Genomic DNA, 144,179 nt, shown 5'->3' on the forward strand with positions numbered 1-144,179 from the left:
ACGACCCGTCTGGCCAATCTATACTAGTCTGCAGAAACAAGGAATTTTATAAACAAGTCCTTCAGAGCATGGTACTTAGTTTTATGTGTAATTCCACAGGTACTTTGGGATTCATTTTGTTTTTCAGCCTGTCTTTCCAACATAGCACACAACCTTTTAAGTCTTTTAGGAGCTGAAAAGACCTGTTTATACCTGTTCGCCACATCTTTCAGGTTACTCGAAAGGCGGTGTACATACGGGATAACTGCAACCTCATTCCTTTCCTTTACTCTGTCTGACCCAGACACAGCAGCCGAAATCTGAAATTTTTTGGCTATCTTGCTGCAGCCCAACAAGATGGCACCATTCGGGTAACCTGATTCTCTTAATCTTTTAGCCTGTTCGTTGAAGCTCTTATTATTCAACTGTTCGCAAGATTTGGACAAAGCAGAAAACAACGATGAGAAAACAATTCCGGTTTTTACGGTTTTAGAATGATGTGACTTGTAGTTAAACAATGGCTTGCCGGCCCTTGGCAAGTATTCCCAACAAATATGTCCCGTCTGAACTTCCAGGCTCAAATCTCAAAACTGCAGCTTGTTATCGGCCGTGGACCTTCTACGAATGGGACCAAAGTTCTCAATCGAGCCGCACCTGCGTAAAGAGGAAAAAGACACTCTCCCGGTCAGATTCGTGTCTTGTGCACGATGACTACCGACCGAAGTGTATTGATGATTGTACTGCTATTTTGGCCAGGACAATAAATGATTACAAATATAGGTAGGGGTACGACTCGTTGGTTAAGTTTCTAGTATCGAACCGGTTGAGACTACTGATAGCAGATAAGGAGGGCTGTTTTGTGGTCCTGCCTGAAACAGTGTTCTCAGCTAAGGCGATGCTAGCTGTCCAGAAGAACTTTGTTCCGATCCGGGATTAACCGGAGCAAGTAAAAAGCGCGGCCCCGTGCTTAATTGAAGAACTGATCCACGACCGACTCAGAGCATGGGTGAAAAAAGCGAAAAGCCTATGTTTAAAAGTCTTTTTCTCTGTCAAGACACATAAAGTATACTTGCCATATCGAGCGATTGTGACGGAGAAGGGTTCTTGGCAATATGAAGTCTCCTGGTACCTACAGAAGCATTTGGCTTCCCTGGCTATTAATGACCCTTTTAGGGTTCGCAACTCTGAGAGCATCGTAAAATTTTTTCAGCATGATAATCCAGGGTCCTGTAATGTATTTAGTGTCGACGTGGTTGATTTGTTTTACTCTCTCTCTCCCAATGAAATGATGAGTGCGGTGGAAAAATGTATCACAGCAGACAAAGATGAATTTATTAGGGCCTGTGGCATGTCAGTAGCTGGCTTCCTTGAATTACTGTCATTTTTTGTAAAGGCTACATTCTTTGAGTGGGAAGGTAAAGTTTTCACACAAAAAGCGGGTGTTTGCATTGGTTCCAGGTGGCCTCCGGTGTTAAGTGAGATCTTTTAATCCTTCGAAGATCGGGGTATTCAAGCAAACTTGGCCCGGATAGCGTCGCGCATTATCCGTTACGTTGACGACTTCTTAATCATTGTTGATAAAACTAACTTTTATAGACATATGACTGATGTTCTTAAAGTGTTTAAAGAAAATTCTGAAGGTCTGCAATTCACCACAGAGGTCACGGCCGATAACAAGCTGCAGTTTTTAGATTTGAGCCTGGAAGTTCAGACGGGACATATTTGTTGGGAATACTTGCCAAGGACCGGCAAGCCGTTGTTGAACTACAAGTCACATCATTGTAAAACAGTAAAAACCGGAATTGTTGTCTCATCGTTGTTTTCTGCTTTGTCTAAGTCTTGTGACCATTTGATTAATAAGAGCTTCAACGAACAGGCTAAAAGATTAAGAGAAGGAGGTTACCCGAATGATGCCATCTTGTTGGGCTGCAGCAAGATAGCCAAAATACTTCGTCTGCTGTGCCTGGGTCAGACAGGGTGAAGGAAAGGAATAAGGTTTTAGTTCTCCCGTATGTACACCACCTTTCGCATAACCTGATAAAAGTTGCGAACAGTTATAAAATAGGGGTTGCCTTTTCAGCTCCTAAAAGACTAAAGGTTATGTGCTAAGGTGGAAAGATAGGCTGAAAAACAAAATGAATTCCAAAGTACCTGTGGAATTAAACATAAAAATAAGCATGTTCCATGCTCTGAAGGAGCTCTTTATAAAATTCCTTTTTCCTGCGGACAAGTATACATTGGCCAGACGGGTTGTATTAACACGCGCCTAACTAAGCATGCTAGTACATTGGAAACTAATAAACCTACTAATCTAGTCGTCCATGTTAAAGACTGCAAATCTTGCATCCCCACTTTGCATCACAGTGATTTATTGTATAGTCACCCAACGCAGTAAACTTGGGAGATTATGGAGGATTTCTACATAAAGAAAAAAACTAGATTGTGCGTTTGCAGCCGACGGTTTGCCTGCATGACAGTGAAGTTCGTTTCCTCGATTCCGCGTAGCTACACGTTTGTTTGCTTTGTTATCTTGTTTGTTTGCGTTCTTTATATTCCTTCCTTCCTGTGAATAAACCTTAAGTTGTGAGTTAGCGCTGGTCCTGTTGTTTTCTTTCCTTGTCCTCGTCTTTTGCGCTATTTTCGCTTAAGTATGTATCACCAACTCGACCGTCTTGCCATCGTGGAGGCGAAACGCAAAGGCGCCCGTGTGCTTTTCGGTCAGTGCGCGTTAAAGACCCCCAGGTGGTCGAAATTTTTCCGGAGCCCTCCGCTATTTCACCGCATTCTTCCTTTCTTCTTTCACTCCCTCCTTTACCCCTTCGCTTACGGCGCGGTTCTGGTGTCCAACGATATATGAGACAGATACTGCACCATTTCGTTTCCCCCAAAACCAATTATTATTATTATGTATTGGGTGCTCTATCATACTGACGTTCAAACCTGTATAGAAACGAAAGCCGTTTTTTAATCTGTTACTGGCGCAGAATTACGCTTTACCGTGAAATTGTATGGACATTTGTTAAACACACGTAAACGCCTGATTTTGCGCTGGCCAAGCGGTGAACTATACTGATGGAACATTTACATTTCTTTCAAGTTCATCCATATTTATGCAACATTTAACTTGTCACTATTATTCACACAAGTATAGTTTTATTGTGTTTAAAGAAAGATATTGTCTGGGTAAGATACCTGTGCTTTACTGGATGGCAAATTTTTTTACTTGCTAAGTGAGACCAAAGTGGTCACCACACAGTCTGGGTCAGTTTCGAGCTACCACCTCGTTAAGAGCCGCTCTAGACACCCCGGTTACTCTAACTATGTACAGCAGAAGCAATTCCAACTTCTTAATATGCGAAAATAATGAAAAATGTTAGAGATCACTGTGGTAACCCGCATTGAAGTAATGCCAAAGCAATGACGACTCCTCGATAGATTTATTGATCGATGATCGATCGATTGATCTATGATCGGGTGGTCTGCACTAAATTACTTAATCAATTTAATTAACTGATCTAATTATTCAATATAATTATTTATTGGTCACTAATCAGGTGTGAAATGTGTTCACGACTTCCATTAATTATTAATTGATTGATTGTATTTCGATTCACTCCGGTTATTTGCTCGTTTCATCACAGTACCCATTACGAGTTTTCAAATTTTGCGCCACGCGTTGGCTCCGTCCACACTTCTGGTTTTCCAAATTGGGCGGCACACGTTGCCTTGGCTCAGCCCAATTTTGGTCCTTTTTTGCTCTAATTTATTAACTAATCAACTTATCAACAATTCATTTTTCGACATCAACCTCACATCAGCCTCTTTCGGTTACAACCATTTATTTGACGCTCAGTTCCTCCCAACTGCTGTGGACATGTTTTGCGGACACGACCTTGTACATAGCCTAGTAATCCTTTCGCAATAATGGCATACTAAGAGTCGACTCACCATTCATTGAAAAAATTGTTCGAAGAGTCGACTAGTTGGACCGACTCAGAAGTGAACATATTATGAAGAAGTACTCAGCACTCTAGCTGCTGAGCGGAAAGATTGTTGCTCACTATACAAGGCATGCAAAGCTGTCTCGGTGGAGATCGCATCCGGGTAGCCCACGATAATGCGGAAATTTTTAGCCCTTGCTATGGTAATGTTCTTCAGAGGCGTCGTTATCCAATCCGTCGTCCGCAGCTTCCGCAGAAGGGATGACTGCTCGCTCAGCAAAACTTGCCGGGCTGACGAGAGTGCTTGCCCGGGAACGACTGTCAAGAGAAGTGTGCGCAGAGAATGACAGTCCAGCGAGCGTTGGACGGTCACGGCCATGAAATGAAGCATTAAGTAGACATCTATGGGCATAGTGTTCAGGTAACTTTTGGCAAATGACAATTTCGCAAAGGCGCCCTCTATCTCCGAATGGTGCTGTAACGCACCATGAGACTACATGGGTTGGTAGAGAGCTCTGGCCCCTGTTCCGGCTTTTGAGCCCTGAAGACGCATTTATGATGCGCAAGAGTTCAAGGCATTTGGACGGCGAGATAGTGTCTCACATCCACTCCTCAGGACGACAGTGGCTTGATAGGTGAAGCAAGTGCTCGACTGTACTGCTCAAAGGCGTATACCTTGTGGCCTTGGAAATTCCAACGTGAAGAGGCATCAGGGATTCTATCCGTATATTCTTCTGCAAGAATAAAATAATAATAATAAAAACACCTTTATTTTCAGACAGCACATTTACAATTCTTAGGACAAGTCTGCCCAAGCCATAAAGGCTTGTCGGGCAGTACTCGGCAGTCGGTGAATGACATATGAAAAACAGATGTGACAAGCAAGCAAACAATGATAAACCTTAATATGAAAAGCAAACAAGAAAAAGAAAACAGATTAAATAACCGACATATGGGTTTTTAAGAACTTCCGCAATTGTGACAGCGAAGAAACTGAAAAGTTCGAATCAGGCAAAGAATTAAAAATTTTGGGTATGTAATAATTACGAGTGAAGTGGCCATAATGAGTGTAGCAGCGAGGTACCGTAAAACGGGGGTGATGTCGAAAAGAACGAACAGGAATGAAAGGAACCAAAAATTCGCTCTCCCAAAAGTGAGCACGAATGACTACATGATGGAAGAGGGCATCAAAAGAGGGCAGCTGTAAAAGCGAAAACAAATTGCAGTCAGGTGAAGCATCTGTGTTGTATGCCACGGATCGAAGGATGTTCCTTAGTATGGCATTTAATTTCATTCGCCAAGTTTTTGAGCAATGATAATATACAGTGACTCCATATCTGAGGATACCATAATTAAGAGCATGCGCAACAAGCTTCCGAGTCTGAAAAGGTAATAAATATCGAACATTGTATAGTACACATGATAAAACACGAAGCTTGTTACATACTACAGTAAGATGACTGTTCTAAGACATATCTCTGTCAAAAAGAATACCAAGGTACTTAACACTATTTGAAAAATTAATAGGAATGCAACAATTAAGACAATGCGAAGAATGTAAGAACAATGGTTCAACAGACGAAATCTTTTTATGGGGATTATGAAAACAAATGAGTTTAGTTTTTTGTTGGTTAATTGAAATCGAATTATTTAAGAACCAGTCCATAACATGCACCACATCTGTTCTAAGAGCCTCCATGGCCAGAAGCAACGAAGCATTTGTTGACAAAAATAACGTGTCATCGGCGTATTGAAAAACATAACATTCTGTCACAGCATTTGATAAATCATTTACAAAAAAATTGAAAAGCAAAGGCGATAAAACAGAGCCCTGTGGAACACCTGCCGACAGAAATGATTCAGAACTTCGATGCCCGCTGATTTCAACAACTTGAGCCCGATTAGAAAAATAGACTTTCAGCAAATTATTAAAAGCACCCCTAAACCCCATGACATCAAGTTTCTCAAGCCGTAGGTCATGCTGAACACAATCGAAAGCTTTGCTAGCGTCCAAAAACAGACCACATGCGAGTTGGTTATTATCAAAACATGAGTAAATAATATCAGTAAAAGTTTCTAATAACAAAACAGTTCCTTTACCTGCAATGAAACCAAACTGTGCCTCTGATAGGATATTATTCGTAAAAACAAAGAAGATTCATTGTATCGTTGCATTACTCTAAGACAAGGATGTCATGTTATTCAGCAGCGATATGCTGAGAAGTAAACCCATGAGGCATGCACCACATCTTCACTGCGCAGAATAATAACTGCAATTTTAGGTATAACAGGTTCTGTTTAAAATAAACAAATATGTATGTTTTCCCGCAGAGGCGACAGTTGATTTCATAAATCCCTACATTGAGGCATCTACATTAAAACCACCGTTCCTCCTCGCCCATTTTATGTCATCCAAATAAAAACAGAAATACGCACACTTCTCGAAGTATCGCCTTTGGACGGCCGGTGCCATGATGGAGGAGACTGTTTCGTAGCAGAATTGACGGACAGCATCTGGCTTCTGTTCATGCGCAGTTCTTGCTTTCTTAGTCAATTAACGGCCGTGGGAGAGCTCCAACAGCCGGCGAACAAGGCTCCAAGTCAGCAGAATGCGAGAGTCTTCCAGGTCCATGCGGGAGCTGTCCATGAACAGGACGACGATTGCAGTCGCGTTCCTCCACACCCATATAAAGTTGCGAGGTGTCAGATTGTAGTTGGGATCAGGCCCTGCCATTGGGCTGGAAAGGAGACGCGCAGTCGCAACACGCGTCAGTTTTCTGCAGTACAGCACCCGTGCGTCGTGTTTCTGCTCAGCACAGAGTGATAGCTAGTGGAAGCGCAGACTGATTGTACGGGTCTGTCTGCTCCCGACTGTATTCGAGTAGTCCCATCGCTGGGTACTGCGCCCTTCAGAACAAAGGTCGGTATTGATTGAGCTACAGACACGCACACTCAAAACCTTGGCTGAAACTTCTGGCGAAATGCATTAAGAGCGCCCAAACAAGCCCCTGCTTATTTTATCCTCGCTATCTTCATATTATAATGATTCCTCCCTTTTTCCAAGATTTCACGGATAACAAGGACGACCGCTCTATGTACCAGCACGGCCCTATATCCATGGTAGAATTTCAATGGTATTGGTGGTATTAGTTGTTTCCAAGTGGTCTTGGCCACGATCAGTAATTTTTCTGGAGAGGTTATCAGTGGTGGGTTAATTTCAGAGTTGCCATAAATTTCGGATGCTGAACTGAGTAAAAACCTGGCTTGCAAGCACTAGAGGGAATTTGTGTAATAAAAACGAACTTTGGTTGCGTATGTTAATCCATGCAAGACGAAATAGCTTTAGCCGCCTCGAGAGCTTACTTTCGCGCCGCACATATTCTCAGTATGTTCTGTCTGCTTTGTGTTCCTCACTATTTACAGCTGCGGATATTGCGCCGAGATGGGTGTAATGGGAAAAAATAATAAGATGAACAAAAACAAGAATTGTAAGAAAGCAATCTCAGCGGTGAAGAAACCCAGGTGGTCGAAATTATTCCAGAGCCCTCCACTTCGGCACCTCTTTCATTCTTCACTCATACCTTTCCCCCTTCCTCCATGGAGCAGTTGAGGTACCCACCGAGAAGTGAGGTATTTATTGCGCCATTTAATTTCCAAAAAACACACAATTCTTGTTATGAGCATTGAGCAAACATTTAGTCTTCTATGTACGAATAGATGAATGATTTCTTTGCTTCACCCATAATTTGACGGATAGTGCACCATTTCCTTTCCCCCAAAAAACAATTTACCCATAATTTCTAAGAAGCAAACGCAAATTTCTCAAGTGGGAAATATTGGTTTTCTCTTGTGTTACCAACACTTTCAGAAAAACTCACGAAATTGTTTTGCTGGATTGATATGGCCATACGCATTGATACGTATATGTTCAATAAACTGCATGTATACACGCAAGTGAAACTGCACTTACAATACTGCACAACAAGACACGATTCTGAACATGCAACTTAATCTAATATAACCTTAAAAACCTAAATGCTCCGGCTGTTTCTTGAAGCTGAAACAGCGTTCTGTGTAAAGACACCACGTTAGTGTCAAAAGCTGCTTCCTTCAAACTGGAGAAGAACGTTTACTCGTCTTCGCTTTTAATGACCCGAATAACGTTTCTGCTTGCGTATCCTTCATTGCAATAAATCTATAAGTGTATTTTTACGTTAAAAAGAAACAGCACTGCCAACAAAGTGCCGTGTAGTGAAGAACACCGAATTATTTCGAGTCTCAGGAGTGTTCCTGAGTGTTCCATGTTCTGAGTGTAATCTGAAAATTGTTTTTGAGGAAAGGAAATGAAACGACCGCGGCGGCTGCGTTTCTATGGAGGAAAAACGCTAAGGCGCCCGTGTGCTGTGCGATGTCAGTGCACGTTAAAGATCCCCAGGTGGTCGAAATTATTCCGGAGCCCTCCACTACGGCACCTCATCTTCCTTTCTTCTTTCACTCCCTCCCTAGTCCCTTTCCTTACGGCGCGGTTCAGGTGTCCAACGATATATGAGACAGATACTGCGCCATTTCCTTTTCCCCAAAACCAATTGTTATTATTATTAAAGGAAATGACGCAGTGACTATCTCACATACCTCGTTGGAGACCTGAACCACGCCGTAAGGGAAGGGATAAAGGAGGGAGTCAAAGAAGACAGGAAGAAAGAAGTGGAGGGCTCCAGAGTAATTTCGACCAGCTGGGGATGTTTATCGTGCACTGACATTGCACGCACACGGGGACCATTTTCGTTTCCTGAGTATCGTCTCTATCGGTACGGGACTGCCAAGCGGTATCGAAACTCAATGTCGTCCTCAGCGGTCAAACCCTATAGCCATTCATACGTTGACAGAGGTCACTTCCTTAACTTAATATTTAGGCTCTAACCTCGGCGAGACTGAGTGCGCTTCCTAAAGAACGCTGCCAAGAACATATCCGATAAATCTACCTGTGAAGAAAGAATTCAAAACTGCGCAAGCACTGCAAGAACAGAAACGCACTAGCAATGTAAACCTGGACAACTAGAGCGCCAGAAAACACAAGCAGATACTGTGCGAGCACTACACCATTACAAAAATTTCTCACAAAATAACAATCCCTTGAGAACAGTCAATAGGCAATAAAAATCCTATGGACAGTATATAGACAATCTATAGATTTATGGCCACATACCTTTAGTAGACTTTTGTGTATAGACAGTCTAAAGACTATGAATATACAAAAAGAAATATCTATAGTAAGAGAATAGTGTCCATAAGATGTGTATAGACTGTCTATAGAGAACTTTTGTGAGGGCAAGAGCGGAAAAATTTCTCATAGCACAAAAGTAGACAACTAGAGGACAAGAAAGCACAAGTAGCTGCTATTTTTTTTTCACGCGTTGCCTAATCAAATTGGCAGCTATGACATCTGCAGGCTAGTGCGCTTTCTCTACAAGAAATATTGTTTATTTTTAATTGGGAAGATGTGATTGCACTTGGAATGAAATATCGTTTTCCGTTTGCTTATTTATGTCCACACCTGTACCTAGATAGCAGTCCTAACTAAAATGCATCGGACTACCTTTTACAAAATTAGTCTACACACAGTCTACAGACTTCTTTTAGCCTTCCTACAGACATTACTTTTTGTCTATTCATAGTCTAAACATTTCCTGTAGTGAAAAGTCTACTAAAAAGGTACGGCCATAAATCTACAGATTATCTATAGGATTTGTATAGCCTAATGACTGTTCTCTAGGGTTTGTCTTTACAGAGTCCATAGACTTTACAGACAGAAGTATATGAACAATCTAAAGACTGTTCAAAGAAAGTTTTGTAAGGGACGAAGCCTGAAATTGTGCCAAGTGACACTTGCTTTGAAGAGCCGAACACACCTTGTGAGGCGGTATTGTTCGTGTACTTTCCCAGCTCCTGCAAGCTTGCCTGCACAATGTCGCGCGCGTTGCGCCGGAGAATTCATATCAGTTGCCGCACTGCACTAAAAATAGCAAATAATGAAAGCCGTAAGGTCGAACCAGCCAGTCGTGCGCCACTGGGCACCACAGGCATCTGAAATTTATTCAGCATAAACTAAGACTTCTTTGTTTACATTAATAAGTCTAATAACATCATATGAAATTATTTGTTCGACCACTACCACAATACAACATGAAAGCTGATAACGAATACTATGCACTTTAATTTACACACAGTGAAGGCGGACGCGAACAAGAGTGGAGAGAGGAAAAACTCATGTACTAAACGAAGATGAATAAATTTTGATTTGATTTGATTTGACCACAAAGCGCTATGTGGCGTCTCCCTTGTTCTTCCCGCTGTGCGAAAGAAAGCATGAAATACAAAACTTGCCCAGCAACTGGTCGTAAGCGAATACTGCATTAGTTTCCTTCAATCGCAGGTTATTATTTTCAAAAACAACTGTTCAATAGTTTTCTCAGAAGTTTTGGCCTACTTATTCACAGCTTCTCGGTTACTGCCGAATGCATTCCGATCCTCTTTTATCCTTCTAGCAATTACCTTCTCATGACCAGGATCTGTGGTGCACTACCTCCCGTAGTTAGGTGCATTTTCTTAACACTTCCAGTTCATCGCTGGCTATGCTATCGCAAACCGTTTTCTTCTTTAAGTGATGAAAATCAATTTCCTTTTTTTTTACCTTAAGTTTTGGTCCCATTGATCTACTTTGAGTTATTTCCCATGCCTGGCAATGATCCGGGGTACCAGGACGACTTTCTCTTGAGCTGCAAAACTAGTAACCTATACTACTAAACTAGTAGCCTGTAACCAATGGCTGAGCTCACGGGGGCGTTAATGATTTATACTATGCGATTGCATAGGAGCCCGTCGAGCCGTATCCCAGCATTGTTGCGTCGCTGTCACACTCTCTGAGGTAGCACTTTCTGTTATCAGAGATTGTGGGCACCCAGGTTATCGCACAAGTGGGGTACTGACTGCGTTCTTATCTGCGTGATATCTCGCACCTGGCTGGCAGCCGTAACTTGCGCCAGCCATCGGCAGGGAGTCGAATAGTAAACAGTCCCCTTTTGGAGGTGGTTTCTACACCCGTGACCCTTCCTGACACCCTAACCCCCGAATGCAGAAATGTAACTTGGCTCGAACTTAACTTCCATCGGTCTCAAGTGAGCTCCGTCGTGTTTCATAAACCAAACTCGGCTTGAAGTGCGACTTGCAACCGGCTTGGCTCGATCCTAGTTTGGTCCAACTTCAAGTCAGCTGAGGAGCTTGCTTTAAGCTGACTTCGTTGTATTTTCCAACATGGTCACCTACCGATCGGACGTCGCGCGGAGGGTAGCTGCGTTCGAGTTCGCTTGCCACGCCATGGACGTAGTATTTTTTGAGGCCCATTCGTTGCCGAAGATTCCACGGCCAGCGTTACGAGATCGGGGGAACCCCATGGAGCTCTACGACGACGAGCAGTTCCTCGCCCGCTATCGGTTCTCCAAGAACGCCGTGCGGGAGCTGCTCACCGTGTTGCCCCTGCGTGAAAGTCCCTACAACAGGGGACAGCCTGTTCCTCCGATGCTGCAGCTACTCCTGGCTTTGAGGTTTTATGGGGCCGGTACTTTTCAAACCGTCACCGGGGATCTGGTGCGGATTTCGCAGCCCACGGTGTGCCGCGCAGTTGGCAAGGTCACCTTGCTTATTGCCAAGCACCTGCGCCCGATTCTGGTGCAGTTTCCAGCCGTCTCGCAGTTTGGAAAGCTGATGCGGGACTTTTATGAGATCGGTGAATTCCCTGGTGTGATCGGCTGCATAGATTGCACGCATGTTCATATCAACAGCCCGGGTGGCGCAGATGCGGAAGTCTACCGAAACCGCAAAGGATATTTCTCCATCAATGTGCAGGTGAGCAATGAAAATTGAAATTCTCTGAACAGTTACCACTGTTCAGCTCATTCGTATTCGTTCGCGTCGTGTACGTGCTGTCATTTTATTTATTTCCCTGCGGTGCTACGAACGTACAGTCACAAGATTACTTGCCCGAAAGACGCGGGTTCGATCCCGGCCGCGGCGTTCACATTTCGATGGAGGCGAAATGCTGGAGGCCTGTGTACTGTGCGACGTCGTTGCACGCTGAAGAACCCCAGGTGGTAGAAATTTCCGGAGCCTTTCACTACGGCGTCCCACATAGCGAAATGTGTCTCTTCGGAATATGCGATCGAGGCCCAGCATTTTGTTTTAGTACTGCTTTATAATGTAGCTTTGTACTCCATGAAGAGTGTAGCTTCGTTCTCCATGCTCCATGAAGAGTAGCACTACATTCTAGGCGCTATATTACCACGCAATTACTGTGCAAATTCACCGCAAGGAAGGTTAGTTAATATGTTTCCAATGACAGTGCATGACAAAGTTGACAAAGCTTGACCATACTTTCGAGCTGTGGCATTCAATCAACGCAATATTCCTTTATTTATTTATTTATTTATTTATTTAACCATACTGCAGGCCAATGCTTTGGCCCTAGCAGGAGGGGCATTTTACAAAGAATGCAAAGTAAAAAGGCTACACAAACAAAAGAAAAATGTCCAGAAATTCAACACCAGTAAGTCTGGCAACAAATGAATACTTGTCCACACTAAAATTTGGAACAAAACTATACAAGAAAAAGGACATCAGTCCAAGATACAAAAGTACAACGTAAAGAGGCATTAATATAGAAAGAGTGAGAAAATGACATGGTACAGTACAAGAATACAGTGCAATCAAGGCGCCTTTACCTGGGAAAAAAAAAGACTTTCCAGTTCTGATAGAAAGTTATTCGATTCAAAAATGCTCGGTGGTAGTTTGTTCCATTCATTCACTGTTTTGGGGAAAAAACTGTTCTGGTAAGAGTTGGTTTTTGCAAAAATCGGAGCCAGTGTGTATTGAGTAGTGTGCCTTGTTCGCCTGGTGGTAGCTTTCTGAATGCAATCTGGAAGTTTAAACGGGACTTTACTTGACAAAAATTTATGAAGGAGCAGAAGTCGATTTATTTTCCGGCGTATTGCTAATGTTGGAATTTTATGTTGTTGCATGAGTAGTGAAGGAGAATCTAGTCTTCTATATTTTCCAAATATAAACCTCACTGCTTTTCTTTGAATGCGTTCCAATTTTTCTATGTCCTTTTTGGTGTAGGGATCCCACAGCACCGACGCGTATTCCAGTCTCGATCTTATGCATGTGTTATAGGCTAAAAGTTTTGTTCTAATGGGAGCATTTTCAAGCTTTCGTTTCAAAAAGCATAATTTTTGAAAAGCGGAAGCACAAATATCTGTGATATGAATGGACCATGATAGATTATTTGTGAGGGTTATTCCTAGATACTTATATTTATCAACTACAGAGATCACAGTCTTGCCTATTTCGTATGTGAATATGCTGGGGTGTTTCTTTCTTGTAACGCGGAGCAGAACAGTTTTTTCCCCGTTTAATTCCATGCCCCACTCTTGACACCAAAGATCAATAGCATTCAAGGCAGCCTGTAGAGAAGTGTGGTCTTCCGTGCTCGAGATCTTTTTAAAAACAACACAATCGTCTGCGAATAACCTGATTGAAACATTACCTGGTAAAACATCTACTAAGTCATTTATAAAAAGTAAAAATAACAATGGTCCGAGAACACTTCCCTGGGGAACTCCGGAGGTAACAGAAAGCATGCCGGATGAGTAAATTTTAATTTGAACAAATTGTTGTCTGTCTTTAAGATAAGCATAAATCCATCCTATTATGTCAGATGGAAGACCAAGGCGCTGCAACTTCAACAATAATTTACCATGAGGCACTTTGTCAAAGGCCTTACAGAAATCTAAAAACAACACATCTAACTGTCCAGAAGTGTCAAGAATACTCAAAAATTCATGAACTGTTGAGACCAACTGTGTGACAGTAGACAGGCCTTTTCTGAAACCATGCTGGTAAGGGGAAAGTGTGTTTTGTTCAGCAAGGAATTTCTGAAGGTAACTTGCTATAACATGCTCCAACATCTTACAACATTGACTAGTGATAGAAACTGGGCGATAGTTCGTTACTAATAGGCGACTCCCTTTTTTATGTATAGGAACAATGCGTGCCTTTCGCCAGTCATCAGGTATATCACATGAACTCATTGATAAGTTAAAAAGATCCGTAAGGAATCCAGAAACCAGCTCTGCATAGCGTCTCAGAAACAAATTAGGAATGCCATCAGGTCCACCAGATTTCCTGATATTGACATTCAAAACCATCGCCAGAACACCCTCGCGCGTGATTACAATTTCTTGTGAAGAAACAGATGCGGGTGATCTATGCACAAATTCATCCGGTTCCGAGAATACACTTTGAAAGTAGCGATTAAAACTTTCTGCTATACTACAGGGGTCAGTCAGTGTTCTGCCAGCGACTTTTATGTTCGAAACGTCTGTTTTAGTTTGCCCAAGAAATCGCCAGAATTTTGAAGGGTCACTTTTAATGAACTCCTCCAACCTGTAACTGAAAAAATTATTTCTGGCTTTCTTAATCATTGTCAATAAATTATTCTTCAGAAGTTTTAGCCGCTCACTTCCTGTCTTAGCTTTCTTCCGCATTCGTTTTATTTTGCGCCCACAGTGAATTATCTCTCTCGTAATCCATGGGTTTGAGCGACGTTTACGCACTCTTTTTAATGGAATAAAATTTTCTACACAGTATGTGACAGTATTACGAAACAACTTCCATGCGCTTTCAACGTTAGTCACCGGAACGCAAAGGTGAGTATCCAAATAGTCTATTATTTCCACATCATTGGCTCGATTAAAATCCTTAACTAAGTTTTCTGCAGAAGTGTTTTTCTGCTTATCAAGAGCCCTAGCCCACGTGAAAAAAAATTAGTTCATGATCTGAAATTCCAGTCTCAACGGATACATTTCCACTGCAAAAAATTTCACTAACGAACAGAAGGTCAAGGATTGAATTCTCTCTTGTGTTTACTTTTACTACTTGATCCAGGTTAAGAGAAAGCATAATGTCCAGTAGCACGTCCGAAGAAGTGGAGCATCCATAATTAAGGTCGTTCCAATTAATACTTGGCAAATTGAAGTCTCCAGTGATTATTAAATTTTTACCTTGCAGCTTTACAACATCATCATATAACTGAATCATGTAATCGTCTTTTGAATCAGGACAGCGGTAAACCGTGACAAGAACAAAAGTCACTCCCGACCACACCACTCTTAAGAATAAACTTTCGTGATTGTGGATTTGATCAAGAACGTCTATGTTAATTCCCTTTTTCGCGATGACTGCTACACCGCCGCCCCGAGAGCCTCTATCTCTTCTATACAACTGATAAGCTGGTGGAACTATTTCATCGTCATGAATTCACTCGTTCAACCAAGTTTCAGTGATAACACAAAGATGGGGGGCATACAGCAACAAAAGATTTTCAAGCTTATCTGCTTTATTTACGATACTGCGAGCATTTAGAGACAGCAAGCGTAGCTGGCAAGGCTCGGACTGCTAGCTAGAAGAAGATAACCTTTTCGGTTTCGGCAGCTCTTTTCTGGTGTTCAACGCGTCATCCCAAAGAAAGGTCTTGTCGCCGATTCTAAGTTTATCATATGCAAGTGACACCTTTTCCTTAGCGTCTCTTTCACGTTTAGAGCTGTCCCAAAGCAACTTGCGTTTCCTTAACGTGTCTGCGCAATAATCCTGCTGAATATAAGTGTTTGTTCCCTTCAGTTTTTTTGCGTTTAACAAGACGGCTTGCTTCTCTCGGAAATCTTGGAAAGAAAGAATAATTGGTCGATTTGGTTTAGGCTTTCCAAGTCTATGAATACGAGCGACAGACGAACAGGTAACGCCCAGTTTATGCTCGAATGTTTCTGTTATAACTTTATTTCTTAAGTCGGTTTCTGTTTCGTCAGGTATATCTGCGATTCCGAAAACAATTAAGTTCGATCTGCGACTTCTATCTTCCAGATCAACTAATTTTGCATGCTGCGATTGGAGAGTCACCTGTATGTCTGTTAAAGCTGAGTTAACTCCCTCGTTCGAGATAATCTTTCCCTGCATCGCGTTTACTTTGCTCTCGAGGTCTGTCAAACGCACACCAAAGCTGTGTATTAGTGTCTCTGTGTTCTCCAGTCGTGCTTTCAAGTCAGCTATGTCTGACCTAATAGACTGCTGACCATCTACAAGAATCTGAAGCATTTCCTCTATTGCTGGTCCAGGATTTTCTTCCACGTCTCCGCAAACAAGTAATTTCAAAACACAAAAACAGTCATATGCAATACTCAAGCACTTCTGTGGGCGCGGCACAACAATGAGAAATCGGTTATCGCTCCGTAGACAAGAACTATAACTAACCTGAAGGGTGAAAGCAAAACGCATGGTGAGCGTCCTTTGCTCGGCCCTTTCGCCGCGCCCACTGAAGATGTCCGGTAGTGGTGCAGTCTTTATAGCCAGGCTTCCTGATGACGTCACAGAACCATGGCTTGATACAAATAGCATTGGTGCCTCGATGACGATGTAGTTCTGGCCATGATCCGCATTGATTCTTGTAGCCGTTGACGCTGGTGCCGGCGAAGCCGGGGCCGTAGCAGGAAGGAGCACACCGCCGATTGACAGCAGCAACGCCTGAAGGGTGAAAGCAAAACGCATGGTGAGCGTCCTTTGCTCGGCCCTTTCGCCGCGCCCACTGAAGATGTCCGGTAGTGGTGCAGTCTTTATAGCCAGGCTTCCTGATGACGTCACAGAACCATGGCTTGAGGCAAATAGCATTGGTGCCTCGATGACGATGTAGTTCTGGCCATGATCCGCATTGATTCTTGTAGCCGTTGACGCTGGTGCCGGCGAAGCCGGGGCCGTAGCAGGAAGGAGCACACCGCCGATTGACAGCAGCAACGCTCGTTTTGATGTCGAAAACTTGAAAAAACTGCGCAGCTCCGCTCCCGTGCGTCCCAGGCCGAAAAGACGGTGGCCAAAAAGCACACATAAAGACGCGGAATGTGGTCGAAAGGACATTCGGTGTCTGGAAGCGCCGCTTCCCTTGTCTGGATATGGGGCTCCAGCACAAGCCGAAACAAGCTGCAGTGATCATCACAGCGTGTGCAGCCCTGCAGAACTTTGCATGTTTGATGAAGGAGCCGCAGCCTCCTATTGAAAGCGCTCCCATCCAGGACGCTCCACCGGCTCGCACCAGCACGACAGCAGCGAGGCGGCCAGAGCACCTACCACCTGTTGATGCTGTCAGCGACAGCTTGTCGGGAATGCAGGCATGACGGGTGCTCATCCAGAAGAGCTTCACATAGGTAAGAAATGCACAGTCCTCAACACTGTCCCATGCATTTTGAATAAAGCATGTTTATAATGCGCACTTGCTCATGCTACCCGTATCCCAACTTTTGTGCAGGAACTAAAGAAATGTTAGAGCAATGGGAACGACTAGCAGCAGTTCAAGCGGCGGGACGAAGAGGTCGACGAAGTGCAGCTGGGGATCCTGAGTGACTCCTGAGAGTTTGCTCATCATGACGCTCTCTGATCTACGACCGCAGACCTTCACTGCGAATACCCCCTTTACACTAGAATTTTTTCTCAGCTTCGGAAGCTTTTAAGTTGCGAGCTTGTTGCATTAACACACTGCTACTCTTCCACTTCTAGAATCTGCATTTCTTGCTATAGTGTTCTATTTCAAATGCTATTTTTCAAGAACGCTGTATTGATCTTGCAGGAGGCGAATACCAGAAAAGCTCTTGTTGACCCTGCTACTGAGGGTCTTAATGGCGCTCAGTTCATTTGTTTAAGAGCTGCTGCCTTGGCGGCTTTGCTTACACGCATGTCAAAAATTACCAGATTTGGTAAAGTACAACAGTTAGGCCTTAGGTGGAGCAGTCGCAGGGCTCGTGCACTTTTGCACAGAGAAAACATTTGTGTGGCTGCTTTGGTAGCGGCATGGAATTCAGGTTCCTCACATCAAGTAGTTCTGCTACTTCGTCTTTTCTACTTTCACCCGGCTTGCACTTAAAGCTTGGGCTCTTGCATGTCTTCCATGTGTTGAGTATAAATTTGTTTTTATGTCACAATTGTAATGACAAAGAAGTGCCCATGTGGCAGCGGGACTGCTCTCGGCAAGCGCGTGCTTCGGGTTGGTGCTGCTGGAACCGTTGACTCTCTGTGAACGCTGTTTTGCGCTTTGTACTTTCTGCCCGGAAAACCCATTGCACAATCATTAATTTCAAATATCCCTTTTACAACAAAACGAGAGGTTCCCGATTGCCTACAATGATGAAATTCCAGATCATTGCGAAGTTTTGTTTTCTGGCTTGCCAACAGAGGTGTGTTATTAATCAGTTAATAAATTTCTCACTTTTTTTTTGCTGTATTGAGGTAAAAAAAAAACATGAGTGTATTCTTTTCATTTGGTTTGCTTTCAAGATGGTGTAGAACGGTCGAACCTTCAGCTGTCACACTGGAGCCTTCTTATCAAGGAACGATGCTCGAGTAGTTTGTTGTGCATTGTCGCTCTCTCTCGTCTCTGTCCAAAGTGGGAGTTGGTTGTTGTCATAGTATCGTGCAAAAGGTCGATTCTTTAGGTCTGAAATGGGCTTCCTGACATGATCCACATGCCTCGTCCAGCTCAATCTCTTACAACAAAGTTGCATAACGGGCAGTAACTGGCACAGAGAAAGAAGCGAAGTTCACTGCAGCATATCTGCGGAGAGGATTTAGGCATTGTTGTTTCATGGTGAAACATACCAGCCTACAGTGTGTGACCTGTGAGCATTTTTAATTTCCAAGTGTAAAGGTCATGGTCGTACATAAAACTCCTGTAACTGTTGCTAAGGCTACACAATCTGTCTGCGAGCAGTTGCACTCAATATTCATTGTTCTCGAGCCAAATGCACCTGGGGTTTGTTAGGTGCCTTGCTTTGCATGGCTGAATACAAACCCTAGATCATAAAGTGAGTCGTCATGAGCCAACACCAACAGTTAGTCGAGATCATTGTGTGCGGGCACTACTGATGTTTGGGAACGCCTTGCTGCCGCAGTCATGGTGGACTACTGAAATAATTTATGACCCTAGTAGTGTTTGCAACATTTTGTTTTGTGGGTTCAATGAATGGTTTGCGATATGACTAAGCAGCTACTTCTAGCTCGCAAGTGTTGTAGTGAAATCTTTTACATGCAAACACTTGGACTAGCGGTTCTTTTGATTTGTACCTGCAGTTACTGGTTGGCTGTCACAGCTTAAATCTGGCTTTGCATTTGAGTCGGCCTTCTTGGAACTGTACTCATTCCACTCATCGAGAACTGGCATGTTTTGAAATTCTTACATGGTTCGGCGGGGTTCGAAATAGCACAACGTGGGTGCCATCAGCAGGTGTTTTTTTGATGCATGCTTCTTTATAGTCTTTTTTTGTGATGCCTAGTGCGGGTTGTCACAGGAATGTGGTGGCCATATTTTTAAGCAATATATTACTTCAGCAAAGCGGGAGGCTGTGGCATTGTATTGACTCAAGCAATGGGCCCACCTTGTAGACGGCATAGGAGGAATCGCATTCTTTAAGGGTTTCGGTTCTTGAGTAGGAGGCACTAGCTGCGAGGGCTTAGGTTAGATGAGACAGCAAAGATAATGGAAGGAGTAGAGAGCGGTGTTGGCCTTTGAGCATTTATGTGGTGTTGACTTGCGTGAGCCAATATTGTTGACTTTTTATACATGGAAACTTTAACAATGTTGCCTGCAATTTTCCCTACTGGTTGGTTTTGCAAGCAATGCCAGGGGAGGTTTTTCCTTCCTAGAGCAGCCATATTAGTAGCATACAGCAATGCATATTTCTATGAATAAATTGCTGTTTGCATCCAAAGATCCATTCGAAAAGGCTTCGAGCATTACACATAGGCAAGCTGCACCATAATTCACAACAAGAATGTTGTTACCTTATCCCTGGAGCACCATCATGTACAAGTACACAGAAATATGAAAATTTATGTGAAGGAGTGCATGCATAATGAAACTGCATTAAAGTTGGCATTCGTTTAAAGTGAGGCAGGAATGGCAAACAAAACTCAAGAACATCATCAGGAGAGAATGTCATAATGAATGCAGTTCAGGTTGCAGCACTGAATGCTTGCTCCCTCGGTGTCCGACGGTTAACCAACTCCTCGCCTTACGCTACAGGAACACAGCATACCACTCACATGAATGTAAGCCGTCAAGACAAAATGCCTTCAGAGTGCTGTGCAACAACATGCAGCTTGGAGCAGGTCATCCTTTCGCACTGTCAACCAATGCAGCCTTTATCTGCACAAACATTCAGCCAACCACATGTAGAGCAGCTTTCCACAGTGTTGTATTAAATGAGATTTTTATAATTTGTTGTAGATGAACTTTACAGTCCTCATAGCAGGTTCAAGGCAATTAAAAACATTGAAACAGCGTCAATTGACTGTACACGCGGCCGTTGTCATCAAAGGAATATAAAGAGAGGAGTGCTGTTTTTCTACAACATGCAAAGTGCTTTCGTTACCTGCATAATGGAATTCTTCATTGCCTGCTCCATCCACCATTGGCTGCAACAATCTTATAACAGGCAAACTTGCCACTGGTGGCAGGTCGATGCCTCCATAAGAGTCAGTCTGGTTGCCTACCCTGGTCATTATGTGGCTGCCAACAGCAATGACTTGCACACTTTGAGCGCTCACAGTGCATTGAGCTGACCCTCCTCCTGAAAAGAAAAAAGACACCGCACACAGTGAAGCTACTCTTAATTTATAGACAATGCGCCATTAAAATATTTTGTTCATGAAGTGCCACACAAAAGCAACCAAAGGCACACCAATGCATGCAACTGTGTGTTGTTTTCGCTACGTTTTTGTGCCACCCGTCCCTGCAGTGCCAGGAATGAGTAAAGGTAGGTAGCTGTATGTACAGCCTTCCGGATTTTCAATAGTACCAAGCAACTGTCAATAGCGCGGCAAGTTTCCTCATGAACATGAAGGTCGCCAGTGTAGACACCGTCTGATCTACGGTGCGCCCAATTTGGCTTCGCGGCGCGATAGTATGCGAATGGTACCAACTCCGAGCAAAATCGTCCGTTGTCAGTTCGCTGCTGGCCTGGCGCGAGCCCTCCGTCCCACTGCACTGCCCGCTCATCATAGTCTTCTATGCAGCAGAAATCGCATGCCTTCGTACTGACTTGAATGTAGCAAACATTCTCTGTAGTTTTTAGAAATTACGGAGGCGGTACAGGATACTGCTTGGGCATTATTTACACGATTAACGCAGGTTGCATTCATCTGCGTTTGTAAATATACCAGAGTACACTGCACCGAAACGTTATTACGTGCCCATTTAAGTGTTATCACACTGTTCCTAAAAAACTATGCATTCCAGTACACGCTGCTTACGCCGACCCAAGTAGAATAATCATGCCCTTATCCATGGCATACAAAGCATGCAGGAACAAACATTTGTAAACAGCCTGCAAGCCGCGCTCACCTGTCTTGTGGCGATCTCTCTTTTTCCTCGCGTCCTCTTCCTTCGACTTTTGTTTCAGGTTGGCCCAACATTTCTTGAGCTGATTGGGGTCACGTCGGGTCACCCCGTGATTGCTGTTAAACAGCCCGGCAATTTCCTTCCAAGTGGCGTTTTTTTTTTTTTTTTTGCCAGCGACGACACATCGCTTTTTTTCACTCTAATATATGCCGACGTGCGTTAACCAAACCCAATAACAATTCCTTTTCCTCGAAAGTGAACCGAGGCGCTGGTCTCCGCTGGGAGCAGATGTCTTCTTGTGATGATTGCTCAGACATTTTCCTGCCGCGAATCGAACTAAGGCGAACAGAGCGCGTGCGGGAAAGACTTGTCAGTAGCTACACGTGCACAAGAAAGAAAAAGTATGGGAAAAACTGGCTATGGCTCAACTAGGATTGGCTCAATGTGGAGCACGTTGCCAGCCAAAAACGTCAATCAAGTGGAAGCAGCGGGTAGCACTGAAATGTAGTTTTTATTGTTAGCAATTTTATGCAGGTCACTCACACCTAGTGCCTGTTTATGACTGCTGAACGAGATGCGTTGTTTTATAGGAGCAAAATGGACATTATTATAACAGATTATTCAATACTCTCATCCCCAGACGAGCAATGCGCCCTCGCTTTCAAGCACGCGCTTAACTTGACGAAGCAAGTCAGGTTGAGCATCTATGAAACACGAAACCCAACTTGGCCGTTCTGAAGCCGCCTTGGTGCTTCGACTCGACTTGCCGAAGTTCAGTCGAAGCGCGAGCCAAGTTACATTTCTGCATTCGGGGGTAAGCGTCTCATTCATCGCCTTCGAATCCCAGTGCACTGCAACTTTTTGTCAAAAACTATGGCCCTCGCCGCATCATTCTTCGAACCATAACAGTCCTGTTCACGTCGGCTGCTTCACACCTATCAGTGTCATTTTATCACGCGCCGCACTCAGCAGCGAAATTGGCTTCTTTTTCCGTCGAATAACCGGAAGGTTGAGATCAATTTTTTTTTGCTTCTGCTTTCTGATGATCAAACCTCGCCGCAATTAAATTCATGCAATGCAAGTTTGACATCCAATGGCCAGCAGAGCCGTATACGTACTTCGCACAATGCGAGCGGCAAACGCAGAAACGTTTTGGATATTCCGGTCGTAGAGGTCGACTCTTATGGCGTAGGCACGTGCGGCGTTCAGGTCGCCGCCAAACTGCATGAAGCTGTTCTCCATCCATTTCTCGTCGTCTGCGTTGATTGCAATCTGCGTCAAAGCGTCGGAACACCAGTAAGTTGCACGTTGCCATCTCAAAAATATGCACTGGCTTAACTCGGCTGACCCTGGATTCAGCCAAAAGCAAGGACGCTTGCTAAGCGTCTGAGGCTCGATCCATAGCAGCTCCGCTACACGGTCGCGACAGCTGTTCTGCATATATCCACACGACCACGTGGCTAAGACATGGTATCACATTGTCTTATGACACACCCATCGAATGTCATCATGTTGCTTCACATCACCCCATCGGATGTTCCTAAGGTCAATGGTCTACGCAAAGGTCACCCATGTCAAAGATCAACTAAAGGTCAGGGGTCAAAGGTTCCACACCACAATTGTACCACATATCGTCATACCCGGCTGACGTGGTTGGGCTCAAGGTCGTTCAAAGTTATTCGAAAGCCTACGCGAGCACTCATTTACCTAGCGTAGGGAAGCTTTTCGCTTCAAAATCGGAGAGGACACATAAGCTCCGCTTTAAGAGTTTGACGCCACAGCATTAATGATTTCATGCCAATATATGCGGAATTGGTCACTCTCAGCTTCACATTTATATGTCCCTGGGAGTCCCCGTACCACTCTTTGCGCAATCGTGCATCGGTTAAGGGAATACGCTACTGCCCTGCGATGGCATTTGCTGCCACCGATGCTTCTTGTGCGGCACAACTTTCTCTGCCCGAGCAACGAAAATTACGTTCAGTCCGGTGCTCGAACGTGAGATTATCGCCTATCCGATGCAGCTACCCTACCAAGAAACGTTTGTGGAATATTGCAAAATACGGCTGTGAACAAACTGAGGCGAATGACCTGCCCTTATAAAAATGGTCTGTAGACAGTCTACAGACTTCTTATAGACTCTATTGCCTTCCTATAGATATTTATTTTTGTCTATTAATTGACTATAGACTGTCTATAGAAAAAGGTCTACGAAAAGTGTATGGCCATATATCTATGATGTTATATAGACTGTCTATAGGATTTGTATTGCCTATAAACTGCTCTCTAGGGCTTGTCTATAGACTATGCACTGAATTTTTTGTAAGGGCCATGGACTTCGGATGCATACCATAATATTGGTTTTAAAGCTGTCCAGCGCTCACAGTGAAAATTCAAGCCTGGCATAGAAAAACCAATGGGCCGCGTTTTTGGCGATAGATAGCAGAAAACTGCCATCGTCTCAAGGAGGAATCTGCAGATATATTGAGCTTTATGGTGTAATCTGCATTAACTTCGTTCATGAACAATTTCGTGCTGAAAAAATGCGCTCGTAAAGAATTTATGGGTCTCCAACGGGGCTAGCCAGAAAGGCTAGCAACTAGAAGGAACTAGACTAAAAGGACGCAACTGCAACTGCACCAGAAACAATCACTAGAAAGGAGACTGCAATGGTTAGGTGAATGTTCCCGTTTAGCTCGCCTGTTTTCAACCAGTATTTTTATACTGCGAATTTTCTGTAAAAACCTGTCTATTAACAATGCCTATAATTTGTATGGTTGCGCACGTGTGACTTAATCTGCGTAATTACTCCCTGATTGTAAGGACACTGCATATGAAGGGATTCTCATAAGCACATACTGGACCGTGAAATTTTCAGCGCCCCCAACCCTTAAGCACGCCTATTAACGCGGTAGCGTTAAAGGCCCCGTTCACCAGGAAATCCGGCGCAGGCGTCGCCGTTGTGAGCGATAAATCACGAGCATGGCTTTCGCATGTGGTCCCCAGAGAGCAAAGTAGGAAGCTGGTAGGTCACCTAAATCACGTGTGACCTTGCAGCGTCATCACAACCTGCCCACAATGGATTATAAGCAAAGTGCCCACCGTGGCAGGTGGCAGGTAAATTAATGATTGGTCGCTCGGGAAGATGAACCTGGGCCGCACAAGGCCCACCGCTGGGAGCACCTGCCATCGCAGGGAGCACCTGCCATCGCAGGGTAGTTGCGCATCACTTAACCGCTGCACTACTGCGCCAGGATGGTTATGAGTGTTATGAGGGCTCCCTGGAATCTAAGATTATAATGTAGAGAATGACTTGCTGCGTGTACGGGAATTAACCCACTACACTTTCGCGTCATATATCCTTAAGGCGGAGCCTTAAGTGTCCCCTCCAATTTTTCTTCTAGCCCTATCTGGATCCTATTAAGTTACATGCACAATGGAAAAGGCGAAGAACTGATATTGACAGCTAGCCGCCAAGTACTAAGCTGAAGACAAAGGGGAAGGAAGGACTGCGTCCACCCCATGAATGTCCCAAGTTCAGCAGCCTCTGCAGAATGGGAAGCCTCATGCACCCACACTTCCTTTCATGTAGGGCAGTACCCACTGAGTTCTAAGGCACACTTAAAAAACTCTGTACTATTATGTGTAAGGCACATGCAAAATCAGATAAAGTAACTAAGGTTAAGACATCTTGCGGTTTATGGCGATCAAACATGGACGACAACAGTGCTGCAAGACTACTACGACATAAGTGCTTTAGTTATTCCTGCCAAAGCCGTGCTGAAAACTCTATGTGGTCAGCGAAGGCATGAAAGACGCGGTGAATAATGAATCTGCTAGTAGAAAGAGCGTACAGCCAGCAGTGCTCTCTTGCTTAAGTGAGACTTCATGATGGAGCAATTTTTCCGACCGGACAAGAGAGGTGTTAAATTGCAACTTCCAAATTTGCAAGTGCCGCCCCAATCATTTCGTTTATTTTTTCTTTTCTGCTTTCTTCAAGCAGGCGCACACATATAGCACCGAGGTATATTGATCTTAAGGATATAGAAGTCGGTGAAACTCATCTCTGGCCATGAAAAAAAAAAGATACGTGTAACGTTAAGAGACCGGAAGCGAGCAGAGTGGGTGAGGGAACAAAAGCGGGTTAATAACATCCTGGTAGAAATCAAGAGAAATAAACGGCTTGGGCAGGGCATGTGATTCGAAGGCAAGATAACCGCTGGTCCTTAAGGGTAACGGAGTGGATTCCAAGAGAAGGCAAGCGTATCAGGGGGCGGCAGAAAGTTATGTAGGCGGAGGGGATTAAGATGTTTGCAGGGATACGATGGCCGCAGCTGGCAAAAGGACAGGGTGAATGGAGAGACATGGGAGAGGTTTGCCTTACAGTAGGTGTAGTCAGGCTGATGGTGAATTGGGGTGGTGAAGTTTTTAATTTATCAGAAAAGACTTCCAATGCCAAGTCAAATTTCAGTAAGAGAAGGGACATCGCGCCGAAGTGACCGTCGTTTACACTTTTATAATCACGTTCGTTCGCCAGTGGGATCTTTCATCAAGCGGAAGCGAAGCAGGTGGAGTTCCGGACACGACTGCTTCTTCCCACTGCCGCACGAGGGCACATGGCGATCGTCGGAATGAAACCGTAGGTGTCGGGTGGCAGGCTGCCAATAGACGGGCATAGCGAAACTGATAAGCCAAGCGATGGCCCCGGACAGGAATGTTGGAAGGAAAGGCAGGCGCCCACCGCACACCTCAGTGGCTTGTCACGGGAGATAGCTGCTAGATGGCGCGGATATACCAAGAGCCACGCACTCCCAAGTTCGCGTCACGTTGCGACGGACGCGAATAGCATATAACGTCACGCAATATGAAAGACAACACGCGAAAGCTGAGCCGCCAAACTTCGCGAATGCGCAAGATTTATAAGATTTTATATAAGCAACAAGATTTATACATAAGAATTACGATCGCCACTTCTTTCCCACCGTTCGCTCCCGCACCTTATCACTCGACACACTTCAACACAGACGCATATGTGATCGCGTTATCCTTTTGCACAAGATCATCAACAAGAGTAGTTATGTTGATGCCCGCTTTTCTTTCGCCAGTTGTTGAGACGTGTCACTCGCTGTACCAAACCGCATAACATCGTGGCGTTTATGCAGTTTCTAGACTGCTTCCTATTTTCATTTTTTCCTTCTACAGTCCAAGTATGGAACGATTTGAATGGAACTTTACGTCAGATGTCTGTTGATCCCTTTGTTCGAGAATTACCTAAATATGTATTTTCTTATTCATACTGTATTGTTTTTGGCTAAATTTTTCTACTCAGATTTGTAATCATGTAGTTTCCTATCTTTAGTTTTATGTGAAACCTTCTGTACCACAACTGCAATGTCCCAGTTCATCGGATAGCAGCATTTGTAAATAAATAAATGCGCACGATGAGCAACCTTGGCCGGGTGCTGCATATTTCGTCCGGCTCTTAGCGGTAGCGCTTTGCGAAGTGTGGCTCGCGAGTTACCTTTCGTATTCAACAATCCTGTACAAGGTGCAAAAAGCTTGCTGCAGCCAGCACGACCACAATGCCACGGCGCGTGCATGAAGCAGCGCTAATTTCATGCAGGAACGGGATCCCGCACCAAGGCTTGGCGCCCATGCAGTCCACATAGAATTTGTGATTCCCAAAGAGAAAATTAGTCGAATCAGCCATTGTTCCGGCCTAGTTGTTCGCTATCCCTGTCGTTTCTCCACTGCCGATTTTTCTTTGACTTCCAAAACTGGCTTCACTGAACGCAGCAAACTCGCAGAGTACTGACCGCCCACCTGTTATTTATCAATACAGAGTTACGAAGCTTCGAATCACCATGCAGGCATGACCATGTACCGGTTTCTGAACGTTAGCACAAAAATGCGCCATCTAAGGCCGTGCCCTTAAAAAAATAAACTGCGCATTTCCAGGCGCCGCTCTCATTTGAGCATACTCTCTACTGAAGTTTCCTTACTAATTATTTATTGGTCGCTATAGAACTGACATAACTAATATCATACCTTTCTCTTATGGATACGCTGCTCGTCAAAGGCATAATCTAATTACCTTGTTTTTCGCGCGTAACAACAGTTTAAAGCTTTCATTCTTCCCCTGCATAATACTTGACTGGAATCAACTCAGAAACGATGGCGTCTCTGCACCAACGTTAACAATAATTTATCAAGTTTAGAATAATGCTATTCTATGTATTATATGCTAGTTTGCTTTGCTGTAACCGCATTTGTGATGACTTAACTTTTTATTTATTTCTTGTTGAGCCCAGCTGTGCCTTGTTTGTTTATTGTGCTTTCTAATGTATACCCGTTCCTTAGCGAATTTTTTTCTTTACATGCCACTGTTTTAAATCATGCATGTACCACCCTGTTAAAATCGCCGTTCGGTGATTGCAGTATCTACAAATAAATAAATAATAAGTAGCCAGTTTGTTATCTGAGTACAGTGTGTGGCGTCACAGTTGGCCAATTTTCAGATTGAGGACCACAGGGAAGTTAAATGGCACGCTTAAAGAAAAACACTAAAAGTTCTCAAGGTGTCATACCTCCAAAATCGGTAGGCGGTGCCGGCCATCCAACCAAGACACTTTAAATGTCAGGAAGGTTGGCAGACCGTACACCAGGGAAAGATGCGTGATCCTGTCCAGACGCTGAAATTCGGGTCAGTGCGCATAGTTGAGAAGTCGAGGTCGAGCCCCCGCAGAAATGATTTCAGCGATGCCACCTGCATGCGAGCGAGAAAAAGCGGTTACCACAGTATGATGCGAGATTAAGCGATAGCTGTTAACGTAATTATATTTCACGTGTAATGAGGCAAATCAAATAATAAACGTGTACGACCACAACCTTTGTGAACACGCTGCGGCTCAGCAGCCCAGCGTTCGTGAGCGCAAAACTGAGCTTCGTCAGCTTAGTCTTCATTCTCCTTTGTCGGCGCTGGCCGCTTGGGCAAAAAGCCCCAACGGTCTGTCTTACACACGATATATTGACATACGCAGCATGAGAGAGAATTCAGATCTGTGTAGTTAGAGCCCTTATTTTTGTAAGCCTAGCACTACAATTGTTTTTATGATACCTTCTTAGCAATTATGGTTAAGTGGTAAATTGATATATCTAGCTAGCCCTCCGGAACAGCCGTATCGGATTTAACAACTTCGAAAGCGCGAGTATTTTTAAAAATGTTCAAAATAAACCACGCAGTCGTGAAGTGCCTGTACCCACGCCCCCTAGTTCACACCACTCGAAGGCGCCAATATCACATGACTTGATCTGTTTGCCCGGATTGCAGGGCTGAAGGAGCGGCGAGCAATTTAGGCGATACGAATAAATGATATGGTTTTCAAATATAAAACTGATTATTTGTGAGTCTGCTGAACCGCATGTTGCACTCAACTCGTTGGTGCGTATACGGCTGCTGTGCACTTAAGCAGCAGTACAATGTTAAACTTGCTAGCGAATTACAGCATTTGATAGGATCGGCGGTCGTGATGCCCAGGCAGTTGGCAGTGATGCTTGTTTGTGTTGGGTTCTGCTCTCTTAATGTTTTTTGCTTTCTTGTTAGCATAAATTGCCCATATTGATATATTTTGTTAATGTTAGCATAACCTCACACAGTTTTGTTCCCAGCGAAAAGCATAATTATATTCTACGGACTTGGTTTCTGTATAAACTAGTTCATTTTATTCTCGTTCAACGCGTATATTTGTCATTATACTGCCGTATTTTTACATCGCATTTGCCCGCCGCGGAGACTTCAGTGGTTAAGGTGCCCGGTGTCAGAGCCCGAAGACGCCGGTTGGATTCAGTGACGGCTGTATTTCGATGGAGGGTAACTACAATGTACTGTGCGATGCGAGCGCTCGTTAAAGAACTACAGGTGGTCGAAATTATTCCGGAGCCTTCTAGTACGGCGTCGCTCATAGCCCATATACAGACGTTAAATCCCATATACCACTACATGTTTACACTGCACCTGTCACTGAACCTTGTCACTTAGTATAAATAAGTGCCCACTACTGAATGTACGTTGACCATCCTTCGACTTCAGTCTTAGTTTTGGTTCGGCGAATCTGTGCCTCATCCCAGTACCGCAGAAAGTAGAATGAAATTCTCGTAACAGAAAATCAAGTGTTCCGCTTTTCAGCTGAATCAAGGCAGCCAGCGCATCGTAGCAGAGATGTTAACACTACCAAAAAAGACAACACAAACGTGTGTGGCAATCAGGCTCTAAACGTTGCGTATTCAAAATTTTTTGAAGCGAAAGTCCAAAGCCAATAATAGTGTTACTGTCGTCCTAAGGATATTTATAATGAATGAATATTTCTCAAACAAATTTCAATTTTACCAAAACAGGATTATGTTATACGCTTTTGTTCAATGCCGCTTCCTGTTTTGTCCGTAATTTACACTTTCGAAACGTTTGCCTTAAACTGCGCGAAGACGCAGCCATCCAGCAACATAATATGGCTCTACGAACGACATGAGCAGACAGAGCAGCTCCAGGTTCGAACCCGACCGCGGCGGCTGCGGTTTTATGGGCAGTTTATGTGTGACATTTCGACTAATCAGAGAATTTCGTTAGAGAGAGTTATCGATCCATTAAATGAGGGGCCCGTTAGACAAACTTATGAAGGGAGCCAACAGTCACCGAAACCAAGGTGCATAGGGGAACGTTATTATTTTTTTAATGTGTTATGCTTATCAGTGGTATAACATTACTTAGATTAATAAATCGCTTAAAAAATTACTTGTATAAAGCAGCAGAAAAAACAACCATGCCGCCGGTGGGATCTGAACCCACGATCTCCGAATATCGCGTCCGGTGCTTTTACCAACTGAGCTACGGCGACGGCTGTCCAATCTGCTGCTCTCGTCGGTATTTATGTTTATTTGGTGTACGCGAACCTTGAGAGTGTTCCCCAGCGCCACCCTCGACCACAGCGGCGGACGTAGCACGTCCTGTATTACCGCGAGCGTGACGTGGAACGTCATCTAACGGCGAGGGCGGAAACTGTGCGAGAGCCCTCTTCAACAACCTATGGCATCAAGACTGCCAGAACCGAGACCCTCGTTAAGCTATTAGCAGACAAGGTAAATTAAATGAGGGGCCCGTTAGACAAACTTATGAAGGGAGCCAACAGTCACCGAAACCAAGGTGCATAGGGGAACGTTATTATTTTTTTTAATGTGTTATGCTTATCAGTGGGATAACATTACTTAGATTAATAAATCGCTTAAAGAAAATTACTTATATAAAGCCGCAGAAAAAACAACCATGCCGCCGGTGGGATCCGAACTGATTATATATATATATATATATATATATATATATATATATATATATATATATATATATATATATATATATATATATATATATATATATATATATATATTAGCAGACAAGTTAAAGGAAATGAGGGGCCCGTTTGACAAATTTATGAAGGGGGCCAACAGTATATACATATATTAGCAGACAAGGCAAATGAAATGAGGGGCTCGTTTGACAAACATATTAAGGAAGCCAACAGTCAACGAAACCAATGTGCATAGGCGAATGTTTTCTTTTTTTTAGATTTCTAATGCCAATCAATTGGTTTTAAAAAAAATGTATAAATATATATACAGATTTAAGAGAAGTGGGCACTTCTACAAAGACACTTTTATTTATCAACATTTCGGCCGCGGTGCGGTCTTCTTCAGGACTGTAGTGGTCTCGCGTCAGATGGACGTTTTATGTTTGTGAGCCAAAGAGGAGGGAGAAAGGAGTGTAACACGCAAATACCAACACCAGTTCAAAAAATCGGAAAAAAAATAAAAATAAAGATGGGGGTGCGGGGAGCAGACAGGGACAATATTGGGGGAGGAAGCAAAAAAATAGAAATAAAAGAAAAAAAAGGGGGAAAACTAGTATAGTAAGGAAGGGTGGGGTACAAAAGGAGATGGCGAAACTTGAGAAAGGGAGAGGAAGACGGTGCGGTGGACATGGGCAGCACGGCAACCACAGGCGTACGAAAGCAAAACGTGCAAAAAAACACACAAACAAAATGCACAAACACAAAGGGCGCCGCTGCAGATGCGTGGCCGAAGAGCAGCCGCTGCGCAAATGACACTGGCAGTGACGAACAGGCCAAACAAGGCGCCTTTTGGGGGTCTCACTCATTTTGCGATGAGCCGAGGGCTAGAACGTTGAGGAAGGAGTGGGCTACGTTAACGAGCACATGTGTAAGAACTTACGGGGTCTGGGTTTCACTGAACGGTGCACCCTTCTCCCTGGGCGGGTCGTTGAACCGACCTCGCTGGGAATACGTGTTTGTAGGGGAGGAGGGCTGGGCTAGCTGTGTGCAAAGATTTCAAATTGTCGGCAAATGTAAGGAAAGAACGTCAAAAGCTTATCAATACTGCACGAGGCAGGATAGTGTAAGTAAGGAGGGGTATAATTGCCTGGGATATACACTAGGAGTTATAAAAGGTATATCTGAGTTAGCCAATTAACGAGAAGTGTAGTATTAATTTGTTTGGAGGTCGTGAATAAAAGAAATGGTATCAGGCTTTTCTTTAAGACCTTCTTGAATAGTATTAAACTTGTGGATAAAATAGGATTCACGTTGTTCACGTTCTCGCCTGATTTTGAAAACCCCTTGAATGATTGTTACTTTTAGATGGTCAAATGGGTGTCCTTCTGCGTTTACATGCTTGGAAAGGGGAAGGTTTGGAGAGACTTGGCGTGTGCGCGGTGATTGTTAAATCGAATGCGGAATGCAGTGTTTGTCTGTCCTATGTATTGCTGGTTACACACAGTGCATTCATGAAGGTAAATAATGTTTGATGAGTCGCAATCAAAGTTACCGTTGATTGAATGCTGGAAAACTGACCTCGTACTAGTTGCGGAACATGTAGTCTGCGTGTGCTTGCAAACTTTGCAGCGACCTTTACCACAGGGCTGGCATCCATATTTCGGGGTTTTGTGTTCCTTGGTGTGGACTAGATGGTTCTGAATGTTTTTGGCACGCCTGTAAATCACGCGGGGTGCGCATGTAAATATTTTCGATAGTCGTTGACTTTGCTGGAGAATGTTAAAGTGCGTATTAAGAATTCTGTTTATGTTCGGTGCATTACTGTTAAACGTAAGGATAAGGTTTGTAGTGTAATCATTTTGGTTATCTATTCGGTGCCCCTGGAGTATTTGACTACGGTTAAGATTTGAAGCTCTGCTTATGGCGTCATCAATAAGGGAACGTGGATAGCGCTGTGTTAAGAGCACGTTGCGCATGTGTTCGGAGTTTTCATGAAACTCTAGGTCGTTAGAGCAGATTCTTCGAAAACGATGGGCCTGCGAATAAGGGATGCTGGTTTTGCAGTGACGGGGATGGGCGCTTTGAAAATGTAGATATTTTTGTGAGTCGGTTGGTTTTCTAAAAACGGTTGTACGAACTGACCCCTTGTCCACCAGAATGTCAACATCAAGAAAATTGATTTGACTGGCTGAGTAGGTGTGCGTAAACTTTATGTTTGGGTGCACGGAGTTGAAACTGTCAATGAAATGGATAAGTTGTTCTGTGTTTGTTCATATTATAAAAATATCAGCCAAATAGCGCTTGTAAAAGTACGGCTGAATTGGACAAGAAGAAAGAAATGTGGACTCTATATGATGCATGAAGATATTAGCATAATTTAGGGCCATTCTTGTTCCCATAGCGGTGCCACTTACTTGCAGATAATATTGAAGATCAAATTCGAAGCTAATATATTCTAACACAATTTTGGCTAGTGTTCCTAACAGGTTTGGGCTTGGAGATTCATGAGGTTTCTGCTGTTCATAAGATTCTAAAAGGGCTGCAATGCCGTCGGCATGGGGAATGTTTGTGTATAAAGATGTTACATCCATGGTTACAAGAAAGGCTCCTTCTGGTAATGTTACATTGTCTACCTGGCGGAGAAAGTCGTTTGTATCTTTGATGTAGGATGGATGTGTGGCTGTAATGTGGCTAATTAGAGTGTCAATGTACTTTGATATTGGTTCTTTGAGAGTGCCGATTCCTGAAATTATTGGCCGTCCAGGAATACCGGCTTTATGTAATTTAGGGAGCATGTAGAAACGCCCAGGAGAAGGATGGGTAGCCGTGAGTGCCTTGCATAGTTTCGGGGAGATTTCATTGTGTTTTGTGAGGTCGAGGAGAATGTCAGATTTAGCTTTTGAGTGCTCGTCGGTGGGGTCGCCATGCAGTTGTTTATAAAAAAGGTTGTCAGAAAGCTGTCGGATGTCTTCTGCTATATAGTCATCCCTGTTCAAGATACCAATGCCTCCGCCCTTATCAGCTGGCTTTATGACGAGGTCGGTATGGTTGCTGAGCGCCTCGAGAGCAGTACGTTCTCTTTTAGGAAGATTGTCTGGTCCTAACCTGCGGTTCTTAAAATTTTCAATAATGTCATTTTGAACTGCCTTAATATAGATATCCAAGTGTTTCCCGCCCGATGTTGGGAGTCCAATTTTGGTTTGCTGGGTGGAAGTCCGTGTTTTGGTGGGGGTTTTCGGGCTTATCAAAGAAGTATTCTCTCAGGCGAAGTTTTCCGGCGAGGTCGTCAAGATCTTTCAGAAGTAGGAATTCATTGTATTTGCCTGTGCGGGGGAAAAAAGTCAGCCCTCTAGATAGGACGGCTCGCTCATACTCCGTGAGCGGTGTTAGAGATAGATTGGTGTTGTTGTCTACACTGTGATGGCCCTGTTTTGAGAGTGTTTGCCCTTGGCTGACCTTTGACTGAGCGATATCGGGGTTGGGAGAATTTGATCCAACCGCACTTAGTACTTCTTTCATCCATTCGTCATGGGGAACTTTGTCTCGTGTAAATTTTCTATTTTTGATTATGCCAATTTCTGAAGATTTTTTTGTTTTGAAACGTTCTAGTTCCTCGGCCTCCATCGCGGAAACAAGAAGATTATTCCGAGCCCGACGCTCCTCTGTTCCCAGTATCGCCGAAGCTTTCTCAGAGTGCCGAATTGTTATTCTGAGTAACTCTAGGGAAGCTGATTTTAATATTTCCTTCCATTTCTTTTTGTCTATTTCTGATAGATTATTCATTGCTGGTATGAGCTTGACTTGTAGACCTTTCGGTACGATATTAGATCGAAGGTACGTTTTTAAGGTTTTAACATGAATGTCATGTCTAAGCCGCTTATCAATTATTTTTCGCAATTTAAGAAAAGTTGAAGATTTGAAACAGGGCTGCCGGTGATATGAGAACAAGGGAGGCGGAGTACTCACGCGGCCTGTGTATCAGTCCCGGCGCACTCGCTGGGCGGAACCACAACGCTTCCGGAGGTCATATGATATAACAGGGGTGCAGGGGATCAGTCCACAGTTTTAACAGTTAACACAGCGCTATCCACGTTCCCTTATTGATGATGCCATAAGCAGAGCTTCAAATCTTAACCGTAGTCAAATACTCCAGGGGCACCGAATAAATAACCGAAATGATTACACTACAAACCTTATCCTCACATTTAACAGTAACGCACCGTACATAAACAGAATTCTTAATAAGCACTTTAACATTCTCCAGAAAGTCAACGACTATCGAAAATATTTACATGCGCACCCCGCGTGATTTACAGGCGTGCCAAAAACATTCAGAACCATCTAGTCCACTCCAAGGAACACAAAACCCCAAAATATGGATGCCAGCCCTGTGGTAAAGGTCGCTGCAAAGTTTGCAAGCACATGCAGACTACGTGTTCCGCAACTAGTACGAGGTCAGTTTTCCAGCATTCAATCAACGGTAACTTTGACTGCGACTCATCAAACAATATTTACCTTCTTGAATGCACTGTGTGTAACCAGCAATACATAGGACAGACAAACACTGCATTCCGCATTCGATTTAGCAATCACCACGCACACGCCAAGTAAGTCTCTCCCAAACCTTCCCCTATCCAAGCATGTAAACGCAGAAGGACACCCATTTGACCAACTAAAAGTAACAATTATTCAAGAGGGCTTCAAAAACAGGCGAGAACGTGAACAACGTGAATCCTATTTTATCCACAAGTTTAATACTATTCAAGAAGGTCTTAAAGAAAAGCCTGATACCATTTCTTTTATTCACGACCTCCAAACAAATTAATACTACACTTCTCGTTAATTGGCTAACTCAGATATACCTTTTATAACTCCTAGTGTATATCCCAGGCAATTATACCCCTCCTTACTTACACTATCCTGCCTCGTGCAGTATTGATAAGCTTTTGACGTTCTTTCCTTACATTTGCCGACAATTTGAAATCTTTGCACACAGCTAGCCCAGCCCTCCTCCCCTACAAACACGTATTCCCAGCGAGGTCGGTTCAACGACCCGCCCAGGGAGAAGGGTGCACCGTTCAGTGAAACCCAGACCCCGTAAGTTCTTACACATGTGCTCGTTAACGTAGCCCACTCCTTCCTCAACGTTCTAGCCCTCGGCTCATCGCAAAATGAGTGAGACCCCCAAAAGGCGCCTTGTTTGGCCTGTTCGTCACTGCCAGTGTCATTTGCGCAGCGGCTGCTCTTCGGCCACGCATCTGCAGCGGCGCCCTTTGTGTTTGTGCATTTTGTTTGTGTGTTTTTTTGCACGTTTTGCTTTCGTACGCCTGTGGTTGCCGTGCTGCCCATGTCCCCCGCACCGTCTTCCTCTCCCTTTCTCAAGTTTCGCCATCTCCTTTTGTACCCCACCCTTCCTTACTATACTAGTTTTCCCCCTTTTTTTTCTTTTATTTCTATTTTTTGCTTCCTCCCCCAATATTGTCCCTGTCTGCTCCCCGCACCCCCATCTTTATTTTTTATTTTTTTCCTCATTTTTGAACTGTTGTTGCTATTTGCGTGTTACACTCCTTTCTCCCTCCTCTTGAGCTCACAAACTTAAAACGTCCATGTGACGCGAGACCACTAACAGTCCTGAAGAAGACTGCACCGCGTTCGAAACGTTGATAAATAAAAGTGTCTTTGTAGAAGTGCCCACTTCTCTTAAATCTTTATTCTGCGGAGCCAACGCGACTTACGTTCGTAACACACACACACATATATATATATATATATATATATATATATATATATATATGTATATATATATATATATATATATATATATATATATATATATATATATATATATATATATATATATATATATATATATATATATATTGTTACGGTGTGGGATGCCACGGGGTGGCCACGGGCCCGCCCAGAGAAATATAGCAGCAGTACGGAGGAGAGCCGGCGAAGCACGACCGGCGGCGGCCAAGCTTTCTCGTTCTATCTCCCTCGTGCTAGAGCCGCGCGCTCGCCGCTCGCGCTCGCTCTCCGCCTCATCTTTTATTCCCGTATCACCTTTCCACGGGGGGGGGGGGGGCGGAGAAGTCAGGCCGTGCTTTGATGCAGGGTTTCCTGGGGCGATGCAATGTGGGCTCACAGATAGGAAACGGTCACACTCTTCGTTGAATTCGAAGTGTGTGAGCTGGGCGAAGGTGTCTGCAGTCGCCGAAGAAGGTCCCACACCGGTTAGGCTAACTTCAGGGAGTTTTATGCATATTGAGCGGCGATCCGTTTATGGGACTGCATTGCGTGGGGAAGGCATGGAGCCAGCAGGCGACGACGGCACTGATGAGGACCCGGTAGCTAAGTCGAAGGCACCGCAGGCGCCGTAGACATATCGCTTCATGTTTGAAACATGTTCTGGGAAAATGTGGTGCACACCGCATGGTCGATGCTCTGGCAGGTCTTCGAGGCGGTATGTCACGGGGCTGAGTCGGGCAACGACACGGTAAGGGCCGCGGTATCGGGGCAAGAGCTTTGCGGCACGGCCAGTCGCACGGATGGTGCGGCGAACGAGGACCAAGTCACCGGGCCGGAAGGGGGGATGTGGTGGTGCTGCCGCGTTGGCCGCTTGCACACGCGCGTGAGCCGTGAGGAGGTTGCGCTGGGCGTCGAGGCGGGCGGAATGAAGTCGTTGAGCAGATTCAGCTGGTGACGCAGTAGGATGGGGAAGGCCCAACTGCGCGTCGAGAGGGATGGAGGGCGTTCTGCCATAGACGACTGAGAACGGCGTCACATGCGTTGTTTCTTGCGCTGCAGTGTTGACTGCAAAAGCTGCAGCAGAAACAAAATGATCCCAGTTTGTGTGGGACGGAGCGACGTAGGATGCGAGTATATCCGTGAGGGTACGGTTAACACGCTCCACGAGGCCATTGCACTGCGGATGATTGACAGATGTAGTGGAATGCGCAATGCCGAAGGAGCGGAGGGCTCGCTCGAATTCATGGGACATAAAGCAGCTCCCACGGTCCGTGATGAGGCGCCGGGGAACACCGTGCCGAAGAACGAGATGCTGTTCCACAAACGCGACGGCATGAGCGGACGACGTGTCTGGAACGGGCAGTGCTTCGACCCACTTGGAGAAGTAGTCGATCGCAACCAGAACATACCGGTTGCCGGCACGCGTCTTCGGAAACGGGCCCAAATGATCCAGTCCAACCAGCTCGAAAGGTGAACTTGGTGGCGAAAAAGCCTGCAGTGGTGGCTTGGTTACACCTGTGGACGGTTTTCTGTACTGGCATGTCTGGCAGGACGCCACGTATTCCTTGACATCTCTGGACATATTAGGCCACCAAAACCGCTCCGACACTCGTGCGTAGGTCTTGCCGCGACCAAGGTGACCAGCCGTGGGAGCGTCGTGTAAGCCGCGCAAGATTTGCGGCCGCAGTGTTGCCGGTACAACTGGCAACCAGACGGGTGGTCGACCACGGAGCCGCTTCACATGACACAAGAGGTCGTCCTTCATTCGATAGACCCGGCGTAGTTGGCGGAGGCCTGCGCCGGCGGCGGTGCCAAGGGAGTGGATTATGGCAGCAATGGCGGGATCTTGCGTTTGTGCAGTCCTCAGGTCCGTCAAAGTCGTCACGGAACAAGGGTGGCGAGAAAGGAAATCGGCATCTTGATGGGCAGAGCCGCGCCGATGCACTATTGTGAAATTGTACTCTTGAAGTTGCAGGGACCAGCGTGCAATCTTGGCATTCAAATGTTTGGCGGACTGCAGCCAAGTGAGAGCGCTATTGTCCGTGACTATGGTGAAGTGACGGCCGTACAGGTAGGGACGGAACTTCTCGACGGCCCAGACAACGGCGAGGCACTCGAGTTCTGAAGAGTGGCGGCGGCGCTCAACGTCGGAAAGCTTGCGGCTGGCATAAGCTAGGACTTTGTGGTCACCAGACTCGTCTTCTTGCAGGAGGACAGCGCCGAGCCCATCTTGGCTGGCATCCGTGTGGAGGACGATAGGGGCCGATTCGTCGTAATGGGCCAATGTAGGAGGCTCGAGGAGGGCGTGCTTGACGGCAAGAAACGCGAGCTGTTGGGCCTGCGTCCAACTCCACGGTGCATTCTTCTTCAGCAGGGCGGTCAATGGAGCGCTGCGCTTGGCAAAGTCCGGAATGAAACGACGGAAATACGAAGCAAATCCAAGGAAACTTTTGAGCTCCTTGGCGGTGGTGGGAGCTTCGTAAGCTGTAAGCGCTTTTAGCTTTTCAGGGTCGGGACGGATGCCATGCCGGCTCACAACGTGACCCAAGTACGTCACCTCCGCGAAATCGAAGAAACATTTTTTTGGTTTTAAGCGAAGCCCAGCAGAGGTAAGGGCTTCGAGGATGAGTTTGAGACGTCTCTGGTGTTCTTCAAATGTAGCCGCGTAGACAATTACGTCATCCAGGTAGACCAACGCCATAGTCCACTTCAAATGGCCTAAGACTCGGTCCATGAGACGCTGGAAGGTGGCTGGAGCGTTCGAGAGACCGAAGGGCATACGGTTGAACTGGTAAAGGCCGTCGGGAGTCACGAAAGCCGTCTTTTCCGCATCATCGGGGTGAACAGGCACCTGCCAGTAGCCCGAGAGCAGATCTAGCGTGGAAAAATAACGGGCCCCCTTCAGGCGGTCAAGCGCATCGTCGAGGCGAGGCAGCGGGTACACGTCGCAACTAGTAATAGCATTTAGCTTCCGATAGTCAACGCAGAAGCGGAATGTTCCATCCTTCTTGCGCACAAGGACGACAGGGGAGGACCAAGGGCTACAAGAAGGGGCAATGATTCCCTGGTCAAGCATGTCGCACACGTGCTGCTGGATGACTCTCCGTTCGGCTGGCGCTACACGGCGAGGTTGGTGATGAACGGGCCCGCGGTTTTCGGTGTTGATCCGGTGTTGAGCCCAGGAAGTGCACCCGAGTTCACCGGCGCTGAGAGCAAGGCAACTGCGATGCTCGAGCAGCAAGGTCTTCAGAGAGGCGAGCTCCGCGCAGGTCAGGCTGGGTCCAAAGTTAAATTCTTCCCATGATAGGATCGCCGGCGCTGGAGGGTAATCGGAGCCGACGAAAGGAGGGGACGCGGAGAACGAAGGAGTGTGGGGACGGACGTGGCCGTGGACGTGGACGTGGACGTGGATTCGGCGGAACGGTGCCCCCGGAGTACCGCCAAATCGTTTCCCGACGTTGGAGGGCCGGCACAGTCCCTCGCGTAGTGTCCCCGCAGGCCGCAGCGGAAGCAGGTCATGCGGACGTCGTTACGCAGGCGTCGGATAGAGGCCGCAGTTGGGGCTGCGGACCGAGGAGCCTGCACCCGGACGCTGCGCTCGGCAGACGGTGGCGACCCCCGCGTGGCCAGCAAAGTCAATTCCGCCTCGATGGCGAGCGCCATGGCGGCGCGGACGGAATCAGGACGGCCAGAGCGGACCAAGCGCTGCACCTCGGGGAGTCGGATGGCGTCGACAAACGCCTCGGTGCCGACCAGGGCCACGGGGTTCTGAGGCGCTCCCGGCAGCGACTGCAGAGCCAGGCGCTCAATGGCGGCGGCGAGGTCCTGGTACGTCTCCCCGGGCTCTTGACGGCGGGCTCGCAGGCGGTGGTACTGCACATGGGGTTGACCTGAGGCACCATAGTGGTCGGCGAGGAGGCCAGCCAGAACAGTGTAAGAGCCCAGCTGGTCGGGCGGCACGTTCTGCAGCAGCTCGGTGGCGCGGCCCCTCAGTTTTGCAACGAGCATCCATGCCTTCATTTGCTCGTCCCAGCCTCTCGCCGCCGCAATACCGCCCAGCTGGATGCGGTAAGCATCCCACGAGATGGTGCCGTCAAATGTGGGAAATTCCACAACGTCCAACGAACACTGCGGCGAGGACGCACCCGCGCCGAGCACGCCATTGGCAGCCACGACCGCAGGCCCAGCGACGGCAGAGCCGTAAACAGCGGCGGCGGCGACGCCCAAAGGCACCTGACCTGTGCTCGGCTCGGCTGGCACCAGGCGACGGAGTTCGCGCCGGAGAGCTTCCATCTCCCCAGCCTGGGCAGTCAGACGGGCCTCCCATGCGTCCATCCGTTGGGTGACTGTATCCAGGAGGCGCTCAACACCGGCGTCCGGCTGCTGCGAAGAGCCGAGCCTCTCCGAGCGCCTAGGTCTAGCGGCGCCGGCCGCCGCGTCGTCGGCGCTATCGGCTGGTGGTGGACTCCTGTCGTCTGGCACGTCGGGTGCTTGATTCTGGGAGCGGGTGAGCGGCATGATCCCACCGCTGCCACCAAAATGTTACGGTGTGGGATGCCACGGGGAGGCCACGGGCCCGCCCAGAGAAATATAGCAGCAGTACGGAGGAGAGCCGGCGAAGCACGACCGGCGGCGGCCAAGCTTTCTCGTTCTATCTCCCTCGTGCTAGAGCCGCGCGCTCGCCGCTCGCGCTCGCTCTCCGCCTCATCTTTTATTCCCGTATCAATACATAAGACGGGAAGACATGAGCGACGCCATTTCGAACTCGGAGGGGAGAGAACATTATCCTTAATTACCCGGCGTTCGAATTAAAGCCGAGCTTTCCAATACATTTCTTGCTGACGGCAATGAAGTGCCAGCTCGGATAAGCAGGAGGTTTAATTTCGTCGGATTTGAATTCAGAAGAGTATACTGACACTATTATTTTATGCTATTTGCCCATAGTTGCGCTATAGCGCCTTAAATAGTGATCATCACCACCTTGACACCTATTCTCTAGCTTCCAAGAAAATTAGCTGGCTCTATTATGTTGTTTAGAAAACTGGCAAGCGTTATAATTAACTCGTCGACATCATGAGGGGGACTGCTGCACTAGGATAACGAGGAACGTTGCCTGAATACAGGATATGGTAGTTTATTTATGTATTTCGCATTGCCCTAATCGCGGAAGCATAGGAGAGAGGAATGGGGTACCGAGAGCAAAATACGACATAAAAGCGGCAAGATAAACAGTACAAAAAATAAAGAATAAAAATAGATAGCGTGATAATATAAGTATTTAAAAAACCCACAGGACGGTTACGACTATGTAACGCGAGATTCAGCGATAGCTCTTTAGTCGTTTAGTTTTGGGAATGTTTTGATCTAGAAAACATAGTGAGCTCATATCGCACTGGTGTAGTGGTCACGTGATGCACCCTTGCACTGGCAGGTGGCTGTTCCAAACAGAGCCACCCGTATGCTTATGCGACCCAGGCTGACCGTGATATAAGGTGAGTGCGTTAATGACATCTACCCGGTGGGGTGGATGTCATTAGACACCTTTAGCATACCGTGTACAGTGTTTACGTTGCCGGTAGCGGAGTACCGGCAGTCCGCACGACACCAATGCGCATGGGCAAATCGCCTTGACGGCAATAGACGGCGCCGGTTACCCGGCAGATGCGCGCGAGTCAGCAGCACCGGGACCAAACAGCGCGCGCTCACCAGCCTTGGGCGTGCTCCCGGTACTCGGGCACAGGTAACGATAGCACTCAGTGCGCTAAAGTTGTCCATTAACGCACGCACCGGTTACGCCGGCGGCGATGAAAAAGCCAGGGACACACGGCTAACATCTATCGTTGTGAAAACGTGGTGACACGACACAATAACAATACCTTCTGCAACCGGATAACATTGGCTGCGGAGCGCCCGTCTCTCTAAACATAACGACCGAGCGTTAACCCACCTTGGGCAGCGTGCTGATGCCCCCTTCGAATCTGCTGCAGAAGAACTTGTAGAAACCGTCCCAAGGTCGGTAGGCCCAGTCGAGCGACTCGTTGATCAACTATGCGGCCAGCCGGAAAGCTTCCGCAGAGGGCGTTTCGCCTCCGCGGGTGGTCGTCACCTTTGTTTTGGCGGTCGCTGCTGTTCTTGTTCTCCGGATGATCCGGCTCCTTGTGGTGGTCGCCGTTGTTCTAGCGGTACGTGCGGCAGTCCAGTCCGGTACTCGGGGCCCCGTGTACTTTGTCCACCTCCGCGAAGTCTGGCGGGCCAGGTGCGTGGGTGCCACCAGGTGTAAAACGTCCTTGCCATCCTGGTATATCGCCGGCTTCACCGAGTGAACGCTGCAGTCGTGTTGGCTGAGGACGTGGAGAAAGAAACTATTGAATCGAATGCTAAGGGATTTGCATTGGGTCCTATTTGTGGGTTTCTCCACGACTACATAACTGCAACTGGTAGGTTGATGTGCTAATTCTTTTAAAGTTCTACGAGCTCTTCTTTTTTCACCAAAATGCTGTCTGTTATTTAACTGTCAATATTGCGCTGTTGTTTTTATTCATTGATTTTTCAAAATTCACGATTGGTGCTACAATTTTGTCGTCATTTTCCATGGAAACTTCTTTGTTTATTCAACTGCTCCTTGGCCAATCCCCCCGCGTGGGTATGTGCCATATACCTGGGGTGAAGAAGAAGAATGCTTCACTACGCTAGGTTTTCAACAGGGCAGCGTCAGAGCAGTCACGTGACAGATGTCACGTGGTGTCAGGTGGCAACTGGCCGACCGAACTGTGAGTAACCTCCCTACCATGACAGGTGGAGATTGAATTGACTGTTGGCCGAAAGGCCACGTGACCTTTTAACTTCATCTGCTGATTCAACCATGCGATCTCGAGGCGCCCCCTTTTAACCAGGGACGCTTCAACTTCGTCACTGAGCGCGGAGATTGTTTCAAGTGAGACGAAGCGCCAGAAAACGGACTTTGTGATCGGACTCAGCGAGTCTGATTCGCCCACACGTGCATTTCATCGACGCTTTGCAGATAAACCGTTCGGCAGTGTGTGTGGCGTCCGTGAACGTAGCCATGCAAAAGAAGCCTTCGCTTCTCACCGGGGTAAACCAAAGCTTAAACCACGGTAATTTTTTTAAATGAGAAAGAGCATGGTCAGTTTGGCTTTGGACAAAGTGCGCATGCTCAAAAAGCTGTCCATCTTTTCACGACCTAACCAGGGTAGGGAAAATGAGGTTGTGGTTTTAATTCTCTTGAAGGGCACTGTGTGGGGCACTCTGAACTGTGCACGTAAGAACAAAATGGAGCTGAACACGATAAGTGCTGAAAAGCTTGATTTTTACCTCCGCGTAGACTCTAAACACTAATAAGCCTAGATGGGAGATGGGAATTAGCCTCAAGCTACGGGGCAAGAATACTTCTTACACCGTGGTTGAAACAGATTAAAATGCGTTGCTTGACCATAGAACTGCGATAGAACATACTTTCAGCGCTGAGCTCTTGATTGAGCTGTTGAGGCTTGATTTTTCAGCAGTCATATTGAAAAGCCTAGCCTTAAAAAAGTGAATATGAAAGCAAACACAGTCATATCAAGCAGCCTTAAGGAGTGTTTTCTTTTTCAACTTATTCTGCTCTGGTTTTTCCCAAACTATAACGTAGTGCAGACAGTGTAAACTACCCCGGGACTTTTTTTTCAGATTTGAAGTATTGATTCTAATGTTGCATCCCTTTATCTGCGAACATAGCCAACCAAACGAGCTCCTACAGCAAAAGCACACCAATCCTACCATCTGCGCCTACGCCGCCGCTGGGCTTGCAGACGGCAAAAAAAAAAAAAAAACGCGCGACACGAGTTCACATTAGTCAGCGTAGTTTCCCAAGTTGGATTGCCGGTGGCCCCCGCAGGTACTGGCCGTTCCCGCTGCTGGCAATGGTGTAAGAATTAACGTGAATGAGGATAAATAACGACGCAATTTGTGGGCTCCATTTCTATGGGTAGTAAAAACTTCCTTGTACTCCTAAATACACCCCTTGTATAAGGGAGTAAATAAAATACTCCACATGTATAGACTAAATAAAACCTCCGTTTGGATTTGCGCTAGAGGACAAGACATTTACTCCCATTTGTGTGTTTTTTTTTTGTTAACAGTGTACTGTTTCTGGCTTGGTCGGCTCACATGCTGGGGCCATCGATTGTAAAACGGTGAGTTGAGCGAGTTGGTACATACTTGAAGAACAAAAACAGCGCAGCAACAGGGACGAGAAACACGTGACAAGCGCTGACTAGCAGCTGAACGTTTATTGAAAAGAAAGAAATAAAAAGGACACGCCATCGATTATATTCAGCGCAGCGCATTGCTTTATCGCATGCGAGGTCTCTGTGAGGCATCTAGGGACGTCTGTGAGCTTTCGATGCTCGGTGAGCTGTGCTTCTTCATCAGTGCTTTCTTGCCGCCGAACACTGCATGAGGAATATCATTTTGAAAGGCGAGTAAGCCTACAGCGTTGTTTTTTTCGGGCATTGTTTTTGGCACTTAAAATGTATACAACCATGCATTGTATCCAAACGTTGAATTAAAATACGAGGCCACGCGACACGCACATTTTCTTCGTCTTGTGCGCGTCGGTTACAAAGACAGTAAAACCACTAGCCTCTCGACACCGTTCATGAACTTCTTGTATTCGACAATAACATTACGGCCTGCACTGTCGACGTGACATTTTGAAGCTGCCTTATGCCTCCCGACTGTACCAGCATCACCGATGGTACAGTTCCAGCCGCTCCATCGTCTGAAAAGTCGCAGTGAGAGACATCTACATTGCCGATCTATGCGAACAAGTCCTCTTGACGAAATTCGGCCAAACAGCCTGAGGATTTTCCTTGTATTGTTCACTTTGTGCGTGCCCACGATAGTTGTAGTGATGTTGACAACGCTATTACTTGCCAACCGTCTAGAACAAGGTGTTTATTTTAAGAACTCAACTAGAGGCAGCTTCCTGCTACACCTATTTTCAACTCTTTTCCCAAGATTTATGGAACAACCACCGTGATAGTGCCCTGATAGTGCCGCTTTCTAAAATTCTCAGCCGTGTCATCATCAGAAAAGTAGCAGTGAGAGGCATTCACTTCGACGATCTACATGAACAATGCTCCAGAACTAAAACCATTGGTGTTTCTCCTTCGTAGGCACGATCTTTGATATCTACGCTTTACTTGGACATTCGTGCAGCTGTTGCTCACGAAAACAGCACATCCCAGCAAGGAAACGAGAGTAGATTTCGGACATTATAGCGCGATGTTCGCATTTGTGGGCGCAAAAAGATTAAATTCCAGTGCTGCACTTTTTCTTTGTGACAATAAAAATTGAAAAATAATGTTTCGACATTACATTATATACACTTTCACCACGTTAAATTGCGTAACAAAGCAACAGGTGGAAAGCTAGGGTGCAAACATAAATGTACCAATAAGTGTTTCCCTGCTAAGGTGGCTGCGCATCACTCTTCGGGAAAACTTCGCCATTCACGTAAATACGCGCCTTATTTGAAGAGAAATGTATCCTCGCCTTCTGAAGAAGGTCCAGATGTCCTCTCAACCTCCGAGGCCTCCTGGGAACCATGCGTGATTGCAGCTGAGCTGGGCACTGACGCTAGCCTTAATGCCTCCGCTGCCACGCAGGCGGAGGTACCTCTGCCGGCGTCTGTCGTGGCAGCACCGCCCACGCAGTCGACACCTGATCCGAGGCGTTAGGTCCAGCTTTGTGCTCCTGGTTCCTCGGCAGATGCACCCCTCCTGCCTTACTGCTCGTGAGTGATCTGCCACCAGGGCCAATGGCCATCCATTCCACACTTTCGGATGGGCCTCAAACCGCACGGCATGATGAACCGAGCATTCCAATGGACTTATCGGCACCTCTAACCGTGCAAAAGTGCCCTCGTGCAACTCAGAAGCGTCCCTCAAACGAGTCAACAGATTCCATCTTCGGCAAGTGATGGCTTCCAAGGCAAGCGCTCTTGTCTGACGATCGAGAACTCGGTTGAGCCTACACCCAGATCGTCTTCTTACAAAGTGACCATTCAATCTCTGGCGAACAAAAGCCTCACGGATATACCAAACAAGATTCTACAGGCTAACTTGGCCGCGTGCCTCAGAACCAAAGGTTTTCGGCGCTTCCCAGCCAAGACAAAGTCCAACAACATTGAAGTGTGACTTCCTGCCGTAGAACGTCTGCAAACGTCAGGAGTATTTCATTAACAAGCGCCAGTACAAGTGTATTTAGTTGAATGCTCCGACTTGCAGCGCTGCGTCCTCTACAACGTCGATGCCATTGAGGATCAAACTTCACTCCTGCGTGAGCTGTACTGCCCCACGCACCGTGTCATCCAGGCCCGATGCATGGGAAAGGGGTGCTCTTGCATAGTCACCTTGCAAGGCCCTCTGACACTACCGGTCCGTCTGTGTTATTATGGCTGTATTTTACGGCCTCGGCCATATAAACCGAGTGCCGTATATCGCTATAACTGCTTCCGTACTGGGCATATGCGCAAACCCTGCCCCTTCACTGCTGCCGGTGCAGGTACATCGGAAGAGAAGGTGGCTTATCAATGCGGCCTTTGTAAACCCTACGACCACGAGAAAACATCTCCAAGCTGTTGGACAAAACAAAAGGCAAAACAAAAGGCTCGTCGTCGAATGACTAAGCATTGTCCAATACAGGACAGTATAACTTCATTGCAGACATACAATCGGTTCGCAGCTCTCCAGTGGGATGACGACGAGTGGCTGGAGCTTCCTGAGCGCACCTCGCATGATCCTTCAGCTCAGTGGCCTTCTAGCGATACTGTGCGAAACGAACACGCCTCCGAAAACAGCTAACAAACAGCGCAGTATGCCTGATCTACCACAGGAGGATATGGCTGCAGTAGACGAATAAATCGCACTTCTTTTAGCGGAGGTCACCAAGCTCTGGCAACACCGTTAGCTGCTCGCTCGACGTAGACGGGTAGCTGAATCATCCGCCACATCTATCAGTGGCGCAGCAACTTCGCCTTCCTGCCGCCCACCAGTGTCATTTCCTGCCGCCTCTTCCCAGATTACCGCAATGCTACTGGACAACTCCGCGACTTATTTGCTCAGGCTTAGGGTCAACCAGTTGTCCAACCTGACGTCCGTGATACTACAGCGCTTGGGCTAGTAACTGGAAATGGCAAGTTGCAGTCGTGCTAGTTTGCTGCAGTGGAACTGACGAAGTATTTCCACGAGGGTGGGAGAGTTCGACTAACTACGAATCCACAAACTACAGGTATGGGCCATGTTACCACAGGAAACAAACGCCTTGCCATCGATTCCAGGCTTCAGTGCCTACATGTCTCCTTCAATGATAGACCGTCGTGTACAAACTGCTGCTCCCCAGGGAAAGGCGGCGGTGTATGTGGACTCACGTTTTCCGCATGTACGCCTTGCTCTCGAAACCTGGTGCACGTCATATCAAGAGGTAGTGGCAGTAGCTGCGAAATTTAAGAAGGGAAGTGCTATATTCGTTTCAATTTACTTTAGACCAGCCGGTGGCGCTTCCTCCCGTATTAATGTTGGCTGGTTAACAAGCGTCCGTAGACAGTATCCCTGGTGTCCGATTTTAGTCGGCGCCCCTCACCAGGATTGGGGTACCCCACTTCGTGCCCTCGTGGCAGGCGTGTGCGGGACGCCTTCAAGGATGCGCAGTTTGTGCTGCTGCTGTGCAACTAATGTTAGAACAGCAACACGGACATTGCGTCAAACTTGCAGTGCTTCCTATGCTCCAGACCTGACGCGGTGGTCGGCTCCAGGCACTCCCTCCTGGCACATGGAGCCAGACTGCTGGGGAAGTGATGATCACCCTATCATCATCGGTCTTCATACCTCACATTTCCGGCCTTTATGCTACAAATGTTCTGCGGTCAACTCGGACAGCTTTCGCTCCTGTCTGGACAATCTCTCTTCAGATTCTTCGCCAATCCTTGTTGAGCGCATACAAACAGCTCAGCAGTGCTAGAGCTACTACCTGGACTGATGTTGGTCGACCGGCACCAGACCTCGGTCTTCTTAACTTGTGAGCGGCACGCCGTCAAACCGAGCTGGCTGCTACGCGAGCCCCTACTTCGTCTCAGGCGCCTACGAAATCACGCTATCTTACAGCTAAGGCACGCAATATGAGCGCAACCTCTCACGACGGCGGTGTCATGTGTGGTGCGAACAACTTTCTCCAAAATCCTCGAATGCCTCTCTCTGGCGAATGTTCCGTACAATTGAACACGGTTACCGTTCTACTGACGCAGCAGCAACCGCATGCTTCGCGGCTAACTTGTCGCCAGATGATTTCGCGAAAGAAGCAGCGCGAAAGTTTTTTTCCCAAAATACGATGCTGTGCCTTCTTCAGCCGCTAGTTTAACTGTGTCAGCTAACCCAGCGCATGTACATCAAATGCCGTCTGATGTCGACGCAGATGGAATCGCGTGTCCGTTCTATGTGCTGGCTGCAATAGATGATGTGAAACGGAAAACAGCACCCGGTCCGGACAATATTCACTACGAGGTGAACAAGAACCTGAGTAGCGCTGCACTCACTCAACTACTATACACCATAAACAAAGTATGGTTGGATGGCGTAGTGCCCGAGAGCTGGAAATCCGCTTTCGTGATTCCTATCCCGAAAGCAGGAAAGCCTCCGACGGACCTCCCCAACTTGCGACCTATCTCCTTTACTCCTACGCATTGCAAGCTGGCGGAGAAAATACTAGCCACATGATTGTCATGGTGGCTAGAGCAGCACGGTTTTTATCACCCAGCACAAATCGGCTTTCGTTCATATATTGGTACAGAGGACGGGTTGGCTGTCTTAGCATCTACAGTTTTGTCATCTACCCGCAGCCGCAATGTGCGTACTGTTTTAGCAGTCGACGTTGAAAAGGCATATGACAACATCAGTCATGCAGCCATTCTGAACTCCATTGACATGCTTCATCTCCCTCTGAGAGTGCGTAGTTTTGTCGAATCATTTTTGGAAGGCAGAAAATTTGCAATACGCCACAGCGGCGAAGCGGTCGGATCATTTCTTCCTCTCTGCAGCGTGTCCCATGTATCAGTATTGTCGCCGACGTTATTTCATATTGCTTTCATGCCGCTGGCTTGGCGCTTACATGACATCCGTGATATAAAATTTCTGCAGTACGCTGATGACATCACGGTGTGGAGTACTCACACAGATCGGCGTACTCAGGTGACTTCCCTTCAATCTGCATTGGATGTTACCTCTAATTACGCATCATCTATCGGACTTCAGCTTTGCATGCATAAAACTACATACACGTCGGTCGCCAACCGCTGGGGACGCCGTAAACTTGCTGCAAGCCTGATCCGTCTTTCTCTATCAAGCACCCCATTACAGGAAAGTCCGAGTGTAAAATTCTTTGCCTTAACGATTCACCAATCAGGATCACCGACTGCATGGCTTTCTGAGGCAAAAAGGCAAGCTATTCAGGATTTGGGTTTGATCAGAAGAATTGCTCCTAAAACGGGTGGCGCAGGCTCTTTCGTTGCGCAGTAATTGGAGAGGGCACTTCTGCAGCCACGTATTGTTTATCAAGCGCCGTTTCAACATCTTAGAAGAGCCCAATCGGATCGCCTTGAAGCCGTGAACCGAGAGGCTATGAAGAACATTACATGCCTTCCACGCATCACACTCCCTTCTTCAGTCGCCAACGCCAGTTCTTCCCCCACGGAACTTTGTACAGCTCAGCGACAACAAGCCAACAGATAATCGCCTACCGACGTCTGCTAGTTCGGCATTGTTGCTTCGCCACAAATTTGGAGAACAAGATGCTTGCCTGCCTGAAGGATCCACAGTTGTCTACGTAGACGCAAGCATCCAAGCATGCGAATCAACCACAGCAATCTACTGCTCGTTCACATCTGCCCTGAATCAAGCCTCTAGGTTTCAGCTTCGTCCTTTTGTGTTGAGCTCGTTCCAGTTAAAGAAGCACTCGGCTCCGTGGCCGCCACAACTATGCTCCGTGCGGCCCACGTTGTAATCCGCACTGACGCCCTTCAAGTAGTCCGGTTGCTGCGACGTGTTAGCCGCAGTCCAACTGTATGTCAGGACATTCACCGGCTCGCGGCACGCATCCCGCAGCCAGTACGTATTGAGTTGGTCCCACGGGATCTGCTGACGTCTCAAAGCCAGTCAGATTTAGCGACTCGCTTCGTGACTCCAGGCTCATCAAGGTCCCGGTTCCTTCATTTGGACAACTTCACCCTCCTTTCATCACGAAAGAAACTCCTCCGGTGCCGCGCACGTGCTCTCGTCCCTCCGTGAGCGGTAACTCTCCCCCGCGCTCTTACCCGTGCAGAGGAGGTTGCGCTCAGGAGGATCCGGGTCGGGGTTGCCCTCACACCTGCCGTCATTCGGAAGTGGCCTCACTACCGGGATTTCTTTCCTCGGCCTGGGTGTCCGATATGCAAACGCGAGGACACTGAAGCTGACTTTCATCACATACTGTTCGACTGCCCAGCTCTCAAGCATACAAGGTTCCGGCACCTGAAGGTAACGGGTCTTTCACCAAGCAAACGTGCTTCATATATTGCCTGGGCGCAGGGACCATACCATCGCTCTCTACTGGACTTCACAAATCAGCTAGCGTTTTTCATTAATTTAATTATTACTACATGTTTCATTATACCTTTGCCCATCATTGATGCCCTGAGGCAATAAACCGCGCTTTAAATAATGTGCAGATCCCCAGTTTTAGTTATTTCTTGCGAAATACATTTCTCTCGATCCGCGATAGATGGTCCCACAGGTTTACTGAATTTAATTACGTATTGTTCCCATTTAAATAAGTGGACGCCTGGCCTGAAGAAAATATGGATTCAGGACCTGTACGAAAAATGCTTTCCAATTTGTTTAGGATGTCGCACGTATTTTATAAGGTACCAGGATATATAGGTCGTATCGGAAGCGTTCTACATCATGACAAACACAGAAGATGCAGCAGTGAAAAGGCCAGTTTTGTCTAGACCGAATCCAAAGGACGAAAACAATAAGTGTCATAATTTGCTCTTTGATGCTTAGACAGCGCTGATGTAATGCGTTGCCATTCGTTGGTCAGTTGAAGAATTGCTTGCCCTACTTGCGGACAAAATTGTTTCCTGCATCAAAAACAATGCTAATGGGGGCCGTAGTTCTAATACGATGTTCAAACTGTAAGGTTGTGGTTTTCCACAATGTAACTTCTGGCAACCTCAAGTCATCTGTGTGCTCTCGTGTCGTCTGTTCGCTAAATCCTTGGTTACATGTAGTTCTCTCTTGAAACTAAGCGCCGGAAAGTCTCATCTGCATTGCTGTATTTCGTTTGCATAAAAAATATAGGTGCTCTGCCCATACTTCTGGTGCTGAATATGTTTCACGACACTTTCTTGGCTTTGTGGTTTATATTTGTTTTGCATTACATTTAATTTTTCAATTATAAACCTTATTCATTACGATTGTGTTCATCGCATTTATTTTTCGTGGCGATTTTTCTACAAAACACATGAAGGAATGTTTTACTGTGTCATATTCTGGGAAAATCAAGCCATGAGACACATCTCGAAAAGTATATTTCATCAGATATCTAAGAGCTCCTCAATGGAAGCCGATTTTTATGTGTAGATATTACGCGTGTGAAGTGCGCATCTGCTACGTATTAAAAGTCACTGCGCTTCAGTATAACAGAAGCTCCCAGGCGCCGAACTTGTGAACGCAATTCCTATTCAGCTGAACACAAACGTCTCAAACGCGATTAGGCACCACGAACTAAATAGAGCATGCGGAGTGCATATAATAATATGGTTCTTTCTTGCTCCTATAAGCAATCCGAGCCCACTGCATTATGTCTCCTATAATGAGAAATAGTGGTAAGTCAAGTCCAATTACTATACCTATTTCACGGTAATAGGTCCATACAGGTCCTGTATACACCTAGTGAAGCCTATAGTTGTTCAGGAATAATTTATAGAGTGTCATAATAATGAGAGCAGGCTTTTCGACATCGGATAGGTTCAATTTATGCTACTAATAATTCTGATATTGCTCTTTATGCTTACTGGGGCTTGTGCCGGCGAGCACCGCAAAAATGCTGGGAAGCACTCCTAATGTCACCCAGAAACCAATGCTTTTGTCACTGTGCGTCCCAGTGGAGATCAAGAGCACCAGAAAGAATAGTAGCCGTTCTATTTTATTGCTTGCTAAAATTAAAATGTCATCCACCACACATGCAGCTCAATTTGTGGCAAGGGCAAGAACATGAGCACCGGACAGGGGACCCACTCACAGATCTGGTAGAGCTGCATCGATCGAACAAGTAACGAAAACAAGAGAAATGCGATCAGAGAGACACATACCATGCAGCTGTATCCAAAAAGTCATCCTAGAAGTGTGTACTGAAGGCTTAAGCGGCCGTTCTGTATTGGCTTCATTCGTTTTGAGCCTCTTAGCAGTACAAAGCATTTTATGGCGTTGGCACATGAAATTTTAATTCAAGCGAATGAAGACCACAGGCTACCCGGAGATGTCAATATTCGACCCGACACAGTAAAAAAAGCATTGTGAAGGGAGGGTGAATGTGAGTAAAAAGATAAGTCAGTTGAAAAGAAAGCCAAGTATGAAAAATGAAATGCCCATTTCTTGGGGTTGAATTTAGAAGGACACGAAGCGAAATGTCGGCGTCACGGTGCCCGCTGCCTCTCGGAGACAAACGGCTTTCCTGCCTCCGTCAATCAGGTCCTAAAGGTTCTAATACTCGACGTCGAGGCAACCACCAAAACTTTCTTCCCGCGGATACAGCCACAGACCACGCGAGTTTTCATTAGTGTGTGTCAAGAGCAACTAAGCTTATGGTATCGCAAAGCGACCACATCATTAAATCATACATGCGCTACATGCACCTGCAGTGAAGCCAGCTTATGGTGTCGCCAACCAAACCAGAAAAAAGGCAAATGTGGCCTATGTCCCGCCTCCTGTTGTTCAGAATGTAAGTAGGTAGTACAAAACATACCCATCAGACGCCCGAAATCAATATTAATGCGAAAACGTCCTATAGTTATGTCGCGTCGGCAAAAAGAGTCCGCAGATTTTGTCCGCATGATTATGTCGTTCTGTGGAGATCAGTGTGCAAAAGTTTGATTGTGTTAGGTAGTGCGAGAGTAGATCTTGAAATGGGAATGTTTTGTTGATGAATTAAAATTGGTTAATTAAATTGAAATAATGAAAATAAATGCTGCGTTTGAAAGAAGTTTTGTGTCATTGATTGAATTAAAAACGATGTAAATGCATGAGGAGCCTTACTTAGTATAAAAAATAAAATAAAACGAAACTAATAAATATAACACAACTAAAATTTAAAACATGAAAATTCAAGTCAGGAAAGTAAAAAGAAATAAAAAATGCAAAAATGTGAGGAGAAAGAACTGAAAGGCAAAGGCTTTCGCATTACCGCTGTTAAGCAGACTTTTATTTATTTATTTATTTATTTATTTATTTATTCATTCAAATACCGTAAAGGCCCTCCGGGGAGGGTATTACATAGGGGGGGGGGGGGGGACACGAAGCACTTTGACACACTTTGCTCGAAACAGAAAAGAGAGAGAGAGAAAAAATACAGACATCGTTTTGATGTACCGTAATAAACAATAACAACAACACTACAGCGCAATTAAAAAGCGTAAAAATTCAAACAGCTGGGATTATGAATACAAAAACAACGCAGAGAGAAAAAAAAGAATGGAAAAGAAACATCTGGAAGAAGGTAGTGGTCTTCGAGGGAGCACAAAAGAAGGATTACTAACTCGATAAACTTAATGAGGTGTACCGGTGCGTCACATTCTGATGTGAGTATGCAGCATTTTGTGAAATTTTTCTGGGTGAACATCGGTAGCAATATCTGATGGTAGGTTATTCCAGTCACTTATGGTTCTAGGTATGAATGATTGCGCGTGAAGTGATGACTACAGACTGGGCGATTGACTTTATAAGGATGATCACTGCGAGGGAAGATCTAACAAGGTGGCTGAAAGAAGTCGTCATGCAGAACGTGGTGGTGATAAAGCTTGTGAAACAAAGATAGTCGAGCGTGTTTTCTTAGTAGTGATAGTAGATCTAATCCGGAAATTTTTTAGAGATGTGACTCTGGTGCACGGGGAATAGTCCGAAAAAATAAAGCGAACTGTACGGCTTTGCAGGGATTCAATGTTACGTGTGATGTAATCCTGGCTCGGGTCCCAGGTTGCACATAATAATAATAATAATTGGTTTTTGGGGGAAAGGAAATGGCGCAGTATCTGTCTCATACATCGTTGGGCACCTGAACCGCGCCGTAAGGGAAGGGATAAAGGAGGGAGTGAAAGAAGAAAGGAAGAATAGGTGCCGTAGTGGAGGGCTCCGGAATAATTTCGACCACCTGGGGATCATTAACGTGCACTGACATCGCACAGCACACGGGCGCATTAGCGTTTTTCCTCCATAAAAACGCATGCGCCGCGGTCGGGTTCGAACCCGGGAACTCCGGATCAGTAGTCGAGCGCCCTAACATCTGAGCCATCGTGGCGGAACCCAGGTTGCACATGCATATTCAATTCTAGGTCTGATTAAGGTGGTGTATGCGAGCTTTTTTAAGTGTGAGGGTGCTTGCCTTAGTCTGTGTTTCATTATTCCGAGTCAGCGATGAGCAGTTGCAAGAGTAACTTTGATGTGATGATGCCATGTTAGATCCGTTTGAAAATTTACTCCTAGGTATTTGTATGCGGTAGTAAGCTCGACAATATTGTTATCTATAAAATATGAGGTTAGAATGCGGGAATATGAACGTGTAATTGACATGCACTTAGTTTTGGTATGGTATAGGGTCATTTTCCAGTCAGAACAGCACACATTAATCGCGTTCAGTGCAATTCTGTAATCTTTAAAGAAAAGAGAAATAGCGAGCCAGCATTCTACGGTTGCAAGAAAGGAAATAGATATGGGGTCCCATGCGTATTAGGCTTCGATTTTTTTCTCGTCTCCATCAGTCCTAATTGATTTTCAGCTCTGTGCTCCTGTTTCTTGGTTATCGTCCAAATAGAGCACGTATAAATCGGCATACTCAATTTATTGGCGCTAAGTAAACACTTTATTGGCGGCGACGGCGACGAGATGGATACACTGGTTTTATCGGGGCGGAAATTAGAGGGTGACCCCACTCCGGAGGGCGCGGAAGGCGAGGATTCAGGCATGACCCGACAAAGGGGAAGTCCTTCTTCGGATGGCACAAACATCCCGGTGGGCAAGGCGGTTGCGGCCTCCAAGGGTCGCACTAGAAAAATGCAGAAAGAAAGCCCAGATTCGTGGCTCGAATTACTGAAATAAAACTGGCGATTGTCTCCTTTTTGCAAGTTGTCCATTCGTTTTAGTTGACGCCGACCCCAAAAAAAACAAAAAAAATTAATACTTGTGTTAAAAGAGCAGAATATAATGTCAAACTTTCTAGACTGTGTCATGATCACCTGAATGCGATTGCAGCTCTTTTATTGAGGTTAAAAGCACCAAAATAAAACAATGCTTCGCGATTTATTTGTAACTAATGATATGTTTTGGGAAACGTTTATAAAATGCAATATCCTGGTTTTCTACGGAGCAACCGCAATTTAAAAAAAAAATGGCAATATAATTTTTAACACGGCATCTCTGAATTGCTGTCATTTGCTATAGATTGCCGCGCATCTTTGCAGTTTTTTCGTTCGCGCTCTAAGCAGCCGACAGGCGGTTTTATCATTTTGTTTGTGACCCGAGATGCGACCAGACTTATCTCTGTTGATCATGGCCACGAGCAGCAGCTTCCACATTTTTCCACATTGTTCTAGCTGCTTTTGGTCACTTATCTGGAAGGTTCCTTGCCAGCTTTAAATTGAGCGCAGCCAAGAACTACAGGCATTCTGTTCGACGACCGCCGCGAAAGGTTGTCTTCGCCGCCGCCGCCGCCGAGTCATTCAGCCCATTGCGGGAGCAGTGCTGCCCAGTAAAGTTTTCTTTAGAGGAACCTTTCGCTGTCTTCCTCACTGCCTGGACTGCTGTCACTACTACGTGACAATATTACAAACAATGGATCTTTAGCGACACTATCATCATCGGCAGTGCTGCGCCGCCTCAGCTCGTGACATCCGCTCGCGCTGGCTACGTGGGGCCACGTGCGGCGTAGAATAAATGCAGTTGATTCCTGGTTCCCGGCCTGTTCGCTTCGTCCGCGTCGCGCTCCGTTAATTGGTAGGGGACTATTACCCCTCTTACACGGTTACTCTAACCGCCGTTAAGGAAAACGGCAGTTGGCCTTAACGGCCGTTAGGTGGAGTTACACGGCAGCGCAAGCGCCGTTGGAAATCCAACGGCGATTGACACCAATGGAGGTCGCCGGTCTCCGTTCTGCCACCGTTTCCGTCCGTCTCGTCGGCAAATAGGCAAGATGGCAGCCCCCAGCAGCAACATGTCCCCACTGCAGGCGAGCGCGCCGGCGCAAAAACGATTTGCCTGGACAGCGTCACTCACGCATTTACTTATCAACTTGTGGCAGGACCACCTTGCCGAACTGCGAGCGCAGAAACGCAATGCGCCCGTGTACGCAAGGATGACGGCGCTCTTCAACCCTGCAGCTCGCGAGCGAGGAGTGTGGGCACGCTGTGTAGATTTTCAAAGAACTCTTGCAAATAGTAAAAAAAAACACTCTACAGCGTGAAGCGCAGAAAATAATTACAGAAACAAAATATTTTTTGAGTTGGCGAAGTAAACGTCAAAGAGCCACGTGATAAATGGTCAAAACGAAAGTGAACCAACCATACATAAAAAGTGCCGTGTCAGCGCAGGCACCACCGTTCCGTTCCCACGGCCGTTACGGCGTTCAACTGCCGTTTCCGTTAACGACCGTTGCAAGTGCCCATGTAACAAGGGTATATGTCTCTGTCCCTCTAGAGTTTGGTGAACCCGGACGTGATGGACGCGGATCACGCCGCCACGGTTGCGGCGCCCAGACCCCAGGTCCCAGCTCGTAGACCAGCTGCGGAGGACATCGCCAGCGTCTACGTTTAGCTGCCGTCAGTTTGGCTTCGGAATCCTGCCGTATGGTTCGCGCAAGTGGAGGCTGTGTTCGACCTTCGGCGCATCACTCCACAACGCGTGAAGTATTTCCACGTTGTGTCGACTCTCTCCCCCGAGGTAATGGACGAGTTAGACGACGCTTTGAAGACGCCCGACCCTACCTCCCCGTATGATCACTTCAAGGCTACGGTCCTGGCCCCGGAAAACCATCTCGGAGCGTAGCCGCCTGCAGCAGTTGCTCATCACTGAGGACCATGGAGACAGTAGACCATCTCAGCTCCTCCATCGCATGCGACAGCTGCTCCGCGACCACCCACCCGACGCCAACAGCCCGCTATTCCGTGCGCTGTTCCTTCAGCGCCTGCCTCAGGACCTCGTGGTCGTCCAATCTGCGGCAGGTGATGTTAGCTTGGATAAGCTCACGGAGTTGGCTGACCGTGTCTCGGACTACTCTGGCCCGCAGTTTCTTCCGCCGCGTCATCCACTCGCGTCAACTGGCAGTCAAGCCTCGAGGTTAAAATCGACCACCTCACGAGCACCGTTGCCACACTGCGAGCGTCGATTCCTCGTCGCTACCACCGTTCCTCTCGCCAACGGTTGCGCCATCGTTCCAGTTCCAGTCATCGCTCGAGCCCAGCCCGTGACGGTTTCTGCTGGTACCACCGCAAGTTCGGTGCCGCTGCCCGACAGTGCCGACAACCTTGCCAATGGTCGGGAAACGCGCCGGCGAGTCACTGATGACGGCCGGTGATTCTGGCTCTACATCCAGCCGCCTACTATACGTCACCGACATGATCTCGGGATGCCACTTCCTTGTGGACACCGGTGCACAGGTTAGCGTCGTGCCTGCCTCCCGCCTCGAATGGCAACGCGCTGTGCAAGGAGCGCCTTTGCAGGCGGTCAGCACCTCCCAGATCGCTCCCTACGGACAGCGCTCAGTAACCCTCGATTTGGGCTTACGCCCCACATTCCAATGCATATTCGTTATCGCGCATGTGCGGCTTGCCGTCCTCGGAGCGGACTTTCTCGCCACTTTTGGCCTTGAGGGCTTGAAGCTCACTAATGATTAACACATGGGCAGGCAGGAGCGTAAATCGTAGTTTTTATCACATTAATTTCATTTACCATAAAACAGAGGACCATGAGAAGGTACATAAATATAGGCGCTTTTGAATTGCACTAAATAAAATGAATAGGATCTCAAAATACCTACTAGCCCGCAGTCAACTCTTTCGTAGTTTTTTTTTTTTACCTTCACCAGGCTTTCTATACTTTGCTCGAAGAGTTGTTCATATTTATTAAGCATCTACCTACGACAAAAAATCGGGTTGCACAGTCTTGTAACTCCTAGCGGCTGATATTTTCTTTATATGGACAATTTGTGTTAATTCTGCACGTAGACATTACTTATCCCTGCCTTTAGCGCCGGTATTCCTTATTTTTTGGCCAAGTAACCATCAGAAACACATTCAAGTTGTGGGGATCTTCCCTCACGACTTCCCCTTTTGGTTAGCTTTCCCGCGGTGCACCCTCCTACGGCTTCGCTTCCGGAGGGGCGCGCCACGTGACTTTCCATGGTTACCTTAACTAACATGGGAGGGCGCAGGCGTCGCAGCGGGCTCAGAAAACAGTGAGCTAGGAAGTTTTTCAGATACCTGTACATAAGGAATGTTGACGCGAAATGGAAAAAGCGAACTAGAAAATTGACAAGCAAATATCTCCACAGCAGTGGTCAGGGGGGGGGGGGGGGCAAATCAGCAATTATCGGATAAGAAAAACGTTAAAGAAACAGAGCTCTGTGGAAAACGGTATGCTGACGAAATCGGCACTGGGATCATACAGGATTTTTAAGCATGAAATTGCCAAAGAAAATATCTATGATAATTGTAGGGGAAGCTCTTTGTTGTTTAAAGCCAGGACGGGACTTTTACGGACTAATACATATAGAGTCAGGTACCATGACATAGACACGTTGTGCGGTGAGTGCAGAGAGAAGCAGGAAACGGCTGAACACTTGATATTTTTCTGTAAAGGGCTTCACCCTACAGTGGAAAGCTACAGGGCTGATTTATTAAAATCATTGTGGTTTAAGGACACTGAAGGAAAAGTAGATTTTAAGTGGGTAGAAGTAGCCAAGCGAAGGTGGCTAAATGCAAGAGTAAAATTTCACATGTCATGGCTAGGTGGCTTGAAAAACAGCTCGATTTAAAGGGTTCAGCCTTATCCATCCATTCATCCATCCCAGACGGCTTGCTGCACGCTGGACACAGCATCATTCTCTTCGGCTGGGATCCTCGGCGCGAGCGGGCATGCCGCCCGCGGTTCCGCTCTTTGCCAGCGGGGCGAGGAAGTTGCGGGAGACTGGCTCCCGCATATCGGCCCGTCCATCTTCGGAGTATCCCTTGCTCTAGCTTGGGGGAACATTAGCTCTTAACCTTGCTGTTGAGTCGGATGATCTCGATTCCTTAGCGTGTTTTATTGCTACCTGGCGTTATTGTTGTCGTAGTGATAAATGCCTGTTTGTGTCAGCCAGTGTGTCGTCCCTTTGTTCCCTCAGAGCAAGGCCCGCTGTGGTCGGCGTGGACGCGATAGCGTGCGCGACCACGGGGTGGGGGCCAGCGGCTTGAACTGTGTGGGCCGCGATTAATTGGGGAGAACATATATATCTCCCTTATTAAAACCGCATAAAGTATTACCAATTCTGAAGAAGCAGAAGAACGACATTAGCCTAGCCGCATTACCATCGCTGCGAACACGAGCCTGCTTTCATGGACAACCAGAGACTGTTTCGCACGCCGCCTGGGCGCTGACCTAAACCTCCGTTACGTTTGATGGAGGTGCAGTCGACACCGGTGACCATGCCCTTCTGAGTCAGCGCCCATACTTCTTGGCTCCGCTAGTGAGCGCCAAGTTACTCAAGACAGGTTGACACCATGCTTCAAAGCGGCGTGATTCAGGCCTCACACAGTCCCTGGGCCTCACCTGTGGTACTCGTGTAAAAGAAAGATGGAAATTATGTTTACCCTCTTCCGCGCATTGGAGATGCTCTGGACTGCCTTCAAGGAGCGGAACTCTTCTCTTCTCTCAATTTACACTCTGGGTACTGGCAGGTCCCCATGCTAGCCAACGATCGCCCTAAAACCGCATTTGTGACCCCTGATGACCTGTAGGAATTTAATGTCATGTCTTTCGGCCTCTGTAATGATCCGGCTGCTTTCGAGCGCATGACGGACACTATTCAGCGCGGCCTGAAGTGGAAGTCGTGCCTGTGTTATCTCGACAACATCGTGATCGTTTGGCCCGACTTTACGATTCATCTCCTGCCTTACGGCCGCCGGCCTTCAGGTAAACTTTAAAAAGTTCTGCTCGTGAACTGACAGTTTTAGGCCACGTTGTGTCAAATGAAGGCGTCCGCCCCGACACCGCCAAACTTCGGCCTGTGACTGCGTTTCCAAAACTACTTGCATTAAGAAACTTCGCAGTTTCCTAGGCCTCTGTTCTTATTTTCTACGTTTTATTCGCAACTTTGCGGTCATTGTAGCCCCTTTAACTTAGCTACTCGGCAACAGCGTGGATTTTTCCAGTCGGTCGCCTGCCTGCGACGACGCATACAACACCTTGCGCAGTCTCCTCATGGGACCACCCTTCTTGCGTCACTTCGACCCGCAAGCCCCAACCGAAGTAACACGGACGCCAGTGGCATTGGCCTCGGGGCTGTGCTCGCCCAACGTAAGTCTATATTCGAGGAATGTGGGACTGCTTACGCCAGCTGCACACTCGCGAAAGCCTAATACAACAGCTTCGTGACGGAAAAAGAGTGTTTGGCCATTGTATGGCCCCTGGCAGGTTCCGACCTTACCTCTATGGCCGTCCTGTTGACATGGTCACCGACCATCATGCCCTATGTTGCCTTTCTTCGCTAAAAGATCCCTCCGGTTGCCTGACACATGGCTCATAGTCTACAAAAATATAATATACGCGTCGTATGTCGGTCAGGCCGCTAGCATCAGGACGTTGATGCTCTGTCCCGCTTCACGCTACCAGCCGAGCTTGCCAGACTCTCCGCCCTCGAATCCTCTGCGTCTTCGCTCAGCGCCGGCGACATGTCTTCCGAGCAGCGTAAAAATCAGTGGGTTGCCTCTCTCCTTGACTTTCTCTCCGATCCATCTATACGTCTTCAGCGTCCCGCACCCTTCATCGCCAATCTTCACATTTTGCAACTCGTGATGATCGTCTTTATCGGCGCGACTATAACTCTGATGGACGAAAATGGCTTCTCGTCATTCCATGAATTCTCCGGTCTCAAATCTGCACCTGTTTCCACGCTGACCAACAGTGCGGCAACGCGGGAGTATTCAAGACGTACACTCGCATCTCTCCCTAGTACAACTGGCTCGGAATGTATAACTTTATTCTGAAGTACATCCGCTGCTGCCCGTCCTGCCAACGCCGTAAGCAACTGCCTCATCACGCTGCTGGAGAGTTGCAACCACTACATTGTCCGCTTCGCCCCTTCGACCGTGTTGGCATAAATTAACACGGCGCTCTGCCGTGCACCGCTGCTGGCAACCGCTGGGTCATTGCTGTCATTCATCACCTGACCCCGTACGCAGAAACCGCCGTGCTACCGGCTGCTACAGCTCGTGAAGTGGCGTTCTTCATTTTGCAGCCCTTTATACTTCGCCACGGTGCTCCTCGTGAACTCCTCAGTGACAGGACGGGTCTTCTTGTCTGACGTCGTTAAAGCTCTACTCGCCGAGTGCAATATAATTTATCGGACTTCTACAGCGTACCATCCGCCAACAAATGGTCTAACCGAACAATTTAATCGCAATCTGGCCGACATGCTGGCTATGTACGTTGCAGCCAACCACACGAACTGTGACCTCGTTCTACCGTAGTTTACGTACGCCTACAGCACTGCTACCCAGACCACAGCCAGTTTCTCCCCATATTGCTTCTTTACGGCCGGCATCCCTCCGCTCCCGTCGACACAGTTCTCCCATGCCACCCTGCCTCATCTCCGTGTACAACTGTTTCTGAAGCTGCCCAGCACGCCGAAGACTGCCGCCAGATTGCCCGGTCGCTCAAGGCAGACATTCAGGGGCGCCAGAAACACCGCCATGATGAAGGTCAGCTTGACCCAGCTTGACCTGGCTTCACTCGTCTGGCTATGGATCGCTCCCACTGCTCCCGGCCTCTCAAAGAAATGACGTGGCCCCTACCGCGTCTTGGAGCACACGTTCAAGAAGAACAGCGTCCTCAGTCAAACTACACTATTGAGCTCCTCACACCGTCTTCCGATCTTCGCCGACGTGGTCGCGAGACTGTGCATGTCCAACGACTCAAGCCGTCCTACGAGCCGGATGTGTTGTCGGCACAATGAATCGCCAAGATGGCTCTTATTCTCCTCAGGGCCATTGTGAAGAAGCAGAATGGCATTAGCCTAGACGCACTGCCATCGCTCAGAGCGAGCGCCTGCTGACCTGTACAACCAGAGACTTTCGCAGCCGCCTGAGCGCTGACCTAAGCCTCCGTTTCACAATATACATTATTCTGCCCCGAACTAAGCGTTTCAATCCGCTCCAAGGACCGAAACTAGAGAGCAACATTCACGATGACCGCAGCTATATCTATTGTCAAGTATGGTGGCCCCGTAAGTTCTGTCTTAGCAGCGATTACCAAGCATATTTTATTTTAATACTATCAAGATCCCCGTTGGGAACGTTACTTCATAGGTAGATTAATATAAAGCAAAAAAAAGAAACAATTTGGCGTTTCTTTACTCAAGCCGGAACATGCACGGCAGTAGCTACGGATTCGGAAAGCGTGCCCAACAGAACGAATGCCACCATGGGGCCAGCGTTCACATGCAGACCTGCATTTAAACAGTTGCTCTTTCCTCTGCCTTCCTCCCAGGTTGTGACAAGCAAAAAAGCTCATCATGATAGTTTTCGTTTTTATTCACCCCTGTCGGAGCTTCACGTGCGGCTCTTTTAGATTACATTGTCGTACGCGCAGCGCGCGCCCTATCCTGTGTATTTATTCAGTCACACTTTGAGACTGCTAGTTGATCTCTCTTTGCATACACCTATTTTTCGCGAGAGTTCGTATTGTTCCCGAGAGTACAGACTACCGGTGGTTACTGCTTTGACTACAATTTAAAACGCTTTTAAATGGTTTTCCTTCACATTCAAGCATTTTACTTTATCTTCCACACTTGGCTTTCTGAATTCTTATGATCCTTTGTAAATATCGCAGCCGGCCGGCTTTTTGTTTCAGCGGAAATTAAATTCATATTTGTCCGTTTAATGGCTTCAGCCAAGACGATTTCTGGAGATACCTTTTTGTTTGTAACATCCCGAGCGACACGCCAGACGATATTTCATTTGCGCTTTCTGGAAAAGAAAAAATTTCCTAGCTTGTGTCTGGTCACTTGAAAGAAATAACAGTAGAGCGTGCGGGTTCCAGGCGCTGGTTAAGCCAGTCACCGTGCACAAAAGACGTTTTGTGACCTTGTTCATGATGTCATATCTTTATCTTACGTGACGTCATATTTTGGGCGAAACCCAGTCTAAGTTTGGTTTCTTGCTGTCCTATAAACGTTTTCTTCTTTATTTTCAAAATCTATTTGAAATCCAGGGTTCGACGGAAACCCGTCTGGTCGGGTATGTTCATGGCGGAAAATCTTCAAGCGCCGACCAATCGTTGAAAAGATGACGTTTCGGCCCCGGCTTACGGGGGCCTTGTTCACAATGAAAGAGAGACAGGAGTGAAGGTAAGTTATATAGGTTTCATGGTATGACGCAAGCAGAGGTAGTATACCGGGGGTAGATTGCCTTCGTTGCGATTAAGCGTGTTTGCCGTCGTCTGAATATAAAAAGATCCTAGGTAAAGCCTTGTCGTCTTGCTCTTTTCTTTTCCGATTATCTTCGAGCCGTCCCAGTCGATGTCATGGCCCTCGGAGATAGCATGATCAGCCAGTGCGTTTGTTGCCACGCGCTTGTTCTTGACATCATTGTGGTGCTACTGCAATATTTTCTGAAAATCACCTGTTTCACCGATATAGACATGCTCGCAATCAGCGCAGGGAACCCTATACACGATGCCCGGGAACTTCTCCTTCTTTATCTTGTCTTTCACTGTAACCAAGGCGTGTCGCAGCTTCTGCGTGGGTACATGTGCGACGTCGACTTCGTACGACTGGAATATGCGGGATAAACTTTCACTTACTCCGGGGACGTAGGGTATCGGAATCCTTTTCTTCTTCTCTCGCTGGGGTTGCTGTGGCGGCGGGTGAGCTAGGCGATTCTCGGAGTTTCGTATAAAAGAACTGGGATAGCCCGAAGCCATCAGGTCGCGGCGAACGGTGTCCAGATCTGTCTTTTTCTCTTCCAGCGTAGAGCAGAGGTTCTCCGATCGGCGGACAAGCGAGGCAACAACGGACTTCTTGTGACAGGTCGGGTGTACGGAACTGAAGTTGAGGTACATGCCAGTGTGCGTGTCCTTCCTGAATACACTGAATGATATTCCAGGGCCGTCGCGTTTCACCAGAACGTCCAAAAAAGGCAGACGGCCATCTACTTCCTCTTCCGTGGTAAACTGTATGGCCGGTTCTATGCTGTTCAGGTGGAAAAGGAATGTACTCACAGCCGATTTCTTGATTTGTGCGATTTTAGAAGAGGAGACCCAAGAGGGTGTAATCCGAAAGTCAACTCAAAACGTTCCGAAATCCTTCGGTGTCACCTTGAAACAGAAAACTTGGGACCAATGGGACTTAGCCTATATCGATATATTACCGCATTCTGATGCACGTGGCTCCATCACCAGCCGATCTCGAAATTAAATTCCGGTGGGTAGAGAATCCCAGTAGATAGGCTGCGCCGCTGGCTTCCAAATGGCCATCACGAAGCACGTTTCGATGTGGACGACGCAAATTTTAGTGATGTTGCGGGAAAATTTAAAACTGCGATTTTTTTCAGCAGCAAATGCGTCTTTTGCTGCTGTATGTACAAATATGAAGATAATGAGAAGGAGCCAGAGAATAAATTTTTGCGTAGAACAAAAATTATCTGGACTTATTCATATTGTTACGTGGCGGCCAGCCGAAAAAAGAGACGCTATGATCGATGGCAATGAGATGATTTAATGGCCGGTGGGACGAAGAAGACGAAGACCTAGTGGGTGGATACGTGTCTGCTTCTAGGTCTGTGTTTTCGCTTTTCGCTGTTTTCTCGTGTGTGGCGTGGGTCGGACAGTGCCCTCCGTGCGACCGAATGCTGACGACGCCCCTACGGAGAAATTCCCGGCACGGCGGGCGCATTCTCAAGTGAGAAAACCCAACCGGAACCCTCAGGGGCAAGCTAGGCTTAGCTCGGCGCTGCCGAGCGAGGCCGCGCTACGCGTCTGCATGGATTCTGCGTTGTCGACGACGGCTACGTGGATGCCCGCTGTGTTGCCACCTGACGCAGCCTCCACGTCCACGCAATCGTCAGCGCCTCTAGGCCTCCAGCCTGCGCCGTCTTCCGATGCTACGACTTTGGCCTGTGACATGGACTGCTCTACCGCCTCCGTGCCCGTGGCACTCCCTCAAGAAACTGTGCCCGTCGCGCCAGTTCAGTATTCCCACCAAGGGCCGTCACCAGCGTCTGAGCCTCCTCCACAGATGCCTCTCGTGAGTCAAGGCTCTCTTCCGCCTGCTGCGAACTCGTTCCGCGTTACCATCAAGCCTACATTGCGCTTTGATATGACTGCCATCCCTGCCCGGAATGTTCAAGCCACAATTGACCATGCCCTTGGCTCTTCGAACTACTGCGGGTTTGTCGTCCATCGCCCATCGAACACCATCACGGTAAACTTGTCATCCTTGATGGACGCCCAGAAACTTTGCGCAGTTACGCGGATCCCCCTGGATGACAGCAAGCATGTCCCGGTGCAAATATATTTTGCATCTGGTCCTGACACACTCCGCTGCATGGTTTATCATGTCGACAGCACGAGCCCTCCCGAGGAGGTGCGCGCAAATATTCGCTGCTCAACTCATGTTGTACTGCAAGCACGGCCTATGGGTCGCCGGGGCTCATACCTGCTCATCCTGCAAGGCCCGTTGACTCTCCCGAAGTACCTTACCTACTACGGTGCGATCGTCAAACCACAGCCCTTCCGACCTCGTCGTATTTTTTGCTATCACTGCCACAAAGAAGGACATATGCAAAATACCTGCCCTAATCCAGCAGCTGTGGCCGACATGAATGAACCAACAGCTCATTGTGCCCTGTGCAAATCGCCGGACCATGACATTCGCTCCCCCGCTTGTCCAAAGAAGAAGCAAGAGAAGAAGTTTCACAAGTCGCCTGCAAAAATGGATGTTCCTACAAGTAATAGCTTTGCAGCTCTCGCATGTGACGACAACGACTTCCCTGAACTTCCTTTATCTGAGCCTGCTGCTCACCATACGTCTCCTCGCCAGCGTACATATGCACAAGCGGCTCACCTTCCCGGATCAAATGGTACGCCCAAACGTCCAGTGCATCCATCACATGTGGATACTACAGATGAAGACACAGCTTTAGACAATGCAATCGCGGAGGCTCGCCGCCGACTAGACGAACTCACCCAGCGCCGGGAACAGCGTCGTTCTCAATCCTCTCGAAGAATTCTCATAACTCGGGAGCAATCATCAGAGGACTCACCTAGGGTAAGCACTGGCCCACAATCAGGTGCCGACCACCTGTTAGCCGTGACTACCCCGACAGTGGACAAGATATTAGCGCTGATGAAGCAGGTGACATCCCTCATCGTGGAAGCTCTTCGGCCTCGTCATGGATAGCGCATCATCATCGGTGGTGGTGCAGTGGAACTGTCGCGGTTTCGCTAATAAGGCCTCTGAAGTGAACATCCGCCTTCGCGACGGAAAGCTGAGGGCATGGGCGTTCCTACTGCAAGAGCATAATGCACTCCCACGCCTTTCAGGTTTCTGCGCATACCATTCACCATCTATCCCTGATCGCCGTTGCACCGCCTCCTCCCTCAGCCCAGGTAAATCTGCAATTTATATTCACAGTTCAGTTCCGCACACACCGCTCGACCTTTCACGGTGGTGCAACACACGTCAAGAGGTTGTCGCCCTTCTCGTAAAACCTGCACGCACACCCCTTATTCTAGTTTCTTTTTATAGTCGTCCTGGCTCCGCATCTCCCAATCTGGGATGGGTTCGTTTTCTACGTTCTACCAACTCGGGTATCCCTATTCTAGTTGGCGGTGACTTCAACGGCGCACACACTGCGTGGGGTTACCCATCGGATTCCTCAAGGGGTTCACACATCCAAGGGAGCTTTTCAGATCATTCCTTTCAACTTTTAAACCACCCGAATACTTCTACCCGCCCACGAGGTGGCCCGTATTCACCTGATTTGACTTGGTGGTTAGGCCCCGGTAACCCTCGTTGGGCTGTTGATTCTGATACTTGGGGTAGCGATCACAGCCCTATTTTTATCTCCCTCACGCCTACGCGTCTACGGAAAATACGCCGCACTGTACGAATAACATCATGGGATTCTGTACGCGCAGACAATCATTTATCTACATTCAACCCCTCTTCAGCATTGTCTACTCTATCTGATGTTCTCGCTACTCACACTATTACCACTACTGTAAATGAAGATGACCCAAACCCGGACATACATCTCTTGAATCTGTGGGCTCTTCGTCGCCAGGCGGATCTTTACGCTACTCGTCACCCCGATGACCCTTCGGCTCTTCCTACTCTTCACCGCGCTACCGCACGGGCGCGGCGCTATGCAAAGCGGCTAGGCAGGCAACGCTGGGCTGCATGGTGTGCCCGCCTGTCCTCTACGCAGGGCAATCGACATCTTTGGAGAGTGTTTCACGCCATGGAGCGCCCTTCTCAGGTTGCAGATTACACAGAGAGCATTCGCCTCGCGCTAAATGTGGATGAGGACACATTTGCACAACAAGCGGCCCGTCAATTTTTTCCAAACCATGACTGCACCGCTACGTCTCCACCTGACTTATCGGTAACAGAGCCCCCCGATGGGATTACTTCTGACCTCACCATGGCAGAGCTGCTGGCCTCCATTGACCGTTTAAAAACTACTACTACTCCCGGGCACGACGGCATACCTAACTCCTTATTCCGTAACTTGGAAGGGAGGGCTTTGGAAACCCTGCTTGATACTTTTAACGAAGTGTGGCTTTCTGGCGTCATGCCGGGAGACTGGAAGCATTCTATTGTGGTTCCAATCCCCAAGTCAGGTCAGCCTCCAGTATCTCTCTCGGCCCTTCGTCCAATTTCCCTTACCCCTACCATCTGCAAGCTTTATGAAAACATTCTAGCCGCACGCTTATCATGGTGGCTGGAATCCCATGATTGTTACCCAGATTCTCAAATTGGTTTCCGCCCACATATTGGAACGGAGGACGGCCTTGCTACTTTGGCTGCTGACGTGCTTGACCACTCTCCACAGAGTCACCTTGTACGAACCGTAATCGCTACAGACATAACAAAGGCATATGATAACATCCTTCACTCTGCCATTCTTGCCTCCCTTCAAACTCTTGGTCTCCCTCACCGGTTCCTCCTCTCCATTCACACCTTTTTAGCAAATCGAACCTTCAGCGTGCGTGTCCACGGAAAGCCCTTTGGTAATTTCACTTCCAATAGAGGAGTGCCGCAGGGCTCCGTTCTCGCCCCCACATTATTTAATGTGGCTTTAATTCCTCTGGTTCGAGCCCTAGAGACCATCCCTTCTATCCGCGTGCTTGCATATGCCGATGATATCACCTTGTGGTGCTGTCATCCAGATGCGTCTATTCATCAGTCGGTCCTTCAACACGCGCTGGATGTATTGACATCTCGCCTCCCACCTTTGGGTCTAACACTCTCTCCTAGTAAATCATGTTTCATTCGAATTGGAAATAAAGCCGCCTTACGGAAAGCTCCCCCTTTAAATTTTACGGTACATAATTCTCTGATTCCTCAGGTAGAAACTGTTCGTATTCTTGGTCTTCTCCTCCATACATCTGGGACTGGCACCCCGTGGCTGACAGCCACCCGTAAATCGGCTCACGCTACTCTAGGTCTGATTCGTCGCATAGCTATGCGCTCTGGTGGCGCACGTGCTCATACGGCCCGCCAGCTTGTGCGCTCTATCCTTCAGCCACGGATAGTATATCAGGCTCAATTTCAACGTCTCACCCGCAGACAGTGGGACTCCCTTGAAGCTATCAATCGTGAGGCTATGCGCGTCATAACATATCTGCCTCGTTTAACACCCATACCTGTGCTACAGGAGTTCGCCCAACTTATTACACTCAGTGAGATCATCGACCAACGGGTGGCAAATAGAGCTCGAAAACAGTCTCTCAAACTTCATCGTTTAAAGACACTTCCACCGTGGTCCTATTGCCAGCTCACTGACAATCGCCCCACTGTTTCCCCGTCGGTATCAGCAGCGTATCTGCCTGAAGGGTGCATATTATACACGGATGCATCTCATTCTGCAGAGAGGGGAGTTACTGCTGTGTATAGTCCATCTCATCCGCATCTCAACTCTCGCGCGACGTATACTGCGGATACGTGCACTCCCCTGGCATTGGAACTTCAAGCCATTTACAATGCCATTGCTTCCCTTCCGCTCGTTCCAACATTCAATACCGTTCACATTTACACCGACTCCCGCGCCGCCCTTAAACAGCTGAAGGCTGTTCGACGAACGTTCCAGATTTCACAATCTATTCATGTGCTCTGCGCAAAGTATCCATGTCCTGTGCGCATACACTGGATTCGCGGCCATGCCCAGGATCCACATAACATTCAAGCGGATGCTATGACTCATCTTCATACATTAGACGATCCGCCACCTTCCCCTCTTCCCCCAGATCCGTTCCTGTCCCACGTTTCCGATTCCGAAGTTCTGCGCCAGCGAACACGCGCTCTAATTCCTCCGTGTTCGCACCCTCTCCCACGTAGTCTTACTCGGCAGGAGGAGGTATCCGTGCGCCGGATTCGGGCAGGGGCGGCTCTGACACCATCTGTCCGTCATCGGTGGCGTGCCAAAGATCTGCCACTACCTGACAGGTGCCCTCACTGTGGCGCTGCACCGGACATATGTGATGTGCGGCACTTGTTGTGGACGTGCCCAGCGACGGCTGCTATCAGAAAACGGCTCCTCAGGGAGGTGGGCCTGCGGTGGAACCGCGAAAGTGACTTCGTGAAGTGGACAATGGACAACCGTTTCATTAACAACCTCTGCGACTACCTCAGCGCAACGGTTCTTCACTCCTTCTTTTAACTTTCAATCCCGTGCATTCCTTCCCCCCTTTCCTTTTTCAACTTATGCCTCATGGCACACTTCCCGAATAAAAAAAAAAAATAATGGCCGGTAGCATAGCGCGAGCGCTCCTGCCCGCGCCACTGCACAGTTCGTCTTCTTCGTCACACTACCCGGGGCCACCGAGCGATCGTCTCGATCGGTGACAAAGAGACGCGCGAAGTGGTTGCTGGCTTAAGAGGATGGTTGGACAGGAACGAGAAAGGGGTGACTTGCTGGCCGCCACGATGATTAAGATGGCTGAATGATTCCTGGCCTTGAAGCTTCCGGGCCGCAGGTCGCCAAGAGCTGACGGTCGAGTTCCCAGGTCGCGCCGAACGGCCTGGGCAGGGGATCGGAGTCTTCAGGTGTAAGCGCCATCTCGGGTCGGTGGGGTCGATAGGTCAGGTCCTTCAGTCGGGTTCAGTTCGTCGTGTTGAGTGGTCGGGGCGGGGGACGGGGCGGGGGGAACAACGGCGAGGTCGGTTCGAGTCTGAAAGGCTGGGGCACGGCCGAGCGACGCACGCCAAGAACTCACGGCTGACGGCCACGGCTGACGCAGGACGCCAAAGCTCCCCGGACCAGGATATCGATGGTACCCCGCAAGCTCCACGAAATGTTACGTGGCGGCCAGCCGAAAAAAGAGACGCTATGATCGATGGCAATGAGATGATTTAATGGCTGGTAGCCTAGCGCGAGCGCTCCTGCCCGCGCCACTGCACAGTTCGTCGTCTTCGTCACAATATATATCTATTATAAAGCGAGGAATTTAAATCTGCCGACAATATAAAATAATTTCAAATATGTGTTGACAAAAATCGAATTGTTTTATATATTCTCGGCGCTTCACTGCAGGGGAATCGGAAGTTCACTTCCTGCTTTTATAGACGGACACCGATCTGTGACTTTAGAAAGAAGCGTTGGCGCTGCTGTCGACAGCTGCATACCCAGCAATTCTAGACAGAAGCATTTGCGAGCTGTAAACAGTTTATGAACGCAGTTTTTTTATATAATGTAAGATTCCACTATAACAATCAATTTACCTACAGATCACCCGACAGCAGTCTTTCATTTTGTTTTCTATTCACGTTTTTGCTATTGCCAAAAGCGTCCCCCATTGGTTTTCTATGACAGCCTTAGCTGTTCGATGCGATCACTGGAAACACTTTAAAAGAAAGATTTCGCTACATATCAGAATAATGAACCATTAACTTCAATATTTCAATAACAGTGACTTACAATTTACCAATCTTCAAGCTTTTTCCCGAGAAAGCTGGACTTGGTTACCAAACCAGTTTTCTGATTTCATAGGGAGCCTACGATGTAGGTAATTCGTGAAAAATAACCAAAGGCATCCCAAAACAGATAGGAAAATTTGAATGGCCAGTTCAAATCTGTTGTTTCTTTTTTTTTCTTTTTTTAACGTGATACACACGCGTGGGAGTCATCTCAGCTTTGGGGTGCGGGGCGGGAACGCCACTCGTGTAACACAAGCAAAAGTTTCCAAAATATTTTTCCCGTCTCATGGAGACGGCCATTTATAAGGAGTTGGCAAATGCTTTGAAGAAAATATGACAAAGAACGCTATGCCATTTTGAAGGAATCATTTCAAAATGCAACGATGATTGCGCTTTGTGAAGCAGGGCATACCCCTAGAGTGTGCTGCTATCGGGTAGGTACTTCCCCAAATTGGGCAAACTTCTTGCGCAGTGCGACGCTCTGACCCATGTGCCAAATTTCCTCGCAAATATTGCGATTAAAATTGCATAGCTTAGACTGAGTTACATCGAAAAGCGTTTACCGAACGCCATGGCAAGCGAACGAAAAAGTGCCACGCACTGTAGCAGACGTTCCCGGCCGCCTCTGGCGCCCGCGAACGGCACGTATACATGTGTACACACAGTGTTGGTCGCATACCACTGCTCCCGGCTCACTTGTGCTGTTGGACTATTGCCTACAAAGTATACCTATCGACTGACTAATTTAAATTTCGGTATTGACAACATGAGAAGCTTCAGAAGATAGAACCAGCGGATAAGAGTGCCTTTTGGGGTGTATGGCCTTGGAGAGGGCTGAGTCGGGCTCGTTGGTTAATGTTGAACAGTGCGACGAAACAGAGCTGACGGACGGGACGGAAGAGGAGACAGATACATGCGCTGGTGTCTGTCTAGCGCAAGTGTCTGTCTCTCTTTCGTCCCGTCCATCAGCGCTGTTTCATTATAGTGTATGTACGTCTTCACGATGCCCATTCATCGTGGAATTTTAAAGTGGCAGCTCCGAAATGACGTGGCATATTTTGAAACACTTTTCTGCATAGCAATCGCCAACTTCCAACGAATGGCAGCCTCAATGAGTACTCTGCGGGAGGAAAAGAACATTTTGGAAAGCTTTTTTTTTTTACACGCATATCTATGGGTCGCACTACCGCCCGTACCACCAGCAGCAGGGGATACCCACTCGCACGTATCGCGGTGTTTTAAACATACATCGCCTTTGAAAAGGCTCATCATAGTTTTACAATCTACTCTTGGATGTACTTGGCGATTCTTCACGAGGGCACGACATTGTGGGGGAATTGATAAATCAGAAAACTGCTTTGAAATTTTGCTTACATGTATTCATTTGGTCGCTTACCCTACTGTACACCCATAGTCGACTACGGCGTCCGCGAGCGCCCCTTATGTTTGCAAACACTGGGCTAGGCTATATCTAAACATCTAGCAAACTTTTGAAACTCTACTGCAGAAAAAATTTGTACAACACCTTCTAAGGAACTCAGATCTGGCACGTCTAGCTCATGGCTGCATTTGAGAACCAGTATATGCAAGTAAAAAATAAACATGATTAAATTCTATCGTGCGAGTTGCGCTCCTGAAATAATATCACTGTTGTGACATTCCTTGTGTGCTACGAGGTACATTCCTTGTGTGTGCTACGAGGTACATTCCTTGTGTGTGCTACGAGGTACATTCCTTGTGTGTGCTACGAGGTTCCACGTTCGACGGCGCGGCGTAGACGGAGACCCAGATGACAGGCATCATCAATTACCCAGCCATGCTAGTTGAGAGTGACAACCAGAACGAAGGGGTTTAAGCCCAACCGGACCCAACCGGACCCGCCGCCGCCGCCGCGGGGAAACAGGCTTTATCCTCCCCAATTGGCGTGGCGGTTTCAGGGGCGGCCCTCCCGGGCACATTCCAGGACAAGGGAACTGTCAGCGATCCAGAGCGCGCCGTACCACAGCCGACGCTATGCGCTACCGCGAAGACAACATTCTTTCCCTCGGACTCAACACGTGAGGGGGGCGAGACAATAAGTGCGGTGGTATGTTTGTGCGCCCAAGTGAAAGCCCTAGCCCCCCTCCTTCCCCTCCGGCGTGGGCGTCCTCACCCTAGGGAGTGTGGAGAAGAGGATATAAAAATGGACAAGCAGTACGGAAGAAACACGCTCAGGACGACATCGTTCGCCAAGAGGGCCTTCAGCGCCGAAGCCCGACGGCGTGCAGCTTCTGCCAGCAACCGCTCGAGCCCAACTCCGGAGCCACTCCATCGCCCCCATGAAGTCGTCGGCACGTAAGCTCGGACGCCCCAGCCTCTGATGTATAATCTTAATCATGTGTAATTATTGAATATACCTGTTTGTTTAAACTGAGCCATACGGTGTCTCTTTGCCTCTCCGTCCCGTGTGGACCTGCGCATTATGGGGGTCATCACACTGGTGTCAGAAGTGGGGTCTCAAAAGCAAATGTCCTCTGAATGCTGCGACATTCATGACTTCAAAATTGTAATAAAAAGGGAATGACGGGACTGATTGTGGGACTTTTACCCCCATTTGAGAGGCTTGAGGCACCGGAGGGCTTGAAAAAAAAATGTCTTTATCTGAGGGAGCTCCCACTCCACAGCCGTCGCTCGGAGCAAGCATGCTGGCATTAGGAAGCGTCATTCCGACGTTTACGGGAGATAAGACAGGGGTTCCAATCTGCGATTTCTTTTCCATGCTAGAAGAAATTGGGAAAATGGGGGGATGGTCCGATGCTCAAATGCTGGGAATGGCGAGGTGTAAGATGGCAGGAGCTGCTCATGATTTTGCATGGCGAGACGAAAAAGTAAAATCCACAAAATCATTTGCGGAATTTAAGAAGCTCGCGTTTGAGCATTTCGACACTGAACCACGTCACGTGCGGGTACAGAGGTTCCGTGACGCCGGACAGATGGTAGGGGAGGACGTGCGAACATTTGCGTCGCGGCTTCAGCGCCTAGCGCACGATACGTTAAGCAGGGAGGAGGAAGGAGACCAGCTTAAGAAGAAATACGCGGAGGATATACTTAAAGAGGAAATGACCGCTTTGTTCGTGGCTGGTCTGCAAGACCCCGTGCGCCGGTTCGTGCTCTCGCGCAAGCCGAGCAATTTCGACCAAGCCGTGGAGGCCGCATTGGATGAGGAACGAAATGAGGCGTTAACGACAGCCGCAGCGAGAGTACGCGTCATAGAGAGAGCGGTGCTCAACCCTGAGGTTGCTCTCTTGACAGAGCGGTTAGATCGCTTAGAACAGCTGCTATCTCAGCAGGTAGAACGCCAGGTTGAAGCGCGCGCTCAACAGCGCCCATTCGCGGGAAACCGGAGACCGCCACAAAGCTACAGGCGCGGTATGCGAGATTTTGAAGAAATCGTATGCTTCGCTTGCCAGGGTCGCGGACACATCGCCAGGTTCTGCCAAAACGTGCGCCGTGGGGAGCCACAAAGAGAAGCAGGCGAGACACGCCCTAAGCAAGCCTACATCGGTGCTCCAGATACCGAGACAAAAAACTAGTTAGTCCTCCCCAGCCTGAGGAGCGTGGGGAGGGAGCAGTAGATGATGAGGTGGTGGTAGTTTGTGTGGCCGACGAGGCATGCCCTGTTGTGCGTTGCAAGTTAAATGGTTGTTGCATGGAATTGTTGATAGATACGGGGTCAAAGGTGACATTGCTTAAGGAGAGCAGTTTTAACACGCTTCGAAGGAAGGGGGACCGCGAGGTGTTGGAAGCGTCTGGTGGTATGGCAACCAAATTTGTAGGCATAACGGGGGATCCTCTTGGCATAAGTGGACTCTACCGGTTACACTTCTCTCTCGGCGGAATTGCATTGGAGCACCCCTGCTACGTATGCTCGGACACGGTGTCTCTGCCAAACGGAGTGTCAGGTATATTAGGGCAGGATTTTTTGAGAAAAGGGAAGGTAGTAGTCTCATTCTCTGAGGAAGAGGTTAATGCGGGCGGATCAAAAGTTCCGTTTTTGAACAGGAGAGGGGCTGAGATTCGCATTACCGATATTGACACCCGTCAAACAGTGGGATCATTGGAGAAGGTATATTCGCGGGTTGCCGTCAGGCTGGTCGATGAGGCGGTCGTCCTTCCTTGGTCGGAGCACATTTTGTACGCGTTTGTGCCTTCAGATGTAGAGAGCGGCGCCGTGGGAGTGCTTGAGCCGGTCGACTCTCTCAGCAATGGCCTGAAGGCAGCCGCGTGCCTCGTGACAGTTAATGACGCCCACAGAATGCCCCTACGGGTGGTTAACTGTAGCCAGCAGCCACTGAGCCTTCCCAAGAACAAAACATTGGCTTTCTTCACCTCTGCGATAGAGCAACGTGAGCCCACCGATACGGTACTCGCAACTGTCGAGCATGCTAGTCCTTCGGCTGCTCCAAAGGTGTCGTTCGATCTTTCTCACGTAAAATCCAGGGAGAGGGAGGCTCTGGCTGGTTTGCTGAACGACTACTCGGAGGTATTCGCCGCGTCCAACCTGGATTTGGGCTGCTGTGGCGTTATAAAGCACAGGATAGAAACCGGCACTTCATCGCCCGTTTACCAGCGTGCGTACAGGATTCCTTACTCCCAACGTGAGGAGATGGAGCGGCAGGTGCAGGACCTGATTGATCGCGGCATTGTCGAACACTCAAAGTCACCCTGGGGAGCACCAGCACTATTGGTGGAAAAGCCAGATGGCTCGTATCGATTGGTAGTGGACTACCGCAAACTAAATGCCGTAACTCGCATCGATCCATACCCCATCCCCAATATACAGGAGACGCTTTCTCAGCTGGGCTCTGCCAGGTACTTCACGGTAGTGGACATGGGGGCGGGATTCTGGCAGATAGCAATGGATCCGGCAGATGCCGAGAAAACGGCATTCAACACGCCCTCAGGGCACTATGAATGGAAAAGAATGCCGATGGGTCTGGCCAACAGCCCTGCTGTCTGGCAGAGAACCGCTGATGTTATCCTGGCAGGTCTTCTGGCGAGGCTGTGCTTCGTGTATATGGATGACATTATCATATACAGTGACCGTTTTGAGAACCATTTGCGCGATATTGAGCAGGTTTTGGTGCGACTAAGAGGAGCGGGTCTCAAGCTGAAGCCCTCTAAGTGCCAATTCCTCAAAAACGAGGTGAAATACCTCGGGCACGTTGTTTCAGCTGACGGCGTGCGACCGGACCCTGAGAAACTAAGGTGTGTTTCGGATTTTCCATCCCCGACTAGCGTCCGCCAGGTCCGGCAGTTTCTCGGCCTGATCGGTTACTACCGAAGGCACATAGAGGAGTTCGCCAAGCTCGCTAAGCCGCTCACCGCCTTAACAGCCAAAAATGTCGCCTTTCGCTGGGACGAAAACGCGGAGGATGCTTTTGGGGCCCTGAAAAGGAAGCTAATGAGTGCACCGCTGTTGCGCCACCCGGATTTTAATTTGCCCTTCGTTATGGCCACAGATGCGTCAAAGTTCGCAGTTGGTGCCGTGCTATCTCAGGTTATCGAGGGCAAAGAACATCCCATTGCTTTTGCTAGCCGACAGCTCAGCCCCACAGAGCAAAAGTACGGAGCTACGGAAAGGGAGTGCCTCGCCGTTGTCTGGGCAGTAAAGCACTTCAGATGCTACCTTTACGGCCTCAAATTCAAGCTAGTCACAGACTGCCATCCTCTGAAATGGGTGATGAGTGTCAGGGACCCTAGCTCGCGACTCGCTAGATGGAATCTACACCTGCAGGAATACTGCTTTGAAGTTGAGCACAAGTCAGGAAAGACACATCTGAATGCTGATGCACTCAGCCGCACAGCTGCCGTGGCAGCTATAGATGAGTTTGTCCCCGTAGTCGACCCCGCCGAATTACGCACAGAGCAGTGCAAAGATCCTGACCTGAAGCGAATAATCGAAAGCTTAGAGGGCGCACCGTCTCACCCCGAACAGCTAGGTTATTTCATTGGCAAAGACGGCACCCTGTGTCGGCGCACGAGGCCAACCAGGAAAGGGAGACCAGAGAAAACCGTTTGGGAGAGAGTCGTCATACCTCGGTCGTGGACAGAAAGGGTTCTTCGCGCGTTTCACGATGCGCCATGCGCCGGTCATTTTGGCGTAGCGAAGACACGCAGGCGTGTGGAGCGTTTGTACTTTTGGAGTGGCAGGCGACAGGATGTTAGAGACTACTGTGCGAAGTGTCATTCCTGTCTCGAAAGAAAAACACCTAAGGGACGAAGACCAGCTCCAATTCAGCCGTTACCTGAGGTTTCGGCTCCCTTCGAGCGGACAGGTATGGACATAATGGGCCCATTGCCCACGACCACTTCCGGAAACAAGTACATTTTAGTATTTGTCGACCACCTTTCAAAATACGCGGAAGCGGTAGCACTCCCAGATCAGAAGGCAGACACGGTTGCAAGAGCATTTGTCGAACAGATCGTGCTCCGACATGGACCCCCGAGGCAACTCTTGACAGATCGGGGAACGAACTTCGTGTCGCAGCTAATGAGGAGAGTTTGCGAGCTGCTTAAGATCGCTAAGAAGCAGACAACACCGTACCATCCGGCTTGCAACGGCGCGGTGGAGCGACTGAACCAAACCGTGGCCGGGTTCCTGTCGCATTTTGTTTCGCGCGACCAGCGGGACTGGGACTTGTGGCTCCCGTATGCAATGTTTGCCTACAATTTCGCAGCACACGAGAGCACGGGCGAATCGCCATTCTTTCTTCTCTACGGCCGAGACCCGGACCAGCCTAGTGAAGTGCCAGAGGGCCCCCGTCGTGTCCCATACGCTTCACTGGACGACTATAAGGTGGAGCTAGAATTGCGCTTGCAATTGGCGAGGGACATCGCAAAGGAGGCCTTAAAGAAAGCGGCGAAGCGCAGGAAGGAGGTGCACGATCGCAGTGCTAGAGACGCGCCGTTTAATGTGGGGGACAGCGTGTACATTGAAAACTGCCAAAGGCAGATAGGGCTAGCTCGTAAGTTCCAGACGAAGTGGAGAGGACCGTGCGAGGTTGTCGAGAAGCTTTCTCCGGTAAACTTCAGAGTCCGAGACGTGAACCGGCGCTTGATAAGGATACACGCAAATCGCCTCAAGTCGGCACCGGTTCAGTATTCACGAAATGAGGAAAGGGAAAGCGCGGATTTTGATGGGGACCGAAGTGAAGCGGAGCGCGCAGATAGTTCGCAAGAAACGCCCTCTCCTGCATTTGTTCGGCAGGCGCCAGAGGTGACGGCCAGAATGCCACCGGATTTACTTCATGCATTGCTAGAAGAAGAAGCGCGCGAGGTTGCCGCGCAGATAACGCCAGGAGAGGCTCCTGCCACGAGCCCTCGCGAGTCCCAAAGCAGACAAAGGGTCACAGACTTACTTAGTATGACTCATGAAGGCCGATATCCGCTGCGAAATCGGAAAGCTAAGTCGGACTAATGGTGTAAACAGAGCGGAGTTTTGAACTGGTTAGAATTGTGTAATGCCACAGCTCATAACATTGCTATGTGCTTATGTGTTAAGTTATCGGAGTTGGTAGTTAAACCTTTCTGTCATTAAGTAACACCTTCACAGGAGAGCATGCGGAGCGCATGCAGAACCTGCCCTACTTCCTTTCGTTATCTATATTTTTGTCTGTGCCGTGATCGTGCTAGAAGTGGGAGCTCCTTTGTAACTGTGGTAAATTTATTTCGTCCAGTTTGGACTAGAAAGGAGAGGCTTGGGTGCTGAGTTTCATGTTTATCTGTAAAAGAAGATCAGTGCTGCCCCTGGAGACGCCAGTTATGACAGCGGAGGCATATGGTGTTGTGCAGTGGTGTTGAGTGCAGCGAGAAGTGTTTTGTCGGACGCACTGTGCGAGGCGATTCAGAAAGACAAGGGGAGCTGCAGGGACTCAAATGTTCGGAGAACATTCTTCTGGAGGGTGAGCGAGTGTGACATTCCTTGTGTGCTACGAGGTACATTCCTTGTGTGTGCTACGAGGTACATTCCTTGTGTGTGCTACGAGGTTCCACGTTCGACGGCGCGGCGTAGACGGAGACCCAGATGACAGGCATCATCAATTACCCAGCCATGCTCGTTGAGAGTGACAACCAGAACGAAGGGGTTTAAGCCCAACCGGACCCAACCGGACCCGCCGCCGCCGCCGCGGGAAAACAGGCTTTATCCTCCCCAATTGGCGTGGCGGTTTCAGGGGCGGCCCTACCGGGCACATTCCAGGACAAGGGAACTGTCAGCGATCCAGAGCGCGCCGTACCACAGCCGACGCTATGCGCTACCGCGAAGACAACATTCTTTCCCTCGGACTCAACACGTGAGGGGGGCGAGACAATAAGTGCGGTGGTATGTTTGTGCGCCCAAGTGAAAGCCCTAGCCCCCCCTCCTTCCCCTCCGGCGTGGGCGTCCTCACCCTAGGGAGTGTGGAGAAGAGGATATAAAAATGGACAAGCAGTACGGAAGAAACACGCTCAGGACGACATCGTTCGCCAAGAGGGCCTTCAGCGCCGAAGCCCGACGGCGTGCAGCTTCTGCCAGCAACCGCTCGAGCCCAACTCCGGAGCCACTCCATCGCCCCCATGAAGTCGTCGGCACGTAAGCTCGGACGCCCCAGCCTCTGATGTATAATCTTAATCATGTGTAATTATTGAATATACCTGTTTGTTTAAACTGAGCCATACGGTGTCTCTTTGCCTCTCCGTACCGTGTGGACCTGCGCATTATGGGGGTCATCACACTGTTTCATAATTCGACACTGCGTTTTTTTACGAATCAAGAGATCAGCGGGTATCATACCGGTTCGACACAGCGCAGATGAGCAAGATGAACAGGCCTCCACTCACTTCCCCTGAAAAATAAGTGAAAATTCAAAGGACGATTATGAGCGTGCGACGCCAATGTTTCCGCCTTAGCTGTTTTCGGACAGAAAATTTTTCACACGCATTTTTTTTGCAAAGGAACAAGCCATCAGTAAAAACGGTCTTGCCCAGAACTGCAGTAATACTCTGAAGTTGTTTTTTCGTAACATCGCTTACAGCAGTAGCAGTTAACTTGTACGTCTGCGTGGACGCGCCGTTTAGAGTGTATCCCCCTGTGAACACCGTTAACACGAGTCGCGTCTCCAGGTTCAAGTTTTTTTTAAACTGTTTGCCCCTGAAAAAGCGTGGCGGGGTGGGCGGAGCCTTTCCAAGCGCGGATCCCTAAGAAAACCCAGCGCTGGGCTTCGGTACGCTTGTACCCAACTGAGATGATAGGAAAGAGGCTCCTTCCTATCGTCTTCTCAGTTTTCCTGTGTGCGTCTTTTTGGCTGGGTTAATTTTCTAATGCAATGCGCCAACTAGCCCAACAACGTGTTTTACGGCAGTGCGAATAACATCATCATGTCACCCCACCGCCTTTCCGTGGATAACAAAGCAACTTATGGTCCTCTCTATTTGTATCGAGCGTGCTCTGCGCTTTTCTTGGACGCTGCGGCACCTGCTGGCCGCGCGTTCTTGTGTGCGTTCCATCCGCTCACGCCGGAACACTCGACATAAATGAGACGCTAGACAGACCAATACACGTGGCGAAAAGACGATACACGCATGCCATAATAACGCCGGTCATTAGGGAGACAGTCGCGCATAAAACTCCTCCTCCTTGCAATGTGCCCGTTAGTCATGTGTGCTTAGCGACATTTATTAACCAACTGCGCGTCTTACTTCACAGGCTCTCCTAGTCGAGACTAATATCTTTTTTTAGAATGAATACTGTGTGTCTGACGCGAACTGCGATTTCATGATAACGGAAGCGTTACACTAAAGCAGGAAGGCTTCCTGCTCCCATGCTGTCTATATTTTGCGGGCGCCATAAATATGACAAAGTGGCGCTTAGAGAATTTTCTGTTTCCTGAGCGTGCAAATATGCTTGCAAGAGTGCTCCTAAGTTATGTTTTATAGGAAAGCTAAGAGAAAGCACCTGAATGCGTTGATGAAGCCCTCGCTGTGAAGCAAACAAGTGGTTCCATTTGCGCTGATCTTTCTTTGACCCATCCGTTTCACTACCACAGGGTGGCGTCATTCCGTAAAAATCGGCAATCGCCTCTCCAATCGCCTTCCTTGAATTCCGGACATTGAAATTCCAAACCACTTTAAAACACATCAGAAGCGAACATGTTGCAAAATACCAGTGCATTTAAAATTTTCTTAGCAGCACACTCTTAAATACTCTCTTCAGCTAAGATCTTATGCTAGTTTCTCAGCAATCCCAGATGTGCTTTTGAAGGATATGAGTTTTGTAACAAAAAGATCACGGGAAAGAAAACTACTGTACAAGGCGTCACTGGCGTACATTATGCGTTCGCCGTCTCAAGAACACTGCATATTCTTTAGTTACTGAGATAAGACCTCACAATCTGTGCTTCTGTATAAAGCAGAAGTTATTTGCCGGGAGGTATATGGCAGTACTACTAGCACGAGATGTCAGACTCACTCCACAATAATGGTGAAGACGACCAGGAGAGATGGCATGAACACAGACAGCATCATTTTGCTTAACCGAGGTAAATCTCAAACTTCCGAAGTTATGATAGTAAAATACTCAATTACGGGCACTTTTCGCAATACTTTTCGCTTTCAGCTCAAGAAAGTACTTTCAGCTAAATGAGACAGAATAAGAAATAAAAAAGAGTTTCGCTGGCGCTACCAGTACATTAATCTGTCCAACTAACAATATGGAGGCCCTTGTGGTGGAGCCAGTTGGGATCTGAGATTATGTGTCACGCTATATATTCGCTGTGCCATGTATACAGGAGATTGTCAAGTCGTTAAGTATTGAAGTTTGCAAAGCTTTATTATTGGAGCCATATCACCATTAATAATTAATGAAGGCGTCCAAGGAAATTGATTTCAGAAGTGCCAGTCTATTCCCGTCGGAAACATACCATCGTATTTCGCATTTTGCTGTTTGTAATATGTATTCACTTGGAATTTGTTTTTGTTATGGGTGGTGAATAATGGAAAGATTTCAATCCAGTTCTTGCCACTTCTGGTGTTTCTTCAACACATGTCAAAAAGCTACTAGATTTCAAAAAAAGAAGTGCTGGAGTAGCATTATGGACAATTAGAGACGGTAAAATAGTAAAGTGGAAATAGTTAACTGAACATGTCTAAGGAAGAAAATCCCTCCGCTGGTCGAGATGTACAATCAGCGAGAGTGCATGAAAGCATCTATTTAACACTGGCCGAATAGACACAAAAATTCATATAGCAAAAGCTGCCAGGCAAAGAAACGCACGGAACAAACGCTAACTTGCAACTGAAACATTTCATAAGGAAGACTGAATTCACAAGCGAAGGACTTAAGAGTGAAGAACCAGAGTTTAAGAACCGCTAAAAAGCAAAAAAAAAAACTCTTATCAAAAATTCAGCGTAAGAGTCTCACCACAGCTTTTAGCCTTTGCAAGCATGCTTTTCATCCGCAAATTCATTTTTAGAAGGCTTTGGCTGTTAATGTTCCGGAAATGGCCAAGACGATGTTTCCCTCTGCGTTCGTCTGGTGACACTCTTCGGTGAGAGCACTGGGTGTACCGCATCACGTACAGCTGGATTTTGCCGGTTCCAGCTCTTCTTCTCAACGCCATAAATACGCCACATATCGGCTGCGATGTGCGACTAATCGCCCCATCTCGCCTGTGCTGTGGCAAAAGCTGCATGCCCGCGCCCTCCTGCGTTCTGAGGAGTAAAAACGACAAAGCGGCTACGGGTGCTCGAGGGCGCTCAGCCTAGTAACGTGACCTTGCTGCAACACCGCCGCTTGCACCGGTGCCCAAAAGGCAGGTGAACTATTAACAGGACAAATCAGAATAAAACTGCTGTTCACTTCATATATCTCCTACTTTTCCGATTCCATTTCTCACTGCGCCTTATCGCGCACAAGGAAACCAGTCCAGCCCCGCACGACCTGAGCACTGAGCCTGAGACAATTGGCCACAAGGCCATGAGGAGAGCTCGGGTTCAGTTGAAGCTTATCAGTAGTTCCCATGTCAACGAATCCATCGTCGTTGAGATCACTTTTGAGGCTTTCCGTCACAAAGCTCTTAACAATGACGCGTGTTGAAGCGCGTAGTGCAGCATCAGGCAAAGGATATCCTTGGCTTCCGGGCGTGTATGGTGCCAGTGGGATGCTGTTGGTGAGGCAAGATCCATTTCGTACTCCATTTAACCAAATCACTGCATGATCTTGGATGACCCTAAGGTAGTGTTTCAAACGTTTTTCTTTCTTTTCTGAGGATCTGTGCTAAGCTTTCCCCTCGCTCCATCGGCACAACGTTACCGTAAGGCACGACTATTGCTCTTTCCGTGTATCTCTGACAACTTCCAACACCTCTGTTCGCAGCCTATTTAAAATAGTTCGCGCAACGTTTCGACTTCAAACCATGATGACAAGGGCGATTGTGTATGGGGATTCAATTGCTCTGCCCTCTCACTGGAAGTCGCTAGTACAGCGCTCCTTCGCCGTCAAAGGTTTGGTAGCGAGAAGCGAGGAAACGAATTTACATAGTGGCACCATTTTATCGACTGATTAGCACCCTTGTCGCTGCCCAGGCTTCGGCGGCAATGAAGCGATTTACTTGTGCGGTGGCACCGATCAGAGGCGCATATGCATCAAGTGTAGTTCAAGAATCATTGCAGTTGATTCAGAATGAATGCTAGCTAGAATTCTCATACGAAACGAGCTTTATTCTAACAATGAGGGACATCCGGTTGTTGTTTGGTGAAGCGGGACGCTAAACCAATGCTTTTTTCGCATACTCTGATGTCAGGTCGAACGATCCCATTCAATCGAATTTTGGCGTTTCTCCTGGGCATAATCTTGACTCAAGCTTTTCAAAAACTGGCACAGCAGAGCATGACACGGACAAGTATACATGAGCAAAAGCGCCAAATTTCAACCTTCTTTCAAGGCATGCATATCCTACATGGTTTCCTGTGTGCCCTGCTGTCACATGGTTGGGTAGTCTGCGTGTTCTGCGTATGCGTTCCTAAAAGGTCGAGGGATGGATTCTCAGGCTGCGCTCGAGACACTATATTTTATACATGACAGCATTTACAAGGACACTACTCAGGAAACAAACAAAACAGAGATCAAACGCCAATCATGGAAGAATACTTATACATGCACACGTACAAAAATGGTTTGGTAGGTTTATGGGGGTTTAACGTCCCAAAGCGACTCAGGCTATGAGAGACGCCGTGGTGAAGGGCTCCGGGAATTTCGACCACCTGGGGTTCTTTAACGTGCACTGACATCGCACAGTACACGGGCCTCTAGAATTTCGCCTCCATCGAAATTTGACCGCCACGGCCGGGATCGCACCCACGTCTTTCGGGCCAGCAGCCGAGCGCCATAACCACTCAGCCACCGCAGCGGCTACACGTACAAAAATGGAAAGGCTGTTAGTCTCCTATCACGCGAATGTTCGGCCAAAGGCGTCGGAGTCCCATTTGTACGCAGCGCAGGAGAGACGTTATTCTTCGAAGCGGAACTATGCGCCCTGCTTTTCGGTGATAATGATACCTTGAGCTTCTGAGGGAGTCCAGTTGTGGAGATGGAGACAGCGGTCGTGACGGATCAGGGGAGGTGGCGACTTCTTGAGTCAGAAGAGCCGAGTACGGTAACTATATATCCATTTTCACTATAGCTACAACACTTTTTCTTCCGTTGCAAATAGAAAAGTGAGCCATAAAAGAGCGGCGAACTTCTAGAATGATGTCTGTAGGTGTGCATGCCAGCGCAATTCTTTGTCACAAAAAAATGCACTCGCGAAGTAACCCGTCCACCAGAATCCGAAACGGGTGCAGAACGTAGGCGCGGTATAACCATGGCGACAGAGATTCTCCTTCCTTCCCACCTCTCCAACATCTCAAAGCTCACTAGACCACCTGAGGCCTATCTACAGGCTAGGTACATGATATTGACCTACGGTTCCACGTGCCCAGAAGATATGGAATGAACCAGAAATGCGCGGTACCTCCTTTCGCCTCCACACTGAGCGCCTGCAGCAGAGCGCGCCTTAACCAAGCCATCTCTTCTAACAGCTGGACCGTCCCCTGCTTCTCCTGTCTAAACAGTTCAATCAATGAATGCATTTATTTCAACTCGAGGTTGAAGGCCCCCAGGCGTAAAAGCTGTTCTACGACAGCTTGAAAGGTGCCTGGGGGCCCATACAAGGCAGCAGTGGTTACAAACTAAATTACAGTGTAAGTACATATCTTCAAACAATCATTCGAACAACTATACAGTACAATTATTAACAAAACAATCGTTGTTAATGAGAATTTCAAGTGATCGGCGTTCGGCCTCAATTCTTCCTGAACATCAGAAAACATAGCGGAATTGATATACAATACAAAGTTAGCATGATTATTGTAGACAGGTTGTTTAGTGGGTTACAAAATACTGTCGCAGTTGTTTTTTACTGTAGGTCTCGAAATATACATCCTTCTTTTCATAATCGTTCAGAAGAAATGGAAGTAGGTACTGTAGGGACTGACAGAGATAATCGGTACGGCGGTGTGGTACAAACAATCTGTCACAACTGCGAGTACGACCATCGCTTTTTTGTTTACGTAAACTTGCGGTGTTCTTTAAAAACGTTTGAAGTGCATTATTTGCGTAAAAGAAAGTGTGCAGTAAACGAAATTCTAGATAATGTTTTGCTTTTATTATTTTATACCTCACAAACAATTCTTCTGTCGGATGGTAGTACGATACATTAGCAATATTACGAAGAGTTTTTTTCTGTAGAAGGAAAATTGCGTTAATGTTACTAATCGTTGTTGTTCCCCAAACAAGCGAGCAATAGTTTAAATGTGACGTGAATAATGCGTGGTAAATGTTAACCTGTATTTTTTCCGGGAGATAATGTCGGCATCTGGCAAGTGCTCCCGCAGCCGATGATAGTGATTTGCGCAAGAAATCGATGTGGTGTGTCCATTTCATATCAGACGAGAATGTCACTCCTAAAATCCTATGTTGGTTGACAACTTCAATAGTAGCAGTACCGAGTGTTAAAAGATGGTGCATTATAGCCTGTTTGCCACTCGGTTTAAAAATTATGGCTTTTGATTTTTTTGCGTTAATCTTAAGACCATTGGCATTGGACCAGTTGATTATCTTTGTCATCTCAGTTTCTGCTTTAGCAATCACCTCTTGTATGTCATGACCAGAAACAAACACGCTGGTATCGTCAGCGTAAAGAACATAACAAGCATCTGAATTGGGTTGAACAATGTCATTGACATATACATTGAAAATAAATGGTCCCAAAAGACTGTCTTGTGGCACACCAGATGAAATGCTCTTAAACGATGAGGTATGGCCCCCCAATACTAACACATTGCATTCGATCACTCAAGTAAGAGTTAAACAACACCAAAGATACACCGCGGACACCGTAAGCACTAAGTTTTTTCAACAGAATTTTGTGGTTTAGAAAGTCAAAGGCCTTGCTGTAATCTATAAAAATACCAAGCGTAAGCGTCTTGCATTCAATATTTTTGATGATGAGCTCTTTCATTGTTAGTAGCGCTGTTTCGGTTGATTTGCCTCGACGGAAACCATGTTGGTACTTTTGTAATATGTTATGTCAGGAGAAAAAGTTTTCTATGCGCACCAATATAATTTTTTGTAGGCCCTTTGAAAACACGGGTAATATAGATACCGGCCTGTAGTTAGCCGCGTCGTTTTCTTTGCGGCCTTTAAAGATGACCGATACCTTTGCATTTTTCATGCGACTTGGGAAACAGCCAGTCGTTACGAGGTTAAAAATATATGTCAAGTGAGGCGCAATAACGTCAGTTACGAACTTGACAGGCTTTATCTGAAGATCGTCGACATCGACTGAGTTGGTGTTTCTCTGGTTCAGGAATGCGCTACAAATTTCGATTTCATCCATTGGTTCTAAGAATACGGTGGCATTTTGTTCGTCAGTGGGCGTTGACCCTGTTTCGTCGCAGGTTGGTTTTATCATCTCTACAAAATGCGCATTGAAATGCTCAGCTAAAGCTACCCCCGAAATACATTTGCCATCTATTGACATGTCAGGGGGGCTGCACTTCCGACGTTTCCTTTGAAGAATTTCATTGACCACCTTCCACACTTCCCGAGGACCGGTTCTTGAGGCATCAGATATGAGGTTATTATAGTAAGCGATCTTTGCTCTTCTTAACTCTGTGGTCAACTTATAATGGTATTTCTTGAAGTCTGTTAGTGCTGTCATTTCTCTCGTACGCAAGAAATCTTGGAAGAGTTTTTGTTTCTCCTTAATCGCCTTCAAATGATCGGGTGTTATCCATGGCTTCCTTATTTTGTTCCTTTTTCTTGCTTTCTTGTATGGAAAGCATTCGTTATAGAGACAGGAGAACATAAGCAGGAATTTGTTGTAAGCTTCAGAGGCATTACTCTCGTTATAAACTGGAGACCAGTCGTTGTTTGATAGGCGGGCCCGAAAGGATTCTATATTACCATTCGATATATTCCTATACAGAGGTACGTCCTCGCTTGTCTTTTCTCGTGGTCTGTAGCTGGAGTACGCAATAAATATTGGACAGTGGCCGCTTAAGTCATAGCATATGGTTCCAGCAGTATGTACGGAAATGTCTGAGTTGACAATGAAAAGATCAAGGACAGACTGGCCTGTTTCAGTTACCCGCGTTGGTGTATTGATAACGGAATAAAAGCCAGAAGCCAGAAGTGTGTTATTGAACTGAACGGAATGCGTGTCATTTCCATCTAAGTTAATATTGAAATCGCCTCCCAGAAGTAAACGGTATTGATGACAGGAAGCGTACTCCAACATTTCTTCGATGAAAGTCAAAAAATGGTTTTTGTTCCCGGAAGGAGGGCGGTATACTACAGAAAACATATCTTTCCCACTACAAACACATAACGCCTCCAGATCAGCAGTAGTACACGTGAAACGGTGCTCCACTTCGCAGCACACGTCATCCCTGATATGCATCGCTACGCCGCCGCCCCGTCCCTCAGTTCTGTTTTGGGAGTAGTGTTTATAGCCTGCTAATGTTAGCGTCTGGCTTTCATCGTGATACTATGTTTCCGTGATCATGATGACATGCATTCGGAACCGGAATTTGTCGAGAAACATAGTGAATTGTTCTAGCTTTGATGCCAACGAACGTGCATTTATATGGACAGCCGATGTTAAAGCCTGGGTTGGCGCCTGCAGTGTTATATCAGAAGGTGAGCAGAACTCTCGATATAACATGATGACGATGAAAGCAAAGAACTAGCAACACACCACCTTAGTCAATCTTTGACAAGTCTTTATCGTGTTCGATTCGCACTGCGTCGCTTCCCTCAGCTTTCCGCGCAAGAACTTTTCCGTTCCTGGCCCATACAAACTTCCAGTCAAACTCGCGTTTCTTTCTTATCGCCAAGGAAAGAAGTCGCTTCAGTGTAGGGCAAAGATGTTCGTTAACGAACACACTTTCTTTATCTACGAATCCGACTTGTTCATTCGTTATGTATTTGCTTCGAGTCTTTTCCAGAAAAGCATCTCTTTTTTCGCGGCATTTGAATTGCACAACTATGTTGCTTTTGCCTTCCTCACGAGTTGGCACGCGATGACAAACTGCTATGTCATCAGCAGTGACGTGTTCTTGCTGGTGCTTGGCTTCGAGCTCAACTGTGGTGTCCTGGTGGTGCCTACGTGCTCATCTCTGGGGAGGCCGTTCTGCGTGGGGGATTTGGCCAGGTCTCAGGTTAGGTCTGTAGGCCAGGTTAATGTGCATTTGAGGGTGCGTTTGGCTCAGGTATGTCGCTGACCTCCCCGGGTGGAGGGTCGGCAACCTGGTTTGCCAGCTTGCCCACCCAAAGCTTGCCGCTAGAAAATTTTCGTAAAAATGGAATTGACATCATCCCTGTGGCTCTCGGGCCGATCGGTGAGGGAACGATCAAGATGAAAAGCTCCAAGGTCCTTCAGCAGGAGCTAAGATCTCTCACTACCCACTACCTCCAGATCTCTGAGGTGCGACCGTTCGGCCGGATAGGCATTGTTTGCAGGTCCGCTGACATTGATTGTGTCACAGACCTGCTCCAGTGCAAAAGTTTTCAGTCATTAGCGGTTAAAGCCTTCATCCCGGAACAGCTCGCATGTTCTAAAGGTATTGTTCGTGGCGTGGACCCAGGATCTTCCCCGCAGGATATACTGGAGGAGTTTCAGGATGCAGGTGTGGGGGTTCTTCCTGTCTACCGGTGCAGTAGAGAATTCATTGGTGTGCGTGTTGCGACAGAGTCAGTTATCACTACGTTTGCTGGTTCCTCCTGTCCTTCTAAACTCAAGGTTTGGCCGATAGTGTATCGTGTGGACCCTCTGCAGCCCCGTCCTCTTCAGTGCAACAACTGTTGGCGTTTCGGTCACAGTGGTAACGCGTGTAAGTCGGCGACCCGCTGCCGTGTTTGTGGAGAAGGGCATTCAGATGACAGCTGCGCCTCTGATCAGCCCCAGTGTTATCTATGCAAGGGCAACCACTCAGCTGATGATGTCTACTGCTCGAAACGAGCCGACGAACAAAGCCTGCTCGATATCATTCAAGCGAAACGATGTTCGAGAGCAGATGCTTATGCACTTCTGGATCGGAGGGATACTACATATGCCAGCCGTGCGCGAAGCTCTGTTGCTGATATACCGTCAAGTTTGACTACTTCAATAGTGTCCTCAGTAGAACAGGCTCTTTCTGTGGTGGTCGAGCGAATGCTGGGCAGTTTCACCGAGGCTCTATCTCAACTTGTTGCTGGCCAATCTCTGCCTACTGAATCACATGTTTCGGCGGCTACGCCGGCATCACTCCCAAGTGCTGCTAGTAAGAGTCATTCCATGTCGCCTCCTACCGTGCCCCAAGTACCGCCTGCCAACAGCGCTCCTGACAGTGTCGCTCACGTAGATACTTGTAGCATGGACGTTGAAATGCTCACCACTTCCCAGAAGCGTCGAGCTTCTTCCTCACCCTCGAAGTCCGCTGTTCCGCAAGTCAAAGCAAAGGAAGGACCCCCCAAATTAATTTTTCAGACTGATGTGCTGAAGGAGGCTGTTGATGCCTCTTTAACCAGTCGATAATCATGGCGTGTATAAAAGTTATGCAGTGGAATTGTCGCTCCGTACTTTCTTCTTTACCGGATCTTGAATTACTTCTTCATAAACATAATCCAGATATTGTGATTTTACAAGAAACGTGGCTCTCTCCACTTAAATCATTCACTTTAAAAAAATTTCGTGTTTTCAGGGTAGATCACGTTAATGGCAGGGGTGGTGGGTTAATAACTATGATCTCTACGAAAATATGTCACCGGGCATCAATCTCGCAGACAGTTATGTGCCCTGACTGTGAGTTGTTGGCGGTTGAAATCTCCCTTCCACAGTGCGCCAAAGTCACTATTGCTAACGTCTACTTCCCAATCGGTGTTCACAGGACAGACTGTTTGGATACCTTACTGAGCGGCGCAAACAGCACAGTCATCGCAGGAGATTTTAATTCGCACCACAGTGTCTGGGATAGTCGCTCTGACTCCTGCGGCCAGCTTCTGTGGTCCTGGATGTCAATGAATGCAGTGCGCTGCTGTAATTCCGGAGCAGTAACCTTTATGCGAGGAGGATCCCGTTCAATCATAGATTTAACATTAGCATCTCGTGGGGTTGGCGTATCTGCATGGTCAATTGAAGACTCAGGTACATCTAGTGACCACTTTCCAATAACCTTTTCTATTATATCCTCGCCTATCAGAAAAGGTGGTGCAACCATGAAATTTGTAAACCACATTATGTACAAAAAATTGATATCTGCCTCACTCCCCTCCATAGTTAGCTCAGGTCGAGCACAAAGAGCTCAGCGGACAATTACCTTTCTGCAAGATGCTGGTGAGAGCTCTGTATTCTCGGTGTGCACTACTGCTCCTGCCAGACAGCCGTCTCCTTGGTGGACGGAGGAGTGTGAGAAAGCTTATCGTCGTAGAAAAGCAGCCTGGAAAAGCCTTTCCTATAATCAGAGCCCAGCTAATTGGATAAATTATAAGTTCTTTTCTGCATGTTTCAAAAGAACTGTTAAAAAGGCAAAGGAGGATTATAATCAAAATTTAAACACGTATCTCTCAAAACCCCAGAATAAGAAGGCTCTCTATAGATTCATGGCGCAGAATAACAGCTCTCCGGCCTCCAATCGCATAAGGTTAATAATAATGTCTCCGCAGGAGGCTAAGCAAAACCTTGAACGCATCGCGCAGGGGCTGGCCTTACGTTTCCAGGTACAGAAAGCAGAACCTTTGCACACTCTCACCCCCAGCTCGGACTATCCTGAGGTCGACGTGTCGGAGCTCCTGCAAATTGTTTCCTCGATGCACTTTGCTGCTCCGGGATCTGACGAGATTACTGTGGGCATGTTAAAGATTTTAGCGCACGATTTTCCAACTCACCGTCTAGATATTGTAAATGCGTCATTGGAAACCTCTTGGATTCCTCACAGTTGGAAAATTGCGAAAATAATTTTACTTTTAAAAAATGCAGACAATGGATTTCAATTAGACAATATTCGGCCGATGGCTTTAACCTCAAATTTAGTAAAGCTAATAGAAAGAGTAGTACACAGTCGCCTCACAAAGCATGTTCATCCTATTAACGGCCTCAGCCCCGCACAGATTGGCTTTCGTCGCGGTTGTTCCATATGGTCCGCGCATGTGGATCTCGAGAGCCGAACACGACTCTCAATGCGCCAGAGAGAAGTTTCGGCCTTGGTGACGCTTGACGTTGCGAAGGCCTATGACAGCGTGGAGCACACAGTCCTCATTAACAATCTTGCTCAACTACAACCACCGCATTACCTCTACGCCTGGATTTGTGAATTTCTAAAAGATAGATTTTTCTTCTGTACAGACGGATCTTTTTGTTCTAATACCTATGGTCAATCAAGAGGTGTGCCGCAAGGCTCTGTTCTTTCTCCGCTGCTTTTCAACATATTAGTTCGGGACATCCCCATTCATCCTAACGTTACAGTTTATGTATACGCACATGATATAGCTTTTTTCGCATCAGCAAAGGATATTCATGTGCTCTACGGGTATTTGCAGGCATATCTGAATGCTCTTGAAGTCTGGTTGGACCAAATCAATTTATCACTTAATGTCAGCAAATGTGGCGTGCTGGTATTTCCACCCGACGCTCCTATGTACATCTCGCTAGCCTACCGCTCCACTCCAATTCCGCAGGTGGAGTCCGTTAAATACCTAGGTGTTACTTATGACCAAAATTTGGACTGGCGACACCATATTAAGAATAATGTTATTAAAGGGGAACGTGCACTGGGCCGTTTGACCCGAGTTGGCAATAAAAAGTTTGGCAAGCGTCGTGACACGCTACTGTTGCTCTATAAGGCTTATATGAGACCGATTTTGGAATTTGGTTGCCCCTTGTTGTCTGGTAGCGCGAACTACAAGCTGCAGCCATTAGCCTTACTGGAAAGGCGTGCCCTACGGCTATGCCTCGGGCTCCCAAAATCAGCTTCCAACGCTGTCCTTTATCTGGAAGCCCGTATCCCCAACCTCTATTCCCGCTTCCAACTTCTAACAGTGCGTACTTTCCTCAAGTCTTTTGACCCGGCCCCAGGCGTTAGTATTCCAATTTTTGTATCCCAACCACACCTTTTTTTGACTAATCACTGGCCACGTTATCAGCTTCCACAAGTTAGGTTCACGCAGAATCTGTTAGCTCCGCTTCAGGTTGATCTGATCTCCTTGCAACGAGTTGCTGACACGCAGGCTGATCCCGTTTCTATTACGACTTTATTTTCCCGTCCCATGCGAAGCATGTGCCCGCACATACCCTAAATGGTCTTCTTTCTGAACACCTACAGAATTTTCCACATCATACTGTTCTCTCCACTGATGCCTCCGGCAGCTCTGAGAAGGCGGCGATTGGCATATATTCGCAGGATCTAGCTTGGAGCTACTCCGTTCGTATCCCTGATTATACTCCTATATTCTTCGCAGAGTTTTTGGCCATTGGTTTGGCTCTTCTCAAAATTCCCAGACATGTCGCACGGGTTCTTATTCCTACAGACTGCCTTTCAGTTATTGTCTCTCTCCAAAATTCGGAAAAATCTTTCTTGACTCGTCCACTTAGGTTTTTTGTTCCGAGCACAGTGCGCGAGATCCGTTTGGTCTGGGTACCTGGGCATTCAGGCGTCTATTTTAACGAGGTGGCTGATTTATTGGCAAGATCAGCTCTCAGCGCACCTGTAATATATCCCGTCCCTCACCTCATTCTGTTAGCAGCTTCACGTTTCCAGCGGTTCCAACATATTTCAGCCACTTTGAGTGATCCGTTGCTCAATACCGTGGACTTTCAACACCTAAAGTACCCATGGAATATCCGGTGGTGTAAGTCAAGGCTTTGTGAAGTGTCCATGACGCTCCTGCGATGTAGAATCCCTCACTTAAACTTGTACTTATGAAGGTGCGGGTTCGCTGCGACAAACCTTTGTGTATCATGTGGGCAAGTTGAATCAATCGATCATTTTCTCCTCTCTTGCCGGCGGTTCGCGGTTCAGAGAAAGCAATATCTGGAGGTTCCTCTTTCGAGACTAGGACTGCCTCTGTCTCTTACAGTTCTTCTATCGTTCGGTGCGAGCGCCAAGGGTATTCCGTTAAGCAGTGTATGCGGCTACCTTCACGATCACATAAGTGCAACTAATCGATTATCTTGATAGCTATATACAAAATCCTTTCGCATGTCCAAAAAAGGCTAGATTGATTCTATTCCGGATGACTCATACTTCTTGAATTCATTTTATTTTTCCAATTTTTTATCTTGATTCAGTCTTCTGACGTTTCCTTCCCCGCGCAAATGCTTCATTGGCATCCTACTCTATACCTTGGCCAATCTGCCCCACGTGGGTATGTGCCATATTACTTGAGGAGAAGAAGAAGAAGAAGAACTCGTTCATGCGCAAGTTGGTTCATAGCGTGAGTAGATGAAGTGCACAAAAACACAGCACACAGGAAAAGAATGACACGAAGCAGCGCCTGTCTCGTGTCTTTCTTTTCCTTTGTGCTGTGTTTTTGTGCTCTTCATCTACTCAAGCGAAAAACACAAGGTTGATATAATTCATATTTAAAAAAAAATTGAGAACGCATCTGCCTTTTCAACCATCGAAGATACGGTGGCTAACATTTATAGTGCGGGAAATTGTTTTTTTTTTTTTGCTATTTTCTTGTGCAGTCGAGTAACGTGCATTCATGGCTTTTGCATACGTTTTTAGCTACATACATCGTCTTTATTTCTTAAACGTTTCCGATGTTGTACCATTGCAATTGCACAGGTTTTTGTTTCCATTAGCTATTTCATTGCACGAAGCTTTAATAATAATGAACGACAATTGGTGCATTCCTGAGTTTGCGTCGCGTTCTCTCGAGCTAGTCCAGGCATGCATGAGCGGGCCACATGACCATGGCTCAGCCGACTTGTCTACCTTGTGTATAAAAAGTACAGGATGGTTCGCTCTATCAGCGAATTATTGATGATTGGTGTTGCTTGGACGTAAGATATCCAGTTTTTTTGACGGATATATCATACATAAAACACTCGAAGAGCACGCATTATATATGCTAATTTTAGTTATTATAACGTTTAGTATCACCTTTACCCCAGCTTGAACCGAAGAAGCCACAGGAAACGACCGCCAACATTGCGCTCGTGTTTGCAGCCCTTTTGCTGAAATTGATGACCAAGTTCCACATTTTCCGCTTTACAGGTTTCCGGCGGTGGACATGAGGCTCGGTCTTCATTTTTTCTTGCGTTAAAACAATCGTTGGACACCTTCACGACGTTGTTTCCTTGCCTCTTAGCGCCTGCTGAACCACCTATTGGGCATTCTTCAAAAATACCGCAATTCGGTCAGTCGTTTCATCCCTCTAGTGAAGCCCTATATATTCGCCTTTTGTGCTGGCCGGGTGCTGGCCCCCTCGCGCTTGGGGTTATTTTTTTCTTTGTGATTTTGCGCATACTGATCTTGGATGAGGTGGATGAGCGGCGCCGCTCATCTACTTTGTCTCGATTAGCCTCTAGTCAATTAGAAGCTGCATTTTGCTTTAGCTACAGTCAAAGCTAAAAAATAGAGGGGTTACTTAAGCTCTGTTTCCACGGTATCACGGGATAGCGCAATCAGTTAATTCCAATATATACCGAAGGTCATCTTCTATATTCATAGATCCCTAGGATGCCCCCTGCCCCTTCTGGCGCAGCGCTGCAGCGATTAAGCGATTTTCCACTGCACTGCGCTAGCAGGTGCTCCCAGCGGTAGGCCTTGTGCTACCCAGGTTGGCCATACCGAGCAACCAAACATTATTTTATATTCCACCTGCCACGGTGGCCAGTTATCTCCACGGCCGGTGGGCAGGTTGTCATGAAGCCACAAGGTCATGTTACCTACGTGTCCCACCTGCCTTTTAGGGTGCTCTATGTGGATTATCTGCCAGAGCCATGCCCGTGATTTTTCGCTGACAACGCCGACAGCCCTTTATGTAATACCCCGAAAGGGGTCTTTAGGTACTAAAACGAACCGAAACGAAACGACGATCCGAGGTTTTCTGGAGAACGGGGCCTTTAACGCTATCGCGTTAAAAGAGAACGAGTCTGTCCTCTAATTGTCTCCTCGACACTGCGACAGTCGCTCTGGCGTAGCGCAATAGACAGCCATGGCAAGCCTCGATTCGAGGGGTGTGGCTTGTGGCTGACATGGCGGCGAATAGTCACATAACCAGCGCGCCCAGAAAGCGCTTGAATTTTCCGCTATGAACGTGAACTAACTCGCTCAATGTCCGGCCGTGATGCGCATTCGTTGCTGACACCGTTCGTGGCCTGCGGAAGCAAGCGAGAGTCCACATTTGATACCCTATGAGAGCTCCGACGTGTTTCAGTAGCCTGGCCTGCAAGATCATATTTGTGAGTACCACCGTATTTTTGTCAGTACCGTGTGATGAAAAGTGATCGCGGTCCGTCTAACATATCGACAGAGGAGTTGCGCCGACTGGGAGAATTGAATTCCAGCGAGAAAGAACACTGCTTCAACGTGCGTCTCCAGATCCCGAGGAGGCGGCTAAACGCAGTGAAGAACTTGCAAATAACCGACGGAATCGTCAAGGAACCGTTAATCAGCAGTCGAAACACAGGAACCGCGAGCCGTACGTCCTGAGTAAGAGCGAAATAAAAAACGGGCAAGGCAAGATCTACTACGTCAACATTACCACCAACGCCTCACTGCGGAGCTGATAGAATGCGAGGTAAACTCTCAGATGAGGTTGGCCATTTTAGCGGCTGCTGTCGCCAAGTTTCAGAGCGAGTGTAAGGAAAATCGGTTCGGCAATTTGTGCCTCTAATATTCGCGCTTTGAGCTATGTGGCGGCAGTGACAGACAGATGGGCGCCGCGTGTTTTGCCGTGGACAACGTTTTTCCAAAAACACAGCTTTATAGGGATACCCGTTGGAGTTAACAACATTGCTGAAGGAACGCGGCACTGGAGCCCAGGCCGCAGGCGTGCATTAGGCAAAACAGCACTGACGATGAAGAAGTGGAACGTGCGCATAACTGGCTCCCTGGGCCTAAGGCCACCTATATCGGGATTTTAGGTACGTGGCGGTGGTGTCCACGTGCAAAAAACTGTGCTTTCACGCAATATTTCGTGCGTCGCAATGCTAAACCACGAACCATTTATAATTTTTCCCCGACCTTCGCAGCCTGAGACGAAACTGTGCTACTCCGAACAGCAAACCATACGCACATCCTAAAATATACACCAAGGGACGCAATATATGCCGAGGACTTCGTGCGCCATTTTATGCCAACCAATTGCTTCTAATATCCTCAGCCTCAATTCTGTCAAGCAAGCAAAGTTGATATTTAATTCATGACCATTTATGCACTGGCGCTAATTCCTTATTCATGATGTCTTCAAACGTCTTAAGCATTTATTAAAAAAACAGTTTATTCATATCTTAGCATGGTCCACATTAGAATATGTCGCCAGGCATAAATCTGAGCGAAAATCTTCAAGTTGTTAAGGCTGTTTTTGTTTTTTTACCCTTTTCCGACATATCCTGTTAGTGCGCATATAATGCACCATATCTCCATATCTGTTCCCCGGCATGTGTAATTTGACTGTCTAGAGTACTTTGTTTAAAGCCCTTCGCTTTATGCAGAGCTTTTGTATTTCAAATTCTGTGCGTGCTGGTGTTTTGTTCTACCTCTGGAACATGTTTGCGTAAAATGCCAGGCAGTCAGTCTATGACGTGAGGACTTCGTTTGTCACTCTGCCTCCCATGCCCTGTGCTTCGCGACATCTGTCACTGCGTTTTATTTATTACAACTGCCTGGCCCTTTCCATGCAAACCTTTTCCTTCATACTGTTTTTTGTGCTGCTCATTATATTTTCTGCAGCGCGTGGACACTCAAAGAAGAAAGAGGCGGACAAAAAAGAGCGCCTCTGCTTGCTTTGAATTTGCAAAGGCTACTTAAAATATGACCTATCACCAACTACCCCTCAAGGTCATGCGGCTCATTAAGCACTTAAGTGCTCGCGTCGCTAACCGATCATCGTCTATAATACTTTTTTTTCGAGTAAAGACAGCTGACTTATCCTGGAATCAACCTTAGCTACTCCCCACACCAGTCGCGGTAATTTTTTTATGGTTTGGTTTTACGGGATGTAACGTCCCAAAGAGACTCGGGCAATGAGGGACGCTGTAGTGGAGGGCTCCGGATAATTTCGACCACCTGGGGTTCTTTAACGTGTGCTGACATCCCACAACACACGCGCCTTTAGCATTTTGCCTCCATGCAAGTACGATTGCTGCGGTTAGGATCGAACCCGAGTCTTTCAGGTCAACTGCTGAGCATTACAACCACTGAGCGGCTGCGTCCGCTGACTGTCTGTGGTGCTGTGGTTCGCTCTGTTACTTGATATACTTCCTCCCCTTGTCTGCCAACGCTTTGCGCGTCTGTTTCTGCATCTTTGCGTTGCATCAAACCGTAATATTCTCTTTTCTTGGCGGTTTATACGAATCTCAACAATGTTTATGGCTTTGCATTCTGTATTCTTCCTTAGTCTTTGTTCTTAATAATATCTCTCTGAATGTTTTCTGCGATTGTGCCCATGCACTTATGAAGTACGGATAATTGTCTGCGACAGTTCTCTATCCGGACCTACACTGCCTACAACGGGATAGAACGAATATGCACCCCGCACTCAGCCTCTCCACACCTCGGTGGGCTCAGCTCGTGCCTGTACATTTTGCAGAATAAAGGTTTTTATTGTATTGCAGAGTACGTTATTTTAAATAGTTCGTGAAAGCAGGAGAAAAGCCACTGCCAAAATAAGCTAGGATAAATTCTTGAGTTCAAAACTTCGCCATTGAATTTCTTTCAAGTGATGTCACTGCGGGCGTGAGCTAGCGAATTTTTATACGAAGCTCTTTTTTCTCCTTTCGTAGTAAAAAAATTGAAAAATGAAAATAAAATTGGTTTTGGGGGAAAGAAAATGGGGCAGTATATGTCTCATATATTAGCGGACAGCTGAACCACGCCGTATGAGAAGGGATTAAGGAGAAAGTGAAAGAAGTAAGGAAGAAATAGGTGCCGCAGTGGAGAGCTCAGGTATAATTTAGACCACGTAGGGATCTTCAACGTGCACTGACATCGCGCTGAAAACGAGTGTCTTAGCGTTTCGCCTCCATTGAAACGCAGCCGCCGCGATCGGGTTCGAACCCGGGAACTGCGGATCAGTAGCCGAGCGCCCTAACCACTCAGCCACCGCGGCGGGTTAAAAAATCTGTCTTCCAAGCTTTCAGGCATATCTTTTTACCGTGATTTATGGAACTTCTCAAGAACATGTCCCGTTATACCGTATGCGTATACGGCAAAGCCATACCCTAAGCAAATAGCCATCGGTTTCTGGGAGTAATCATGGACCGAAATCTATTATGGACCAACCCCCCCCCCCCCCCCACATTTCATACATGAAAAAGAGACTGACAGCGATTTCTCACGTTCTCGCCTTTCTTGCGGGAAAGTCAAGGGGAGCGTCAGTACGGTCGATGATGCAGCTCTACAACGCCTTATTCATGATATTTCTTCGCTACAGCCTCCCTGCGCATGGAAACATTCGGAAAACAAACATACGAAGTCTGCAAAGCGTTCAAGCTCAAGCTCTCCGGACTTGTTAAGCGTGGCCCGCATGGAGCATTTTTCCGGGCAATTCGTCGGAGTCGACGGCAGCGGAGCGTTTTTTTGCCGCCGGAGTGGACGTTTTTGCCAAGTCGTCGGGTTCTGGCGGAACGCAAAAAACGCCGACGCCGGAAGAGGGCAGCGACAGAGGGCCAATGAGAGCAGGAGCGTGTATCACGTGATTCTGGACGGAGGCGCGCTGGTGCACCTGGCTAGAGTAATTACCCGGCTGAGGGAGACGCACTCGCATGGAGGATGCTCGCTCGCGAGCATTTCGCGCGCGAGAGCCAGCGGCTTCACTTTGTTTCCTGCGCCTCCGTCTGCTTTCAGTATGGATGGGGGCGCGCGCATTGCACAACTGGGCGGCAAAAAAACGCCGCTCGGCTGTTGACCATGCGGTAGTGAATTCGTCGACGCCGGCGCGGGCGCGCGACGCGATTTCGCGGGCAAAAACGCTCCCTGCGGGCCACGCTTTATTCGTTCTTAATCGGTATGGCCGATAGCCCTGAATGTGCCATCAGCGGTTATGCCGAGACTATATCCCACATTATTTGTGACTGCCCTGCCTACAGCGCCGAAAGGCAGTCGCTCTGCCGTGCGCTGGAGCATCTAGATCCACGCCCACTGACAGAAATGAACATTCTCGCCAACTGGCCGCGACGATCGTCGGTGGTGAACGCCTCCAAGGCACTGCACCGCTTCTTGCGAACTTCTGGCCTGCACGATAGGTTGTGACTTTTACGAATACTGACTTTTCATAGTGACTTTCCGTTCTCTTTCATTTTTGATCCCCTCGTCCCTTCCCCACTGTAGAGTAGCAAACCAATTATTCTTCCGGTTAACCTCGCTGCCTTTCCTCTTCTTCCTCCTCCCCTCCTCCTCCTTGACTGAACTTCAAATGAATAATAATTAGTACGCACACTGTAGATATGCAAAGATTGAAACTTCGCTATCTATAGGGTTGTGGCGCCATATTTGTCCCTACCGAGCATTTACTACTTTCCTGCAAAAATATATCTATAGTAATGAATGCGGGTCAACTAAAAAGTAGGGATGAACACTACTATGTTTAACGGCTGCTGCGCTAAAGAAAGGCCGTTTGTTCAAACGGTGCTCCCAGATGGTTCATTACGCTTCCTTCAAAACCTGGTGTTTTATATTTTTTACCAGTAATGAAAACAGCAGTTTTGGAATAGTGCCTAGGGATTTACTTCCTGAAGCTCCGCATGGGCGATGAAACACACCGCAGCGACGGGCTATTGGTTATATAGGAAGACTTGAGGTTCTTCAATGTGCACTCACATAGCACAGCGCAAGGACGTTTGCAATTCGGCTTCATTTAAAATGCGGGCGTGGAGGCCGGTGCTCAATCCCAGGTCCTTCCTGTCTGGAGACGAATGTCACGGCTACTAGACACTACGGCGGGCGAAAACACCAGTTTTCTTGTGTCTCCAGTTTTTTTTTTTAACTCTCAAACAGCGGTAACCTTTCGCCTGAACAAGAGGGTCCACATTTTTGCAGAAGCATACGAATGCGGGCGAAAACTCTGTTTCTTCAGCATATCTAGTACGTGGTGTTACTGCAGCGGCCGTTAATAAAAATTTTATGACCTATAACAGGTTCGAATATGATATACAGCTTTGGATGGAATAAATAAGTAACGGCCAGCGTTTACGTGCAAACTTTGAAATTAACCACATTAGTTATACTTTCTTCCACGGTTGACTTAATTCATGACCACAGCGACTCAGTTCCCAAGAGTAGTGAGTTCAGTGCAGTAGTCCTCTAAGTTATTCTTTTTGTCAGACCTCTGCGAGCAGCACTTTTACATTGTGTGGTTATTTACAGGAACAGCATTCTCATCTATATGTGTTTAACTGCGCTTCAAGGTTTCTCAGTTTTCTTCCTTTTCACACATATCATGGGATGTAGCCAGAGTCGAAAGATACAGAAATATTGATTTTCTTATAATTATCCGGAATAGCGGTTGTAATGAAGGCGAGGGAATATTAAGCTTTGCACAAAATTTAAGCACGCGGATATCACTAGAGATAGGCTACATTTTGTAAAATGTTATGTATATTTGCATCAAAATTCACTGATTTCGCGATACATCCGGACTTAAGTGTAGCGGAATGCGTAGTGAAATTTTTGTTCTGTTACCTAATTTGCTGACTGCCGCTATAGAACGCTAACGCAAATGTAATATGAAAGTCTTCACAGGCAGTTTCATATGGGTATATTTGATATGGCTGCATGGTAGACTTCTTTACTGAAAAACAAAAAAGCAACATAACAACCATTCTGACGCATATTTTTCCGCTGCAGTCAAACCCATCGTCTTATAAATCAATATTTTTTTTTTCAGTAAGCAATTTGAATAATAAATGCTCACCATACCGGTTGCAGCACAGCCTATAAGAGGGAGATAAAAAAGTTCCCTGTACAGGAGGAAGGAAAGTACAGGAGGAAGGAAAATCAGACGCGCGAGTCGAAAGCCGACACAAACAAACTATTCCGTTCAAAATGTTCTATACCTGTTCATTCTTTACGAAGAAAAAAATGCGTATACAGGTCACGCACTGATTCCTGATGACTCCGTAAGAGGCCGAGACGATGGTCGCACGATTGTTTACCGGTTTAGAGAAGCCGTAAATTACTATGTAGCTACAAACCTTGCCCAAGCCAATTCACATAGCAAGAATGAAGTGGGCTGCACTAATAACACACATTGGTTCGATCCTCACCGCGGCGGTCGTACTTCCATGGAGGCGAGATGATAAAGGCCCGTGTGTTGTGGATTGTCAGCGCACGTTTATGAACCCCAGGTAGTCGAAATTATCCAGAGCCCTCAACTACAGCGTCCCTCATTGCCGAGTTTCTTTGGGACGTTACACCCCATAAATCCAAATCACACAAAAAAAGACCACAACCGGTGTGGGGAGCAGCTAAGGTCACTTCCGGGATAAATCAGCTCTATTTACTCTAAAAAAAGTATTATAGACGATGATCGGTTAGCGACGCGAGCACTTAAGTGCTTAATGAGCCGCATGAGCTTGAGGGGGAGTTGGTGATAGCTCATATTTTCAGTAGCCTTTGCAAATTCAAAAAGAGCAGAGGCGCTCTTTTCTGTCCACCTCTCCCTTCTTTGGGTGTCCACGCGCTGCAGAAAATATAATGAGCAGCTCAGAAAACAGTATGAAGGAAAAGGTTAGCAGGGAAAGGGCCAGGCAGTTGTAATAAATAAAACGCAGTGACAGATGTCGTGAAGCACAGGGCATGGGAGGCAGAGTGACAAACGAAGTCCTCACGTCATAGACTGACTGCCTGGCATTTTGGGCAAACATGTTCCAGAGGTAGAAAAAAACACCAGCACGCAGAGAATTTGAAATACAAAAGCTCTGCATAAAGCGAAGCGCTTTAAACAAAGTACTCTAGACAGTCAAATTACACATGCCGGGGAACAGATATGGAGATATGGTACATTATATGCGCACTAACAGGATATGTCGGAAAAGGGTAAAAAAACAATAACAGCCTTAACAACTTGAAGATTTTCGCTCAGATTTATGCCTGGCGACATATTCTAATGTGAACCATTCTAAGATATGAATAAACTGTTTTTTTTAATAAATGCTTAAGACGTTTGAAGACATCATGAATAAGGAATTAGCGCCAGTGAATAAAAGGTCGAATTAAATATCAACTTTGCTTGCCTGACAGAATTGAGGCTGAGGATATTAGAAGCAATTGGTTGGCATAAAATGGCGCACGAAGTACTCGGCATATATTGCGTCCCTTGGTGTATATTTTAGGAAGTGCGTATGGTTTGCTGTTCTGAGTAGCACAGTTTCGTCTCAGGCTGCGAAGGTCGGGGAAAAAATATAAATGGCTCGTGGTTTAGCATTGCGACGCACGAAATATTGCGTGAAAGCACAGTTTTTTGCACGTGGACACCACCGCCACGTACCTAAAATCCCGATATAGGTGTCCTCTGGCACAGGGAGCCAGTTATGCGCACCTTCCACTTTTTCATCGTCAGTGCTGTTTTGCCTAATGCACGCCTGCGGCCTGGGCTTCAGTGCCGCGTTCCTTCAGCAATGTTGTTAACTCCAACGCGTATCCCTCTAAAGGTGTGTTTTTGGAACAACGTTGTCCACGGCAAAACATGCTGTGCCCATCTGTCTGTCACTGCCGCCACATAGCTCAAAGCGCAAATATTAGAGGCACAAATTGCCGAACCGATTTTCCTTACACTCGCTCTGAAACTTGGCGACAGCAGCCGCGAAAATGGCCAACCTCATCTGATAGTTTACCTCGCATTCTATCAGCTCCGCGGTGAGGCGTTGGTGGTAATGTTGACGTAGTAGATCTTGCCTTGCCGTTTTTTATTTCGCTCTTACTCAGGACGTACGGCTCGCGGTTCCTGTGTTTCGGCTGCTGATTAACGGTTCCTTGACGATTCCGTCGGTTATTTGCAAGTTCTTCATTGCGTTTAGCCGCCTCCTCGGGATCTGGAGACGCACGTTAAAGCAGTGTTCTTTCTCGCTGGAAATCAATTCTGCCCAGTTGCCGCATCTCCTCTGTCGATATGTTAGACGGACCCAGCTCGCTTCCCATCACACGGTACTGACAAAAGGACGGTGGTACTCACAAATAGGATCTTGCATGCCAGGTGGCTGAAACACGTCGGAGCTCTCATAAGGTATCAAATGTGAACTCTCGCTTCCGAAGGGTACGAACGGCGTGAGCAACGATTGGGCATCACTGCCGAAAATTGAGCGAGTTGGTAAACGTTCATAGTGCAAAATTCAGGCGGTTTCTTGGCGCGCTGGTTAGGTGACTATTCGCCGCCGTGTCAGCCACAAGCCACCCCTCAATTGGAGACCCGGCATGGCTCTGTATTGCGCTGCGCCAGAGCGAGTGTCGCAGTGACGAGGAGACAATTAGAGGACAGACTCGTTCTCTTTTAACGCGATAGCGTTAAAGGCCCCGTCCTCCAGAAAACGTCGGATCGTCGTTTCGTTTCGTTTCGTTTTAGTACCTTAAAGACCTCTTTCGGGGTATTACATAAGGGGCTGTCGGTGTTGTGAGCGAAAAATCACAGGCATGGCTCTGGCATGTAATGCACATAGAGCACCCTAGAAGGCAGGTGGGACACGTAGATAATATGACCTTGTGGCTTCATGACAACCTGCCCACTGGCCTGGGAGAAAACTGGCCACCGTGGCAGGTGGAATATAAAATAATGTTTGGTTGCTCGGGAAGGCCAACCTGGGTAGCACAAGGCCCACTGCTGGGAGCACCTGGTAGCGTAGGACAGTGGCGCATCGCTTAACCGCTGCAGCGCTGCGCCAGGAGGGGTATAAGGCATATTCTAGGGACCTATGAATATAGAGGATGACCTTCGGTATATATTAGAATTAACCCACAACGCTATCCCGTCATTCCCTTGACAGAGAGCTTAAGTAACCCCTCCATTTATTTAGCTTTTATTGTATGTGGATAAAAATGCAGCTTATAATTGACTAGAGGAAAATCGAGACAATGTAGATGAGTGGCTCCGCATTTAGCTGGGTGCGAGGGGAAAATAGTTTGGATAAGGTCAGCATGCGCAAAATCACAAAGAAAAAAAATTGCACCATGCGCGAGGGGGGGGGGGGGCAGCACTCTTCTGAGAAAGGCGCTCGGCCATCACCAAAGGCGACAATATAGGGCTTGAATAGAGGGGTATAACGACTGACTGGATTGCGCTATTTTTGGAGAATGCACCATAGGTAGTTCAGACGGCGGTAATAGGCAAGTAAGCAACGTCGCGATGGTGTCCAACGATTGTTTTAATGCAAGAGGAAATGAAGACGGAGCCTCATGTCCGCCGCCGGAAACCTTTAAAGCGGAAAATGTGGAACTTGGTCATCGATTTCAGGAAAAGGGCTCCAAACACTAGCGAAATGTTTGCGGTCGTTTGCTGTGGCTTGTTCGGTTCAAGCTGGGATAAAGATGTTACTAAATGTTATAATAAATAAAATTAGCATATATAATGCGTGCTCTTCGAGTGTTTTATGTATGATAAATTCGGCAAACAAAATTGGATATCGTACGTCTAAGCAGCACCATTCATCAATAATTTGCTGGTAGAGTGAACCACCCTGTATTTTTCATACACAAGGTAGACAGCCGGCTCAGCCATGGTCATGTGGCCCGCCCACGCATGCCTAGACTAGCTCGATTAAACGCGACGCAATCTCAAGAATGCACCAATGGTCGATCATTATTTTTAAAGTTTCGTTCAACGAAATAGCTAATTGAAAGAAAAACTTGTAGAATTGCTATTGGTACGACATCAGAAACTTATATGAAACAAAGGCGATGCTTGTAGGTAAAAACGTATGCAGTAGCCATCAATGCACATTACTCGACTACACAGGAAAAGAGCAAAAAACAATCTGCAGCATTAAAAATGTTAGCCACCTTATCTTCGAGGCTTAAGAAGGAAGAAGCGTTTTCAAGTTTTATTAAATATGAATTATATCAACATTTTATTTCTCGTCACCTGCCTGTTCACGCATTGATTGTAGGGGAAATGATCACATCTGATTTTGTTCATTTTCTATAAAATCTAAATCCCGCATTATTCATATTGTCTCTTCTGTCGAAATGTACCTAGCATATACAGGACGTGTCACATTTCTTTAACCAATGATCAAAATAATGTGTCTTTCCGGGGCCCGGTGAAACCAACGACATATTGTTTCCCGTCATGTGACGTTGCTCACAGAACTAAATTCTGCTAACGTAACATTTTTAACATTTAATATAAAGTTAAGTGCGTTTCGTCAAAGTGTACAGATGTTATGAAAGAACCGACCCAGATTTTTTGTAACGTACCTCTTACGTGGTCCCTTCACCGGTATTTCAAAATAGCCCGCGAAATATGCAAAAAACTTCATCACTGCGCACACGCGCTACTAAGCGCTAATATATTTGAGCGTTCCCAACAGTGTTTTGAACTAGGAAACGTGCGCGCTGGCTATGCCAAAGAAAGTGGCCGCCCACATTTCGATGGGCTGCAAAATGACAAAAAATAAAATGGCTCTAGTTTAACTCTTCTAAACTTACAGCTTCTAAGGCTTTCTTTACTTCCTCTTTCGTTACAGTCGGGATGACGCATTGCTGTGCGCTACTGTCTCTATCATTAACGTACTGATTACATCGGTTACTGAATAGATTTGTGTAGAACTCTTCGGCTACATTAACTATCTTCTCCATATTGCTAATGACATTGCCATCCTTCTCTCTCAACGCATACATCTGGTTTTTACCTAAGCTTAGATTCCTCTCCACTGCGTTTAGGCTACCTTCGTTCTTTAGAGCATGCTCAATTCCCTCCATATTAAACTTCCTTATGTCGGCTACCTTGCGCTTATTTAACTTCTATAGCTCTGCTAGTTCTATTCTATCTTTACCGTTAGACGTCCTGATGATTTGACGTTTCTTAATCGGATCTTTTGTCTCCTGAGATAACTTGCCGGTATCCTGTCGAGCCGTCCTACCGCCTAGTTTTACTGCGCACTCCGTAATGATAGCTGACTTATTATTAACAAGCGTCTAAAAATTAACATGCAGAAAACAAAAGTACTGTTTTGCAGTCTAGCAAGAGAACAGCAGTTCACAATTGGCAGCGAGGTACTCGAAGTGGTAAAGGAATCCGTCTACCTAGGGCACGTTGTGGCAGCTCATCCGTATCATGAAAGGGATATAACTGGAAGGATAAGAATGAGGTGGAGCGCATATCGCAGGTTCTCTCAGATCATGAATGGCAGTTTACCAATATCCCTCAAGAGAAAAGTATACAACAGCTGCATCTTGCCTGTACTCACATACGGGGCAGAAACGTGGAGGCTAACGAAAAGGGTTCCGCTTAAACTAAGGACCACGCAGCGAACCATGGAAAGAAGAATGACAGGTGTAACGTTAAGAGACCAGAAGCGGGCAGAGTGAGTGAGGGAACAAAGGCGGGTTAATGACATCCTAGTCGAAATCAAAAGGAAGAAATGGGCTTAGGCAGGTCATGTAATGCGAAGGCAAGACAACCGCTTGTCCTTAAAGATAACGGAGTGGATTCCAAGAGAAGGCAAGCGTAGCAGGGGGCGGCTGAAGGTTACGTGGGCGGATGAGATCAGGAAGTTTTCAGGCATACTGTGGGCGCAGATGACGAAGGATTGGGTTACTGGGTGGGAGAGACATGGGAAAGATGGGAGAGGCCTTTGCACTGCAGTGGGCGTAATCAGGCTGATGATGATTATGATGATGAAAGTGATGATGATGATAATGAAGCTTACAGCGAAAGAATTGGAAATTAGCAGCTTCTGGCAATGCCTTCCTCTGTCGCCTTTCCCCGGCATGCAACTGCCGCTTACCGAGTCATTGCTTACATTCTTCCTCTGGGCGGCTGCATCTTTCTCTACTTTCTCTACAACAGGGCAGCCCGCCAAGTCACATCTTCAGGGTGATCCGACTCAGCCTGCTGTGTATAGCGCATTGTTGTTGCAGGTTTTACGACCGCACTCCTCGTCTAGCTCTTCTCCATGGCGAAACTAATCGTGATGAGCTGCTTCGTCTTCTTATTAGGTGAACGGCGAGTCACGCGGGCAGTCATGTGAGCCCAGCTGGCGATGCGAGCTTCAGCGCACAGCGGCTACAGCTGCGGATCATCAGGTGGTATGCCGTCCGGCCACACCTCCGGCGCTCCTTCAGTTGAAGGTGACGCGGCGGCAGTCAATGGCCTTGGGGAAACATGGAGTAGGGGAGCGTCCGCTTCATAAAGAAAACAGAGCCTACCGTGAATTAGGCGACTTCACTGCTTTCCTTTCCTTTTTGCATGCTCTAAGCGATGGCTCAGTACAAGCTGCGTCTAGATTGGCTGCCGATGGTCTGCCTATCACTTACGGCAGCTTACGGCACATGCTGTCCATGGAAGAATGTGCTCACGCACTTCCAAGACTATGCTGCTGAGAGCGACTTCACCGCTCAGTTGAGACGGTAATAGAGCATGCTACGTTCACTAAAGAAGAGATTGGAAGTGTGTAAGGTGCACACAAGTTGTCGGGGGATATTTGAGTGTGGTGAGTTGACAGCGTAGCGTTACACGTGCCAGCCGAGCGTTGCGCGCGTGCACGTGCAAATGGTGTTTGCAAGGTGACGACGAACAAGAGCGTGGGCAGCACGAGGAGCGGAGAGCTGGCATATCATAAAACCGTGGTGTGCAGGGAGACAGCGCAGCGTAAGCCGGGTCATTGAAGCGTGGAGGTGGCAGCCGTCGGGCGCTGGGTCCGTGCTGCCGTGGACCTTCCATGGATTATCGGTGCAATCCTCCCGTGTTCCTTTCAAGCGTTGAGATAGAAGCCGATGGATTGAGTAGTAGTAGTAGTAGAAAACATTTATTACAAAAAGGTAGGATAGAGAGGCGAAAATACAGATTTTGGGTGGAGTCCTTATTTCAGGACCCCAATGTCCACCGCAGTTGCTCTTGCTTGGGATATCAGCTTTCGCTGCGTCGCCAAGTCAGAGCTGAGCAGGGCAGACTCCCACTGTTCCTCGGAGTGATGTTTGTCTAGTTCGGGGGGCTTGGGACCGGAGCAGCCCCATGTTACATGATATGTTGTTGGAATTCCGCCACACCAGGGGCAGATACTTTTAAGATGGCGACGTGAGAAACGTTATCAAAAGCGCCTTTCAGATCAAGTGCCATAATTAGGTGCTCGCCGCCTCTCGGGATGTTATTGAGTACTTCTTCCTTGAGAAGGAGGAAAGCGCCTTGCGTAGAAAGACCTTTCCTGAAGCCGATCATAGTAGGTGGAAAGAGGTTGTTGTCCTCTATGTAGTTTTGGAGGCGGGTCTGGATAACGCGCTCATATAGTTTGCCCAGGCAAGAGGTGAGGGAGATGGGTCGTAATGCTTCCAGGCTTGGTGGTTTGTCTGGTTTTGGGATAGTCACGATTTCGGAGTGTTTCCACTCTGCAGGGAGTTCTCCCGCCTCCCATAGGGTGTCATTTATGTAGGTAGGGAGGACCTCGATCTGCGACTTGCCCAGGTTTCGAATCATCCCATTTGTGATCTTGTCCGCGCCAGCTGCCGTGTTGCGTGTTGCAGATCGAGCCGCGGCGTAAACCTCGGCAGTGGTGATGGGGGCGTCCAGCCTCTCATTTGGGCCTCCCGTGTACGAGATTGTGCTGGGAGGATGGGGGGCGCCGATGTATTTGGTTTTGAGGGCGGTGAGGAGGGCCGCGTCGTCTCCGGGGTGCAGATGGGCGATTTTCTTGAGTGTACGGTTAGTGGCAGACCGCGATGTTTGCGGATCGACGAGGCTGCGGAGGATCGCCCAGGTGCGGGAGGTCCCCAGCGTGCCGCGTAGTGACTCGCAAAATTCCTGCCAATTCTGTTGAGAGAGGTGTTGTGCATACTCTTGAGCTTCTGGCGTGATCTGTGATATGCGGAGTCTCAAGGGACGTTGAGGCGTTGGCGTTTCCATCTGCGAACCAGAGTCCGTCGGGTCTGCCACAACTTCAGAAGGTGACGATCGACCGCCGGATTATCGGGTGTGCATTGTACTTCGGTTGGATTGAGGGTTCGTACTGCTGAAAGCCTCTGTTGGATAGCTTGCGTTAAGCCTACGGCGTTTCGGGACGTCGTCGCCGAGTCCTAGCTAGGCTACTCTTGCTGCTGCCAAGTTCTTGAAGCTGCTGGCGACGCGTCGGGGTGCAACCAGCGTCCATCCTGTCTGCTAGGCATGCCCGCTTCGGCTGTGACACTCAATATCTGATGGACTCTTTTCTTTAAACCGCAGTGTTGCACGCATGTTGAGTGGGTGTTTTTCTTTGTGTTCTCGTTTTTTATTGGATTTTTTCCTTTAAATTATAAGTACGGCTTCGTTTTATTTTGTCTGATCTGTTTGTTGTCCTGCTCGAACCTGCACGCGATGGCGTTCCCCTTCGGCAGTCGTGAACTCGTACAAATTCGCCACACAGTGCAAGAATATTATAGCGCAAGAGCGCAGTCACGTGTTAAGTTGCATATTTCGTGGGTTTTCTTTAATGCTCCAAAAGGAGGCCAAGTAGAAGATGAGTTGCTAGGAAAAACTGCATAGGCGGCTTTGTAATCCTCCTACAGCTTAACGAAACGAATGTGACTGTAAAGTGAATATAAATTATTTTGTACATCTAATATAGGCTAATTAAATAATGAAGCAGAATTTAGAATATTTCGAGAAGCGCCTCCCGACAGACGGCAAAAAATGTCAGTTTCACTTAGCCCCTGTTCGCCATTTTTTTATTCGTTCGTTCAAGTTACGTGAAACATGCTGTATATCGGAGGATCACTGGCGAAGAATGGCCCATTTCGTCCATCTTTTAAAAGGGCACTTCCAATACTGGCGAAACATTACACAACGAGGGCTATTGTAGAAGCCTTTAATGTCGACGGGGCTGCGAAGAATTTGAACTTGTCAGAATGTTGCTTGTCTAATGTGGGTTCAAAGGGAAATGTTATTGCGGCGGTGTCATCTTTGTCGCTGTGAAGTACAAGGTATTGCGTCTCTTCTCGAGATGGTAGCATGCCTGTGAGCACAAGAAATCCTGCTATGCAGTCAGGAGCGCGTTGTATATTAACTACTTCTTTTTAATGACCGTTTGTTATTGCGGATGTTTTGCACACATGTGATTAGCCTTACAGCGGCCTGTAGGCAACTGCACCGCGTGATTCAATAGAATGTGTGTATATGGCTGTTTCATAAGAGCAGTGTCCTCTAAAACCTCCAGGGGCGTTTTTGTCGCTTTAACCGTATTTTTTATTTATTTATTTTTTCCTCAAAGGTCCCTTTCGGGACATTACATGAGGGGTGGTGATAACACGGCAAACAATATTACACATTAATAAAAAATGGACAAAAACTATGTTGATGAATAGGCTTCCTCGATAGTGGTCTTGAACAGTCGATGATTCATGATGGTGGCCACTTCGGCGGAGAGGTTACTCCAGTCACGGGCAGTTTTTAAGCAAAATGATTGCTGGAATGTGGTGGTATGTGCACGTTCAGGGTAAACAGAGTTCGGGTGGTTATGGCGGGAAATGCGATGCACACGTGGAATTAATCGGTTGGCTTCTGGAAAGTCGTGAAAGAACTTATGAAATAAGCAGAGACGTGCTGCGTTCCGACGGGTGACTAGCGTAGGCAACTGCAATCGTGATTTCAGACCTGAGATGCTGGTATGATAGGAGTAGACAGATGAGATGAACCTGGCGGCAGGATTCTGAACTGACCCAATGGTATTAATTAGGTTAATCTGATGGGGATCCCAGACAGAATGAGCATATTCAAGTTTAGGTCTGACGAAAGTCTTGTAAGCGAGCGATTTGAGAGAACTTGGTGCTAGAGCAAGGTTGCGCTGAAGATATCCAAGGACACTGTTTGCAGAGTTAGTTATGTTGGTTACATGGAGAGTCCAAGTTAGATCATGAGAGATATGGACGCCTAAGTATTTGTAATGATTGACCGAAGAAATTGGGCAGGTATTAAAAGTGTATACTGGAGCGATGAAGTTGGGGCGACGGTGAAAAGATATCAGTGAGGTCTTTGAAACATTAAGAGACATGAGCCACGTGTCACACCAATGTTGCACTTGTGAAAGGTCTTGAAGAGCGACGATATCTGAAGAATTTGTTATGGGGCGATATACGACACAATCATCAGCAAACAGTCGGACGTTTAAAGAAAGACTAAGTGGAAGATCATTAATATATATTAGGAAAAGAAGGGGACCTAGTACACTTCCCTGTGGGACGCCAGACTTCACGGGTGAAAGAGATGATGAGTGACAATTAGCATAGACGAACTGATGACGGTCAGTTAAGAACGCACGAATCCAAGTAACGATGAAGGGGTGCAGATTCAGACGGGAGAGTTTGTGTATTAAGCGGCCATGAGAAACTTTATAGAACGCCTTTTCGAAATCAAGGGACACAGCGTCACATTGAATATTACGGTCCAAGTTCGAGTGTAAATTGTGTAGGAAAAAGGCAAGCTGTGTCTCACATGAGCGGCCTTTAAGGAATCCATGTTGATTAGGATGGAAGAAATATACAGAAGTTAGAAAGGCAGGAACATGTGAGTACAAAATATGTTCCATGATTTTGCAGCAAACGCAGTTGAGTGAAATCGGGCGATAATTTAACGGGGAAGAACGGTGACCCTTCTTGAACACTGGAATGATTTTGCCGATCCGCCAGTCACGTGGTAAAGATCCTGATGATAGAGATTGCTGAAAAATGAGTGGCGAGACCATACTGCTAATATCTTAAGTATTCTTGAGAACTTTAGAATTTATGCCGTCAATACCAGAGGACGAAGTATTGGTTAGCGAGTCAATAATTTTGGCTATACCTTGAGGTTCAAATGATATGTTTTCCATGAGTGGATGGTCCAAAAATGGGATATCTGGAAGGTTATCGGCAGGTTCACTAGTGAAAACAGAAGAAAACGCACAGTTAAGGACACTCGCCACATCAGATTCATAAATGGGAAATCCTGAATTATCACAGAGGGTAATGACAGAAGGTTCATGAGGCATAATGGTTTTCCAAAATCGCTTGGGTTATTTTGTAGCATTGATGGTAAAGTGAGAACAAGGTACGTTTTGCTTGTGCTGTTTGCTTGTTGTAGTGTTTTTCGGCGCTGTTATATTTCGTCCATACTAGGGGAGAGTTAGTGAGCTTAGCCTTTCGAAATAAGCGTTTTTTTCTTGTTATCTAGTCGTTTTAACGATACGTTAAACCATGGGGAACCAGCCCGCTCGGTTATGTCTATGGTTGGTATATGTAGTTTTAAGAGACGCTGAAATTCCGATTTGAAAAGCATCCAGTTTGATTCGACGGAGCGAGAAGGAAACCCAGGTGTAAACTTATTAAGAAGGTTGTTAAGTCGCGATTTATGCCTACGTAATTGCCTTTATTATAAAGTGTAATCGTCTTTTTAATTTTTTTGTGATTAATCATGCTGCAAGAGAAAGTAGTGTGAACTGCCAAATGGTCGCTCAGGCCATGCATACAAGTTATAGAGGAAAAATTCTCCGGATGAGTCGTTAGAACAAGGTCGAAAATGTTGGTGGAGTGATCTGTTACACGCATAGTAGTGGTAACTAACTGTGTTAAACCGAACGTAAGGCACGTGTTTAGGAATTCGCTTGGTAGTGTACATTTGGTTAGCATGGACACTGTATCAGACCAGTTTATTGACGGAAAGTTGAAGTCCCCAAAAAGCATGATGGGCGTGTTTTGGTGTGTGGTGATTACGGGGCTCAGTGCGTCATGAAAGAGAGGTACGAAGGAACTATCATAACTGGGCGGACGGTAGCAGACGCCAATGATGACGTTTGGAAAACTTTCGGTGCCAATGAGCCAAATAATTTCAAGTGGTGATGAGATATCTAAGCGGGAACAACACAGTTCAGATTTCGTGGCTATAAGGACACCACCACCGCGCATGCTGTCATCTCTGTCTTTGCGAAAAATGTCAAAACCTGATAGTGAAGGCAGAATCTCAGAGTCACGAATGTTTTAACTAAGCCACGTTTCTGTTGGTAAAACGATATTGGAAGAGGACGAAGAAATTAGGCTGCATAATAATAATAATAATAATAATAATAATAATAATAATAATATTAATAATAATAATAATAATAATAATAATAATAATAATTGGTTTTTTGGGAGAAAGGAAATGGCGCAGTATCTGTCTCATATATCGTTGGACATCTGAACCGCGCCGTAAGGGAAGGGATAAAGGAGGGAGTGAAAGAAGAAAGGAAGAAGAGGTGCCGCAGTGGAGGGCTCCGGAATAATTTCGACCACCTGGGGATCTTTAACGTGCACTAACATCGCACAGCACACGGGCGCCTTAGCGTTTTTCCCCCATAAAAACGCAGCAGCCGCGGTCGGGTTCGAACCCGGGAACTCCGGATCAGTAGTCGAGCGTAAGCGATCTCGTTTAGGGATGACACTTCGAATATGGACTAACAAAAATGACAGAGGATATAGGTCATGATGGCTGGTTTTGTGCTTTGTTGTGACTGGTTGCTATTTTGTTAGTTCAATAACATTGTCGGAATCATGGTCAAACACGTAAGTCTTGTTTCCCGCGAGAAGCCTGTCGTATCGCAGTTTAAATTTTGTCTGGAGATTTAGACTGAGGCCAAATTCGACGAGGCGTTTACGAGCAAGTCGTGTTCGGGGCGAGAAATCCTCAGCAATGCTGAAGCCGCTGTTCTTCAGTTTGCCACTTGCTGAGATTATTCGCTGCTTATCCTTGAAATGAGCGAACTTGACAATTATTGGCCTAGTCTTGCCGTTTTGAAAGGCGCCTAACCGATGAGCGCGTTCAATATCTCGGGGTTCAACAGATTCTTCCAACTTCTCAGCACAAAGGTCGATGACATGTTTCTCGGACACATCCCATGATTCCTTGCCTTTGTCTTCCAGACCGTAAAATATCAAATTACAACGACGTGACCTGTTTTCCGCTTCGTCAATCCGAGCAGACAGTGTCAAGACGAAATCCTTACACTCCTTAGTCGTGGCCCTGATGCATTCTACTTCATTTTTAACATCAGAGAAGCACGCGCAGCCGGTTTCAATTTTCGTCAGTCGCGTTTTCAGTCCGTTAAAAGTTAATTCGTGTTCGGTTAAAGTGGAGCGAATGGTTTTCAATTCTTCAAGCATAGCTATCTGCCCGGACTTGATTTCACGTATCCCTTCTAGCAGCTGGGCAAAATCTTCATGAGGAGGTCCAGGGTTAGTCTCTACATCACCGGTTAATAATAGTAACTTCAATAGCATGCAAGCACAGTCGTACATAATGAGACATGAGCTGCGTGGGCCCGGCAGCACGAATAAACAACGGTTGCTAGTACGCTTAGCATAGAGGCAATAACAATTCGTTACCTGCACAGCGAAGAAGCGAGGCAGTTTAGTGATGCCCATCGTAGATGTGCTGCCGAGCCCACTGAAGGGTGCACCGATGTGCAAAGGGATTATATTGGCCGTCCTTGATGGCGATAGCATGATTGAAGTTCCGGTGACCAGATGTGAAGATAGGCACAACCTTTGATCCAGAGAAGGGAGGTGGGGTTGCGCACACTGGTATGCGCAACCGTCAAATGATGCAGCGCCTTCCGAGAGACGCAGTTTCTCCGAGTACACCGATCGCTTGGGCGTGAAGTTGGAAGTCCTCAGGCTCGGAACGAGCGACGCAACGGGGCATCGACCACGGGCCAGGCGGGACGCCCGGTAGCGGACCGGTCACAAGGGCAGGACCGGAGACTTGCCCGCCGTAGGAGCCCAAGGACTGAAGCCACCAGATGCCAAGGCACTGCACAGCGAAGAAGTGGGGCAGGTTAGTGATGACCATCGTAGATGTGCTGCCGAGCCCACTCAGTGATGTCGTTGGCATAAATGTTGAAGTGGAGGCCGCCTACCTTTTGAAGGCGTCTCTCCAGGCGTGCCTGAACCATTTGGAACACTGTAGAAAAAAATTATAGCACTTCAATAAACTCCCGACTGACCAAATAAATCATAGATTCCATTCCAGGCGATTAAATCTTGAATGTATGCTTGGTACGAAAAGCTTTCATAAATTTGATTTGATGCACGGCCAGGCCAGGTACCGCTGCCGCTGTGACTCGTTCGTGGGTGACCATGTCAAATACCTTCAAAGATCCACAGCGCCATTGACATTAGTATGTATCGACCTTTCTATTTTTCAGTGAAGTAAATTGACTACCTTAAAAGACATTAGCTATAATTAGTAATCATACCGATGCGAAACCACTTTCGAGAGGATGGAAATAAAAGCCATTTAAAGGAGATGCGATATTACAGTGAGAACAACGCGTGCAAGAGACTTTGCTAGGGGCTTATGTCAGTGCAGCTGGACAGACCTGGTCACGGTACTTTGGAGTCATGCCTACTTTAAGAATGAGGCATAAAATAGAATGCTCCAATGCACAGAGAATATCACATTTTAATAATGAGTCCTTTAGAAGATCAAAGCGATGTTGCATGTACTGGGGATGTCCAGGTTACATCTAACATTCCACTCCACTCCTTCTTTGCCAGGTTTACTGCAGATTTTAAGGGTGTGCAGTGCGGCGGCGACCCCTGCAAAGTGAAACGAGAATTGACTTTACTTCCGTTGGACGGTGCTTCTCATTTGTTAATTTAGAAAATATGTAATGCGGCCGATTGAGGGCAAAATATGCAGCCGCTATGTCTTGGAATTCGCTGGTCGTCGTGTGAGGATGTCGTGGGTGATGCGACAGGCCGTCTTTCGTTAGTTCACGTCGCAGAAAGCTAAAACGAGTTCGACTAGCCCTGAACCCCTGTTTATGCATTAAGGCAAATTCTCTGAGTCTTTAGCCGGCCCTGCTGCACCTTCTTCAATTGGCGTTAAGCCTCCGCCGTCATTCTTCTTACCTTTTGCATATGTTTGCGCTGGCTACCATTGGCAAGATACCGTTCTTGCTGTTGTTTCTATTTTGTGCCCGTAGATTAAAGAGGCACGTATAGCGCTAAGGTAAAATGTATTTGCATCAATGTTGATGCAAACATTCATTCACGATCTTTGGAGAATGAATAATATCGGGACACTCTGCTCACGCTGAGCTTCTGCCTGAAGGTGGCGCAGTCGACGACTTGGCTCGTGCACTTTCGCTCTGGGCCGCTGACATTGGAAAGTTGTGTCCATGTGGTTTAGCAATCACTGAATTGTAATAATGGGGCGATCAGTGTAATGTAATGCGTTTGTATGCACTTTGCGGCTTAAAAGGAGACTGAAGCACTTTTGTGAAAAACGGGCTTGCAGGGCCGTCCTACAGTTTTTCATGCTGCGCACTTGAATATCAAACCCAGATTTAGCAATAACAAGCGCGAATTGTCTTTTTCAGCAGAAATATGCGTGTGGCACCGCGGGGCACGCAGTAGGACGTCTCTTGCCTCTCCCGAAAGAGCGTTTGCTGAAGGAAAGGCCTAAGGCGTTGTATACAAATACCCTAGCTGTTTTGGATGCCCCGCATTGAATTTCAAGGAAAGAATGAAGCAGCACAGAAGTAACGTCTAAATTAGCCAAGCGCAGTGGCCAAGCACTGCGAGGCATGTGACCAGAGGATAGACTTGGAACTATTGTGCTGGAGACCAAGCCAAATCTACGCACAAGGCTTTTTCTTCAGTCAAGGCATGTTCAGCAGGCGCCGGGAAATATTAATCGCTCCCTCGGAACCACTTCCTCTTCCTAGATGCGCAGTTTAAGTTCAGTGATCTGGTGGTCAACTGTATGTATGTTTAAAAGCAAAGGTGCAAGTCGCCCACAATAACACCTTGACAAATAAACCGTGCAAGGCTTGGAAACGTCCTGTTTTCTTCCAATAAATTGGTTGGCATTCATTTATCTCTTAAATTGGCATCCGAAACCAGTGAGACCTCTTTCGAACGTTTTCATTTTAATCGCGAGGCTGTTATTAGTGACGAGGCAGTAACGGGTGGAAAAGATGCTGCATATCAACCATTTCGATGTTTGCTCGCGTGCTTGGACGCATGGAACCGAACATTGCTCAGCACGCCCCATGATGTCTAGCCGCACCTGTGCTGAGGAGAGCCGCACATCCCTGAGCCTCTACAAAACTTCTGCAGGAGCTCCAAGAGCATGTCAGGCACATGCCATGCGGGAAAGCAGCTTGCAGAACCACCACGGCCTCCGAGTCTACGACATATCAGTGGGCTCTTTTAATAGCCGCTCCGCACGCGAATAATCGCGCCGCTAATGGTTGCGCAACGATCAGCAGAGAGGCATGTAGTGTGTCTCCTTACTTAAAAAAAAAAGGAGACGCGCAAATGCACCCAGGCGCTGAAGCTGCCTGTCTTCCCATCGCGGGGTCACTCTCCGAGGACTGATCGCTGTCAACACTTCACGCAAAGCTGCACACGCAGACAGCTGAACTCTCAAAAAGCAATGACTTTAGAATCGGAAGTAGCACCCTTTACCCCACTTTTCCGCTTTTGGAAGAGGCCCTTCTTGGCAATGGTGACACGCATCTCATACGCGAGAAAATCCAAGGAATGGTGTCGTGGTTCAGCCGTTTCTCTTTGAGAGAAAGCCCTAGAGATCGCATCCAGGACAAGCTCTGCAATGCAGCCGCTCTGACGAAAGTGCTTCGAGCAGAGTACGCTTGCTTTGGCCAGCTTAATATTCTCCCTCTTCAAAGCAGCGACCCACTGCGCTGCGAGCTTTTCATCTTGTGGGAAACAGTAGACGACGACAGAGTCGCGGCATTAGTTGTTCGTGCACCCGAACGCAGAGCTGTACCTCTTGTTTAGCTTTGCGCTTGAACTCAGGTGGCACGTTTTGTACGTCCGCAATACACGCAGCAGGAGCACCAACGCACACAGCGCAAGAAATAAGCTCGCCGAAAGCTCGTTCGGGTAGATGTAGTATCCCGGCTCCTCAACGTGACGTCACGTTGGCCGATATCGACGAGGTTCCCTCTCCGTTGTCCTCATCCTCTGCGCTTTCGCGGGACGTGGCAGATTTGAACGGCGTGCTTTCAATTGGTGATTGCGCCTGTGTCTTAGCCAAAATAAGAAAAATAACTTCACAGACATGATTAGCAACGAATCTACTTCAGAACCCTAGAAGGTTAGCAAATTCGTAAACTGCCTCAGTATCCCTTTAAGCGCTCTTTGTTGGCCGATGCGATCTTACCTTCCTTCACTCAGGTGTACAACAAAAGATAAAAACAGCACTAATTTAGCTGAAACCGCACAGAAAGATATATATATATATATATATATATATATATATATATATATATATATATATATATATATATATATATATATATATATATATATATATATATATATGAAGGGAGCTAACAGTCACCGAAAGCAAAGTGCATAGGGGAATTTCAGTTAATTTTTCTTATGTATAGTGCTTAAGAGTGGGATAATAATAGTTAAATTAATCTATCCTTAAAGAAAATTACTTATAAAGCAGCAGAAAAAACAACCATGCCGCCGGTGGGATCCGAACCCACGACCTCCGAATATCGCGTTCGGTGCTCTTACCAACTGAGCTACGGCGACGGCTGTCCAATCTGCTGCTCTCGTGGGTATTTATGTTTCTTAGGTGTAAGCGAACCTTGAGAGTGTTCACCAGCGCCACCCTCGTCCATAGCGGTGGACGTAGCACGTCCTGTAACCCGCAAGTGTGACGAAGAACGCCATCTAACGGCGAGGGCGGAAACTGTGCGAGAACCCTCTTATGCTACCTATGGCATCAAGACTGCCAGAACCAAGACCCTCGTTAAGCTATTAGCAGACATGGTAAAGGAAATGAGGGGCTCATTTACAAACTTATGAAGAGAGCTAACAGTCACCGAAACCAAGGTGCATAGGGGAATTTTAATTAATTTTTCATATGTATAGTGCTTAGCAGGGGGATAATAATACTTAGATTAATCTATCGCTTAAAGAAAATTACTTATAAAGCAGCAGAAAAACAACCATGCCCGCGCACCTAGGCGTGACCACATAATTCCTTTTGGAAGTGATGCAGCGGCGCGCGGCGCATCGCAAGTCTTTTGCACAGCTTCACGGCCCTACATCATAATTGCCCTCTTACAGGCGTCGTTCGCGGCAGCGGATTTCAAGGCAATGGGCGACTCCTAGCGCGCACTCTGCATCCCTCAGTGCCTCCGACGACTGTGGTGTGTTGTCGGTGGCATCGTGGCCGTCTACTGCGGTCATAGGCGGGAGAGATCTTCGGAAGCCCACCACTCTGCTGCGAGTGCCCATGGATTAACCTGCTCCACCTACATTGCCGTCCTGTCGCAGCTGTATAGTTTGTGTTGTGTTCGCGTCGCGGACTCCTAACCCACCCCCACCGGATTTTTTGTGCCTTGATCAACTTGATCTCGCCTCCCACGCCGTATTGTGCCGCGCGCGTGGTCTGCTGTACCATGGGTGCGGCGAGCCAGGGCTCCTACCTCAAGACGTCCCCCCTTTCCATCCGGCTTCAAGCAGTCTTATCTCCACACTTAATCACAAGAAAATAACACGGGGGCGTAACGAGGATGTAATGCGTATGTTTGAGCGTTCGCTGTGCCGTGAGAAGGCGCAGGACTGAAGGCTGCGTTGAACTCGTATATATAGTTAGAGCATTTTATTTCATCCCCAGGTTTCTGTTGGCAACGTCGTCAAGGTATGTGGTGTATGCTCGTTTTTTATTTCCGCCTCGTAGAATTAATTTTTTTTCCTGTTTGGATAACACGCTCAAGATTACTCCGAGGCTCGTGCGAGAGGCAAAGCGAGAGGGAGGTCTCACCGCGCAGAAAATCCGTGACCTGAAACCACGTATCTGTATCGTACGCCCATATCGTCTTTTCTTTTGGCACCCAGGTTGCTCTTTACATGCGTTTGCTTTTGCATGTGCATATATGCTTTTGTACCCTTTAGAATGTTTGCTTAAGGTGCATCAACTTTCACCCTGTATTATGTGTTTATTACTCTATTTTTTTCAGATTTCTCAGAGCTAGAGATAATTTTGGCCATTATTATTTGCTGTTGTCGTAGTGCTCCGTACATTGTGTGTTAAATGGTGCATACATATGCGTCTCCTGTTTGTATTCATTTAAATGCAAAAGAGCACATCTAATAAACTGAAATTACATCTGTATTGAGGTGCTATTTCCTGTTATATGGGTGGGATCGGGCTTATATGCGGTGTTTCTTCATAAAGTGGGGTTTATGAAATACCTCTGTCATGCGGACGCACATACATTGGTCAAACAGGGCGCTGTTTGAATAAACGGCTTCGAGAGCATAAAAGATCCATAAATGGCGCCATCAGCAGTGCATTAGCTAAACATTGCAGAGCATGAATGCGCTCCGCACCTTATCAACACAATGGTCATCCCGTCGTATTTTGATCAACAGACCTGGGAGATTAAAGAAGCCTTCAACATCCCACCATTGGGCGACATATGCGTCTGCATACCTTCAATAGCGCTTCGTGAATAGCACTTGTTAGGTGTAAGCGAATCTTGAGAGTGGTGAACACTGTCAAGGTTCGGTTACACCTAACAAACATAAATACCCACGAGAGCAGCAGATTGGACAGCCGTCGCCGTAGCTCAGTTGGTAGAGCACCGGATGCGATATTCGGAGGTCGTGGGTTCGGATCCCACCTGCGGCATGGTTGTTTTTTCTGCTGCTTTATAAGTAATTTTCTTTAAGCGATAGATTAATATAAGTATTATAGTCTCACTGTTAAGCACTATACATAAGAAAAATTAATTAAAATTCCCCTATGCACCTTGGTTTCGGTGACTGTTAGCTCCATTCATAAGTTTGTCAAAACGAGTCCCTCATTTAATTTACCTTGTCTGCTAATTGCTTTACGGGAGTCTCGGTTCTGGCAGTCTTGATGCCATAGGTAGCATAAGAGGGCTCTTGCAGAGTTTCCGCCCTCGCCGTTAGATGGTGTTCCACGTCACACTCGCGGTAATACAGGACGTGCTACGTCCGCCGCATTGGACGAGGGTGGCGCTGGTGAACACACTCATGGTTCGCTTACACCTAACAAACATAAATACCCACGAGAGCAGCAGATTGGACAGCCGTCGTGGTAGCTCAGTTGTTAGAGCACCGGACGCGATATTCGGAGGTCGTGGGTTCGGATCCCACCGGCGGCATGGTTGTTTTTTCTGCTGCTTTATAGGTAATTTTCTTTAAGCGATAGATTAATCTAAGTATTATTTTCCCACTGTTGAGCACTATACATAAGAAAAATTAATTAAAATTCTCCTATGCACCTTGGTTTCGGTGACTGTTAGCTCCCTTCATAAGTTTGTAAACGAACCCCTCATTTCATTTACCTTGTATATATGTATATATATATATATATATATATATATATATATATATATATATATATATATATATATATATATATATATATATATATATATATATATATATATATATATATATATATATATATATATATATATATATATATATATATAGTTGAGAAACGCTTCATTTAGACAGAGATTTATTTTGAGTCGACGTTTCGGACAGAGCCTGTCCTTTGTCAAGTCTTGAGAAAGGACAGGCTCTGCCCGAAACGCCGACTCAAAACGCATGCGCATTTTCTATATGGCAAAAAAACACGAAACAGGCGAACATGCTCATAGATTAGGGACCGGAGATTATTCTTCATCGCGTATTTTCTAGCAGTCTGTGTTCATTTGCTCGCAGGGTGAGGGAAGTGATGCTTAGGTACGTGTCGCCTCTCTGTGATAAAAAAGGCTTCTGTTAGTTCACGAGTTATTCCATCTTTACTTCTAGTAAGAACTGAGAAATTGAGAACCTACTGAGAAAGCAACGGCGCGCCCGCGTAGAGCTTTCTTGTGCGTCCGTCCTTATGCACCGCCACAAACGCTCACCATACGTGTGTTTGTTGACGGCTCGACTCTCGACCAATGGCAGACGAAAGTTGCGACTGGCACATCTGTGCTATGTCCCACGTGTATTCCAAAGCATCCGGTCCCGCACTTGAGCGGCATTTTGGATATGATGCGGCGGAATGCGTTCGCATGCACTTTGTATCTTGAGCATTCCTTGGTAGTCGACACGATCGGACGCATCTTCCACAAATCGACGAATCGCACGTATCTTCCAGAAGTGTCCGAAATGCTTTCGTTGCTGGACTAACATATAACCGTAAATAGGAAACACAGGGGCTACTAATGAAACTTAGCGTACATACCACGCCAGGCACCCCCAATACCCTAGCAGACTTCGCCAGCAAACTATATAATGAGGTGCAAATGGACATAACTATAGAAGAATCCTTGCTGCGAGAACTTACCGGTAACTTCCAGAACCATCGGAAGAGGAGCACACTGCCAGAGGCGTTGACATATGGAATGGTTGCCCTATACCAAAACCTAACAAACCGGTTACCCTAAAAATATGCCCCCCAGATGTCTTAATTCTAACCTGGGAATCGCAGCGCCGGTCCTGTTTTCTTCTTTCTCTGTCCCTCGTATCAGCGCTGTTATTCCCAGCAGTAGTAACCTAGGCAGACTATTTCAGCAAGTCTTCCTAGCTGTACTACCACATAGAAAATACTGGTAGATATCCACACTCAATGATTGCTCTCCAATTTAGCCTATCCAGGCAAGATGACATGCTTCAACTCACAACAGCTATTCTGGAAGCCTAGTACCTACGCACGCCACAGTGGTTCTGGCAACTGACATCAAGGCCTTCGATAACGTCATTCACGAGGCTAACCTAAGAGCCACGATTAGACATCGGAGTTGGGAAACGAACATACAGCTCGATAAGGGCTCTCCTCGAAAACCGAACGGGCACCTTACGCTGGCAACGTTCGTATACGTCACTACACACTAGAAAACATATAAAGGCACCCCGAAAGGGTCCCTGCTGTCGACTTTCCTTTTCAACGCCGTACATATTCCGCTTGCGCGGAAGCTAAAGACAATACCTTGTTCGTTGATCACATCACCCTCCGGTCAACATATGAATTGGAAGCCCAAATCGAAGAAAGAGGGCAAACAACCACAATAGTAACACAAAAATTAGGTTGCGCCAAGCTAAAAAGATTGAAAAATATTACAACCCCCCCCCCCCCCCCTGCACCTGAAGAGGTCGCCAAGGTGGGCCTTACTACTCCCCGGAAGAATCTGAACCTCTTTTGATACCGCCACAGGTTAGAACGCACTATCGAGCTCAGTAGGAGCTACACCGCGCGAGCTCTGGGGGGCGTGGGGGGGAGGGTGGCTAGCGCAGTGTAGTTCATACTGACCGTGATAGTACCACGCTACCCTCATAATGTGCGTACAGGCTAGGGAGGTCCCATAGCTCCGCACTGTTCTCATCCTGGGCCATACCTGCAACAAGATGTGAGAACTACTGAAAGCGCCAGACGCTTAAAGGGCACGCTAACAGTCACCACGCAACTAATGCGCAGTCACAGGTAAAGTTCACGGCCTGCGCGAAGCAGATATTCTACGAAGCGGTACAAGCGTATACCATGAGCAGGTTACTGTATTCTACCCCTTACCACAACCTCAGTGTCATCGAGACACAAACAATAAACTGTATAAGCAGACAAGCTACTAACGCAGTGCTAAGCTTAGTTTCAATATATTGGCTAAACCCATTCATTTCTTTCGGCAGAAGTAGCAGTGGACAGTCGAGTTGTTAGAAGAGATGGCTTTGCTAAGGCGCGGTCTGCTGCAGGCCAGTCAGTTTCCCTCGGGACCCGCCGTGGTGTCCACTTTCTGCCGCAGTGGAATGGCAAGAGTAGGTCTTTTCAGTGTGAAAGGAGGTATGGCTCATTTCTGGTTCATTCATATCTTATTTGCACATAGAACCATGGGTCAATATCGTGTACCTAGCCTGTAGATAGGCCTCACGTGGTCTAGTGAGCTTGAAAATGTTGGAGAGATGGGAAGAAAGGAGAGTCTTTGTTGCCAGTATCAGTACCGCGTCTATGTTTTGCATCCGTTTCGGTTTCAGGTGGACGGGCAACTTTGCGAGTACATTTTTTGTGTCAAAAGATTGCGCTGGCATTAACACCTCCAGTGCATCATTCTAGAAGTTTCCCGCTTTTTATGGCTCATTTTTCTATTTGCAACGACAGGAAAGCCATTGTAGCTATGGTGAGAATGGATAGATAATTAACGTACTCCGCTCGGCTTGGCTCAAGAAGCTCAAAAGTTTTGGGCAATTTGGTGAGACATGCTTTGCGAAGACTGGCGCAGCAGAAACACAGGCAGGCTCCAAATATCCGCTTTTCTTCTAGGCTGGGAGTATGTCGAAATGACGCAAATGAGGTCTATGCCGCATTTCTCAAGCTCCTTTTGGCGTGTTGTAACATCGTCTTTCCTCTTCGGGTAAGAAATTTTAATGGAAAGAATTATAAAAAGCCCTGGATGACCAACGCATTCGTATGCGGAATAATATGTACCATGCTTTTAATAAATGTCGTGACATCGCTCCACTAAAATAATTTAAGAAGCTTAGAAATACACTTCACACTTTCGGCCGTGGATTTTTTAATTTGGTCATAGATTTTTTGGCGCGCGTTTTTACAAAGCCTAAGGCTCCATAACCACGAAGTAAAAAATTAAACTCGTGGTGCAAGCAATAATTGGTTTACAGGTATGGTGTCAAAATCGGATATCAGGGCTCAGTGGGTGTGAAATGCGAAAGGAGCTGTTTTGGTTACCGCAGTCGACAACAAAGAATGAACGAAAAAAAATTCTTATTTTGCAGCGTAGGGAGCTCTAAAGAAGATTTTTTTTTTCTGTAAGGGATAGATAGATAGATCTTGCAGTTGTCACAAAAGATGCCGCTCTCTCCTGTTTAATTACCTTGCGTTTTGTATCATACGTCCTCATTCTTGTTGCTGACAGACTTGTGTTCCAGCTTGTGTATGTCACATCAACAGCACACATGTTGAAAACTTGCATAGCCTACCTGGAAGGGGACTGTGGACATGATGAAGGCTTTCCCCAAATCTGTAACGCCCTCGTCTGTCGAGCTTCATGAAGCGCTTCCGTAACGCCCAGCGCTGAGCTCGGCACGTCTAAGTTCTGAGCTTGCGCGAGGCTCAATGCATCTGGTTTGCGCCTGTTTTCAGACCAGCTGTTTACTATAAAAGAATTCATAAACTGGAATATAATCGGTCGTATCTGTATCTTGATCAAATGCTGTTCTCTACAGGTGACAAGAAATTTTCTCTCATCCATAGTCTTATGCGCCGCGGATATCTCTCGGCCAGGGAGAGAGGAGAAACTGTTTATGAGCACACCGTATATACTTTCCCAAGAAAACCGTCAAACACGCTGCACAGCTCCCAGTGTCGAATAAGCCGCACGTGCTGCACAAGCGGCTGCACGAGTGGCGTGCTGCGCGAGCGGAGGTACGCGAGTTGCAGTGTGGATAGCCCGGTCACCTCTTGCATTCACTGCAGATGCTCACAGGAGGAGGAGAGTGGAAGAGAAAAAATGAATAGAAGCGCAAGGTCAGGCGTGCATTTATTCTCACTATTCCTCTGCTCCGGTTGCTGTTCACCGATATCCGAACATTCAGCTTGTATAATAGCGAAAATTTCCATTTTCCCGTTCATCAGAAAGCTAATCTGAATAAATTTCGTTCATTTGCTGCGATGAACATTCATGTCAGCAGTTTAACAAACATACTAATAAAGGCGCATCCGCAAAAAACTAGCAGATTCTGTTCTACAAAGATCACCTATCATCACTCAAACGCCACTGCTGGCAACAGTTGAGCCCTGGTGGTGTCAAAATCATACATGTCAAAAATGTGTTCAAGCGCAGCGTCTGCGCATTGAATAATATTTAAGACGGGGATATGAGCTTTGATAGGAGTTTCACAAAACATTTAAAAACCTGAGCGCAGAAGAACAAATGGTTAGTGAGATATCAGCCTACAAATTTGCTATACCTCGGCTTCTTCACCCATGCTTCCATGCCGCTGCTTCTTCTTCCTTAGACCGCACAGCTAAATGGAAATGCGTGAGCAGAGATGCCGATTGCAACAGGATACCTGGAGGAACTATTGTATTAAAAATTAATAGTATTTTCATCCGTTACTGAGAAACAACCGGAATATTTGTGTTGCGGTGTCAATAGAAACCACCAAATGATCAGAGAAAAGCCTAGAAATAAATAACCTATTCAATAAAAACTCGGTTTTCTTGTTGAACGAAATTGCAACTTCAGATGGTACACTGAGTGGCTATAGCTTGGCGAAAGCAATGAACGAGCTTTTCGTGACAGTAGGCATTCCAACAACTGATAAAGCCGAACTTAGCAGTGACTACCCGATCCTCATTACACCATTACCTAATTCTGTAGGGGTTGCACCAACGACTCTAAATGAAGTAGAATCATTAAATAAAAAACATCAAGAATAACGTATCCCCTTAGTATGACCACGTAGCAGCTGTTCCGTTAAGGCACATCTCTTTATCTAAATCTGTCCTGTTGGCTCACATTATAAATCTTATGTTTGAAACGGGAGTTCTCCCAGACGACTTAAAGATTGCTCCAATCTGTAAATGTGATGACCGGAATGAAATATTCAATTATAGGCCTACTTCAGTATTACTTGTGGTGTCAAAAGTATCTGAGGGTGCTATTAACAGCAGATTGCAAAAGTTTTTCGACAAGCATAACGTTATAGCTTCAACATGGTACGGCTTCTTAAAGAACAGGTTCACGCGCCGAACAAGCACTGCTCAAAATTAAAGATAATATCATCGATAATATTGAGGAGCAAAGGTACACCTTGGGTTCGTTTCTTGATTTTCGCAAGGCGTTTGACTTCGCACAGCATGCCATTCTTCTCAGTAAGTTACATGGTTGCATTGCGCGCAGAAGAACCCTAGATCTACTCGCTAGTTGTACATAAAACCGCGAACAGTATGTTCGAATAAATGAGAATTGTTCCGACAGGCTAGTCATGACCTAAGGTGTTCCGCAAGATTTCATATTAGGACATTTATTAATATTAGTTTACATTAATGATATATCCAAATTATTAGATTAACGTGATCTTGTCATTACGCAGAAGACGCGAACCTTTTTTTCACTGCCCCTTCGCTGCCTGCCCTAGAAAGTATGACCAATATTTACCTAACTAGTTTGCAGATGTGGTAGCAAGTAAACAGTCTGACCCCAAACCTGAAGGAATCTACCTACATTAAATTTAGGCCCATAAATATTATTGAACGCTACGCAGTTAATATTCATTACGCCAACAGAATAATTGATAGAGCCAGCAGTTTTGAGTATGAACCTTCAACAAAAAGTCCAGTTCGTCATACATGTGCAAATTCCTCGGTGTCTGCTTTTCCAAACTCATTCTTGGAATATTCACGTTACTAAACTTATATCTGATTTATGTAAAACAGTTCGTTATCTTTATAAAATCGCCCAACTTCTACCTAAATGGTCGAAGTTACCTAAGTACTATGCACTTTTTATTCCAAATTGTCTTATTGTAGTCTCGTCTGGGGCACTGCAACTAAAAGCAGTTATAACGAATCGATACTTGTTCAAAGGAAGGCGTTAAGAGCAATCGAGGGGTAGTACGGTCATCCTCAATATTTGGCTACAACACCTCTCTTCCTCAAACACAGTTTGCGTAAAGCAGCTGAGGAATATTTTTATCGTTTGTTCCAACACATCTGCAAAAACCGGCTACATAACACCATTCCAGACAATTCCTCATCACAGCATCGCCTCCGAACACGCAGAATACTAGTCTCTAGGACTTGTGCGAATTACAAGAAACAGAAAATTAACTATCAGTCACCTAGCGTCCTAAATAATTTTTCGGGTGACCTTGATTTTATAGTTTCTCTCAAACGTTTTAGTGTAATAACCAAACGCTACTTGATGCAAAATGACTTGTTTAATCCTTAAACTTTCGGGAATTGACGTTCTGACATAAACTAAGCATATAGCCCCTTTTTTGTGTTTGATCAATATTACTACCGTTGAACACTCTTGTATATTTCACCTGTTTATTTTCTGTGCGCAAGCAAAGTCTGGTTTTCTAACATATTTTGTGGCTCTGTTGTGATCAGGTTTCATGCAATGTGCGAGCTCCCTCCATGTGCTCCATTATGTGCTTCATTTATGCGATTATATTTATATTACATGCACATCAAAGCAAAGTGAAGCTTTTGGATGTAATTAGTAATGCATTTGACGGAAAGGTTTAGCGCGGAAATGCAGAACCAGTAAAGAACGGCAATGCGAGCGGTTGTTCCTTATTTTTTCGTGCCTTGTGTATGCGTGCTAAGCCTTGCGTGAAATGCATATACTTCCAGAAGCATAAAAACGTATGGATAGCATAATATGCATAACAAGTGCAACCAGATTGTTCGTGAACACGGGCCTGAAGAAAGAAAATCAACTTAGGGGGAAACTTCAGCACCGCCTTATGACCTGCTGTATGACGCGGCTGCGTTAGCAGTTATTTGCTGCTTTCCGTCTTAATTAGTACATCTTTCTAATTACGCGCACTCATTAGCATACACCACTAGGTATACTCGACCACGCGGTAAACCACGATACACATGATGTCTCCCACCAACCAAGTCGAACGAACGTGACTCAGATGCCTAAAGGTAGCGTGTGTGACTCGCAACAGATGTAATGGGTGTGATTCCGGACTAAATGTCCCAATTTTGCTTGTAACGTAATTTTTCCACTTACATTTTCTCATGTCATAATCACGTTTGAGTCATGCCACGATCCAAAAATCACAATTTCACGCACGTAATCATTTTCATTCCGCAGCTCAACATATGACGTCATGACCTTTTCGACCACTCGGGATTACTCGACATCCCAACGCAAACGCCTACGCCAGCGTCAACAACTACGGTAGTTCCTCCGCTCTACAGGAGCTTAGGGCTGTCGCGTAAAACATCCATGCGTTAGATCTCACCACAGAGCCGCGTGGCAAGGAGGTCGGACAGTCACTCCAACCAACGTTTCTTCGCACCATTCATTCTGTGTACATTTCTTGCACTTGTTCAATGCATGTTGGCATGGCAGACACTTGCGCTCATTTAAAGACCGCTTTTTGTATGTTGCACTTTTTCAAACTATTCGTGGAATGAAGGCGTTGGAAGCTGGTAGTCTAACAAACAAAGGCGTTGTGTCAGGCTACAAGTTTCCAACACCGCTTGCACTGGGCGTGAAACCTGATTCCTTTGTGTTCACGACCCAAATTTTGACAGGTATATTCAAATGCCCTAGGAATCACAACTTTTCTTACGTTTCAGTAAAGCCCTAATAGTAACTGCCACGTTTTTCAGTTGAGTTGCAAATTATTCTCCTAGAAATCAGCAGCTATGGGCCGTCCTGCAGGTCCTCTGGGCGATCGAAAAGCAGGGACCCAGCGAGCCGGCAACGGCGAGCGGAGACCCGCGCCGAGTAACGGCAACCTCGTAGACGACGTAGGCCCTCGTCGGGGCGCGCGAGCGCCCAACTGCAGGCACAAATAAAGTTTGCTCCAATCTAATCCAAACTTAAAAATCAGTAGTAGCTTGTAGGTGTCCGAACAAAATTTTTTTCGCGTATAGCGACCACATTGTGAAAAAAGCACTACTGCGTGAGAGCGAGTGTATTTAGACTGTGTTTGCGCGAAACATAATAACCGGACGTAATCATCTGTGCTAAGGTGAAAGAGCGTATTCAAAATCGTTTTTTTTTCACTAATAGCCACACACATATACGCACTTTCAGCTTTACGCGCTTCTGCACTTTCGTATGCCCTTCGCCCCAGTTGGTCGTAAACTTGTACTTTGTTGTACTACTGATATCCACGAGGCATCAATTTAAACAGCTGTGGAGCGCTGGTGAAAAGCTGTGTCTGCTGCGCGCAGCGTGTACGTCGTACCACAGAGCAGTGTGAAAAATATCCTGTGCGTGACTCTGATAGGGCAACCACATCCGCTTCAATGATGTCGTCGGCAGAACTGTGTAAACGTTGGAACTTGCTGGTTTTCCTGTGTTTAACTACTTTTATTGCTTGCACAGTTTTGTGGTGCTGCGTTTACGTAAAAACCACTCGGCGAAGCGATTATTTTCAGGAAAAAATACTTTTTCATTTTAACTTGAGTACGAAGAGCATTCCAGAACACTCAGAGATCCGTACGAATGAGAGTGATGCTAGAAAATCCCACTTACCCTGGAATTCACAGACCGGACCACCCCTGCGCAAGGACAATTCCGCCCACGGCAGCTTGCCCAACTGCTTCGAAGAAGGTACGGTGCCGGCACTTGAAAAGATGTGCGTCTGCCGCAATGGCTGGCATGGAGACGAGTGTTCCATTCCAGACGTTGTGTGGTCGAACAGGCGCTTCCAAAAGTGGTTCTCTCGTGGGCTCATCAAGCGCCGTTCCAAACCACGTCTCATCATCAATGGCTTCGTGTTCAACCACGAACTCGACCTGCTGGAAATTCGAGTAAGGGAGTTGGGCGACGCTGTCGACTACTACGTAATCTGCGAGTCCAACTACACCTTCTTCGGAACAACCAAGCCTCTGTACCTGCAGTCAAACCTGAGCGCCGGATTTCTGCGCGACCACGCGCACAAGATCTTACCCCTCACGGTGGGCGTGTTCAATTACGGCGACGGTAACCCGTGGGCGCCCGAGAACTACTTCCGCACCTCCATCTGGTACAGAGGCCAGAGCAAGCTAAAGCACTTGCTACGGGACGACGACCTCTTCATGATAGCCGATGCCGACGAGATACCCAACCGTGACGTGCTACTTTTCTTGAAGCACCACGATGGCTACGGGGAGCCGGTGGCTGTGAGTCTGCGCTGGTTCCTCTACGGCTTCTTTTGGGAAAACAGAAAACCAGTCGTTGTGGGCGGCGCTTGCACAGTGGCCTTCCTCCGCCATGTGTACGAAAACGACCCTCTGCGCCTCCGCAGAGCGGACAAATACGCCACCAGGAACCTTTCAAATACTAGAACACAGCAGCAGCGGTGGACTATAAAAGGAACGCCGCCCCTGTACGCGGGCTGGCACTGCTCCTGGTGTTTCGATGCTCACGGTATACAGGTCAGTATCCTTTACTTCCAGGTGTACAGGTGAGCGTTATTCTGCGTCAAGTTTAGTAGTGGCACTTTTAAGGCGTAGATTTTCTTCCATTGCAATTTGTTAACAAAGCGTTGCTCTCAGCTAAGACAAGAGCGGCAAAAGCTACTTACGCGACAGTCACAAGACTTTTGTTGATTCTTTTAACAAACGTTCTCTCCAAAAGAAAGGCATGGCGAAAGAAGGGTTAAAAAATTCGTTTTGTAGTCTTCAACGCATAAGGGGACCCAAAATGGAGCAGCGCGCCTCAGGTTTATACAAGAGAATTTCGAACATTTATACAAACCATTTTTAATGAAAGGTCTGCCTGAAGGGTTTCGTGTCATAAAAATTTTTAGATATGTCGATGCTTTTTAACTGCAGCAGGGGTTCATTTGAGGCAAACGCAAACCAAAGAGAAACGTGCTCCGAAGAATGAATAACAAGAGCGCGCCTAACTGAAGCAGCTTTGCTTTTTTTTAGCAAAAAGGTGTATTCACAAATGGATATTTTTCTGCAACCTGGGAGGTACATTATTATGCAAGCCTGCTGATGACAATGCATGCACAGCATGTAACCTGTTCATCCTTCCTCACATTAAAGCTCCCACAATTTGGGATAAATAAAAAAAAATAAAAATTAGGTGGCGTTCTTTTATATTTTCCCAGGAGCTAACAGTTCGAGTTCCAGTCTGGTGTTTTCGAGCACCCTTACTAACTGAACTACGAAGGGGGGGGGGGGGGGTGATGGGGAGTGCCATTTCCTAAATGTGTAGTGCCAAAGCACCCGGTAGCGAAGGCGCGGAAGAGGAAGTGGCCGGCATGCGTTAGAGAGAACGCCTCGGTCTTCTGTGAACATAAGACTCAAGCTGGTGGAAGGAAGACCGCGAGAAAGCCTATCGTCAAAGGAAAACCGCATCGAAGAGCCTAGCGCATAACTAGTGCCCTAAGAACTGGATAAATGTTTGGTGCTTATTTTATAAGAACGATACCTAAGGCTAAGGATTAATGCAATGCAAATCTGAACACTTATTTGTCTAACCCAGCTAACCGGAAGCCGCTTTATAGATAGATGGAACGTACTAACGTGCTGCCCTCTTCTTACATCGCTCAGTCCACAGTGTTGCCCCCTCGGGAAAAAAAGGCAAACTGGAGTCCATTTGATTTGGGTGCAGACTTCACTGAGGTCTATTTGCCTGCTTTAGCGTTTGTAGCTAAATGTCTGCAGTCTGCTGCCGCTGGGGTTGACAGGGTAACAGTTGGCATGCTGAAAATACTAATGTAATACTTTGCCCCGGACCCCTTGAAGATTATGATTTGATCTTTAGGAAAAGCTTGGATTCCAGAAAAAATTTGAAAACAGCGAAAATTATTTTATTGCTAAAAGACAGGAAGGAGTTTTGATCTTGACAATATTTGGCCGACTGCTCTCACTCTAAATTTTGGTTAAGCTTGTAGAACGGGTAGTCCTCAGTCGCCTCACGAATCATGTTCTATCTCTTCAAGGTTTCAGCGAGGCTCAGACTGGCCTCCAGCTTGGGTGTTCGATTTGAACCCCGCACATAGACTTGGAGAGCCATATTAGGGTTGCTGTGAAGCAGAAAGAGGTATCAGCTCTGATTACTTTGGATATTGCTAAGGCGTATGACAGCGTTGAACGCAGCATTCTGCTTCAAAAGCTAGCTGGTGAACAACCTCCTTGGTACCTCTTTACGTGGATAAGGGAGTTCTTAAGGAACAGATCATTCCTTCGCACCAAGGGTACGTTAAATTCTAACATATACGGCCACTCTAGAGGTGTCCACGAGGCTCTGTTCTTTCGCCGTTGTTGATTAATATACTAAGGCGTGATATTCCTATTCACCCGGTCGTCAAAGTTTATGTGTATGCGGATGATATTGCTTTTTTCGCTTGCGCCAAAAATATTCATGTCCTTTACGAATTGTTGCAAGAGTCTTTATATCCTCTGGAAGTTTGACTGGACAGCCTGAAGTTAACTTTAAATGTGTACAAGTGTGTCATCCTTTTTGTTCCACAGTCTTTTCATATCTGTGCCGTATCACTCTATCCTAATCCCGCGAGTTTATTCTATTAAATACTTGCGTATAATATATGACCCGCAGTTAGACAGGCTGCCCCATATTAGAAACATTGTGCTTAAAGGTGAGCATGCCCTACGCCGGTTGGCGAGGACCAGCAACAAAAAAGACGGTATGCGTCGGGGCACTCTGCTCTTCCATTATAAGGACTATGTACGGCTATGACATGAAGTCGGTTCCGTTCTCTTTTCTGGGTGCCCAAGGTACAAGCTTCAACCCCTGTTCGTTATAGAGCGACGCGCTCTGCGCCTTTGCTTAGCTCTGCCTAAGTCAGTGGTGAATGCTGTGCTGTACTTAGAGGTGCAGAGACCTGATCTAAATTTGCGGTTTCAGCTTCTTACGGTGCGTTTTTAAGGTCATTGGAGCCTGTTCCTAGATTGGCTAACCCCATATTTACAACGAACCCAACTCTCCTCTTTGGTACTTCTTGGCCTAGCTATTAGCTTCCTGAGGTTGTCTGCCAATGTAGTATATGGCTTATTGAGGAGTATCTAGATAATTTACCTAACCATATTGCCGTTTTTACAGACGCCTTGCAGCAAAATGAAAAGGCAGCCATTGTTATTTACTCAAGGGCTCTTGATTTGAGTGATTCATTTCGGGCCCCTGACTGTACCCGTATTTTTTTCGCTGAGTTTCTGGCCATTTAGTTGGGTTTGATAAAGATTGCCTGCAGTATCTCTCAGGTGATTACACTTTCAGCAGCCTTCCTATCTTGACAGCGCTCGCAAGTGCCCCGTGTACTGCAGAGCGACGTTCTCTCGCCCACCGCACATGGCACCACCGACAGTCGTGGCTGAACTTCCGGACATCTCCCCCTCCCCAAATCATACACTATCTTCGAGATCCTCCCCAGGAGCTTACATTCTCGCCTTCAGCCGTCGTTCCCCGCCGCATCTCTTCCGGCACAATTGCGTGTCAGCACTCCTGTCTCTGCATCCAAGCCGCCACTTATAAGCATCTGCTGTTCAGACAGCAGGTACGCCTTTCCCACGTGTCATCTCGGTTGGGTTTGCACCGGCAGCGGCGCTGCATCATGCTGCGCGCTTTTCTCGAGCGCACCTGTTCCTTACTGCCTATGAGCCAACGCATCAGACGCGTCCTCCCACCCTTTAGCGTCACAAGCCTGGCCACTTCAGTGTCCTGCGCCCCATACTACAGCACCGACAGTCCCATGGTCTCGGGATGATATTAATTTATCATGTATCCAGCGTTCCAGAGAACACCTCTTACTCTACGACCGCCTAAAAGCATTTCCATATTCCTGGCCGCCACACTGAATCTGTGCTGATGGCCCAGTTGTCTGAGGCACGGGAAAAAGACTTTAAAAGCCTATGCGTTGGCGCCGGCGTTGTTGTGAATCTCAGTCGGGGTTGAGCTTTTACTAAGCATTCTTTTTCTGCTGGCTACAACCTTGATGTAAAGGCTTAAAAATGTTTTAAATCCGCCTCAGTTTATAGGCCATCTTGTGGCATGAATCTGCGTGTTATTGGAGCTAAAGGCGTTTTACACCACGTGTGATCCATTCGCAGGATTTTCCCTCCTTCATAAAATTTAGGAATAACATTTTGGGAAAAGGAAACTTTTATACAGTTTCATAAAGTTTTAGAGCTACAAAGTTTTCTCCCTTTGTCCACATTAATGGCGCTTTCAAGAAGCTGCAGGAAAAAGTCTGAAAAGTATTTTTTGCGTCTAAGTGAGAGAAGTTTCGGCTAGGCATGAAACATCATTCTGAGCATTTCCTTCATTGGTCCTACTGCTCTGGCATGACGCTAGTTTTAAATTTTTTACACGAATCCTGGTTTAGCTTACCATAGATAACGGCTGCTGAAGTGATACTGTAAAATGAGATTGTCCGTTCTCTAGGATTATAAGAGAGCTCTAGAGGCATTCATATCGGGACATAACAAGTCCAATGTCTTCGCACGCCCACATTCTTGGCTGTCTTATTTTACTTGTCGCCAGGAGTTAAACTTTTGTTTTTATCTGATCGGACGTGCAACATCAGTTACGGATTATATGTCATATTTCGCGCAAGACAATCCCAGGAAAAAAAAAAAACGAACGTGTTCATACTCGTTTGGAAGGTGTGCGGCAAGCAAAACGCTTTTGGAAGCAGCCGGCTAAACAATTAAAACCAAAATCTCTTCCTTTTTCCTTTCAAATTTTCTCTGAATTGTTTCTTTTCCAGTTTTTTTTTTCAAGTTTTCTCTCAGAACCCAGTTTTCACGCTAAATACTGATGCATATCACTAAACCCAGGTCTCAGTTTAGCTTCACAAGAAAGTGACTATTTTTTTTCGGCCTTTTCGTATGTATAAAGCCATCGCCGTGTAATAGACTTGTCCTGTGCAGTGAAAATATGAATGTTTCTTCTCGGGTTCCCAGTATCAGCGTTTTATGCAAGCCAGCAGCGTGATTTCTCAGCACCCGGTTATCTCTAAGTGCGCCTTATGAAGCTTTGCTTAATAAACAGCAACGGTTGCCCCAAGTACATGGTACCAGGCCCTGCCAAGGTTGGGGCTAAATTATAACATTTTGCACAAGCGTCAGGACCTTCTTTTCTTCGTGCCACTGGTAACGATCTCTTCTGCCGCCTTTAGGCGGTAGAAGTAGCTTTTAGTCTCCAAGCTATTTCTTGTAATGTGCGATGGGGCATGCTGCTTTCATGGCATTCTATTACGAGACGTGATGGTCAAACGGCATAAGCACGTCGGTGAATCGTAAATACAATAAGGTATTTGTCTGGGCTAGTTGGCACATGGTTCAAACTGCAGGCACAGCACACGAAGGACGGGACTAAGAAAGAGACAAACACAGATTCCGTCCATCGTGCGCTGGGCCTTCATTTCCTACATAAAATCCCGTGCTATGTATTGTATACTGCTCTTAAAACATTCCTTTCTTTCTTCCTTTCTTTCTTTCTTTCTTTCTTTCTTTCTTTCTTTCTTTCTTTTTTCTTTCTTTCTTTTTTCTTCCTTTCGTTCTTTCTTTCGTTCATTCGTTCATTCATTCATCATCACTCGACATCTTTACCGAGGTCTGGAGCACAGACAAGAAACTAAAGAAGACAGCTTGATGCCGTCTGTGCTCCTTAACACTTCATATGCGCGCGGACATGTATAAATGGTAGTTGCCATCGTCAGTTGCTAATTTATAATTCAGAACATAAAAAGTCATGACTGAAAACTAAATGAACAATTCTCTTATTAATATCTGTGGACAAACAATTCACAATATACTGGTAAAAAACATTCTCGGTAATGATACGAGGTAGATACATAGATAAAAGCTGAGTAAAACAAACAAAGGACGACAGAAGGGAAGCACGGGTGAATACAGAATATCAAAGCCAACAATAGGAACGTCAAGAAAAACAAGAGAAAGTGACACGTGGGTAAAAGTTGTAGAACCTGTAGGAAAAGACGTAGTAAAGACATTCTCGGTAATTATACGAGATAGATGCATAGATAATAGCTGATTAAAACAAAGGACGACAGCAGGGAAGCACGGGTGAATGCAGAATAACAAAGCCAACTATAGGAACGCTAAGAAAAACAAGAGAAAGTGACACGTGGGTGAAAGTTGTAAAACCTGTAGGAAAAGACGTAGTAAAGACATCCTCGGTAATGATACGAGATAGATACATAGATAATAGCTGAGTAACACAAACAAAGGACGAAAGCAGGGAAGCACGAGTGAATACACAATAACAAAGCCAACGATAGGAACGTTAAGAAAAACAAGAGAAATTGACACGTGGGTGAAAGTTGTAAAACCTGTAGGAAAAGACAGTCTTTCTTCTACGTTTTCTTTTAGCTGACTCAATTTTTATTTATTTTTCATACATTACTAATATTTAGTAGGGACGGTAATCTCACGCGTAATGACTGAGTGCCGTAGTTGCTGCGCACTAATGGAATGTGCCATATTTCGTGGTGACGTGTTTCATAAACATTATCATTTCCCATCAGTTTCGATAATGTTGCAATGAAATTAGTTTTTTGGTTTCATGTTTTAAAGTATCGCTTGAGTAATGTGTCACTATACGGAAAGTAGACTGAACGGATTTTCAGATTATCAAAGAGGGGTTCTGTATGAGCATCCTATGAGGAGTCGGAAATGACGCGCAGACACTTTTTCTGCAATAGCAACAGCTTGTTCATGTTAGAGGCAGTGGTGGTCCCCCAAATTAGAGAAAAATAGCTAATGTGCGAAAGAATTAGCGAGTTATAAATAACTAATTTTACTGTGGCCGGTAAAAACGAACGTAATTTTGTTATTACTCCAACTACTTTGGCAATTTTGCTAGCCACCATGTTCACATGTGAATTCCAAGATAAATGTTCCTCGAATGTGACCCTAAGACTTTTGTAGGAATGGACAATGTCAATGACTGATGTTCCGGTCATTCAAATAAAAGTAGCGGACACGTCCTGATTTTTTGCCGTGAAGAGAATGGCTTTAGTTTAATTAGTGCTTATTCTTAATCAGTTTACAGAGCTCCATTTATGCAATTTTGACAATGTAAGGTTTTCCCGGTCGAATAAGCCCACCGGTGTAGTTTACGTAAAAGATATCGTAGTATCATCGGAGTAAATAACAAGTGTAGCTGAATCATCAGTAGATATTAGGTCGTTAATATAAATATCAAACAGCAATGGGCTGAGGATACTCCCTTGAGGCACCCCGCTGTTAATTTGCCTAATTTCAGATATGTGAGTATTAACGTGCACTTTTTGTTGGCGATACAGGCGATAACTTGCCACAAAACTTAGGAATACGTCTCTAAATTTGTTGATTGCAAGTTTTTTAGTAATGTAGTATGAATTATGAGGTTGAAGGCCTTCAATAAATCAATAAATACGCCTAGAGTTAGTAATTTGCTTTCTATTGCATGCAAAATGAGTTCTTTTTGAGTTAGACGGGCTAATTCAGTTGAAAGTTCCTTTCTATATCCGAACTGAGATTTGACTAGTATATTATGCTTTTCACAAAAATCAGCCATCTTGTTGTTAATTAACTTTTCTAATCCCTTTTGAGAAAACTGAAAGAATAGAAACGGGTCTGTAATTGGCTAGGCTATCTTTATCGCCGTCTTTGAAAAGAACGCTCACTTCTGCTATCTGCATACCATTACGAAATATGCCATGTGCAAAGGAGAGGTTATACACGTGCTCAAGGATGGGACTGATAATGTCTATGACGTGTTTTACGGGGCGCATCTGCAAGTCGTCCGTGGCATAATTTGCTGTTGTTGAAGATGAGAAACGTGTGCAAATTTCTGCACAGTTAGTTTGCTTTAAAAATGCGCTGTCACGGAAGGAATATTTAATGTTTCTTAGGCTCCGCGAATCATAGCAATAAGTCACCAGGGTGGTGAAAAATTCGTTGAAAGCGTTAGCCAGTGATGATACTGATGATGGTGTCCCATATAACTGTAAGCCTTCTAAGTTCTGTGAATTTCGGCCATGGCGACCAAGAACCAAATTAAGTCTTCACCATGCAATATCACTACGTTTCATAAGTTCAGTGTTAAAAAGGTTGTGAAGGCAATTTCTTTTGCTTTGTCTTCAAAAATTTGTCACTTTGTATCTGAAAGCCTTAAAAGCGGGCATGTCTTCAGGAACCTCTGTTTCAATAAAACGTTCGAAAAGAGCATCCTTTTGTTTAATTATTTTTAAAGAATGGTTTGTTATCCATAGTTTAAGAGTGTTTTTATGGTTTGTTGCTTTGAGGGAAAAAAATTTTGTTATCAGCTAACTTAAATAACTAAAGAAAAGTGTCGTAAGCAGTGTCCGGGTGCGATTCATTCAGACTTGTTCCAACCTAATTTGAGATATTTCATTGCGAAACTGTTCCAGCGGGGTGCCTCAATAGAGTACCCTCGTCCATTGCCGTTTAACAGAATGGGTTAATGTCCCGATATGTCATGTAACGCGTTGCTTGGAATGATGATTGTGTTAATTTGGGGCCGGGAATGACAAATATTGCAGAAACGGGTACAAGCTTTGACCCGGCCTGGTGCTCGGCTTGCTAGGGCTACATGGCTTGGCGAAGGACCCTGCGCATTCAAATCTCGTCTTTGTGGGCTTGTGAGAGAGACAGCACTAAATCAAAAGGGCCACAAATGGGCTTCTACCGCACAAGGATGATTTAGGGTTGCTTGACGGCGGAACTTATCTCTGATCCGTCAAGGCAACTGTGGTCAAGACCCTTTACCCAAGCATCTCACCTCAGAATAGCCGAGCACAAGGCAGGGAGAAATCTTGTACCCATTAGAATACCGGGGTGTCCCCGGCGGCACTGGGGATCGAACCTAGCACCTCCCGAATGCGAGGCGGATGATCTACCACAAGGCCACACTTCGGTTTTCATATTAATGTTTTATTTTTGACGATTCCTGATTTGAGGCAAGTAAATCTCCACCCATTTAGACAATGCCCTGATGGAGGGTTTTGTGGCGCTGTTAAACTTATAATTAAGTTCAACAGCTGGTTGAGCTTATTGTTGCTGAGGAGGGCAGCAGCAACAATTGTTCTTTTGCTAGCTTCCCGGTCTGCGCTTTATTTAGATGAAATAACACCGCATTACATCTGCTGATCGACTTGTTTCGCCTACGGCACCTTCGAACCTGAGAAGGCAAAAGGCTAGCCTGAAGCATATATGACGACCCCGTTAAATCATATGCGAAAGTCTAACAGTTAGCAGCTATTATAAATGGTACTCTACGTACATATTCACGCTACCTGTAACACACACACTTTCTGAGACTGCCCACATCTTCAGAACGTCCTCCCCTTGTATTTCTCCAATTCCCATCTCAAAGCAGCGACGTTGAGAGGGTGAGCTCGCACCAACGTCCTACAATCTCTACACTTAAAGGGAGCTAATAGTTAACCATGCCATAGCTGTTGTCACATCATAACACCAGACAGGGCGTTTCTTTGCAGACGTCTTCTATCGCTCTGGCTGGCTTCGAATTTCTGTTAGTGTGGCTACAGAAAATTACATTTGCACAAAGAGAACATTAAACATAACAGGAAAGATCGATGTATTCCCGTGAACTGAAACATGACAGTTTTAAAGACTCTACGACGTCTACTTGGTAATGCGTCTGACTGTGTATCTTTCTGAGCTTGTTTCACTCGCATATCATTGGAGCTTCATTTGGGGTCTGCGGGAAGACTAACCTGAATATTGTGTGTTAACTCAGAAACGAGAGCAGAAAGGGCTAAAATGCGGCCGTAATAATCTGTTGGAAACATGTACGGCTCAACCGCGCACGAATCTTATAGAAATTACAGGTGTAGAGAAAACGTTTCGGGGGAAAAACGTCCCCACCTTTAAAAACCCACCTTGGAATAGACTATCTTTTCGACGGCCCCTCTCCCGCCCCCCCCCCCCTTTTGAAATGCTTTCATATTAATGCCCGGTCTCTCAGCAACAAATTTGATGAATTTTCCACGCTTCTGGCAAGTTTTGGTTTCGCCTTTGTTGTACTCATGATATCTGAGACGTGGTACGTAAATCACCATGTGTTCACGCTTCCCTCATACGAAACATTTTTCCTATATCGTCAAAATGGACGGAAAGGCGGTGGTGTGTCCCTGCTGGTGAATCAATCCGTGAAGTGTGAACTGCTTCCAGAGCTAAGCTTCATAACTGATTGTTGCGAAGTACTGACAGTTCTCAGCAACTGTACTGTTTTCTCAGTTTTTTACCGCCCTACCAGTGGTGATGAGAATGCTTTCCTGAAATGTCTGGACTCCCTCATTCATGTCATTAATGATTAGAAGTATAATATTGTATCAGGCAGTGATTTTAACATTGATATGTTGTGTAATAATACTATTCCGAACAATTTTGAGATTCTTCTTTCCTCAAATGGCTGCTCAAACATAATAACAGAACCCACTCACATTCGTTCAAGCACTTCAACGTTACTTGATGTTTTTATTACAAATTTTGATATAGCCCACATTAAGAGTGGTGTAATCTGCTGCGACATTAGTGACCACATGGGAATTTATATGTGTGAAGAAAAAGATCGGGCAAATAGGTTGAATGATCACCCTTATAAGCGCCAAATAATCACTGAGCATAGACTCAACACCTTCAGCAGAGCAGTAGAAAATGAGACATGGGATTACATTTGCTCTATAATGTGTCCTAATAGCGCATACCACACGTTTTTACGCAGGTTTATCGCTGTGTATCAAAATAATTTACACTTTACGAAGGTAACAAACCGAAGAAGAATTAGGAAGCCATGGATTTCGTCGTCTTCTTTGCATCGCAACGAGGTAAAAAGCAAACAATACTGGAAATTTATCAGAACCAGAGAGCCTGATGACTGGACACCGTACAAAGCTTATCTCAACGAATTAAATCGCGATATTAGAACCGCTAAGGACAGTTACTACAGTGCTGTCTTTGAGAGTAGCGGGGGTCGTGCGGATAAACGAAGACGATGATGAATTTTTATGGCGCAAGGGCAGCGTTGGCCAAAGAGCGCCATGGCACAAGGTTGTTTTTCATTGCACAAGGTGGGGTCAAAGACCCATATACGTATACATTGTGGAAACAGCTTTCCAACATCATTAACCGGAAGACGAAGACCTAGTGGGTGGATACGTGTCTGCTTCTAGGTCTGTGTTTTCGCTTTTCGCTGTCTTCTCGTGTGTGGCGTGGGTCGGACAGTGCCCTCCGTGCGACCGAATGCTGACGACGCCCCTACGGAGAAATTCCCGGCACGGCGGGCGCATTCTCAAGTGAGAAAACCCAACCGGAACCCTCAGGGGCAAGCTAGGCTTAGCTCGGCGCTGCCGAGCGAGGCCGCG

General features: G+C 46.7%; 2 protein-coding genes and 1 long non-coding RNA gene across 5 annotated transcripts in view; 2 read left to right on the forward strand and 1 right to left on the reverse strand.

The window, feature by feature from the left end:
- Positions 1-44,861: 44,861 nt before the first annotated feature.
- LOC144100637 (uncharacterized) lies at positions 44,862-82,984 on the reverse strand. 3 transcript variants are annotated; one of them, XR_013307772.1, is made up of 3 exons: positions 82,672-82,984; positions 80,998-81,049; positions 44,862-44,944 (listed from the first exon to the last, which is right to left on the reverse strand). It is a non-coding gene; the product is annotated as an uncharacterized LOC144100637 (long non-coding RNA). The 3 variants fall into 3 exon arrangements; XR_013307771.1 differs by lacking the exon at positions 44,862-44,944 and adding an exon at positions 55,096-55,844; XR_013307770.1 differs by lacking the exons at positions 44,862-44,944; positions 82,672-82,984 and adding exons at positions 55,096-55,844; positions 82,159-82,370.
- LOC144101576 (uncharacterized) lies at positions 57,786-58,354 on the forward strand. The gene is made up of 2 exons (XM_077634726.1): positions 57,786-58,014; positions 58,080-58,354. Exons 1-2 carry the CDS (start codon positions 57,786-57,788, stop codon positions 58,352-58,354), a joined length of 504 nt encoding a protein of 167 aa, XP_077490852.1.
- Positions 82,985-132,310: 49,326 nt separating the features above from the next.
- The window catches only part of LOC144100638 (beta-1,4-mannosyl-glycoprotein 4-beta-N-acetylglucosaminyltransferase-like), a 21,748-nt gene continuing 9,879 nt past the window's right edge, over positions 132,311-144,179 (forward strand). Inside the window, exon 1 of the mRNA XM_077633520.1 lies at positions 132,311-133,224. Coding sequence (XP_077489646.1) covers positions 132,442-133,224 — 783 coding nt within the window. The 5' untranslated portion in view covers positions 132,311-132,441. The remainder of the gene's footprint in view (positions 133,225-144,179) is intronic.

The sequence above is a fragment of the Amblyomma americanum genome, chromosome 8 (assembly GCF_052857255.1).
Source record: "Amblyomma americanum isolate KBUSLIRL-KWMA chromosome 8, ASM5285725v1, whole genome shotgun sequence".
NCBI lineage: Eukaryota > Metazoa > Arthropoda > Arachnida > Ixodida > Ixodidae > Amblyomma > Amblyomma americanum.

Coding starts and splice junctions, on each gene's coding strand:
- LOC144101576 (XM_077634726.1), top strand. CDS start 57,786: ATGATCACTTCAAGGCTACGGTCCTGGCCCCGGAAAACCATCTCGGAG. Junction 58,015..58,079: donor GGTCGTCCAATCTGCGGCAG/GTGATGTTAGCT, acceptor TCTGGCCCGCAG/TTTCTTCCGCCGCGTCATCC.